The sequence below is a fragment of the Octopus sinensis genome, linkage group LG2 (assembly GCF_006345805.1).
Source record: "Octopus sinensis linkage group LG2, ASM634580v1, whole genome shotgun sequence".
Taxonomy (NCBI): domain Eukaryota; kingdom Metazoa; phylum Mollusca; class Cephalopoda; order Octopoda; family Octopodidae; genus Octopus; species Octopus sinensis.
The window spans coordinates 183,816,620-183,960,798 of record NC_042998.1 but is presented as its reverse complement, the minus strand read 5'-3'; the positions used below and the strand labels follow the sequence as shown (position 1 = coordinate 183,960,798).

At 38.0% G+C, this 144,179-nt stretch overlaps 1 protein-coding gene and 1 pseudogene across 1 annotated transcript; both read left to right on the top strand.

The window, feature by feature from the left end:
• The first annotated feature begins 59,973 nt into the window (after positions 1 to 59,973).
• On the top strand, positions 59,974 to 122,613 carry LOC115231407 (hephaestin-like protein). The gene is made up of 13 exons (XM_029801443.2): positions 59,974 to 60,176; positions 69,408 to 69,652; positions 76,402 to 76,614; positions 80,614 to 80,911; positions 83,557 to 83,663; positions 84,065 to 84,230; positions 85,193 to 85,476; positions 91,303 to 91,496; positions 96,369 to 96,519; positions 101,373 to 101,585; positions 104,824 to 105,034; positions 117,723 to 118,324; positions 122,130 to 122,613. The coding sequence occupies exons 1-13, from the start codon at positions 60,028 to 60,030 to the stop codon at positions 122,432 to 122,434; spliced, it is 3,138 nt and encodes a 1,045-aa protein (XP_029657303.1). The 5' UTR covers positions 59,974 to 60,027; the 3' UTR covers positions 122,435 to 122,613.
• A 21,409-nt stretch (positions 122,614 to 144,022) lies between these two features.
• LOC115208852 lies at positions 144,023 to 144,111 on the top strand (annotated as a pseudogene).
• Positions 144,112 to 144,179: the final 68 nt, after the last annotated feature.

The window sequence follows — 144,179 nt, the reverse complement described above, 5'->3', positions numbered from 1 at the left end:
ATAACCTAGCTACCATCGTAGCCTCGATTGATAATAAAAAAACTAGACACATTCTATGAACCTAGGGAAATTAGGAACAATAAATCTAACAACCAACATACTAATAGAACAAATCCCAACACTAATGAAGCGCCTCCAAGTAACACAGACGAAGACCAGAGTAGTAATAGCTCGCCACAACATAACACGAACACAGATATGCCTAATAATTTATGTGGCTGCAGGGATAGAAGTAAGTGCCAATTCTCTAATAGATGTAAGACTAAAAACGTAGTTTACCTATGTGACGTACACACAAATGGCCATATAAAGTCCTATATAAGAGCCACGAAAAACCAAATGATACTTAGGTACAACACACACCAATCTAGCTTCAGAAATAGGAGTAAGGCAAGTTCAACAGGGCTTAGTAGCTATATCTGGGAGCTTAAGGACACAAAAATAGAATATAGATTAGAATGGCGCATACTCACAAAAACAACTTACAACTCTACCAATAGACGGTGCAAATTCTGTTTAACTGAACACCTGGAAATTCTAGCGGCTAAACTGCCTCTTCTTAATAGAAAATACGAGAACAGTATTTTTTGTCTATATATAGGCCTCTTTGTCTTTTCCAAGTACCAGTAAACCCGCTTGACCCTGTACAAATCCTACGCTAGCTTTTTCATCTAAATAATCCCATTTAGCCGGGAACCACTTAAACTACTTACACACAAACATTCACTTCCCAACCACCACTCGCTTTACACACCCCATAATAAATTATTTTACATTACACAGGGCTTCCTCCATTACTACGAACTTCCTGCAACTTCAAGTCCAAGAGACACATAAATTCCTTATTGGACTGAGTAATCCAGATAGAGTTAGCCCCCTTTTCACCATGAGTTAGAGTTAGCCCCCTTTCTTTACACCGCCAGTGAAAAATCTAGCCAGAATAAACACGGGGAAAATATGCACTTATTTAAACTTGAGACTACAGATCAAAATAACCTCCATCCTACATCCACTTCACAGCAGAATTATCAACTAAGAAATCTACTATAATGTAAGACTCACCACTCCTTGTCTTTATTCTCATTATCAATATATCCCTATGTCTTTCGCTCTTCTTACTTCTACATCTGACTATGCATTCTGATGATGTCTGCCACTACAACTGGTTAAACAGAAACAATCGTAAATGTACTATTACTACCACTTTTCTTTATTAATTAATTAACTTAATGGCTTACTAGCGCAAACGACCAACTTCTTCCTGTTATTTTTCCTCCATTTTCTTCTTGCATATAATTTAAACTATGGTTTACCCACTGAATTACCTGCTACCATATACCTGTTACCAAGGACTGTACGTATGCAGTTAATCACCAGGAGCACCTTTAGATTTAACCATCCCTTAGAGGTTTTAAACACCTCTAACTTGTACCTATATGCATTTATATGTATATATATATATATATATATATGTACATATATATATACATGTATATATATATATATGTAAACATATATATATATACACATGCATACATGTGTATGTATACATGTATATATATATATATATATATATATTATATATATATATATATATATAGGCGTAGGAGTGGCTGTGTGGTAAGTAGCTTGCTTACCAACCACATGGTTCCGAGTTCAGTCCCACTGCGTGGCACCTTGGGCAAGTGTCTTCTACTAAAGCCTCAGGCCGAGTGGATTTGGTAGACGGAAACTGAAAGAAGCTCGTCGTATATATGTATATATATATGTATGTATGTATGTGTGTGTGTGTGTGTTTGTGTATCTGTGTTTGTCCCCTCAACATCGCTTGACAACCGATGCTGGTGTATTTGCGTACCCGTAACTTAGCGGTTCGGCAAAAAGAGACTGATAGAATGAGTACTAGGCTTACAAAGAATAAGTCCTTGGGTCGATTTGCTCGACTAAAAGTGGTGCCCCAGCATGGCCGCAGTCAAATGACTGAAACAAGTAAAAGAGAGTAAAGAGTAAGAGTACATACACACACACACACACACACACACACACACACACACACATGAGATATGCATTGTTGAAGTTTTGTAGAAACACTTATTCCAAGAACACATACTTAAATTTTATGTATCTTCCATGAAAAGTGGATGTATTTGCACTTTCAAAGGGGCTCTGTCCATGTTATAAAGCCTATTAGTGGGGTTAAATAATATTGTAAGATGGTGAAATTTGGGAAATCGTCTGCATTTAGTACCTAGTAGTTAAGTTGTTATTTTCAAGGAAGTTGGAGGTATTTGAAATTTCACAGAGGATGTTTGCCCCCCCCCCAATCACAATGGAAAGGAAATTTTATGTAGTGCATCGTCTTTCTTGTAAAATTTTACACGAGAACACATACTTTGTTTTTATGTATCTTCTATTCCCTTTTGTCCTATAGATGTACAGACACACAGACGTTAAGCTTTATTATCTTGAAGATATATATAAAGATGAGAATGTGTGTCTGTCTGTGTGAATCCTTAAAACTCGAGAACTACACAACCGATTTCATTCAAATTTTACACATGCCTTACTTACAGTCCATGCAGTGTCATGGGCCAAAATAATTTTCAACTTCTTGCCTAATGTGAGCCCAGAGCAATCTCTTATCTCTTACACTATTTCAGTATTACATGTCAAAAGTGAAACAATAATATCTCTATTGTAATGTGAGATACTTTTAGGTTAATAGTTTCACTATTAATACTCAAACTATGAAAATGAAACTATTCTCTCACATATGTCTCACATATATATATACATACATATATATATATATATATATATATATATATAATATATATATATATATATATATATATATATATATATATATATATATATATATATAGTATGTATGTGTATACACACACACACACACACACACACATATATATATATCATCATCATCATCATTGTTTAACATTCACTTTCCATGGGTTGGACGATTTGACTGAGGTCTGGCAAACCAGATGTCTGCATCAGACTCCAATCTGATCTGGCAGAGTTTCTACAGCTGGATGCCCTTCCTAACGCCAACCACTCTGAGAGTGTAGTGGGTGCTTTTACATGCCACCGGCACGAGGGCCAGTTAGGTGGTACTGGCAATAGCCACGCTCAAATGGTGTTTTTTATGTGCCACCTGCGCAGGAGTCAGTCCAGATACATACATTCATATATATATATATATATTTGTATATGTGTGTGTTTATGTATGTATAATTAATATATCATCATCATCATCATCATCGTTTAACGTCCGCTTTCCATGCTAGCATGGGTTGGACGGTTCAACTGGGGTCTGGCGAGCCCGAAGGCTGCACCAGGCCAGTCAGATCTGGCAGTGTTTCTACAGCTGGATGCCCTTCCTAACGCCAACCACTCCGAGAGTGTAGTGGGTGATTTTATGTGCCACCGACACAGGTGCCAGACGAGGCTGGCAGACGGCCACTCTCAGATGGTGTTTTTTATGTGCCACCGACACAGGTGCCAGACGAGGCTGGCAGACGGCCACGCTCGGATGGTGTTTTTTGTGTGCCACCGACACAGGTGCCAGAGGAGGCTGGCGAACGGCCACGATCGGATGGTGTTTGTTACGTGCCCACAGCACGGAGGCCAGTCGATGCGGTACTGGCTACCGCCACGTTCGGATGGTTTTCTTGTGTGCCACCGGCACTGGTACCACAAAGATACAAATTCCATTGATGTTCATCTATTTTGATTTGGTTTGATTTGATTTGATTTGATTTGTATATATATGTGTGTATGTTTTTGTATGTATGTATGTATCATCATCATCATCATCGTTTATTGCTGCCACAGTCTCAAATGGATATTGTCTGTCATAGATGTTTGGTGGATACATTAAAGATTTCACTTCCAACATATTAAATCTTGTAGAACTTATAAAAAATTTAATCAATTTAAATTCATACTTTATTTCTTATTTAGATGTGTGTGTGTGTGTGTGTGTGTGACTTTTATTTATTAGAATTCTTCTTTGATAGAAGCTAGTTTCTAACACCACAACCAAATTTCACTCCTAACGTATTGGACAACCCAATGCTATAGGGTGTCATAACAGGTTCGAATTCAGAATTAAAAGCGTACGAAAAGAACTCATTCGTCTCTAATTTGGAGAGCTTGTATCAATGTAAAGAAAAAGAGAATAAATAAAGGAATAAAAAGTTCTAAAATTACAGCTCAAGATCGTAAAACGGGTGTGTACGTGTACTATTGCAAACCTAGCTATTTTCACTGCGTGTGTATTGTCCCCTACATGTCTACGTCTCACGGTCTAATCGTGTATGTGCGTATGTATGTGAGGTAGTGGTGGGGAGGGACTAATTAAGTGTTTACGTGCGTCCTACAACGTGAGAGTAAGTTACGTAAAAGATTTATAATCCGCCTTTAAAGAATTAAGAAAACCTTTTAACCAATGACAATCGTGTTCCAAATCATTTTGACAATACATTTACATTGCGAAGGCATATCTATGCAGTCGCTTGACCTGCTAGAAATAGCAGCCATATCTCACCACTCATACCCGCTACATACTTTTAAAAAAATAGTGATGACGTTACCAGTACAAGCATTACAGAACATTAGCGATCCATTATTATAATTCAGGCACTTCCACGTTGTCAAATTCGCTGATATCAGCTTATTTAGCGGCTACGAAATAGTTTTATTCATTTAAGATGCCGTTCTGTGGCTAACTAGTTGTTCTAAGCAGAACGACGGACTTCCTTCACTTTCCATCTACCAAATCCACTCGCAAGGCTTTGGTCGGCCCGAGGCTATAGTAGAAGACACTCGCCCAAAGTGCCACGCAGTGGGACAAAACCGGAACTCTAGCGTAGCGGTGGTGGTGAGGAGGGGGCGTCCGGGCAGCACTTTTAAAGGGGCGGTACTTTTGGGTGTGCTGTGGATAATATATTTTTTTGTGGTATCCGGGGTCGGCCCACACTCTAGCGACGCTAGTGACCCGGAACTATGTTTTTGGGAAGCAAGCTTCTTACCACACAGCTACACCTGCACCAATGTTGTTATTGAACTATATTGCTTATCTATCTCCCTTTCCCTCCTCTTCTCCTGTGAACACGGATATAAGAAAGAGGATCAGAGAGAGAGAGAGAGGGGAACGAGTAATCCATTTCTTACCTGTACAAACCCTAGGCAAATATTTAAAGTCTAAACAATGAATAGGATAAATTTCTACCTCAATATGTGTGTGTGTGTTTGTGTGTCGGTGTCTGTCCCCCCAACATCGTTTGACAACCGTTGCTGGTGTGTTTACGTCCCCGTAACTTAGCGGTTCGGCAATAGAGAACGATAGAATAAGTACTAGGCTTCCAGAGAATAAGTCCTGGTGTCAATTTGCTCGACTAAAGGCGGTGCTCCAGCATGGCCACAGTCAAATGACTGAAACAAGTAAAAGAGTAAAAGAGAGATACATCTGAAGATTCAGATTTCTGTCTAAGAAGAGACAAAATTTTAGAATGAAGTGCTCATCTGTAAAATTAGTTGTAACAGGCTGCAGACATGGTGATATCATGTCATTAGAAAACAGATAACTGTCCCCCCTGGCAACAAATACATCATCTGCATACTAGAAATATTATACTCATTAAATGTTAATGTTTTATATACAGGAACTCAGTGGCCAAAATTTTAATTATTTCTATTTTAAGTTAAGTTAAATTAATTTTTTGGCTCAAAAAGCAAAAAGCAAGGCCATGTAAGGGGACATGGAGTTATGTAGAGGGTGTTCATGCAAAGAATTCAGGCCATTTCTAGTCAAGAGAGACTTTGAACTGAGCGGTCGTCGGCATCTTCACTATCTCGTCCGGCAGCTTATTCCACGGATCCGCAACCCAGACGGAGAAAGACCCTCTCCTTCGATTGAGATGAAATCGTCTCAGATAGAGTGACCCCGCAGCCGACGCTCTGGAGCAGAAGTGAAGAACAGCTCTTTTGAGAGGTTACACTTTCTGCTTATGATGTTGTGAGCGAGAATGAGATCACCACGGCGGTGTCGTTTTTCTAGAGAATAAGGGTTGAGCGTCTTCAGCCTTTCTTCATAAGACAAATGCTTGAGACCAAGAACCATGCGGGTAGCCAGCTTCTGGACTCTTTTGAGATGATGTATGTCTTTGAGGAGATAAGGAGAAGAGGCTTGAATCCCGTACTCCAATATGGGTCTCACCAGTGCAGAAAGTACAAACAACAGAGCAACAAAATATTGACAAAGACATTTTATTTTGAAAAATATAAACCAGGTTTAGATCAGTGGTTAATTTCATTTTTAATTTTGAATACAGAGTTGTTTTGTGTGACAAGCTAACATTTTTAAAAATCTAAATTGCACATAAATATATGCATACAGTTGCTACACACATTATTAGGAAAATACATGTTCACATGGTGGAGGCGCAATGGCCCAGTGGTTAGGGCAGCAGACTCACGGTCGTAGGTTCACAGTTTCGATTCCCAGACTGGGCATTGTGAGTGTTTATTGAGCAAAAACACCTAAAGCTCCACGAGGCCCCAGCGGGTGGTGGTGGTGAACCCTGTTGTACTGTTTCACCACAACTTTCTCTCACTCTTACTTCCTGTTTCTGTTGTACCTGTATTTCAAAGGGCCAGTCTTGTCACTCTCTTTGTCACGCTGAATCTCCCCGAGAACTACGTTAAGGGTACACATGTCTGTGGAGTGCTCTGCCACTTGCACGTTAATAAATGAGCTGTGACGTCACTGGTACCAAGCTGTATCGGCCTTTTCCTTTCCCTTGGATAACATTGGTGGCATGGAACGGGGAGGCTGGTATGCGTGGGCGACTGCTGGTCTTCCATAAACAACCTTGCTCAGACTTGTGCCTCAGAAGGTAATTTTTTAGGTGCAATCCCATGGTCATTCATGAATGAAGGGGGTCACAACAACATGTTCACATATATATTATAGTTTATATTTATAAAATGGAAAAAAATCAAAAACAAAATTACTTTCAGTGTTGATTTTATATTATGAAGGTTCACACTTACATTCTCTCTCTCTCTCTCTCTCTCTCTCTCTCTCTCACACACACACACACACACACACACTCACAAAAGACATTGATAGTTCTTCCAGATAAAATACAGTGACCTTTTGCTTTAAGATATATAAATGCAGGATTGAAAAAGAATCAAAATGAAGCTAAAAATGTACAAAAAGTAAACTTTATTCCCCAAGGAAGTGACTCAAATAAGTAAATATTTCAATTTTTATTATTAACCCTTTAGCATTTAAACCGGCCATATCCGGCCAAAAGTATTCTGCCTGTTTTATGTTCACTGGCCATATCTGGTCTCTCACACCAACCCTACAATATCATTTTAAAAATTAACAGCTACCTCATCAAAATCTCATCGCTACAAGATAATGCATGATTAGTTCAAAACAATGTGGATAAAAAAGGATTAATTTTGGCAGAATAATGCTAACACTAAAGGGTTAAATATCATTATTATAAACTTCTGTTTTTATTTCTCAGTTGTGTGACGGTTAGTTTATGAAGGTGACATTAAAATTGAGGAAAATGATAACATGTTTTTCTTGCAAATTTACAAATGAGAAATTTTTTTTATTTAATTTTATTTTAAGGTAATATTTCACATTTGAAAGTTAGTGTTTATTTCATCATTTTGTATAAGCACCAAGAAATTCGATAAAATACAAATTATAATTTTTGTAAGTATGCCATATTTCCTGAAATTACCCTTGGCGGCAAAAATGTACTTCCAAAGTTACTCAACTTGATCAAGCAGAAACTTGTTATTGGTGGTTTTAGAGAGAGAGACAGAGACAGAGACAGACAGACAGAAGACAGACAGACAGGCAGGCAGGCAGGCAGGCAGGCAGACAGACAGACAGAGTATGTGTGTGTGTGTTTGGCTACTGGAGATAAGGTTAGACAATTATCACGCTGATGAGGCCTATTGAGGCAGAAACATACATTCACACTGTTCTCTTATTTCCAGATAATAAACCAGTCCTTTCCCCTCAATGGCATGTCAACTTCAGAAATTTCTTGATTCTTGAAATTATCCCCGCCCACCATCCTTTTCATACGGAGCTGGTCTTAATTACCATTTGGTGATTGTGACATATCCTTGAGAAGTGGAGATGATGTTAATAAACCAAGAATTTATGTTGTATGGTATCTGATATACCTGTATTCTCTCCTTCTCCATCCCCCCCTCTCTCTCTCTCTCTCTCTCTCTCTCTCTCTCTCCCTCTCTTAATATATTCTGACTTTCAAAGAAAATTCCGGATGCTAATGAAGCAGTTTCAGACATTTTCAATAAGGACACCTTATTTGAATGAATTCTCCCATGGACCACAAGCCGTGAAAGGTCTGTCAGTCTGCTGAATAAACTAACTTCACTAACTAGCAATAAACTCGTTTTCCCAGTTTCATCTCCCAGTTGAAAGATATATATATATGAGCAGAGATACCTGGCATTGTTCGGGATTAAAATGGCATAGCTTTTTATTGTTTTACTTGTTTCGGTCATGTGACTGCACCCATGCTGGAGCACAGCCTTTAGTGGAAGAAATCATATATATTACAGTTCTATATTTAAGAGATGTGTAATTATGTACATTATTTACAATTGACGGACATTTGTCCTCATCTTGTTTGTTGTTGACACAACGTTTCAGCTGATATACCCTCCAGCCTTCTTCAGATGTCTTGGGGAAATTTCGAACCTGGGTTCTCATTCCTAAGGTATTTTTCGATGTTGTTGTTATTATTATTATTATTATTATTATTATTATTATTATTATTGTTCAGGTCACTGCTTGAAATCAATCTCAGAATCTTAGGGTTAGTAGCTCGTGCTCTTAACCAATATGCCATATGCCCATGGGCATACGGTGTAGTTCAATTCCAAGCAGTGACCTGAACAATAATAGTAATAATAATGATAATAATAATAATAATAATAATAATAATAATAATAATAATAATAATAATAACTAGCATTATGACCCAGCACTGCCGGGTCATAGTGCTAGTGCATGCATATACAGCTGCGTGCGTGCGCACATACACGCGAGTACTGTCCAAATCTCCGACCAATCACATACAGCTAGCTGGCATTCAATTGGCGTATCAAGTTTCGGGCATTTTGATTGGGTTTTGGATAGAAAATTCACAAAAAGTCACTTCTATTGATTTTATAATGTTTTTGCTGGGTGACTGGGGAAATGTAAAAATGTGCATGATCACCCTTGGACGGTTTTGAATGACCATAGAAAGTGCAAGCCTTCTAACTGAAAAATTGTGGATTTGTATAAAGGACATGCACACAGACATTTTGTCGTTTATATATATATAGAGATAATAATAATAATAATAATAATAATAATAATAATAATAATAACATCGAAAAATACTTCAGAAATGAGAACCCAGGTTTGAAATTTCCCCAAGACACCTGAAGAAGGTTGGAGTGTATATCTGCCAAAACGTGTCAACAATAAGCAAGATGAGGACAAATATCCATCGAATGTAAATAATGTAAATAAATCATATATATATATATATATAAATAGATGAGTGTATTTTTACCTTGTTAACAATTAACATGGAAAAAATAAATAAATAGTTACCAGGGTAGCAAAAAGCTCACAAGTAAAGATGTTGTAACTCCTTGTTTATAAAGGTAGAAACTTCGTGTTTACATGGAATATTTTGAATAATATATGAATAAATAAATGGAGTTTAACACAGGTGTAAATCAAATATTTTTACTTTCGACACATGTTTCGAAAATTCCACTGATACTATTCAAAAGAATAAATGGTATAAACAATGCAATCTTCTCTTCAGGAAAGTGAAAAAAACGAAACTCGTCAATAAGACATTTTAGCAAAAAATGATGGATTTGTATAGCGATTGACTGAACGCTATTAATATTGTTTAAAAAAACGTTATATGATATAACATCATAAGTAGCTAACAGAAAGAGTAGGGATATTAATAGTGAATGTTAAATATAAAGGAAATTAAAGTTTAAATTATATATAATGATAGAGACTACTTATATGCACTAAATGTGTGTTTTTGCCAATGTTTTTACATCTGTATGCTCACTCTATAACCGTGTTTACTAGGGGATTTTTAGAAAAAATAATGAAAAATAGCTCAGAATTGCAGAGAAGACAGAATTCCTTACCTTTGTCATAAGGTATCGAAATTGAGAGAATCAACCATTCTAAATGAAATTGTTCATTGTGGTCTTTTAAATCCCAAATCAGTTTGCTGAGACCGGTACTATTACGTTTATTTCTATCCCTAAATGTTGAGTAATGGATAGAAATTCTTTTAGCTAACTCTAACGATGTGCTTCCAGTGTAAAATCGTACTTTATTACGAGTACTGATTATACACTGGTATATAGAATTTTTAATCTTAGAGTTACTTGACGTAATATGCTAGTTAAACAATCAATTGGTTATTTGTAAGTTAAAATTCTTTGGGCACCATTCACGACCTTTTCAGTGATTTAGTGACTTCTCCTGTTTCTGCAAAGTCTGTTGGGCCTGCTCTGAGCCTCTCAGTACACACCTTGCAGCAAGGGGGGAAGTCACTAAATCACTGAAAAGGTTGTGAACGGTGCCAAAAGAATTTTAACTTACAAATAACCAATTGATTGTTTAACTAGCACATTATGTGGACGATCGTTAAGTTAGTTGGTTGGATATTTAAGCAATTGACTAATAATTAAAAGAATTGTAATTGGACCTCTGCGTGTGTTATTATTGGGGTAATGACTCTCTGAAAGACATAACAAAATTTGTTTCAACACTTGAATTCAGATCAAGAACCTTGCAAACCAATTACAAAAATGAAGTGTGTGTGTGTGTGTGTGTGTGTGTGTGTGTGTGTGTGTGTGTGTGTGTGTGTGTGTGTGCTGTGTGTGTGTGTGTGTGTGTGTGTGTGTGTGTAACGGATGTTTATGTGTGTGGGTGTGGGAGGGTGTGGGTGTGCATGTATATATAGAGACTTTATTTGTCTGAGAGAGAGATATCTGATATCAACTTTTACATAAACTCTGCATATCTCGTTATGAGCCTGATGGAATTATGTTCTCTTTAAATGTGAACTCTGTATTGAGGCTAATACCACAAATGGTAGAATGTTAAAAAATTACGAAGAGAAAGAGATGTAAACAATATTACAGTATAAATATGCAAGTAGAACACAATGTAGAATTAGGCATATTATTTTCGATAATTATGAAAGCTAATACAAGGGCAATGTCTTCTGAAGTTCTTAGTGTCAAAGAAAAATTTATAATTTGTAAGACAAAAGTTTCTACCAAGTAGATTTTTTTTTCTGTCTAATTCATTAGAACAACAAACAGTTCTTTCTGACATTGTTTCTGCTTGCTTATTTTCAAGAGAACCTTTGGTATGGGGTAACTACTGTTGAACAGCAGGCTCTAGTTGTTGGTGGACATCAGGGGTTGACATTGTCCATTACAAACTGAATTATTCATGCTGAGATTCCCTGAAGTATTTGAATCATGGATTTTTCATTATTTAAAATCCAACACAATTCTTCTTGATCTTTTCAGTTTGACACATGTCTTCCTATTTTGCTGAAAATTTCAATACAAAAATAATTTTACTTGCTAATTTTAAAAATTAGGAACATTTCTTTGGAGAAATTAGTAGTAAAAAATTATGAACCTGTAGCGAGGCACAAGAAGCCAGCACCATTTTGAATGAGATCTCGCCTGTAACCATTTGCCATGCATGAGACAACAATGAAATTCTCGCTGGCAACCAGTATTTAAGCAAGAAACAACGACATTCACTCTCTCATTTTCTTCTCATGCTTGTGCTGAGAAACACTGCACAGCCAGCAGCTCACGGTGGACTCTTGTCCCACTCTGACTCCACATGCTTATCTCCAGAAGTAATGAACCTCATGTGTACGGAGTTAAGACAAACCACGTGCTGCTATAAAGATGGTCACTGAGAGCAAACCTCATGAACGAGAGCTCTGTGAATAAATGGCTATTGAATTGTACTCTGCTTGTGAACTTCTTCATATTCCAGACCCTTGAAAATACAAGAAATGATTATAATTGGAGAAGGAGATACTCCACAGGTATCATAAACCTTCCATTCCATTATAAACCTTTAACCCTTTAGTATTTAGGTTTCTTAGTGAAATATAATGCTTATTGATACACATTGTTTGGAATTAATTCTGCATTGTCTTGTAGCTTCAATATTTCAAAGATATGATTGTTCATTCTTAGAATAACATTATAGGGGATACATGAGAGGTTGGATCTGGTCAGTTTTAACATAAAACAGATTACTGGGGCCAGTACTAAACGGTTAAATACTGAAATTTTTGAATAGTGACAATTAGAAAATGTTCCTAAATCTTGAAGCCAAATTTTGCTTGAAGCTGATTGCATTTTTAATTTCAGTTGGTGGTATTTCAAACTGGTCATAATATGTACATATGGGAGATTTTTGTATTTAATTTCATCAAGCTGTCACTTGTATCAGTATATTTGACAGCTACGGAAGAATTTTAATTTTACTGTTGTATTGCAGTCATCTTGTTTGCAATTGGAGAGATATCCGGTGCAATTAAGAATTATTTTTTAGTGGTGTTATTCATGTCTGTGTTTTTGCAGTGCATTTTCATGTTCCTTAAGATAGGAGAGCATGATTACAAGGAGGTTTGGCAACAATTTGCAGTATCGCAATTCTATTCCTTAAATAACAGAAAAATTATTTGAATAAAATTTTTTTACAGAGTGTTCTGGGTGCTTTTACACAGTACTGGCACAAGTACTTTTACATGGCACCAGTATGGGCACTTTTTATGTGGCACCAGCACCATTTTACCATTTTATGTGGCACCAGCATCAGCACCAGCCCAAGATCCATGGGAATGTATTTCTGTAAGAATTTTCTGTTACACAGAGTAATTCTTCCACAGCCATCTGCCCTTATACTCTCTTTACTCTTCTTTACTTGTTTCTGTCATTTGACTGCCGCCATGCTGGAGCACTGCCTTTAGTCAAGTAAATCGACCCCAGGACTTATTCTTTGTAAGCCTAGTACTGATCAAATTTTATGTGATTAAAATAACTAACATTATCACATTTTAGTAGGATTTGATTTAATCTGATTTTGTAATTTGATTTATCCTTAACAATGAGTGTTCAAATCATTTGGCCATTTACATCTGCCTACTTCGTTACTTGAGGATTCTGCAATATCTCATGGGGTTTGTATTTGCCATGTACAGAGCTGGTGAGAAAGGATCTTCAGAGGTTGGGCTTCTCAGAGGGAATGACAGGGGACTGTAATCCTGGTAGTTTGTTGTGCTTGAGAAGATACATCAAGCTAAGTAAAATCATGGTTGTCCTTGCATACAGGCATGTACCCTACATCCTTCTCCAGCTGAGTGTTCCAAATCTTGTGGGCTTATGGGTGCTGGTGCCATGTAAAAAGTAACTGTGCTGGGGACACATAAAAGCAACCAGATCACTGTAAAGCGGTTGATGTTAGGAAGGGCATTAAGTTGAAGAAACCATACCTAAACAAACAGGGGGCCTGGGCAGCTCTTCAGGTGGCCAGCTCCTGTCAAACCATCCAAACTATGCCAGCATAGAAGACAGATGTTAAATGATGATGACGATGACGATGATGATGATGATGACGATGACGACGATGATGATGATGATGATGATGATGATGACGACGACGACGATGACGATGATGATTATGATGATGATGAGTCAAATATTGCACATCAATGGTGACAGTTTTGGTGTTTATGACTGGCATGTTGGAATTATTGAAGCATAGCTATTTGAAAGACATTTGTATCCAGTTTATCACTTGGTTCATTGTTGTTGATATCATCGGGCATTTTACTGTTTTCAAAGCTACTTCAGCAATTCCTGTGTAGAAAAGTAACAGTTGGAAATTGATGCTGAACACACCAAACGTGTAGGAAGTCTCTTGCTGATTGCATCTGTGGCTTCTGATCCACCATCAGGTGATAATTCATCAGGATGCTGTAATGAAAATGGTCATTTCAGTCCATGTGAGCATGAGGAATAGATTTAAAATAGTGATGACATCAACAATGTCAACAATGATTTCTTCAGTTTCAGTTATTTTATTAAATAACTAAATTGCTTTGATTTGTTCCACACCATTTAAACAGCTTTGACAGCCAATGTCAGCGTTCCTGGAATAATAACTGTTTTCGGTTTATGGATGTGGTCTTGGTTAAGCCCAAAGCATACTCTCTTTACTCTCTTTTACTTGTTTCAGTCATTTGACTGCGGCCATGCTGGAGCACTGCCTTTAGTCAAGTAAATCGACCCCAGGACTTATTCTTTGTAAGCCTAGTACTTATTCTATCGGTCTGTTTTGCCGAACTGCTAATTTACGGGGGAGTAAACACACCGACATTGGTTGTCAAGCGATGTTGGGGGGACAAAGACACACAAACATATACACACAAACACAAAGACACACAAACATATACACACACATACATATATATATTCATATATACGACGGACTTCTTTCAGTTTCCGTCTACCAAATCCACTCACAAGGCTTTGGTCGGCCCGAGGCTACAGCAGAAGACTCTTGCCCAAGGTGCCACGCAGTGGGAATGAACCTGAAACCATGTGGTTGGTAAGCAAGCTACTTACCTCACAGCAAGCTACTTACCACACAGCCACTCCTTCAAAATCTTGCAAGATGTTATTGCTGTGAGGTTAATGTATAGTTATATGGTTGGGAGGGCTGCTTCATCCAAGTGTTTTGAAGTTGATTATGCAAATAACAATCAATGGCAATCTTTATTCTCAGAGGATGTTACGATACATGAGGAATCAAAGACAGCATTTTTATTGAGATCAATAAAATAAAGTACCAGCAAAGTACTTGGGTCAATATGAATGACTAACTTCCTCACTTCAAAATTGCTGGATTTGAACCAAAATTAGAAAGAATTGTTGCTATTGTTTCAAAAAACTTGGAAATCATATTTCGATAAAAAATATTACGAAATTAGGATTTTTAAAGAATTTTGTAGACTGTAAACTTATATAAGCGCTTTCTTTCAATACAAGTAACATACCCCAAACAAACAAAAAAGCATATTATAGTATAGATTATTATTATTATTATTATTATTATTATTATTATTATTATCATTATCATTATTATTATTATTATTATTATTATTGCAAACTCTTTCATAGGCAAGAATACTATTATATATATATTTAGGTGAATACTATTACTGCAAATGATCAAGTTCTGAAAATAAGATATACTTGTGATATGATATGTATAATACATTAAACATAATGTTGAAGAAAATGCTGAGGTAAGGTGAGGTCAGTTCACAAATCCCAAGACACACAATGTCTATGTCAAGCTGAACAATACACTATACGTTTTGAAATACATTTGTTTTTCAAATGTAATAGTGGTAGGATATTGAATTTTCTTCTTTCTGTCTGTTCATATATACCTTGTTAATGTTTAATCATGGGCTAATCTTTGCATCATTAGTTTACCTTTTATCTTTTATTTACTTCAGTCATTGGGCTGTGGCCATGCAGGAGCACAGCTCTGAAACACTAAATCAAACAGATTGACCCCAGTATTCATTTCCTTAAACCTTTGAGTTTATTTATGATTGCCTGTCTTAACCTACTATGCAAAAAAAGGTTAAGGACCCATTTCGGTCATGAATGCCCATGAGATTGCACATAGAAATTTACCCTCTGAAGCACATGTCCAGGCAAGATTGTTTTATGGAAAACCAGCAGTGGCCCATACATACCAGCCTCCCCTCTCCATTCCGCCAATGTTATCCAAGAGAAAGGCAAAGCCTAATACAGCTTGGCACCAGTGACATCACAGTTCAGTTCTACAGCTGAGTGAACTGGAGCAACATGAAACAAAGTGTCTTGCTCAAGAACACAACTCACAGCCCAGTCTGGGAATCAAACTCACTACCTCATGATTGTGAGTCTAATGCTATAACCCAGGCCTAGCCAACTCAAATTACATCACAGATCACTTTAATCACCAGAAAGATTTTTGAGGGCCACTTGTATACTTTATGCGCTAATAGTCAAATAATCAAATTACAGAATCAAGAATTTTTCATACTTTTTGTTTGTTTAAAATTATAAAACTGTAGGCTATTGCTTTATTGCCACTTATAAATTTTAAATTTATTTTGAAATATATGTTTTACACAAATAATTTTATTTTGAAATTAAACACAGTAAAGGATGCAATAAAAATAAAACAAGTATCAAAATTATAATTTAATGAGATATTTGCTTTATTTTCTTTTGCCTTATTTTCTTCAAATCTATTTCAAGGTTACTTACTGCTCAGCACAGTTGACTGCTCAAATTTTCATTAGTTATTGAGCTTCACGTTTTACTTTTTGCAAACTTCAGTTTTGAAAACAATGTTTCACATGCATAAGTAGAGCCAAAAGCATTCAAAATTCTTAGCAAAAATGCTCTCAAATTAGGATATTTCTCAAATGTGATTAAATTTTTTGTAAAAGTCATATCTTGAAGTTTTCTCAAAAAGAAGTTTAAGTTCCATATTACACTGCAATTCAATCATTTCCATTTATAGATTTTCAGGAACAGTCTCAACATCGACATCAAATGGAAAAGAATAAATTTCAAATTTTTCAGGTTGTTAATTCTTTTAATACAGACACACACACACATGAATATATATATATATATGTATATATCCCCGACTGGCTTCTGTGCCGGTGGCACATAAAAAGCACCATCTGAACGTGGCCGTTGCCAGCGCCGCTTTTGCTGGCTTCCGTGCCGGTGGCACGTTAAAAGCTTCAACTGATCGTGGCCGATGCCGGACCCCCCTGGCACCTGTGCAGGTGGCACGTAAAAAGCACCCACTACACTCGCGGAGTGGTTGGCATTAGGAAGGGCATCCAGCTGTAGAAACTCTGCCAGATCAGACTGGAGTCTGGTGCAGCCCCTGACTTCCCAGACCCCGGTCGAACCGTCCAACCCATGCTAGCGCGGAAAACGGACGTTAAACGATGATGATGATGATGATATCTATACATGTATATGGATATATACATATATGTACATATGTGTGTGTGTGCGTGCATACGAGCATGCGTGCGTACATGCGAGCATGTGTGTGTGCGTGCGAGCATGCGTGCGTGTGCGTATGTTTGTGTGCATGTATGTATGTATCTCTGTATGTATGTTTATATAAGCTTACCATATGAAGTTAAAACCAGGACCGTAGGTGTTGAAACTGAGACGAATGGGAATATGATGTAAGATTTGAAGAGTCGCAGTATTTGGTCTGGGTACTAAAGGAGAGCAGGTCTTTTCTCCTTAGACAGAGGATCCAGGGAATATTTTTATTTCAAATATATTAACTTAATTGCACGTTTGGAGACAGTTGCCGGCAAGTGGTGAAGTGCTATGTGTGATGATTTGTCATTATCACTTAAACGGTTGAGGTTCTGGCTGAGAGACTTAGAAAGACAGATTATGTACGAAAATATTATTCTTTACAACCTATGCATTTAAAATACTGTCAAGTAGCATTTAAAGATAAATTAAACTCTACACATGTCACAAAGAGTTTCTATGTTGCTGCACGTAACGTTTCTGCAGCGTACACTCAAGTGAAATTCCTCTCTCTCTCCTTTATTATATATACGTGCATTCGAACGTAGCAGGTAACAGCTAACCTTTGGCCGCTATTTGGATCCCGTTGTGTCCACTACTGTGATTGGTTGGTATTGACGCAATTTGTCTCTTACTCTGTCGCGCCAATTTGCTGAGTATAACCAATTACAACCTCTAAATAAAATCACGTGAGAGAGCCAGTTTTGAGCCTAGTGTTCCTTATAAAAACCGAGCTTTTCCCTCGTTATATGTCTTTGGTTCCAAACCTTTTAAGGTTTAGCCACTGATCACACAAGACACAGCCAATATCGATAACGCAGCAAATGATTTCAGCTCAAAAGAGAGCATAGGATTGGTTAAAATTCGATAAATTAAACTACGTTAAACAAACGAATTACAAATTTATCAAAAAAGCCAAGTGAAAATAATGTTTTCTTTTGACACATTCTACCAGTATATGAAGTTTTAAAGTGTTTAGTTAACTAGAAATTGTGTTGAAATCTGGCTATCAAAAGGAAAAGATACCAACAAGCAACTCGCCCAAGTTCCAACACTTTTCTGTTCGTGAATTACTTCACCGTGGAGTAACAGCGAATATACAACCTGCATGAACTCCTGTACTAAGTGACTCAGGCAGCAGCATCACAACCACGACTTCACGTACGACATGGCCGCAATTTCAGTATTTCAACTGTACAATGGACTATGAACTAGTATTCTCATTCTTGTGTCTATGAACTCACTTCGATTGCTATAGACTCTTTTACTGTTCTCTTCTTTGCTGTTCTTATATTTTCTTAACACACGCTTACATACATTTTGTTCACACGAGGGCCTGTCTATTATTCTGTATATACGATACACACACAGACACACATGTTTACATGTCAATAAATCATTTTACGCGGATGTCTTATTTTTCTCTACCAGCAGACATTTGAAGTTTATATTCAATTATTGTAATCTTCAATAAATCTTATTTAAAAAATAAAATATTCAGTTATGTTCGTGTCTGCTTAATTTGGTATAACATACAGAAACAATAATCAAAAACAACTCACTAGTCAACCTACGACATTCATAACGAACATATCTTTTAGATGTGCTACTTTTCTTCAAATTTAAAGTTCTATATTGTTCAAACTTCTGCCTGAGAAGTCACAAAGCCATTTGTAATAACAACTTCATTAAATAAGTTATCAATATTTACAAGGGTTGGCTGTAATGTTCATAGGCTGACCAAGACATTCTCGTGGAATGTGATCAAATGAGGCTTATTTTTTTCAACACAACCTCCCTTATGGTCTGCACACTTCTTCCATTAGTGTTGCAGTGTTTGGATTCCATTGTTGAAGAAGCTTTCATCTTGTTCGTCAAAAGGTTTATCAACAACAGACATGACATCATCATCACTGCAATACTGGTTCCCAGCCAAGTGTTTTCTCATGCTGGAGAACAGATTATAGTCAAATGATGCCAAATCGGGAGAATAGGGACAGTGATCAAAACCAGTTCAAAGCCAAAGTCACACACAGCAGCCATTGAAACCAAGGAGTTATGTGATGGAGCAGTGTCCTGATGAAAATCTTTCGAAACTGCCTCAGCAAATTGACTCTCCAGTGATGGTGTGGGCCTTTCAAAGATAAACACAATGCCTTTTACATCCCAAAATATTGAGGCCAGCACCTTCCCTGCAGATGAAACAACCTCGGCCTTCTTTGGTGCAGGTGAGGATGGCTGTTTCCACTGAATGGATTATCTCCTTGTTTCTGGCTCAAAGTGATGAACCCAACATTCATCATGGCTTAAGAAATGTTCAAAGAAACCAGCCGGGTCTGCCTCAAACAATCTCAGATTTTTTCCCTTGATGTGATCAGCCTGGTGCGCTTTGATCAGGTATCAGAAGACGTAGGTATCACCGAGCAGAAATCTTCGTCATGCCAAATCTAGTGTACAAAATATTCTCAACTCTCTCAGGGGATATGCTAATAGCATTGGCTATTTGATTTATAGTCAATCGCCTGTCATCCATCAACGTGTGATGAACACAACCAATGTTTTCCTCGGTGTTGCAGGACGTCTAGACCTTGGGTCATCGTTAAGACTCTCCCTTCTCCTCAAAAATCCAACTGCCCACTTTTCTGCTGTTGATAAAGCTGGAGTGTCATCCCCTTATGTATCAACCATGTCAGCATAAATGTCATGGGGGTTAGCCCTTTTTCTGCAGATACTTGATAAGACCACGATGCCAAATTTTGTTGAATTTCAAGAAAAGTTGCTACCAGTTACTTTTGAAATCTACTCTGAACAGTCAGATGTCAATTTACCTGAAAAAGAAAAGAAAAGAAAAACAATGTAGTTATTAATAAGAAGTGTTAACATTAATGCATGCAAAATTTCACAGCTCTAGCATCACTTCTTCATAGTCAGCCTATGAACTTTTCAGCCCCCACCCTCTCGTATTACTTGCTTTCCAATGCTTTTGTTACACTTTAATGGATCTTAACTGCAGACTCCTTAAAACTGGGAGGAATTTAATCACACAAAGTCTTCCGCTCTAAATTCTCTTTGCATAGGTCGAGGTATGAGGAGTGTTTTGCATAAAATTTTTAAAATTCTTTCTTCACTTCAATGCTTTCACTATTTCTTTCAAGTTTTTTTTTTCAGCTTTTACACTTTGAGGTAGAAATTCAGTTTTGTTTTCTTTCTTCTACATTTGTATTATGTTGTTTCATATGAGATGTCGCATTTTTAATTACTTGTTATTTCAGTCTTTTAAAAACTCAATTATGTATACCTTGCGTTTAATCTTGACTCTTTTTCTTTCCCAACAATTTATGTATACAAAATGCGTACTCACAGACCTTATGAAAATGATAACAACCAAACTATGTTGAGTGATTTTCTCGTATGAGTACAAACTGGGTCACTCTGCCGCAGAAGCTCTAAGGAATATCAAGCGGGCCTTTGGTAACGGTTTTTTTGACATCCGAACTGTTCAGAGATGGTTACAAAGCTCTCGTTCGGGAGATGATAGCCTTGAAAATAGACCAAGGGGTAGGCCAAAATCAGTTATTCGGCAAGATGGATTAAATGCTTTGGTTGAACAAAATCCGAGAAAAAGGTTCGAAAACTTTCATCAGAACTCCAGACATCTCGCACAACTGTTTTTGGACACCTGTAAAAAATTGTAAAAGTCAAGAAAACAGATAGGTTTGTTCCGCATCAACTGAACGAGATTCATAAAAACAGACGCCTCAAAGTGTGCTCCTTATTGCTTTCTCGACCGGAAAAAGACCATTAAGGCATCAATGTGATGAGAGATGGATACTTTTTGACAACAGCAGGAGAATAGGACAGTGATTAGTTGCAGAAGAGTCACCTGAACACTACCCAAACCCACCATTGCACCCTAAATATTAGTGGTCATTATATGCTGGTCTGCGAAGAGAGTTATTCATTATTCATTTTTGCAACAAGGAAAAACGGTAACAGCAACATCGTATTGCCAGGAAATTAACTGTATGCATGAGAATTTGAAAAAGAAGCAACCCAGACTAAGTGAATAGAGATGGCCCAATTTTGCTCCACGATAATGCCTGTCCTCACACTTCTCAAGCTACGGTCCAAAAGTTGCAAAACCTGAATAATGAGATTTTGCAACACCCTTCATATTCCCCTGATATCTCTCCTACTGATCGTCACTTATTTAAGCATTTTGAGCTTTTCATAATAAATAAAACATTATTAAATAGAGAAGAGATAATTGAAGCATTCGGACAGTTTATCACATCAAAAGATGAATTTTTTTTAGAGATGGAATATATGACATAGAGAAACGTTGGGTAAGCGTCATAAATTAACATGGATCATACTTTGATTAAATAAATAAGTTTTCTAACACTTTTAACACATTTTATTGTTACCTTTCAAATACGATATTTCATGTGAAAGAACCTAATATTTGGTAGCATTTCCAGTTTGATATCTGCTGCGTTGGAATCACTCTTCTTTATGACCAGAATCAATTTGTTGAAAAGGCTGTCCATTTTCAAACCATACATACTTTCTCAAAAAAATATATTCAAAAAATTGTTTTTTCAATCCCGAGCAGTGTTCTTGGGAACAAAAGTAAGATTTCAAGCCAGCAAAAATGCCAAGAATTCTTTCAACCGTAGGTAGCATATTTGTATTCTACACCGGCAAGGTCATAAAATTTTGTTAACTGAGTTACACGAACTGAGTAAATATGGAAATATCTGAAAATTTTTAGAAGCGCTTTGCTATCGCTTGGTACTAGACCAGCAGTTGTTAGGAGACAATCGCGTACAACGTGTGCAGCACAGCCAATACCACAAGGTCCATATCACGTTTAGTTTTTAATCAGCTAAATATGTTGTACTTGCCTTTTCGTTGTACACCACTAAAATATATATTGCAGTTGCTTCCACAAAATCAAACGACTTTCCGTCAAGCTGTCATTGTCAATAACTGAGACTAAAGCATTAGTAAAGAGTGTTGCGTCTCATGGTATATGGTGCTGAGAATAAATAAAGAGTTCGAAATTCGTCCACCAGTCTATAGAGAGCGTTCTGAGATGAACTTAGTATTCTAACACCTTTTTATCTTAAGCGAGAGTCTTTTTTTCCACAATAAAAGCCTGAACAGATTCAAATATGCCCTAAACATATTTGAACTGATCTAAAGTTTGCTTATTTTCCGTCACTGCTTCGCGCACCGGCGCAAATACACGCGCACGCATATAATCACACATGCATACATACACACACACACACATACATACATACATACATACATACATACATACATACATACATACATACATACATATAGTTTACTGTTCCGTTATCGGTAGGATCAACAAAAAATATTCCATCCAGTGAGGGATAAATATCATTTAATGTACACAGTATAAAGATACGATCAGCTAATAGTTTCTTGTCTGAAGACTCGGGTCTGGGCAGGTTTTTATAACACGTCTTTTCACGAGAAAAATGAGAAGGCAGATGCAAAAAGTGGAAGGGTGAAAAAAAAAAACGGAAAAAGAAAAGAAAGAAAATTAGAGTTATGTTCCATCTGACTGTAAAACCATAATTAAGCTAGTTGTTGTAGAATTATTCAACGGAGACAGGGTCCAGAGTCTGCGAGACAGCTGCTCAATCCGAAGAGGGTAGTGTCCTCCAGTTCGCCAAAAAAGTTTGTCTGTGTAGAAGTAGGATTTGCTGCGTGGTAAGTAGCTTGCTTACCAACCATATGGTTCCGGGTTCAGTCTCATTGCATGGCACCTTGGGCAAATGCCTTTTACTATAGCCTCGGGCCGACCGAAGCCTTGTGAGTGAATTTGGCAGACGGAAACTGAACGAAGCCCGTCGTATATATATATATATATATATATATATATATATATATATATATATATATATATTATATATATATATATGTGTGTGTGTGTGTGTGTGTGTGTGTGTGTGTGTGTGTGTGTGTGTGTGTGTGTGTGTGTAAATATATATATATATATATATATATAGTTTTTGTGTGTCTGTGTTTGTCCCCCACCATCGCTTGACAACCGATGTTGGTGTGTTTATGTCCCCGTAACTAAGCGGTTCGGCAAAACAGACCGATAAAATAAATACTAGGCTAACAAAAGAATAAGTCCTGGGGTCGATTTGCTCGACTAAATGCGATGCCCCAACATAGCCGCAATCAAATGACTGAAACAAGTAAAAGAATAAAAGAAAAGAATATGCTTGCATTTGCTGAAAATTTCGGATCCGGAATTCAGTATTGCGGTAGAATTCTTAGATCTAAAAAGAATGTGAGATCTTGCAGCTACGCAAAAGTCGCATTTCTTAGATCCTTTAACATATACCATGGATTTTTCTACGATTCTCCATTTGATTGTATGTGGTCTTCAAACCCTATACTTGGCTAACCAACTTAAGTAGCTTTATTTTTGTCGTTCTACTGGAAAGAAGACAGGTAGTTTGCATAACGTCTTTTGATATCGCCATAGCAGAACTCGATGAAAATTTTCTTTTCGGTTAGGTTACCTTGAAGCATTGCTCTGATTCCTGTCTCATATACGACAGAGTTTATCATACACGCCTGATCAAGTGGACAAGCTTCGAGGTTTCAACAGTTACAACTGGGAATGAGCTCTTGATGATGCTTTTTAATTTTAAAATACAAATAGAAGCTTATGTAAATTCACTTACAGCGTTGTTACTTAAGCAGTTAAGATGCTCAAGTTTAATATTCTTTCGTGATCGACAACCCAAATATAATGTAAATTTGTTGAAAATGTGATTTTATTACTTTAAACTTGTTTGTACGAGAGTTTGCTTAACGGCATATGATTAAAACAGAAACTGTACACAATAAAATGTTCCTTGCCTTTTCATAAATCTGATGTTTTGCTTTATGGTGTCTATAATATTAGACTCTCGTCGCTTCAATGATTGAGGATTCAGCAAATGACCATGGTTGCCTATGTGAAGGGTCAAAGCTGAAGACTTCCAGTAGCATCTTCTATTTGTCCCCGTTGTTTCTTTCCCTGTCGCTACTGGACTTGTTAAGAAAATTTGACGGTGTTGATGATAGTCTTGGTTTGCAGAACCTGCACAATGAATATTATTATAGTGGGCATAGTTTGGTTCAGAACCAGTCCCACTCTCTAGTCCTTGTGCAACATGAGTCATGAATCCATTAGTTATAAGGATGTAGGAGTTGTGTGAAGTTGCCTTCTTATTGATGGGCAACTAAAGAGCTAAAGGATCCGTTTGGTGTCTGTGAGTATCCTTTTTTCCGAAAGCAATTTCGTGACATGTTAATTAACCCCTAATTGGGACCCTACCAGGTACTATTACTCCGAGTCAGAGTACGCCTGGGAAAATAGCGGTTAAAAGTTAGTTCAGCACCTCTCAGAACTCTGGAACTTCAGAAGCAGGACTCCGCTACCGAATGCAGTTTAAAGTCATACACAGAACATGGTGTCTATAATACATTAGTAACAATTGTATTCTTTCAATCGATCCTATTTGTGAGCAAAATAATTAACCGCAATTACTGTATAACGAATTTAATGCATCGGAGTAGAGAAACAAAGACCGGTAAGTTTATTAATTAACCATCCGATAAAACTGAAGTCTCTTCATTAACCATTCAATACCATTCAATTTGATTGTTGTAATTTGTTTAATTTAGAATGTATTGGATCTCGGAAGTATTCCGAGTATTGAATCACACTGTATTATATCAATTGAATGTAGTATGGTACTTTAAGCTCAGCCTCCGTTTTTACAATCACTTCTGCCTCTTTCTATACACGACACCTAATACGACCTCACGAACTCTTTAAGCTGATATACCACAACCCTGACCCTAATCCCTAGTACAACCATTCTGTCGTGTTTACTGTGACATTCCAGCAGCATTGTAGTTTGTTTACAATATTGCCGTCACCGCCATCATCAGTACCATCCCCAACAGCACCAGCACTTGCCCGCTCATCATTAGGACGGCCACCTTCTCTTTACCTCTAACTCCACCACCATCACCAACATAATCCACCTCTTATCCTACTGCTTGCTCCATCATCGTATTACTGTCTCTCCCAACATCAACAACAGCATCATTTTTACCCGCCAACATATTTAACGAGAAAATTTAGTTTTGATAATAAAATTTAACATAAAAAATGGCATTATCGTGTGAAAATGTTTCGTGGAAAAGAAGTTAGGTCATTTGAGATTATAAAATGACGATCTGGATTTGCAAATGAAAGAATAAACAAAATATTGTTTTCAAGCTGTGTTCTTAGATGAAGAATGTTTTGAGTGCAATTTCTTGGAATTTCCAGAACTCTAGATATTGTTGTTTTCTCAAATGTAAGCAGAGACAGCTAACCAAACTATTTAGGTAGCCGGACATCTGAGCACCCATAGGTGGTTGGTTAGTTGTGTAGTGACGCCTGGTTCTAGACGCCACTGTGGAACATTCAACCACGCATGCGCATAGAATTAGAGCTTTCCGGAGATCTGACGGAAGCCACTTATGCGCATGCGCAATCATCATCAGCAGCAGCTAGGTTTGACCACCCATTCATCCTCTTCGGCCCCAGCTTCTGACCAGACAGGACGCAACTTAGACCAGCTCCGTGGAGCTGGAATTCTGACGGCGAGCGACGTTGCGAATCTGTGAAAAATATCTTCGTATTTTTGTGTCTAGCTACCAACCCAGCTGCTTCCACTCCAAGGCGTCCAGGCTACCGATGTCCAGAGATGAAATGTTTATTCAGGCGAAATAAATTATTATTGTTATTTGTTCGGAGAGATCTTGTCTTCGCCTTTTTCTTCCATGAACTATGTATGGAATTGTGAAGCACCCATCCAGGACCAACTCATCCTTTGTAGCGGCACAAGCAGTTTGTGCCATATTGGATGAGATCCCGCGGCAGCTATTGCCATCTCCGAGACTGGGGCGAGACCTCACCTGCATCCATTTGCCATGCGCGAGATCACAACGAGTCTCGCAATTGAGAAAACTATATAAACGAGAAACCGATTCAGACCAGTTCTCTTCTTCGGCCACCCAACACAGCAGCACTGGCTGTGGTTTTCTGCCTGTCTATCGCTGGAGGCAATGCGCCCACACTATCGGAGCTTAAGATGGTAGCTGAGAGCAGCACCTTTCACCTTTCCTGTAAATAAACCAGTTGTAAATAGTAGTTGTATTTGAAGTCTTTTCTCTTCGCCTGCCGAAAGCCTGAACTACATAAAGAACAAGAAGTTAATGGAAGGAAACGATATTCCTCTGATATCGAAAACATTGCCTTCCATTATTAAAGTTGGTTAGTTGATTGGTTGGTTGTCGTTTAATATGATTGTTGCATTTGCGTTGTTCCTTAAGCAGTTAAGATGCTCAAATTTAATATTCTTTCGTGATCGACAACCCAAATATAATGAAAATTAGTTTCCACGGTCTAACGTTGTTGAAAATGTGATTTTATTACTTTAAACTTGTTTGTACGAGAGTTTGCTTAACGGCATATGATTAAAACAGAAACTGTACACAATAAAATGTTCCTTGCTTTTTCATAAATCTGATGTTTTGCTTTATGGTATCTATAATATTAGAGGGGAAAGTTCACGAAAAAACAAAAGACGAAGACAGGTGGTGTAGAAAACAAACAGATGTATTAGTATAACGCTCAGGAATACAAAATGTCTTTTACGTTTCGAGTCTACGCTCTTCTACAGAAAGGGACACAAAGAAACAAGAAGATAAAAAATATGTGTGTAGTGGCTACCGATCTGATCTATCGTCACTTCAATGATTGATTGTTCAGCAAACGACCATGGTTGCCTATGTGAAGGGTCAAAGCTGAAGACTTCCAGTAGCATCTTCTATCTGTCCCCGTTGTTTCTTTACCTTTCGCTACTGGACTTGTGAAGAAAATGTGACGGTGTTGATGAAAGCAATTTCATGATATGTTAATTAACCCCTAACTGGGACCCTACCAGGTACTATTACTCCGAGTCAGAGTACGCCTGGAAAATAGTGGTTAAAAGTTAGTTCAGCACCTCTCAGAACTCTGGCACTTCTGAAGCAGGGCTCCACTACCGAATACAGTTTAAAGTCATACACAGAACATGGTGTCTATAATACATTAGTAATAATTATCTTCTTTCAATCGATCCTATTTGTCAGCAAAATAATTAACCGCAATTACTGTATAGCGAATTTAATACATCGAAGCAAAGAAACAAAGACCGGTATGTTTATTAATTAACCATCCGATAAAACTGAAGTCTCTTCATTAACCATTCAATTTGATTGTTGTAATTTGTTTAATTTAGAATGTATTGGATCTCGGAAGTATTCCGAGTATTGAATCACACTGTATTATATCAATTGAATGTAGTATGGTACTTTAAGCTCAGCCTCCATTTTTACAACCACTTCTGCCACTTTCTACACGCAAAACCTATTACGACCTCACGAACTCTTTAAGCTGATATACCACAACCCTGACCCTAATCCCTAGTACAACCCAGCAGCATTGTAGTTTGTTTACAATATTTGTTTTTTATTACCTACAAGGGGCTAAACATAGAGGGGACAAACAAAGGGATTAAGTCGATAACATCGACTCCAGTGCGTAACTGGTACTTAATTTATCGAGCCCGAAAAAATGAAAGGCAAAGTCGGCCTCGGCGGAATTTGAACTCAGAACGCAGCGGCGGACGAAATACCACAAAGCATTTCGCCCGGCGTGCTAACATTTCTTATTTCTTTATTACCCTCAACGGGCTAAACATAGAGGGGACAAACAAGGACAGACAAAGGGATTAAGTCGATTACATCGACCCCAGTACATAACCGGTACTTAATTTATCAACCCCGAAAGGATGAAAGGCAAAGTCGACCTCGGCGGAATTTGAACTCGGAACGTAACGACAGACGAAATACGGCTACGCATTTCGCCCGGCATGCTAACGTTTCTGCCAGCTCGCCGCCGTTTGTTTACAATATTGCCGTCACCGCCATGATCACTACCGTCCCCAACAGCACCAGCACTTGTCCCCTCATCACTAGGACCGCCACCATCTCTTTACCTCTTATCCTACTGCTTGCTCCATCATCGTATTACTGTCTCTCCCAACATCAACAACAGCATCATTTTTACCCACCAACATATTTAACGAAAAAATTTAGTTTTGATAATAAAATTTAAAATAAAAAATGGCATTATCGTGTGAAAATGTTTCGTGGAAAAGAAGTTAAGTCATTTGAGATTATAAAATGACGATCTGGATTTGCAGATGAAAGAATAAACAAAATATTGTTTTCAAGCTGCGTTCTTAGATGAAGAATGTTTTGAGTGCAATTTCTTGGAATTTCCAGAACTCTAGACATTGTTGTTTTCTCAAATATAACCACAAACATCTAACCAAACTATTTAGGTAGCCGGACATCTAAGCACAATTTCTTGGAATTTCCAAAACTCTAGACATTGTTGTTTTCTCAAATAGAAGCACACACAGCAAACGAAACTATTTAGGTAGCCTGACATCTAAGCACAATTTCTTGGAATTTCCAAAACTCTAGACATTGTTGTTTTCTCAAATATAAGCACAAACATCTAACCAAACTATTTAGGTAGCTGCAAATCTAAGCACAATTTCTTGGAATTTCCAAAACTCTAGACATTGTTGTTTTCTCAAATATAACCACAAACATCTAACCAAACTATTTAGGTAGCTGGAAATCTAAGAACAATTTCTTGGAATTTCCAAAACTCTAGACATAGTTGTTTTTTCAAATATAAGCACAGACATCTAACCAAACTATTTAGGTAGCCGGACATCTAAGCACAATTTCTTGGAATTTCCAAAACTCTAGACATTGTTGTTTTCTCAAATAGAAGCACACACAGCAAACGAAACTATTTAGGTAGCCGGACATCTAAGCACAATTTCTTGGAATTTCCAAAACTCTAGACATTGTTGTCTTCTCAAATATAAGCACAAACATCTAACCAAACTATTTAGGTAGCTGCAAATCTAAGCACAATTTCTTGGAATTTCCAAAACTCTAGACATTGTTGTTTTCTCAAATATAACCACAAACATCTAACCAAACTATTTAGGTAGCTGGAAATCTAAGCACAATTTCTTGGAATTTCCAAAACTCTAGACATAGTTGTTTTTTCAAATATAAGCACAGACATCTAACCAAACTATTTAGGTAGCCGGACATCTAAGCACAATTTCTTGGAATTTCCAAAACTCTAGACATTGTTGTTTTCTCAAATATAAGCACACACAGCAAACGAAACTATTTAGGTAGCCGGACATCTAAGCACAATTTCTTGGAATTTCCAAAACTCTAGACATTGTTGTCTTCTCAAATATAAGCACAAACATCTAACCAAACTATTTAGGTAGCTGCAAATCTAAGCACAATTTCTTGGAATTTTCAAAACTCTAGACATTGTTGTTTTCTCAAATAAACCACAAACATCTAACCAAACTATTTAGGTAGCTGGAAATCTAAGCACAATTTCTTGGAATTTCCAAAACTCTAGACATAGTTGTTTTTTCAAATATAAGCACAGACATCTAACCAAACTATTTAGGTAGCCGGACATCTAAGCACAATTTCTTGGAATTTCCAAAACTCTAGACATTGTTGTTTTCTCAAATATAAGCACAAACATCTAACCAAACTATTTAGGTAGCCGGACATCTAAGCACAATTTCTTGGAATTTCCAAAACTCTAGACATAGTTGTTTTCTCAAATATAAGCACAAACATCTAACCAAACTATTTAGGTAGCTGGAAATCTAAGCACAATTTCTTGGAATTTCCAAAACTCTAGACATTGTTGTTTTCTCAAATATAACCACAAACATCTAACCAAACTATTTAGGTAGCTGGACATCTAAGCACAATTTCTTGGAATTTCCAAAACTCTAGACATTGTTGTTTTCTCAAATATAACCAAAAACATCTAACCAAACTATTTAGGTAGCCGGACATCTAAGCACAATTTCTTGGAATTTCCAAAACTCTAGACATTGTTGTTTTCTCAAATATAAGCACAAACATCTAACCAAACTATTTAGGTAGCCGGACATCTAAGCACAATTTCTTGGAATTTCCAAAACTCTAGACATTGTTGTTTTCTCAAATATAACCACAAACATCTAACCAAACTATTTAGGTAGCCGGACATCTAAGCACAATTTCTTGGAATTTCCAAAACTCTAGACATTGTTGTTTTCTCAAATATAACCACAAACATCTAACCAAACTATTTAGGTAGCCGGACATCTAAGCACAATTTCTTGGAATTTCCAAAACTCTAGACATTGTTGTTTTCTCAAATAAACCACAAACATCTAACCAAACTATTTAGGTAGCCGGACATCTAAGCACAATTTCTTGGAATTTCCAAAACTCTAGACATTGTTGTTTTCTCAAATATAACCACAAACATCTAACTAAACTATTTAGGTAGCCGGACATCTAAGCACAATTTCTTGGAATTTTCAAAACTCTAGACATTGTTGTTTTCTCAAATATAACCACAAACATCTAATCAAACTATTTAGGTAGCCGGACATCTAAGCACAATTTCTTGGAATTTCCAAAACTCTAGACATTGTTGTTTTCTCAAATATAAGCACACACAGCAAACGAAACAATTTAGGTAGCCGGACATCTAAGCACAATTTCTTGGAATTTCCAAAACTCTAGACATAGTTGTTTTCTCAAATATAAGCACAAACATCTAACCAAACTATTTAGGTAGCTGGAAATCTAAGCACAATTTCTTGGAATTTCCAAAACTCTAGACATTGTTGTTTTCTCAAATATAACCACAAACATCTAACCAAACTATTTAGGTAGCTGGACATCTAAGCACAATTTCTTGGAATTTCCAAAACTCTAGGCATTGTTGTTTTCTCAAATATAAGCACAAACATCTAACCAAACTATTTAGGTAGCCGGACATCTAAGCACAATTTCTTGGAATTTCCAAAACTCTAGACATTGTTGTTTTCTCAAATATAACCACAAACATCTAACCAAACTATTTAGGTAGCCGGACATCTAAGCAAAATTTCTTGGAATTTCCAAAACTCTAGACATTGTTGTTTTCTCAAATATAAGCACACACAGCAAACGAAACTATTTAGGTAGCCGGACATCTAAGCACAATTTCTTGGAATTTCCAAAACTCTAGACATTGTTGTTTTCTCAAATATAAGCACAGACATCTAACCAAACTATTTAGGTAGCCGGACATCTAAGCACAATTTCTTGGAATTTCCAAAACTCTAGACATTGTTTTTTCTCAAATATAACCACAAACATCTAACCAAACTATTTAGGTAGCCGGACATCTAAGCACAATTTCTTGGAATTTCCAAAACTCTAGACATTGTTGTTTTCTCAAATATAACCACAACATCTAACCAAACTATTTAGGTAGCCGGACATCTAAGCACAATTTCTTGGAATTTCCAAAACTCTAGACATTGTTGTTTTCTCAAATATAACCACAAACATCTAACCAAACTATTTAGGTAGCCGGACATCTAAGCACAATTTCTTGGAATTTCCAAAACTCTAGACATTGTTTTTTTCTCAAATATAACCACAAACATCTAACCAAACTATTTAGGTAGCCGGACATCTAAGCACAATTTCTTGGAATTTCCAAAACTCTAGACATTGTTGTTTTCTCAAATATAACCACAAACATCTAACTAAACTATTTAGGTAGCCGGACATCTAAGCACAATTTCTTGGAATTTTCAAAACTCTAGACATTGTTGTTTTCTCAAATATAACCACAAACATCTAATCAAACTATTTAGGTAGCCGGACATCTAAGCACAATTTCTTGGAATTTCCAAAACTCTAGACATTGTTGTTTTCTCTCAAATATAACCACAAACATCTAACTAATTATTTAGGTAGCCGGACATCTAAGCACAATTTCTTGGAATTTCCAAAACTCTAGACATTGTTGTTTTCTCAAATATAAGCACACACACATCAAACGAAACTATTTAGGTAGCCGGACATCTAAGCACAATTTCTTGGAATTTCCAAAACTCTAGACATTGTTGTTTTCTCAAATATAAGCACAGACATCTAACCAAACTATTTAGGTAGCCGGACATCTAAGCACAATTTCTTGGAATTTCCAAAACTCTAGACATTGTTGTTTTCTCAAATATAACCACAAACATCTAACCAACTATTTAGGTAGCCGGACATCTAAGCACAATTTCTTGGAATTTCCAAAACTCTAGACATTGTTGTTTTCTCAAATATAACCACAAACATCTAACCAAACTATTTAGGTAGCCGGACATCTAAGCACAATTTCTTGGAATTTCCAAAACTCTAGACGTTGTTGTTTTCTCAAATATAACCACAAACATCTAACCAAACTATTTAGGTAGCCGGACATCTAAGCACAATTTCTAGGAATTTCCAAAACTCTAGACATTGTTGTTTTCTCAAATATAACCACAAACATCTAACCAAACTATTTAGGTAGCCGGACATCTAAGCACAATTTCTTGGAATTTCCAAAACTCTAGACATTGTTGTTTTCTCAAATATAACCACAAACATCTAACCAAACTATTTAGGTAGCCGGACATCTAAGCACAATTTCTTGGAATTTCCAAAACTCTAGACATTGTTGTTTTCTCAAATATAACCACAAACATCTAACCAAACTATTTAGGTAGCCGGACATCTAAGCACAATTCTTGGAATTTCCAAAACTCTAGACATTGTTGTTTTCTCAAATATAACCACAAACATCTAACCAAACTATTTAGGTAGCCGGACATCTAAGCACAATTTCTTGGAATTTCCAAAACTCTAGACATTGTTGTTTTCTCAAATATAACCACAAACATCTAACTAAACTATTTAGGTAGCCGGACATCTAAGCACAATTTCTTGGAATTTTCAAAACTCTAGACATTGTTGTTTTCTCAAATATAACCACAAACATCTAATCAAACTATTTAGGTAGCCGGACATCTAAGCACAATTTCTTGGAATTTCCAAAACTCTAGACATTGTTGTTTTCTCAAATATAACCACAAACATCTAACTAAATTATTTAGGTAGCCGGACATCTAAGCACAATTTCTTGGAATTTCCAAAACTCTAGACATTGTTGTTTTCTCAAATATAAGCACACACAGCAAACGAAACTATTTAGGTAGCCGGACATCTAAGCACAATTTCTTGGAATTTCCAAAACTCTAGACATTGTTGTTTTCTCAAATATAAGCACAGACATCTAACCAAACTATTTAGGTAGCCGGACATCTAAGCACAATTTCTTGGAATTTCCAAAACTCTAGACATTGTTGTTTTCTCAAATATAACCACAAACATCTAACCAAACTATTTAGGTAGCTGGACATCTAAGCACAATTTCTTGGAATTTCCAAAACTCTAGACATTGTTGTTTTCTCTCAAATATAACCACAAACATCTAACCAAACTATTTAGGTAGCCGGACATCTAAGCACAATTTCTTGGAATTTCCAAAACTCTAGACGTTGTGTTTTCTCAAATATAACCACAAACATCTAACCAAACTATTTAGGTAGCCGGACATCTAAGCACAATTTCTAGGAATTTCCAAAACTCTAGACATTGTTGTTTTCTCAAATATAACCACAAACATCTAACCAAACTATTTAGGTAGCCGGACATCTAAGCACAATTTCTTGGAATTTCCAAAACTCTAGACATTGTTGTTTTCTCAAATATAACCACAAACATCTACCAAACTATTTAGGTAGCCGGACATCTAAGCACAATTTCTTGGAATTTCCAAAACTCTAGACATTGTTGTTTTCTCAAATATAACCACAAACATCTAACCAAACTATTTAGGTAGCCGGACATCTAAGCACAATTTCTTGGAATTTCCAAAACTCTAGACATTGTTGTTTTCTCAAATATAACCACAAACATCTAACCAAACTATTTAGGTAGCCGGACATCTAAGCACAATTTCTTGGAATTTCCAAAACTCTAGACATTGTTGTTTTCTCAAATATAACCACAAACATCTAACCAAACTATTTAGGTAGCCGGACATCTAAGCACAATTTCTTGGAATTTCCAAAACTCTAGACATTGTTGTTTTCTCAAATATAAGCACACACAGCAAACGAAACTATTTAGGTAGCCGGACATCTAAGCACAATTTCTTGGAATTTCCAAAACTCTAGACATTGTTGTTTTCTCAAATATAAGCACAGACATCTAACCAAACTATTTACGTAGCGGACATCTAAGCACAATTTCTTGGAATTTCCAAAACTCTAGACATTGTTGTTTTCTCAAATATAACCACAAACATCTAACTAAACTATTTAGGTAGCCGGACATCTAAGCACAATTTCTTGGAATTTCCAAAACTCTAGACATTGTTGTTTTCTCAAATATAAGCACAGACATCTAACCAAACTATTTAGGTAGCCGGACATCTAAGCACAATTTCTTGGAATTTCCAAAACTCTAGACATTGTTGTTTTCTCAAATATAACCACAAACATCTAACCAAACTATTTAGGTAGCCGGACATCTAAGCAAAATTTCTTGGAATTTCCAAAACTCTAGACATTGTTGTTTTCTCAAATATAACCACAAACATCTAACCAAACTATTTAGGTAGCCGGACATCTAAGCACAATTTCTTGGAATTTCCAAAACTCTAGACATTGTTGTTTTCTCAATATAACCACAAACATCTAACCAAACTATTTAGGTAGCCGGACATCTAAGCACAATTTCTTGGAATTTCCAAAACTCTAGACATTGTTGTTTTCTCAAATATAACCACAAACATCTAACCAAACTATTTAGGTAGCCGGACATCTAAGCACAATTTCTTGGAATTTCCAAAACTCTAGACATTGTTGTTTTCTCAAATATAACCACAAACATCTAACCAAACTATTTAGGTAGCCGGACATCTAAGCACAATTTCTTGGAATTTCCAAAACTCTAGACATTGTGTTTTCTCAATATAACCACAAACATCTAACCAAACTATTTAGGTAGCCGGACATCTAAGCACAATTTCTTGGAATTTCCAAAACTCTAGACATTGTTGTTTTCTCAAATATAACCACAAACATCTAACCAAACTATTTAGGTAGCCGGTCATCTAAGCACAATTTCTTGGAATTTCCAAAACTCTAGACGTTGTTGTTTTCTCAAATATAACCACAAACATCTAACCAAACTATTTAGGTAGCCGGACATCTAAGCACAATTTCTTGGAATTTCCAAAACTCTAGACATTGTTGTTTTCTCAAATATAAGCACACACAGCAAACGAAACTATTTAGGTAGCCGGACATCTAAGCACAATTTCTTGGAATTTCCAAAACTCTAGACATTGTTGTTTTCTCAAATATAAGCACAGACATCTAACCAAACTATTTACGTAGCTGGACATCTAAGCACAATTTCTTGGAATTTCCAAAACTCTAGACATTGTTGTTTTCTCAAATATAACCACAAACATCTAACTAAACTATTTAGGTAGCCGGACATCTAAGCACAATTTCTTGGAATTTCCAAAACTCTAGACATTGTTGTTTTCTCAAATATAAGCACAGACATCTAACCAAACTATTTAGGTAGCCGGACATCTAAGCACAATTTCTTGGAATTTCCAAAACTCTAGACATTGTTGTTTTCTCAAATATAACCACAAACATCTAACCAAACTATTTAGGTAGCCGGACATCTAAGCACAATTTCTTGGAATTTCCAAAACTCTAGACATTGTTGTTTTCTCAAATATAACCACAAACATCTAACCAAACTATTTAGGTAGCCGGACATCTAAGCACAATTTCTTGGAATTTCCAAAACTCTAGACATTGTTGTTTTCTCAAATATAACCACAAACATCTAACCAAACTATTTAGGTAGCCGGACATCTAAGCACAATTTCTTGGAATTTCCAAAACTCTAGACATTGTTGTTTTCTCAAATATAACCACAAACATCTAACCAAACTATTTAGGTAGCCGGACATCTAAGCACAATTTCTTGGAATTTCCAAAACTCTAGACATTGTTGTTTTCTCAAATATAACCACAAACATCTAACCAAACTATTTAGGTAGCCGGTCATCTAAGCACAATTTCTTGGAATTTCCAAAACTCTAGACGTTGTTGTTTTCTCAAATATAACCACAAACATCTAACCAAACTATTTAGGTAGCCGGACATCTAAGCACAATTTCTTGGAATTTCCAAAACTCTAGACATTGTTGTTTTCTCAAATATAAGCACACACAGCAAACGAAACTATTTAGGTAGCCGGACATCTAAGCACAATTTCTTGGAATTTCCAAAACTCTAGACATTGTTGTTTTCTCAAATATAAGCACAGACATCTAACCAAACTATTTACGTAGCTGGACATCTAAGCACAATTTCTTGGAATTTCCAAAACTCTAGACATTGTTGTTTTCTCAAATATAACCACAAACATCTAACTAAACTATTTAGGTAGCCGGACATCTAAGCACAATTTCTTGGAATTTCCAAAACTCTAGACATTGTTGTTTTCTCAAATATAAGCACAGACATCTAACCAAACTATTTAGGTAGCCGGACATCTAAGCACAATTTCTTGGAATTTCCAAAACTCTAGACATTGTTGTTTTCTCAATTATAACCACAAACATCTAACCAAACTATTTAGGTAGCCGGACATCTAAGCAAAATTTCTTGGAATTTCCAAAACTCTAGACATTGTTGTTTTCTCAAATATAACCACAAACATCTAACCAAACTATTTAGGTAGCCGGACATCTAAGCACAATTTCTTGGAATTTCCAAAACTCTAGACATTGTTGTTTTCTCAAATATAACCACAAACATCTAACCAAACTATTTAGGTAGCCGGACATCTAAGCACAATTTCTTGGAATTTCAAAAACTCTAGACATTGTTGTTTTCTCAAATATAACCACAAACATCTAACTAAACTATTTAGGTAGCCGGACATCTAAGCACAATTTCTTGGAATTTCCAAAACTCTAGACATTGTTGTTTTCTCAAATATAACACAAACATCTAACTAAACTATTTAGGTAGCCGGACATCTAAGCACAATTCTTGGAATTTCCAAAACTCTAGACATTGTTGTTTTCTCAAATATAACCACAGACATCTAACCAAACTATTTAGGTAGCCGGACATCTAAGCACAATTTCTTGGAATTTCCAAAACTCTAGACATTGTTGTTTTCTCAAATATAAGCACAGACATCTAACCAAACTATTTAGGTAGCCGGACATCTAAGCACAATTTCTTGGAATTTCCAAAACTCTAGACATTGTTGTTTTCTCAAATATAACCACAAACATCTAACCAAACTATTTAGGTAGCCGGACATCTAAGCACAATTTCTTGGAATTTCCAAAACTCTAGACATTGTTGTTTTCTCAAATATAACCACAAACATCTAACCAAACTATTTAGGTAGCCGGACATCTAAGCACAATTTCTTGGAATTTCCAAAACTCTAGACATTGTTGTTTTCTCAAATATAACCACAAACATCTAACCAAACTATTTAGGTAGCCGGACATCTAAGCACAATTTCTTGGAATTTCCAAAACTCTAGACATTGTTGTTTTCTCAAATATAACCACAAACATCTAACCAAACTATTTAGGTAGCCGGACATCTAAGCACAATTTCTTGGAATTTCCAAAACTCTAGACATTGTTGTTTTCTCAAATATAACCACAAACATCTAACCAAACTATTTAGGTAGCCGGACATCTAAGCACAATTTCTTGGAATTTCCAAAACTCTAGACATTGTTGTTTTCTCAAATATAACCACAAACATCTAACCAAACTATTTAGGTAGCCGGACATCTAAGCACAATTTCTTGGAATTTCCAAAACTCTAGACATTGTTGTTTTCTCAAATATAACCACAAACATCTAACCAAACTATTTAGGTAGCCGGACATCTAAGCACAATTTCTTGAATTTCCAAAACTCTAGACATTGTTTTTTCTCAAATATAAGCACACACAGCAAACGAAACTATTTAGGTAGCCGGACATCTAAGCACAATTTCTTGGAATTTCCAAAACTCTAGACATTGTTGTTTTCTCAAATATAACCACAAACATCTAACCAAACTATTTAGGTAGCCGGACATCTAAGCACAATTTCTTGGAATTTCCAAAACTCTAGACATTGTGTTTTCTCAAATATAACACAAACATCTAACCAAACTATTTAGGTAGCCGGACATCTAAGCACAATTTCTTGGAATTTCCAAAACTCTAGACATTGTTGTTTTCTCAAATATAACCACAAACATCTAACCAAACTATTTAGGTAGCCGACATCTAAGCACAATTTCTTGGAATTTCCAAAACTCTAGACATTGTTGTTTTCTCAAATATAACCACAAACATCTAACCAAACTATTTAGGTAGCCGGACATCTAAGCAAAATTTCTTGGAATTTCCAAAACTCTAGACATTGTTGTTTTCTCAATATAACCACAAACATCTAACCAAACTATTTAGGTAGCCGACATCTAAGCACAATTTCTTGGAATTTCCAAAACTCTAGACATTGTTGTTTTCTCAAATATAACCACAAACATCTAACCAAACTATTTAGGTAGCCGGACATCTAAGCACAATTTCTTGGAATTTCAAAACTCTAGACATTGTTGTTTTCTCAAATATAACCACAACATCTAACTAAACTATTTTGGTAGCCGGACATCTAAGCACAATTTCTTGGAATTTCCAAAACTCTAGACATTGTTGTTTTCTCAAATATAACCACAACATCTAACTAAACTATTTAGGTAGCCGGACATCTAAGCACAATTTCTTGGAATTTCCAAAACTCTAGACATTGTTGTTTTCTCAAATATAACCACAAACATCTAACCAAACTATTTAGGTAGCCGGACATCTAAGCACAATTTCTTGGAATTTCCAAAACTCTAGACATTGTTGTTTTCTCAAATATAAGCACACACAGCAAACGAAACTATTTAGGTAGCCGGACATCTAAGCACAATTTCTTGGAATTTCCAAAACTCTAGACATTGTTGTTTTCTCAAATATAACCACAAACATCTAACCAAACTATTTAGGTAGCTGGACATCTAAGCACAATTTCTTGGAATTTCCAAAACTCTAGACATTGTTGTTTTCTCAAATATAACCACAAACATCTAACCAAACTATTTAGGTAGCCGGACATCTAAGCACAATTTCTTGGAATTTCCAAAACTCTAGACGTTGTTGTTTTCTCAATATAACCACAACATCTAACCAAACTATTTAGGTAGCCGGACATCTAAGCACAATTTCTTGGAATTTCCAAAACTCTAGACATTGTTGTTTTCTCAAATATAACCACAAACATCTAACCAAACTATTTAGGTAGCCGGACATCTAAGCACAATTTCTTGGAATTTCCAAAACTCTAGACATTGTTGTTTTCTCAAATATAACCACAAACATCTAACCAAACTATTTAGGTAGCCGGACATCTAAGCACAATTTCTTGGAATTTCCAAAACTCTAGACATTGTTGTTTTCTCAAATATAAGCACACACAGCAAACGAAACTATTTAGGTAGCCGGACATCTAAGCACAATTTCTTGGAATTTCCAAAACTCTAGACTTTGTTGTTTTCTCAAATATAAGCACAGACATCTAACCAAACTATTTAGGTAGCTGGACATCTAAGCACAATTTCTTGGAATTTCCAAAACTCTAGACATTGTTGTTTTCTCAAATATAACCACAAACATCTAACTAAACTATTTAGGTAGCCGGACATCTAAGCACAATTTCTTGGAATTTCCAAAACTCTAGACATTGTTGTTTTCTCAAATATAAGCACAGACATCTAACCAAACTATTTAGGTAGCCGGACATCTAAGCACAATTTCTTGGAATTTCCAAAACTCTAGACATTGTTGTTTTCTCAAATATAACCACAAACATCTAACCAAACTATTTAGGTAGCCGGACATCTAAGCAAAATTTCTTGGAATTTCCAAAACTCTAGACATTGTTGTTTTCTCAAATATAACCACAAACATCTAAACAAACTATTTAGGTAGCCGGACATCTAAGCACAATTTCTTGGAATTTCCAAAACTCTAGACATTGTTGTTTTCTCAAATATAACCACAAACATCTAACCAAACTATTTAGGTAGCCGGACATCTAAGCACAATTTCTTGGAATTTCCAAAACTCTAGACATTGTTGTTTTCTCAAATATAACCACAAACATCTAACCAAACTATTTAGGTAGCCGGACATCTAAGCAAAATTTCTTGGAATTTCCAAAACTCTAGACATTGTTGTTTTCTCAAATATAACCACAAACATCTAACCAAACTATTTAGGTAGCCGGACATCTAAGCAAAATTTCTTGGAATTTCCAAAACTCTAGACATTGTTGTTTTCTCAAATATAACCACAAACATCTAACCAAACTATTTAGGTAGCCGGACATCTAAGCACAATTTCTTGGAATTTCCAAAACTCTAGACATTGTTGTTTTCTCAAATATAACCACAAACATCTAACTAAACTATTTAGGTAGCCGGACATCTAAGCACAATTTCTTGGAATTTCCAAAACTCTAGACATTGTTGTTTTCTCAAATATAAGCACACACAGCAAACGAAACTATTTAGGTAGCCGGACATCTAAGCACAATTTCTTGGAATTTCCAAAACACTAGACATAGTTGTTTTTTCAAATATAACCACAAACATCTAACCAAACTATTTAGGTAGCCGGACATCTAAGCACAATTTCTTGGAATTTCCAAAACTCTAGACATTGTTGTTTTCTCAAACATAAGCACAGACAGCAAACGAAACTATTTAGGTAGCCGGAAATCTAAGCACAATTTCTTGGAATTTCCAAAACTCTAGACATTGTTGTTTTCTCAAATATAAGCACAGACAGCTTACCTGATTGGTTGGTTGGCGATTAATACGCTTGTTGCATTTGTTTATATTACCAAATTTTGTAAATAGGAAACGTGACGAGTTCTAAGATTACAAAAAAGAAATCAAATTCTTCAAAAATCAGCTTGTAAGTAGAATAGTATGCGATACTTTCATAAACATTCAGCCTCTCTCTCTCTCTCACTTCTATCAGTCCTCCACCTTATTTCTCTCATCCTTCATTCTCTCACCCTCTCTCTCTCTCTCTCTCTCTCTCTCTCTCTCTCTCTCTCTCTCTCTCTCTATTTGTCCTGATCTTCGAAAACATGTGGCAGTGTGCCTTCTGATTCCAAACTGCATGCAAATGGACTCACTTGATTGCAACATCTCTTGATCGCAGTATCATGGTGTGATTAAAGTATCTCTTATCCGCCCTGTATCAATTCAGGAGTGCTTCAAATTTCTTCTAGTGCAGAAAAATAACTACTTGCCGTCACCTCCAACAAGCTCGTCTTCCTTCCCATCATTCATCCCTAACATTCCAAACCGAAGCATCATCCCCAGGTAAGACATATCCCAACCGAATATGCACTAATTCCATGAGCAGGGGCCTCTGAAGAATCTTTTAGTAGGATCATACCAATCTTGCATCCTTCATGAATACAAACATACAACAGCTCCACATGTACAGAAAGAGAGAGAGAGGGAGAGGGAGAGATGTGGGGCGAAGGACAGTTCTTTGTTGTTTATGTCGTTGTATTGGGTCATCCCATAAATAATGCGGGTTTTTTTTCAATTGCATGAACTAAAGGTCGGAGAGGGAAGGGATAAACTACCTGCATCAACTTGCTATAAAAGCAGGTAGTAATCTTACCTTGTACTTATTCTTAGTTTTGAAGAATGCAGTTCAAATTTAGCAGGAAAATAAATCAATAAAAATAAAAATAATATTAACTTCCAACGGAAGTCAGTCTCAAAGGGGGAGATGTTGTGGCAAGAGTCATTGACACCCCTGGGGGGTTGGAAGAATGGACTAGCCGAACTCTTATGAAGAGTAGCGTATAGGTTGAGAGACAGGTCGGTAGGAGTCGTCGAGAGCGCATTGTGTTAGTTCTGCTTTGAACTCGCACCGAACCCGTAAGTTGCCGTAATAGTAGATGTTCGAATTACTGTGCGTTGGTTCTCTCACCTGTCACTAGAATCTGGTAGGGGTTCGATTCCCCTGCTCTCAATATATCGGATGCAGCCGTGCGGTGTTAATCAGCTAGAGGAGATGTCTCCTTAGTGTTAAAAAATCGCACTAAAGTCCGTTCGAGCGAAAAACAAGAGTGATTAGTACAACGAGAAACAAGAGTGTTGTGTGCAAACGAACAATACTACCTAAGAATCGGGCAAAAATTACGTTACAAGATCTAGCAACGAGATGTCCAGGATATAAAAGTGGCGATGAGATATTCGAAGCTTGTGTCAGACGTAAATATTTTTTTGGTACGAAATCAAAGAAAGAAAATCATTAACATGAAAGACTTATTGGCTTGCGTTGTGCAGTTGCAACAGCAGTTACAGCAACAAGTGGATGCGCAATGGCCCAATGGTTAGGATAGCGGACTCACGGTCGGAGGATCGCGGTTTCGATTCCCAGACCGGGCGTTATGTGTGTTTATTGAGCGAAAACAACCAAAGTTCCACGAGGCTCCGGCAGGGGTGGGTGGAGTGGCGACCCCTGTTGTACTCTTTCGCTCCAACTTCCTCTCACTCTTTCTTCCTGTTTCTTGTCCCCGACTTCCTACGCAACCGCTGAGCCTGGATGCGCATTCATCCAGCCGTCGATGCTCTCGGTGTCAGGGGTTGACCTGCTTTCTCTTCTGCAGGTCTTACGAATAGCAAAGGACCTCGTTGAGGACTTCTCCCACTACAGGAGGCGCGATCTTGCGAGCTCTGGGATGAAGACTGCTTCGCTCAACAAACAAACAAACAAACAGCAACAACAATTCCAACAGTTACTGGAAGTAATGTAGAAGAGGTCTGGAAATACTTCAGCTTCGTTCTCATCAGACGGCGTAGCAAACTAAATTGGAGTATCTATTTATAACCAAGAAGAAGGTACTACTTTTTCTGCATCTTTTAGAAGATACGAAGAAATCTTCAAAGAAGAATGTAAAAATTGCAATGACAAGAAAAGGGTGCGGATACTTTTAAGAAAGTTATCCCCTGCCGAACACGAAGAATACTATAATTATATTCTGCCGAAGAAACCAGGTGTGATTTGTTTCAATGAAACAGTTAATTTGTTATCGAGAATTTTCAGTGAAATAAATTCCCTTTTCAATACTCGTTGGCAGGGTTTAAATTTAGTTTAGAAAGATGATGATTTCGTCACCTATGTTGGGGTTGTTAATAGACAGTGTGAAAAATTCAAATTAAATGAATTTGTTCAATGTCTATGTTGAATTTGTTCAAATGTCTAATTTTTGTTCAAGGGTTAACTGCAAGAAAAGATGCTGATATACGTTCCCGTATATTAACAAAATCAGTACAGTACCAAAAATTAACTCTACAGGCAGTGGACATGATGCGGATAAAATTGGAGAACAAGATTGCTCTCAGATGCATTCGTGTCGATCTGAAACGGATAAGAAAAAGGAAAAACGAATGTCAAAGTTTACATTTTAAAAGTAATTGTCCTTTTAAAAATCGTAAAAATCGAACATAAAAGTTCGCATTGTATAGCGAAACAAAAAAAAAGAGGGTTAAACAAAAAAAAAAAAATTCTAGAAAGAATGTATCGTTAACAAAAATTCTAAGCGAGGTTCAGAAAAGAAAATTTGTTATCCATAAAAATGAATAATGTGAATATGAAGTCACAATTGGATACGTGCAATGATATCACGATAATTGATACAGATAGATGGAGAAAAATAGGGAAACCTAGATTAAAGGAAACTTCGAAAATTGCGCGAGGTGTTTCAGGAAAAAAATTGCATTTTATGGGCGAAATGATAAGTGATGTTACATTTCGTGGGAAAACCTTGAAAGCCAAAGTTTTTGTGTTGAAAATACGACAAATTTATTTGGAACAGATTGGATGGAACTATTTAACTTAAGAGACCTCCCCATAAATATTTTTTGTAAAAATGTGAAGGCGCAGGAATGGCTGTGTGGTAAGTAGCTTGCTAACCAACCACATGGTTCCGGGTTCAGTCCCACTGCGTGGCATCTTGGGCAAGTGTCTTCTGCTATAGCCCCGGACCGACCAATGCCTTGTGATGAAATTGGTAGACTGAAACTGAAAGAAGCCTGTCGTATATGTATATATATATATATATATATATATATATATATATATATATATATATGTATGTATGTATGTGTGTGTATGTGTTTGTGTGTCTGTGTTTGTCTCCCTAGCATTGCTTGACAACCGATGCTGGTGTGTTTACAACGTCCCTGTCACTTAGCGGTTCGGCAAAAGAGACCGATAGAATAAGTACTGGGCTTACAAAGGATAAGTCCCGGGGTCGATTTGCTCGACTAAAGGCGGTGCTCCAGCATGGCCGCAGTCAAATGACTGAAACAAGTAAAAGAGTAAAAGAGTAAAAAGAGTAAAAGAGTAAAATGAGTAAAAGAGTAATTAAAACAAATTTTTCCTGAAGTTTTTTCTGAGGAATTGGGCCTTTGCACCAAAACAAAGGCGAAGTTTCAAGTGAAAGAAAACGCTATACTGGTATTTAAGCCTAAACGAACGGTACCTTTCGCAGCGGTGAAACAAGTCAACGAAGAACTGGATACAGAACTCTGGCTGGAAAGGGTGAATAATAAAATCCAAATCCTTCATTCACACTATGCCAAACCTATGGCCTCCAAATACCTGATCCAACGGAACTCAGCTATCTCGGACAATACCAAATTCAATATATTGATGGCAGACCTCATTAGAGTAATGAGAAATGTGTCCCGCATGTGCGACCCTACAGAGTTAAAGCGACACATACAACACTTCGTTCACTGCATGCAGTTCTCAGGGTACAGGCATAGAGAAAGGATCAGAGTATACAAAGGAGCCATGAGGAAATTTGAAACCATCATACGTAATGAGAGGAGTGGGATTTGCCTACTCTATAGGAGCAAGTTATGGAACACAATTGAAAGGACTCAGAAGAAAATAGGGAAGACCAACTCATAGTGTGATAGCCACAAATACCAGCGTATCATGTTCGTCGACACTACTCCTAGAGGTGAACTGGCGTACTGCTTTAGAAGGGCCCTAGATAAACTTAAGCTAAGAATTAAGGTTGAAGAAAGGCCAGGTAACCCTATCAAATCCCTAATCGGTAGAACCTACCCTTTTAGTAGAACCCCCTGTACTGATAGGAACTGTATTGTATCTAGATTTAGCCCACAAACAAACTGTAAAGCTAGGAATGTAGTCTATAGTATAAAATGTACAGAGGTACGGTGCAGTAACAAGACGACGTACGTTGGGGAGACAGGACGAAGCCTAGGAGAGCGGGTAAATGAGCATTGGAGGGAACTTAAGGAAGAGAAGAGGTCATCGGTTCTGTACCAGCACGCCGAGCAGGAACACTGGGACTCACTCAACAACATAGAAGTTAAAATCTTGTCCACATATAGAACATACGCAACGCTTAAACAAATTACGGAAGCTACGCACATTATAGAAGATAAACCTTGCCAGAATAGAATAACTAGAATGGAACACTAGCACCCCACCCCAACATTCCACAACCTGTGACAGAATAAGATCCCTATAAACTGATAATAATATGAATATAATACAATACACAGATAAATAAATGGAATTAAATAACTATACACATAAACAAAATTAATTAGATTAAATTAAAATTGAAACAAAAAATAGAAAGAAAGAAAAAGTAAGTAAATATAAACAAATGAATAAAATAAATAAAAGTAAATCAAACGAACGTGCATAAACAGGGGATACTGATAAGGCAGGCACATTCCCCCCTCCACACACACACACACACTAAACATATACACTCACTGAGATATACGCATGCGCAAATAAAGACATACGATAGGAATACAAAATGGCAAACCATTAGTAAGGAGAGACACACAAAAAAGAAAGACGAAAGCAAAGGACCACTGATGAGGTCACAGAAATGTGACGAAAGAACTCTGGCCGAAATACAATTAATATAAAATAGAGCTGAAGCAAGTGAACACCAAATATATAGTGCTTGTGTTATTATTGGCTAAACTGGCAATATGACCATCCCCAAATACAACAATATATGTATACATACATACATGCATACATACATATATACATATATATATATATATATATATATATATATATATATATACATATATATGTGTGTGTCTGTGTCTGTGTGTGTGTATATAGGCATGTATGTATGCATGTTTGTATGTATGTATGTATGTATGTATGTATGTATGTATGTATGTATGTATGTATGTATGTATGTATGTAAACAAATATGATACCACTTTCCGAGTGCACATTACCAGGATGGCCACAAAGTGCAAACGACTGGCTTGTTGGATCCCGAGAACGTTCAGAACCAGAAAGAAAGAAACCATGATGGTCCTCTGGAGGACATTCGTCCTCAGCCACCTGGACTACTGCTCTCAGCTATGGTCATCCAACGGTGTAAAATTAGCAGCAGACCTTCACAAAGAAGATCGTCTCCTTGCAACAGCTCAGCTACTGGGAATGACTGAAACAGCTAAGACTCTACTCCCTGGAGCGAAGGCGGGAGAGGTATGCAGTAATATACATCTGGAAGGAACTGTGCCAAATTTTGACATTGAAAGCTATACCAATGCCGAACGGGTCGACACTGCACAGTGCCAAAGATCCCAGCAATGCCATCACGATTCAGGAACAGTTCTTGCAACAACCCGGGTTTCAGTGTCCTGCGGCTTTTTAATATACTCCCAAAGAGCCCGAGGGACCTATACAAAGTGGATATAGGTGTTTTCAAATCAAAACTGGACCTCTTCCTGTCGAGAGTCCCAGATGAACCTACATCGCGACAGGAGGTGCAAATGAGGGTAGCGACATCAAACTCCTTTATTCACCAAATACCACATATCAGAGGAGGCTTTCAATAATAACAGCGTAGCAAAACGACAGTGTATATATATATATATGTGTGTGTGAGCGTGTGTGTGTATGTATATGTATATATATATATATTATATATATATATATATATGTGTGTGTGTGTGTGTGTGTGTGTGTGTGTGTGTGTACATATATTTATATACATATATATATATATATATTATATATATATATATATATATATATATATAATATATACTAATAGATAAAACATATGCATATATATATATACATATATGTACGTACCTACCTCTACATGTATATATACACGCATATATGAGTACAGGACACCAAAAAAACGTCGAACACAATGAAAACGAAAACATAAACACAAAACCAAGGAACTGGACATTTTTCTTAAACAACAAAAAAATAGAGTACAGGAAAATAACACAAGGACAATTACCCTTCTTCAGTCGCCATGGTTTCATTTACTCTGCGTTTCGAAGGTGAAAGCGATACGCATCTTCGATAGAAACTTTCCTTCCTGCGAAAAGCAAATCAAATAAAATATGAGATCTTTTTGCAGAGGGGTAAAAATGGTAACAAAAACAGGACAGTAACGACAGTACAAAATATAAACAGTAAAAGACAGGACAAAGAGAATTACAAGACAAGAAGGGCTGTTAAGCCGAACGAAAAAAAGTATTACGAACGCTATTTTTGAGGACGGCGAAGGAGCAAAGAAAAATGCCGTCCACACTTCAAGGAAGTCAGGCCACACCTTCGAAACGTAGAGTAGATGAAACCATGGCGACTGAAGAAGGGTAATTTTCCTTGTGTTATTTGTCCTGTACTCTATTTTTTTGTTGTTTAAGAAAAATGTCCAGTTCCTTGGTTTTGTGTTTATGTTTTCGTTTCTCATTGTGTTCGACGTTTTTTTGGTGTCCTGTACCCATATATGCGTGTATATATACATGTAGAGGTCTGTACGTACTTATATGTATATATATATGCATATGTTTTATTTATTAATATATTATATGACGGAACGCACGCATCCATTTCTAAGTAAGATTGTTCTTGATATATATATATATATATATTATATATATATATATATATATATATATATAATATATACATATATATATATACATATACATACATACATACATACATACATACATACATACATACATATATATATATATGTATGTATATATATATATTTATATGTGTGCATGTATACATGTATAAATACGTATTTATATGTGTATGCATATATACATATATATTTATGTATATATGCATATATTTGTTATATATACATAAACATATTCATAAACCGAATAATTGTCACATATTATATTACAGATATAGGTACATACATACATATACATACATACATACATACGCACGCGCACACATATAAAATTAGTGTACATTTAAACACAAAAGAGGCGACCCTTAACAAGCAGCCTTACATGCAGTCAAAACGACCAAATATATATATATTCATAAGGTAAAAGTTATTTTTTTCATTCCCTTCGGAATTGGCCTTAAATGTGGTTTTGGTCGTTTTGACTGCACCTTCTAGCATGTAAGGCTGCTTGTTAAGGGTCGCCTCTTTTGTGTTTAAATGTACACTAATTTTATATGTGTGCGTGTGCGTATGTATGTACCTATATCTGTAATATAATATGTGACAATTATTCGGTTACCATAATAAAACTCCGAGTTTCGGATGTCGGGGCGGAAACCTGCACCGGCATCTCTTCAGTTATCGAAGCAATTAAAATATGCTATGAAAATGACCGTTAAACAAAGGGAAATTACTATGTAATTGACCGTTATTAAGACAGAAGAGCTATTATAACGGTTAACTACATAGTAATTTCCCTTTGTTGAACAGTCCTTTTCATAGCATATTTTAATTGCTTCGATAACTGAAGAGATGCCGGTGCAGGTTTCCGCCCTGACATCCGAAACTCGGAGTGTTACTATGGTAACCGAATAATTGTCATATTATATTACAGATAAATTCCTCTATTTACATAATATCAAGGTTTCTTTCATTCTTTTGTTGTCTTGCCATTATTATTAATATTCATATATATATATACATACATATATATATATACATGTATATATATGTATATATAATATACATGTATATATATGTATATATAATATACATGTATATATATATATATATATATATATATATATATACAGATATGCATGTATATATATATATATATATATATATATATATATATATACATGTATATCTATATGCATGTATGTGTATATATATATATATATATATATACATACATGAATTTATATATACATGTATATATATATATACAATGTACATATATATATAGACATGTATACATATATGTATATATATATATATATTTGTATATATGTATATATATATTTATATATATATATGTATATATGTATATATATCTATGTGTATATATGTATATGTATGCGTGTATATATATATGTATTTATGTATATATTTATGTGTGTGTGTGTGTGTTTGTATCCCCCACCATCACTTGACAACCGATGTTGTCCCCGTAACCTAGCTGTTTCGCAAAACACGCCGATAGAATAAGTACTATGCTCACAAAGAATAAATCCTGGGGTCGATTTCTTTGACTTAAGGTGGTGATCTCGCCTGGCTGCAGTCACATGACCGAAAAAAATAAAACGATAAATAACTATGCCATTTTAATCCCGAGCAACGCCGAGTATCTTCGGTAGTATGTCTATAGATATAAATTTGACATAGGCAATTCTTTCTTGTCTTGGGATTCACGGTCAAACGGCTGGGTGGAATTGTGTGAAAAATTATACAGATGTGTAGAAGTATCCGGTGGTGATGCTGGTCTTTGCATTTTTTCATATCTCCCATGGTTACCGAGATAATCTACTATAATAATACTCTTGTGTTTATGATTGAGAAAGGAAGGGGTGATAGATGAATAAGGAAGGGTGAGGTCATATTCTTTCATAGCTCCCATGGTTACCGAGATAATCCACTATAATAATACGCTTGTGTTTATGAATGAGAAAGGGCGATGAATAAGGAAGGAAGGGGTGATGTCATACTTGGTAGTGGGATGATGAAAATTGTACGATGAAAAAAATAAGTCAAACAGCGTTTCAACTCTGTGTGAATATATGTATGTGTGTATGTAAAAGGGAGGGTATATGAATGTGTATGTGATTATGTGTGTGTGTGCGCGTGCAATGGAAGTAGGATGGTTCATCTTTGTTCGCTTAATATTTGGGTTTATTTTTTTATTTGGTTGAATCTTAGTTGTCTCTTTTTTTTTGTTGGTCAGTTATTTTTAGCGTTTTGACCGAAAAAAGTCATTCTAAAATTTGTTTTTTAACGTAAGCGTGCCCAAACATGTTGAATGCTTACACAGAACAGGTTTTACAACCACATCATCCAAACGGACCGGGTGAAACCGGGTTTCGCTGCTAGTATATATATATATATATAAAATAATTTAATAAATAAAATATATGCATATATATATATATATATACATGCATATATATACATGCATATATATACATGCATATATATATATATATATATATACATGCATATATATACATGCATATATATATATATATATATATATATATATATATAAATATATATATATATATAAATATATATATAAATATAAATATATATATATATATATATATATATATATATATGAGTACAGGACACCACAAATAGACGTAGAACTCAACGAGAAACGAAAATATAAAAACAAACATGGAAACGGACTTTTTTTTAACAACGAAAAAACAGAGTACAAAACAAACAATACAAGGAATATTCCCCTTCATCAGCTGTCCCTGGTTCGACTCCATGCATGTTTCGAAGGTTACGGACAAGAAAGTAAATTTCGAACGAAATACAGCCGTGAAAGCAGCAGAAAGATTGGGCACTTTTACTCTTATAAGAAGGAAAAAGTTGTCAGCAGACAGTTACGGGACTTGAACCCTTACCTCTTAGATACCGGCTGAGTATTCTACCATTAAGCTAAACGGTATGCAGACAACAATTGCCCTCAAATTAAACGCTAAATATGTATGTATGTATGTATGTATGTATGTATGTATGTATGTATGTATGTATGTATGTACACACACATACATACACATATACATACATACCACATACATTGATAATACATACATACATACATACATACATACATACATACACACACATTCATAATGAGATGAAAGAGCAATGCTCATGTATTTCGTAGGCCCTAGTACCGACATTCCTGGAAGGAGAGACTGAGCGCTGTTCTTAACGCTGGGTCAAGGGAGGGGGATGAACAAGATAAGAGTGATTGATGAGTGGAGGAAGGACGAATAGGTTGGAAATTCTTGAGTGGAAATATCAAGATTCCCAGTTAGCTACAAGTAGCAGAGGCCATTGCAGAAGTTATAGTAAAGACGGCGAGCCGGCAGAAACGTTAGCACGCCGGGCGAAATGCGTAGCCGTATTTCGTCTGCCGTTACGTTCTGAGTTCAAATTCCGCCGAGGTCGACTTTACCTTTCATCCTTTCGAAGTCGATAAATTAAGTACCAGTTACGCACTGGGATCGATGGAATCGACTTAATCCGTTTGTCAGTCCTTCTTTGTCCTCTCTGTGTTTAGCCCCTTGTGAATTTTGAATTTAGAAGTAAAGAAATAGGTATTTCGTCTGCCGTTACGTTCTGAGTTCAAGTTCCACCGAGGTCGACTTCGCCTTTCATCCTTTCGGGGTCGATAAATTAAGTACCAGTTACGCACTGGGATCGATATGGCCGACTTAATTCGTCTGTCTGACCTTGTTTGTCTCCTCTGTGTTTAGCCCCTTGTGGGCAGTAAAGAAATAGGTATTTCATCTGCCGTTACGTTCTGAGTTCAAATTCCACCGAGGTCGATTTTGCCTTTCATCCTTTCGGGATCGATAAATTAAGTACCAGTTACGCACTGGGGTTGATGTAATCGACTTAATCCGTTTGTCTGTCCTTGTCTGTCCCCTCTGTGTGTAGCCCCTTGTGGGTAGTAAAGAAATAGGTATTTCGTCTGCCGCTACGTTCTGAGTTCAAATTCCGCCGAGGTCGACTTTGCCTTTCATCCTTTCGGGGCCGATAAATTAAGTACCAGTTACGCACTGGGGTCGATGGAATCGACTTAATCCGTTTGTCTGTCTTTGTTTGTCCCCTCTGCGTGTAGCCCCTTGTGGGCAGTAAAGAAATAAGTATTTCATCTGCCGTTACGTTCTGAGTTCAAATTCCACCGAGGTCAACTTTGCCTTTCATCCTTTCGGGGCCGATAAATTAAGTACCAGTTACGCACTGAGGTCGATATGGTCGACTTAATCCGGTTATCTATCATTGTTTGTACTCTCTGTGTTTAGCCCCCTGTTGGGCAATAAAGAAATAAGAAGTTATAGTAAATACAGAGAGGAAACAATGTAACTGAACTATGTAGCTGAACTAAGCAGTCAAGTAGCTTTTTAGGGATGTAGTCTAAAGACTTTTTTTCCTACACGTCAAATTTTCAATTGTAACGTTAGCCATGTTTCGACACCAACAGCAAAGTGAACCGGATATTCTTTTGAAATGGATGACAAAAACAAAAGAGTAAAGAATACAGGTGGTGTTAGAGGATTTAACCAGGGCAATAAGGTTTATTACCGTTTTCCGAAACACAATTGTTTTCTTCGGGTGGTATTAAATTTGTCATGGCCTGGGTCAGTACGAGCTTAAACCTGTTTTAACTATCTAAATGTTTCCGTTTAGTAATTTCAAAAACTTTTCTTTAGTGACACACACACACACACACACACACACACACACACACACACCACACACACACACACATACATACATGTGTCAGTGTGTTTATCTCAATGTTAGAATTGTAATTTGATATATTGCACATTATAAGTGATAATCACATACACTCACACGTGTTTATGTTATGTATGTGTGTGTGTTGTGTGTGTGTGTGTGTGTGTGTGTGTGTGTGTGTGTGTGTGTGTACCAGATACCCGGATACATTTCGGTAAACAACTACTCCCTACACGAGCGGCCTATAAATATTCTATAACATAACTGCCATTAAGCTAGACATTGTTTGGACCAATAACGGCCAAAACTTAAGTGTGTGTGTGTGTGTGTGTGTGCGTTCGTGTGTGCGTGCGTGCGTGCGTATCTGTGCATGTAGTGGGGTTTTAGATAAACAACAATGTGAATATTTCGTTCCTATATATGTTTCGCAATTGCAGTTAACTGGAAATCAATATTGGATGTTCCAAGTGCATTTGGATGCGTAACTTCAATCAGTCTTCTCGTTATTGCATTCTGTTTTTGATTTCTATAATAGAATGCAATAAAGTGATCTCCTGCTGATTCATTGCATCCCAGGCATCAAAACAATGGTGAAACGTACGTAGGAACTAACCATTTACACTAATGTTTATCTAATATATATACGTTGATTGCTCGAAGGAGATAGACAACCGACAACTGTTGAAGGGTCATTCTGTGTATTACGTGTCCTTTTTTCTCTCGTTATTTGCGTATTTAACTCACTTGTTTTCGTATTTCATGTTGTTTACTGTTGTTGACGTCCTGTACCCATATATTCATATATTCATATATCAGGTCATCCCGTAAGTTCTGTCCGAATTTTGAATAAAGAAAACAAGTGATCAAATGTTATATTTAATTGAAATTTAATCATCAATGTACTTTATCTATGATTATCTATGACTTCCATCTATTTACAAGCTTTTTAATCCCATCAATGTAAAAGTCTTTTGGTTTCAAAGCGAAGAACTCTGAAATGTCAGTTTTGACCTCCTCCTTGCTTGCGAAAGTTATGTCCCCCAAATGATTCTGTTAACTACGAAAGAAATGGAAGTCTGAAGGAGCAAGGTCAGGAGAATAAGGTGGATGAGGAATTTTTTCCCAACCAAGCTCTTCGATCTTCTGTAATGTGATCTTTGCAGTGTGGGGTCGCGCATTGTCCTGATGAAACATCACTCCTTTTCGATTCACTAAAGCGGGTCTTTTTTTCTTCAAAGCTTTGTTCAAACGCTCCTAATTGCTGACAGAAGACTTGAGCATCGATTGTTGCATTAGGTGGTACAATTCAAGGTGAATTACTCCTTTGCAATCCCACCAGATAGAGAAAAGAACCTTTTCCCCATGAAGTTCCCTTCTCGGTTGTGGTTGAGCCTTTTCCCTTTTACCAAGCCACTGTTTATGACGTTTAACATTCCGATAGAAGATCCATTTTTCGTCACCAGTCACAAGTCTATCCAAAAAGGGTGAAATGAGTTCGCGAGAATGGAGAGAAGAGCAGATGTAAACTCGGGATTCGTAGTTGCTTTCGGACAATTCATGAGGCACCTATTTTCCAAGTTTAGGAACCTTTTCAAGTTGTTGAAGATGACGATAAATAGTTTTATGGTTTGAACTAAGCTTTATTGCCAATTCTTCAACTGATAATGCAGGATTTTCTTCAAGTAATGCATCAAGGAGCTTATCATCATGCTCCACTGGACGTCTTGTTCGATCTTCATCTTCAAGTCTGAAATCTCCACTTCTGAATTTTACAAGCCATCTTCTGCAAGTTCTTTCATTCAAGCATTCTTTCCCATAAACTGAGTGTATGTTTCGAGTCGCTTCGGCTGAAGAGTTTCCTTTTTCTGTACTCATAAAGTATTATGTGCCTTAAATGCTCTTTGGATACTTCAATGTTAGGGTTTTAATCAAATAAATTTTAATTCTATTATTCTGTAAAATAATATTTAATTAGTTTAAATGTACACAAATGCATAGAAATAATTTTTAATTCCATTAGACATTCTAAAATACTATTAAATTTCATTCAATTTTAAAAAAGGTAAAATCGGACAGAACTTATGTGATGACCTGATATATATATATATATATATATATATATATATATATGTGTGTATGTATATGTGTGTGCGTGTGTGTGTGTGTGTGTGTGTGTATAGTTAATCCAAACATGAACAAGCAAGAAAAAACAACAACGCGGGGACGTGGAACAAGTACAGTGTTATTGGACGCTCGGGAAAGGAAAGAAAAGAAAAAGGATTTCACGTTTCGAGCGGAGCTCTTCGTCAGAAATATAGAAAATGTCCAAAGAAGGGAAGACGGAGAAAGAAAATCGCCAACGATACACACGCGGTCACATATTGAATATATATATTGACTATATATATGAAACAGCAGTTGCATTTTTACAAGACAATGAGAGGCGTTAGTAGTGAACTTTTCCAGTCTCACCTTGATCACTTTTGTTGGAAAGTTTTGAGAAAAGATGCAGCAGATTTGTTTGTGGAATTCCTAAATAAAGTACAAAGTGTGTGTCGTTAATTAATATTTAAGTGTAAATTATTAATAAATGATTATTCAACGTTATTCAATTTGTTTTTATTATCCTGTACTATAAAAGTTCTCTGATTTTATCATCCTGTAGTATAAAAGTTCACTACTCTGATTGGTTAGTATTGGCGCAGTTTGTCTCTGTGTCTATTGCGCGCCAATATGCAACCCAACCATTCGCAGCCTTCTGATAAGGTCACGTGAGACAGTCTCTTCTAAACCTCAGTTTGCGCCGACTGGTCCCTATAAAACTTCAGCGACACATCGAGTTGATGTCAGTCGGTTCCAGACGTTTTCAGATCTAGCCGCTGACCACACAGGACACAGCCAGTTCCAGCGACAACACCACAGCAGCCACATGGAGACACATCATTACTCGACTAACAGCATACAGCAGTCTCCTTCGTCGCTCCCATCATCTTCTTAACGTCATCAACACCATCTCTCTACGTACACAGCAACCAGCAACCCTCACACAGGTTCTATTTCAACACTGTTTGTGGATTACTTCACCTTGGTTAGCAGCAAATACAACCTGCGAGAACTCCTGTACCAAGTAACCCAGCAGTAGCATTGTAGCCACCACTTTGTACAGCACGTACCGCACAGGCTCTGCTTCTTCGCCTCAACTTCTTGTTACAGCACTTCAACTATCGTGTACTTTGGCTACGAACTGGTATTTATCATCATTGTGTCTGAACATTCTTCTAGCGTCCTATTATAGACTCTCTCTATGCTCTGTACTTATCGCACACGCATAAATCCATGTTTCTACAAGCACATTTTGTATACACGACGGTCTGTCTATTATTATAACTATATATGTATTTATGACGCATACACACACATGTTAACACATAAATAAAATCTTTCTCTTAAACATTCTACACGGCTTTCCTTCTGGCACATGTACTCATTCATACTTTTCGCATTTATTGTAATCGACCGTGTGGTGCACTAAAGGAGCCATTTTCGCCATCTCTCCTTCGCACGGTCGTTTTACATATGTATGTATGTATGTATGTATGTATGTATGTATGTATGTATGTATGTATGTATGTATGTCTCTTCTATTTTTTAATTATTATAAATCTTTCACTGAGGAGGGAGACGGTTCCCAACAAAGATACAAGGCTCCGTCTTTGGGATGTAGTTAACACAGGCAAATTCACATTTGGAACTTGAGAAAAGTCTTTCATATTTTCACTGTTTCACTCACAGATTGCACGGTCGATTTCTCTTTCTGAGAATCCGAGTTTATACAAGTTCTCCTTTAAGCATTACTAACAAATCAGGCGTTCCAGTTATTATTGGTATGAATATGAATTCATATTCCGGATGCAGAAACTCGAGGTTTCGAAGCAGTTGTCCATACATATTTTCTTTGATTTTCAAAGAGATATTTATATCTGCAGGGCAGGTGACCTCTATGACGATACATACCTTTGTCCCTCTGTCCCAGACAACAATATCCGGTCTATTATGTTTATATTGACAGAAGTTTTGATGGGAATATTCCACCAGTATTCCTTGAACTGGTGTTTATGAATGTATTCCATAGTGAGGTTTTCTAAGTTTATTTCAGGACACTCTTTTTTTTGCGGATGGCATTGTAAATTGTTTGAACGACATCGTGCCGCATAGGGAGGTAGTACCGTGACGATATTTTAGGATAGCTGTTAATCATATGCGTGATGTCTTCCACAGAATAAAATGCAGATGTCAAGTCAACCCAGTGTGCCTTCATGTTAGTCTTTAGCATGTCGACAGAGTATGGAAGACTGTTTTTTTTTTGCCGTCATATTGTCTCAAATGTTTATTTAATCTCTCTGCCATGCTTCTAGATGTCGCACCAATGTGTGTCATGTTCTTGTCCCTGCAAGCACTCTCTATGCACCTTATACCTTATGCTGTAGACTATATTTCTAATTCTACAGTTAATACCAGAGTTAATCTTACCATGCAGTTCTCATTGGTGCATGTGGTATTCTCAAAGGGGTACGTCCAACATAACTGTGATCTGATGGAGCTCCCTGGCTTTTCAAACGATCTAAATGTTGAGTTTGGTCTCCTTCAGAGCTTTCCTAAATCTCCGGGCTAGTTCTTCGTGGGCTGTTGAATCTACAAACATCACTCTTTGATATTTGTCGGCCTTGTACCATGTGTTCATCCTGTCTGCTTTGTCACAAATTCTCTGTATCCTATTCCAGTCTTTACCTTTGTATCTAGAGCAGGCACAACTGGTTTTCATTACAAATAATGCTATCTAACTTCTTCCCCTGTATACCCGAACCCTATCTTTCTGGTCATATCTAGAGAATTGCATGCGATGCAGAAAGTTCTGTACATGTTTCCTTGTTTCATAGGGTTCGCTTAGGGAGGGGGGGGGGCATTATTCATTATCCTAACTAAGTCTGCGATCAGTATGTTGATTTTCATGTTGCGTGACAAAGCTGAGTTCTTGTGATCAACATATTTAGAAGCTATGGGTTTCATGTAATAGGAGTGGTGGCGCTGCACTCTGTTGCTCGCGGTTTCTAACAAAAGTTCAGTATTAAGATCAGGGAGTCTATTGTTAGGGTGCCTAGTGGGGTAATCTATAATTACCTTGGTATTTTGGTGGATGGAGTTAGCTATGTGCTGGACGTTCTCCGTTGTGCTCCTCACGGTTTCTACACTGCAATTACTAGAGTTTGTCTTAGCTAGAATATGTCATCTACATACCTACAGTAAAGCAAAACAGTTGTGGATTGTTCAGCTAAGGATTGGTTAAGTTTTCTGTCCCACCTGATCATGAAAAGTCCAACCTCACCGACACCAATGTCTGTACCTTGAATCTGCATGTATTGTTTTCTGTTAAACTTTATACTATGTGGTTCTTCAAGCTGGTTCTTATATTAGCCCTATTGTATGTGCAGTCATTCTTCACACCTGATTGTTGTTCTCAGGGTCCTGTGCGGGTATGGTCCAGCCACTCCAGCGCTCTGCGGTGCTTTTCTTCACGGCCGAGGTGATTGTGGATGGTCTTCCCCTCTGTGACCTGGTAGGGCAGAATCTACTAAGGTCATGGTTGTCTAGGTCAGTGGTTTTCAACCAGGGTTCCGCCAGTACAGTGCAGGGGTTCCGCAAGAAGTTACAAAACTGCTAAAATCGGCAGTAATTTTTAAGTCTCCTGTGCAGATATGTGTGCATAAGACTATTAAATTATTGCACAGGGGTTCCTCGAGCCAGTGGAATGTTTCCTTGGGGTTCCGCTCCAGCAAAAAGTTTGAAAAGCACTGGTCTAGGTAGTTACAGTCATAGCTTAGTTTAAGGAGAAGGCTCAGTTCTCTCGTGTTGGCTTCGCGGAACTCTACTTCACTCTCACAGATAATCTCAATGCATTTTTCCACACCAAAATCTAGAGTGAAACTACATCCATACTACTCACTACACAGCCTGCGAGATCGTTGGAGTGGCTGCAATTACTGATTCTACTGAGGAGTATATTTGTATGTATATAGTTGTATATATTTGTATATATATTCGTTTTTGCCATACAGCTGCGGTCATACTGGTATGCCACATTGATTTTTGTACTTTTTCCACTGCTTTCTTATTTGCCTGATTTCCTCAGGGTGGTGAAATTTCATATCACCACCGTGTGCGTGTGTGTGTGTGTGTGTGGTGTGTGTGTGTGTGTGTGTGTGTGTGTGTGTGTGTGTGTGTGTGAAGAGGAAAGAAGAGGGAGGATTCGTTTAACTGAGCTAGAATAGCTGGGTGAGATTGTGGAGAAGGGAGCTATTTAAGGAGAAGGTTACAAAAAAATTCTTCTATCGGATTAAAACTAAGTATATCTATTATTTGGGTAACAGAAGTTTTGAGGATTTAGTGTACTGTTGCAAAGGAGGCGGAGTTAGCAAAGTGAATGTTAGGGGTGGAGTGAGCAGGTCACGTCAATTTATGAAGTAACGTTCTCATAGGTTGGGCGGGAAAGAAAAATATTAAACAAATAGAATTAATAAAAAAAAAGGAATTCCCTCAAGGTTATAAATAAGTTGTTGCTATCACAATCACTTCAGCTGAGTTTCTTTCACAACTATAGCAGAAACATGTCTCACTCTTTGTGGACGAGTTTCTTTCTCTGTATGCTGGGGATAGTTTCCCAAGTGAAGACAGACATTATTCACTATTATATCGCAGCCGAAGAAATTATCTGGGATTATGCACCGAGTGGAAACGATTTGGTCACTGGGGAAGAGTGAGTAGAACATTATTATTATTATTATTATTATTATTATTATTATTATTATTATTCTGAAAGGCGGCGAGCTGGCAGAAACGTTAGCACGCCGGGCGAAATGCGTAGCCGTATTTCGTCTGCCGCAACGTTCTGAGTTCAAATTCCGCCGAGGTCGACTTCGCCTTTCATCCTTTCGGGGTCGATTAAATAAGTACCAGTTACGCACTGGAGTCGATATTATCGACTTAATCCGTCGGTCTGTCCTTGTTTGTCCTCTCTGTGTTTAGCCCCTTGTGGGTAGTAAAGAAATGATAATAATAATAATTATTATTATTATTATAAAGACGGTGAGCTGGCAGAATCGTTAGCACGCTGGACGAAATTCTTAGCTGCATTTCGCCCATCGTTATGTTCTGAGTTCAAATTCGATAAAAAGTACCAGTTGCGTACTGGCGTCGATCTAATCGACTGCCCCCCCCCACCCAAAAAAAAAAATTTCAGGCCTTGTGCCTATAGTAGAAAGGATTATTATTATAGCCAGCGAGCTGGCAGAATCGTTGGCACACCGGGCGAAATGCTTAGTGGTAATTCGTCTGCTGCTCCGTTCTGAGTTCAAATTCCGCCGAGGTCGACTTTGCCTTTCATCCTTTCGGGGTCGATTAAATAAGTACCAGTTACGCTCTGGGGTCGATATAATCCACTTAATCCGTTTGTCTGTCCTTGTTTGTCCTCTCTGTGTTTAGCCCCTTGTGGGTAGTAAAGAAATAGGTAATTCGTCTGCTGCTCCGTTCTGAGTTCAAATCCCGCCGAGGTTGACTTTGCCTTTTATCTGTTCGGGATCGGTAAAATAAGCAGCAGTTGAGTACTGGGGGGTCGATTTTATTGACTTAACCCCTTCCCCCAAATTTCAGGCCTTGCGCCTATAGGAGAAAGAATTATTATAGCCTGCAGAATCGTTAGCACGTCAGACAAAAATATTTAGCTGCATTTTTACCCGGTTCTTCACTTTCTGAGTTCAAATTCCGTTGAGATTCTCTTTGCCTTTCATCCTTTTGGGGGTGGGGTGTCGGGTGGACGTCAGGGATAGATCGTCCACAGAAGTTGGAATTTCTCCGTGTGACGAGAATTTTTCAGATATTCTTTTCTTTTTCACGGTGCCCTTTGAAATGATGGGGTGGGGGCATCTTTTTCGCAGAAAAGATTTTTCGAAAAATGATTTTTTTTTATCCCACCCCAATCCGGACCGATTTTGGTCGATTTTGTGGGCATTACGCACTTAAAAAAACAAGGGGAGAAAGCTTTTCGTTAAAAAAACAAAAACAAAAACAAAAATTTTGAACCTATTATATGAATTTCTTTCATACGATATTGAATATGGTTTCACTATTGAAAAAGTTAAGGGCGATTTATCTGTTGTTTTTAGCACATCTCACGACTATCTTATACCTTCCTTGTTTCTTTATTTAATATTTTTCTCCCCATTTAATTGCATAATGGGAAAATGTGTAAGGAAAAAAATATTCCATGTATCATAATTCTTTTTCTTTTTTTTTCCCTAATTCTATTTTTTTTTTCTGAAAATATGTCCCCATTGTTTCCAAGAGCACTGTAAAAAAAAGAATCTGAGAATCCCTGTCAAAACAGAGAAATTCCAACTAATGTGGGCGACCTGTCCCTAACATCCACCGAATCAAGAACAGAGGACAATGTAAATGATTTTCCCCTTTCCCTCAAAATTGCTGACCAAAATTAGAAAAAAATAATTAATTTTTTTAATAATAATTTTGTAGAATCTATACAATGTCCTTCCTTCCATTCACATCCAAGATATCTTATAGGCAATAAAGAGAAGAATTTAGCCAATTAAACTGTCCACAGTACATGACAGTCATTTATTTCGGCCTGGAAAGAGAGTGATAAGATGGCAGAATCGTTAGAGCTTTACAGTGTTTAGTCCATCTCTTTACATTCTGAGTTCAAATCCTGTCCTTCAGGCACAATAAAGTCAAACACTTCGATCAATGGTATCGACTAACACCTTTTCTTCAAAATTCTTCATCTTGTGCCTAAAAACCAGAAGGCATTTATCTCTCTTGAAAAGATGAAATGTAAAATCAACCCCAGCAAGATTTGACCTCAGAACATGACCAATCCTCTACTAATTCTGCTATCCTCTGCCTTTGTTGTAATCACTTCTAACATAAAGACATAAGGGAGTGGTTAGTCGATTCAATCAAACTTAGTATGTTACTGGTACCTTACTGATCTCAGTGAGAAATAATAATAATAATAATAATAATAATAATAATAATAATAATAATAAATGCCCTGATGCAGTACCAGGCAGTGGCTCTCGTAGCTTCTGATCTTAACTGATTGGAAGTGTTATTATGTACATTGTTTTGTCTTGGTATAAAAGATGGGCTACAGCAAATATTCTGCCAAATACTACAGATTTGCTTCTCAGTTGTTTGACCTTAACCAGTTGAGCATGTGCCTTAGTAGCTGACGATATGTGCATCTCTGACCACGAGCAGAAGTAGTGGGGGAGCATCATAGCCACATGTTGAAAGGAATTTTTAGAGCTTTGGATAATTCACCTTTGGAAATATGGGTGGTTCGTTCAACATCCTTAATCCTTTGTTTATGTTATTATTATTTATATGCTGTTATTATTATTATTATTATTTTTGAGTGAGAGAGCAGTGCATGCCATCAAAGTGACACTGGGGTAAAATATACGAAGCCCAGTATACTCATCATGACTACCCATCTGATAACGGTACACTAGGCACATGCATCACAATCATATGTGTGCGACATGGTAATCTCATATCAAGATAAACAGCACATGACCTTGCAGGTGGGGCCCAGTTAGAATTTTCTTCTGGTCGAGTAACCCATCCTGCTCAAAAAGTCCCTGAATAAGGGTTGTTTAAGGATGTTGAATGAAACACTCATGTTTCCAGAGGTGACTTATTCAAACTTCAAAGAATCCACCTCAACACATGGCTATGATGCTCCCCCACTACTTCTGCTCGTGATCAGAGATGCACATATCGTCAGCCACTAAGGGAATGCTCAAATGGTTAAGGTCAAACAACTGACAAGTAAACTTGTGGTAATTATTTTTATTATTATTATTGAGTGAGAGAGCAGTTCATGCCATCAAAGTGACACTGGGGTAAAATATACGAAGCCCAATATACCCATCATGACTACCCGTCTGATAAGGGTACACCAGGCACATGCATCACAACCATATGTGCGTGACATGGTGATCTCATATCAAGATAAACAGCACATGACCTTGCAGGTGGGGCCCTGTTAGAATTTTCTTCAGGTTGAGTAGCCCATCCCACTCAAACGGTCCCTGAATAAGGGTTGTTTAAGGATGTTGAAAGAACCACCCATGTTTTCAGAGGTGAACTATTCAAACCCCAAAGAATCCCTCTCAACACATGGCTATGATGCTCCCCCACTACTTCTGCTCGTGATCAGAGATGCACATATCGTCAGCCACTAAGGGACATGCTCAACTGGTTATGGTCAAACAACTGACAAGCAAATCTGTGGTATTGAGCAGAATATTTGCTGTAGCCCATCTTTTATACCAAGACAAAACAATGTACATGATAACACTTCCAATCAGTTAAGATCAGAAGCCATGAGAGCCACTGCCTGGTACTGCATCAGGGCATTTATTATTATTATTATTATTATTATTATTATTATTATCATTATTATTATTATTACATACTATTGTTTGGGTTTGGTTAGGTAAATCAGATACCATACAGGTATATCAAATACTATACAACATAAATTCTGGAATTATTAGAGCTATCTCCACCTTCAGAGGATGTGAATTTTTCTTTAAAAAATATAGGAAACAACTGGAGGTTCTAATTTTTAACACCTGAACTAATAAGCGGAGCTAATAAGCGGACAGCTTTTTTCTTATTTTTATAAGAATGCCATATTAGTATGGCGATAACTATTATTTTCCGGGAACGCTGCCGCTGTTCTCTTTTAGAGAGACTTAGTTATTTTAATATTTCTATTATTGAAAACAAGTGGATGTATTCCACCGAAACTAGGTAAATAAAACCATCGAACAGAGATTGTCGGAAGCGACACCTACTGGCTGGCTACGCTGCATTGAAAAGGGGCAATACCCCGAAACGCGTCTGTAGCTGCCGGTCAAGTAGTGTGGAGCGACTGACCTCCCTTGTTCGAAGGTTATATGGATACAGTTTGTGTATCAAATAGCTAACTTAAGGCGATGGCCTCATGGAGCTAATAAGCGGACAGCTTTTTTCTTATTTTTATAAGAATGCCATATTAGTATGGCGATAACTATTATTTTCCGGGAACGCTGCCGCTGTTCTCTTTTAGAGAGACTTAGTTATTTTAATATTTCTATTATAATATAATATATTTATACTATAAAGTTGGATTTAATCCTAAATCTAATTTTTCCCTGTAAGTTTGGATTTATTCCCTAATATTCACCTATACACACACGCCTACACACCTACATACACACACATGCATACACACACATACACGGACACACCCATACATACTTACATACATACACCTATACACACACGCCTACATACCTACATACACACACATGCATACACACACGCCTACATACCTACATACACACACATGCATACACACACACACATGTACGCACATACACACACATATACGCACATACATATATACCTACACACATGCACACACACACACACACATGCATGCATGCATGCACACGCGCAGTACGCATACAGGCACACATGCATACACACACACGCACGTACACATACATACACACACACATACGTACACCCATACACATACATGCATCCTACACACACAGACATACACACTCACACATACATACACATACACACACTCACTCACACACCTGCATGTACGCGCACACACACGCACATACACACACTTCCACACACACACACGTACATACATACACACTCATACACATACACACACACACACACACGGACATACATCTATACACACACATACTTACATACATTCATCGGACACACTGACACCCGGACATACACACAGACACACTCACACATCCACACACACACATACCTACACACACACTCGCAGGCGCGCGCACATACACGCTTGTGCGCGCTCGCGCATGCATGCACCAAGCTCGAGGTTACCGACTATTTCTCCTGTCCGTATCTGGGGCGGGCGCGTACTTTGGGTGCTCCCACGCCTGTCGCCGCGGGACCACTCTTCCATCTTTCCCTCAGCTTCAGTTTTTTTTTTTCCTTAATACCCCCCCCCGCCTTGTTGTACACACACGCACACACATACACACACCCACTCACACACACACTTTTGCAAACACACACGCACACACATACACACACACACACATTTGCATATACATATACATTACACTTACACACACGTCAAAATTACTTGCCTTACATACAACTACGCACACTGGACACACACACTACCACTCAACACAGACACGTTACATACGCCCCCACCCTTACCCTCCTTCCCTTCTTCCTCCTTTTTTTACTACTGACCACTCACTCGAGACTTGCTATGTCAACTACTGTTCGCCCTACCTTACACACTTACATACTGACGCACGCACTAACACATACATATATCTTTTGTTTTTTTATCTCGCCTCACACACACATGCACACACTTACACATACATACACCTCATTTTTTGTTACCAGCCTTCCTGTCTCCACTCTTTTGGCTTTAAAAACCTACTTTGGCCTTGGTTTCCAAAACTTCCGGTCATTTCAGCATGTGTAACTCGTAAACACCAGTCGCGTTTTTTTTTTTTTTTTCCCCCTCTTTCGCCCACATCGGGACCTTTCTGCTTTCTTCTTTCTCTTATGTTTCTTACGAAGAGCTCCGCTCGAAACGTCATACCTTCCTTATTCCATTTTCCTGAGCGCCTAATAATAATAATACTGTAATTGTTCCACGTGTTGTTGTTTTTTCTGTTTTCCCGTTTGGATTAACCTTATATATATATATATATATATATATATATATATATATATATACATACATATATATGAGGTGCCAATTTTAAGTTACTTGACTATTTAGCACCTTACTACTTTCATACTACCTACATTCCTTCTTATTCTCACTTCTCTTTCTTCTTCTTTGTCTTCTTCCTTCTCCTCCTCCCTAACTTTTAGAATAACACCTGTTTACTGTTTAGAATAACACCTACACAAATTTTATAAACAAGACATTCAAAAGAGATGTTTCTGGTCACTTGACCACTCTACTACCATCCACAGCTGGCAGTTGACCATTTAACATACTACTCTCATGGCACTCCCACATTCTTCCCCCACCCCACCCCAAACGGTAGAGGAGTAGGGACCGAAACCAAACCAGATGTGGTTCCTCCTGATGATGTCTTGATCCTATAACTGGATCCTATAAAGGAGCTGTTGTGGTAGCAGAAATGAGAACCCAGGTTTGAAATTTCCCCAAGACATCTGATGAAGGCTGGAGGGTATATCAGCCGAAACGTATTAACAACAAACAAGATAAGGACAAATATCCATCAATTGTAAATAATATAAATAATAAACACTATTGAGTGAGCCTCTAAATCAGTGGTTGTCAACAGGGGTCCATATAACCCCTTAGGTTCCATATAAAATTTTTAGGGGTTCATGCAACAAAATAGTAAATTGAGGATCTACAATAATATTTCAACAGCCCCAGAAAATATATTGCTTTAGATGTATGTATTGGTATCTATTGCAAGAAACAGCTAGGTTTCTTTAAGTTAATGTGGGGATAAAAACAAAAAGGTATTTTGAAAAAAGTTTCTATAAAGGCGCAGGAGTGGCTGTGTGGTAAGTAGCTTGCTTACGAACCACATGGTTCTGGGTTCAGTCCCACTGCGTGGCACCTTGGGCAAGTGTCTTCTACTATAGCCTTGGGCTGACGAATGCCTTGTGAGTGGATTTGGTAGACGGAAACTGAAAGAAGCCCATCATATATATGTATATATATATATATATGTGTGTGTGTGTGTGTGTATGTTTGTGTGTCTGTATTTGTCCCCCTGGCATTGCTTGACAACTGATGCTAGTGTGTTTACGTCCCTGTCACTTAGCGGTTCAGCAAAAGAGACTGATAGAATAAGTACTCTTTACTCTTTACTCTTTTACTTGTTTCAGTCATTTGACTGCGGCCATGCTGGTGCACCGCCTTCAGTCGAGCAACCCGACCCCGAGACTTACTGGGGTTACAAAGAATAAGTCCCGGGGTCGATTTGCTCGACTAAAGGCGGTGCTCCAGCATGGCTGCAGTCAAATGACTGAAACAAGTAAAAGAAAAGAAAAGAAAGAAAGAAATAAAACTAGTTTTTAAACATCAAATAGCTATGGTGGGTCCACCAGAATAAAATAGCAATCATAGGGGTCTATGGATAAAAAATGGTTGAGAATCCCTACTCTAAATAGTTGTTCAAAATGCATGAAATATTCACCAAATATCCCTGAGATTACACCCTACCATCTTGAAACAGAGGAATAAATTGGATAATATAATTCTAGGTGTGTAAATCCTAAGAGAAGAATGGGACATTTGTTGCTGGTACATAAATCTGCACTGTTAAGGTTGACCAAGGGGTAAAACAACAACAATAACAATAATTCATTAAGGTTCTATGAAGCACAAAGCAATGGACATAAATGGTAGATGAAAATGTTCTCACAACCTCGATCTATTTTATTTTGCTTTTATTTCTCTTCTCTTTTGTAAAACTATGAAACACCGTATAGATTTCGTAGTAGGACAACGAGTAGAGAAGTTGACAATTCATATTTTGTCATCAGGTACTGATGCTTTATATCAGAAAATCAGAGTTAGATGGAGTAGTACCCATAATCTTTGCAGACTCTATGTTGTGAAAGTAGCTGAGACACTTAACTTTTATTGGTCCACCTAGCTATACAGCAATCTATATAGCTCACTCTTTACTCTTTTACTTGTTTCAGTCATTTGACTGCAGCCATGCTGGAGCACCGCTTTTAATCGAGCAACTCGACCCCAGGACTTATTCTTTTGTAAGCCCAGTACTTAGTCTATCGGTCTCTTTTGCCGAACTGCTAAGTAACGGGGACATAAACACACCAGCATCGGTTGTCAAGCAATGCTAGGGGGACAAACACAGACACACAAACATAGACATAGCTATAGTAGAAGACACTTGCCCAAGGTTCCACGCAGTGGGACTGAACCTGGAACCATGTGGTTGGTAAACAAGCTACTTACCACACAGCCACTCCTGCGCTGCAAATGATTATTACTTATTAAGTTTATCTCAACAGATTTTCTGTGGAAGTTATAGCCAGCACTGACTATAATAAGTGCTGGCTATAATTTCTATAGAAAACCCATAGAGATAACCTTAACTATTGATTTAATAGCATTGTTAACTCAGTAAAATTCAGTACTGACTTATAAAGTGTTTAATCATCATCATCATCATCATTGTTTAACGTCTGCTTTCCATGCTAGCATGGGTTGGACGAATGACTGAGGGCTGGCGAGCCAGATGGCTGCACCAGGCTTCAGTCTTGATCTGGCAGAGTTTCTACAGCTGGATGCCCTTCCTAACTCCAACCACTTCGAGAGTGTAGTGAATGCTTTTATGTGCCACTGGCAAGGGGCCAGTCAGGCATCACTGGCAATGACCTCGCTTGAATCTTTTACTCATGCCACCAGCACAGGTGCCAGTAAGGCGATGCTGGTAACGATCACGCTTGAATGGTGTCTTTTACGTGCCACCAGCACGGAGGCCAGATAGCCACTCTGGCAATGATCACACTCGTATGGTGCTCTTTAAGGCGATGCTGGTAACGATCACGCTCAAATGGTGGCTTTTAAGTGCCACTGGCACAGAAGACGGTTAGCCGCTCTGTCAATGATCACACTCGTATGGTGCTCTTTGCACCCTGCTAGCACAGATGCCATTGTTGCATAAAGAAATATGGTGTCCCTACAAGTCATTAAAATGACTATGGTTGTTGCTGTTCAAATCAATTTTTAACAATACTGATTACAGTTTTTGAAAATCCTCAACACCCCACCTCTTAATAAATTTCTAGCATCAAACCCACATAAGAAATTACTACATATTCCATTGGTTTTGGGTTTCTGATATCTATTTATTCATTTTAACAGAGACTACAAAACATTCTTGGAGAGTTCTCCAACCAGGATTGGACGTAAATACAAGAAAGCCATCTATAAGCAATATACAAACTTCACATTTACTCAAGAAATACCAAAACATGAATCACTTGGTCTTATGGGACCTATTCTAAGTGGATCTGTTGGACAAACACTCCATGTCCATTTCTTTAACAATGCCAGTCGACCTTATAGCATTCACCCACATGGTCTTTTCTACACAAAGGGGAATGAAGGTGAGTTACTCTGAAACTTTTATTAGTCATTTTGAACAAGAAACTTGTTAATTTGACCTTTGTGGTCTAATGTTTATTAATTGACATGCATAGGTGAATGTTCATAGCTTGTTATTTATAGATTGAAGTGTGATAATAAGATATTTTCATACATGTATCACCAGTGTGATGATTTGGTTGAGTTGATGCCAATGGAAAGAACATGAATTCTGTTTGAGATTTTAAATACAAAAATATTTATTTTTAACATTAACAAACTTTGTCACTACCAACAACAAAGAAAAAATGTTTACACCAAGTTAGACAGTTCAAAGTTTGTGTGGGATTTTGCATTCAAGAATGACCAGTAACTGACATTGTGTGATCCTAGCATCTAGCTGGTTTAGCTGCATCATTGTCGCTGTCATCCATTGGTTTCCATTCTGCAGACAAGCAGACACTACTACTGATCACGGAGAAAGTTCTGTTACTGCTATTTCTTTCAAAGAGAAAATGGCACCAAAAGATGGAATTATTAAGGAGATCCTGTTTTACCGGAAGCTAGTGGTTAGTTCTTGCTGATTTCATCATGCTGTGAAGTTGTTTTTGCATCAGGTCTAGGTTCTATTTCTATGCAGTTGGCACTTCCGTGTCTGAAGAGCTTGTCTTGAACAGGCAATGCCACTCCCATAGCACTGCCATGACTTTTGGAAATCGTCAATGATCCTCAACCCAAAAGTTCACTCAGAAAAGACTACTCAGATTGTTCTCACTGATGCCCAGAGTCAATTCTGTGGGGTTAGTTGTGGGAATAATAATAATAATAATAATAATAATAATAATTATAATCCTTTCTACTATAGGCAGAAGGCCTGGAATTTGTGGAGAGGGGATAGTCAATCACATTGAACCCAGTACTTGACTGGTACTTAATTTATCAACCCCTAAAGGATGAAAGCCAAAGTTGACCTTGCAGAATTTGAACCCAGAACGAACTCAGATGGATGAAATGCCACTAAGCATTTTACTCGGTGTGCTAATGATTCTGCCAGCTCCCCACCTTGTTGATAATAATAATAATAATAATAATAATAATAATAATAATAATAATGATAATAATAATCATCATCATCATCATCATCATCGTTTAGCGTCCGTTTTCCATGCTAGCATGGGTTGGACGGTTCAACTGGGGTCTGTGAAGCTGGAAGGCTTCATCAGGCCCAGTCAGATCTGGCAGTGTTTCTACGGCTGGATGTCCTTCCTAACGCCAACCACTCCGTGAGTGTAAAACAAAAAACTGTTTTCAGTATTTAAGGAAGCTGACAAATACAAACAAGAAATCATACTACCTAAAAAACATGAAGAAGAAGAAGAAGAAGAAACAACAAAAGCTATAAAACAAATGAAATCCAAACTAAACTAGAACAGCAATGGACCATGATAAAACGATGGCAAGAAAAGCCCCTTTATGGAAAATACTGGGCTAAACTAAATGCAAAATAAATAGACAGAGAAAAATCCCAGCAATGGTTGAAAAGCTCAGGACTCAAAGCAGAGACTGAAAGATTTTTAATTGCAGCACAAGACCAAAGCCTCCCCACCAGAAATTACCAAAAACATAATGAAAAGAAACATAACAAGTAACTACAGAATATGTGGAGATGGACACAAAACAATAAATCATATTATCTCTGGCTGCCCAGTCTTGGCTAAGAAGGAATATATTCACAGACACAACAGAGTTGGGACCTACATACACTGGAAGCTATGCCAACACTATGGAATAACAACAGAAAAGAGATGGTATAGGCACACGCCAGAAAAGGTCAGAAAAACGAGAAAGCAACCATACTCTGGGATATGCCAATACACACAGATAGAGAAATTAAGGCCAAAAGGCCAGATATAGTTGTCAGAGATCATGAAGAAAAAAATGCTTTCTAATTGATGTATCAATACCAGCAGATGACAACGTTTCTCTAAAAGAAATGGAGAAACTTTCAAAATACAAAGACCTGGAAATAGAGGTAACTCAAATGTAGAATCTAAAAACAGTAACAATTCCTATCATAGTAGGCGCATTGGGTATGATAAAAAATTTTCAGACAAATACATAACAAAAACAACATGACTTACAAATGTATATAACATACAGAAAATTGCTCTACTAGGCACTGCACACATCCTACGCAAAACACTTTCAATATAGTAACCATCAGAGCATTACAGTAAACCACAGCACATACCTAAGGCACACAGAGCTATGCTCAGTAGTGAAATGAAAGCACGCTATAAAAATAAAACTGCTGAATAATGATGATGATAATAATAATAATAATAATAATAATAATAATAATAATAATAGCAATGATAATAATAATAACAATGATGATGATGATAATAATAATAATAATGATAACTTACATGGATTAGACTGTTTGTTAGAGCAAATGGTTTGCTATCTATTGTCATTCAGGTGTGAATTTAGAATGTAACCTGTTTTTATTTTTGCACGTCAAAGGAAACTGGAATAAGTAGTTATACAGGCTACTTAGGAAAAATAGAATGTCAGAAACAAGAATCAGCTCTCTAACCTCTTAATGTTATAGACATTGCTTCTACAGAAAATGACTTATTAAATTTTTAAGAGAAATAACTCACTGAACCTTACAACAACACTAACCAACAAAGAAATGTCCTATAGAATAGGTTGGAATTTAAAGAAAAAAATGAAAGCAATCTGGAAGAAAAAGTCAACAGAATTAAGTATTACAATTGTGGAAAATACAGTTGAAGAAGCACAAAGAGATTATACATACATACCATGCATAGTTACATATTTACAATTACACACATACACACATACATACATACATACATACATACATACATACATACATATATACATACATACATCATCATCATCATCATCGTTTAACGTCCACTTTCCATGCTAGCATGGGTTGGACAATTTGACTGAGGTCTGGCTAACCAGATGGCTGCACCAGGCTTCAATCTGATCTGGCAGAGTTTCTACAGCTGGATGCCCTTCTTAATGCCAACCATTCCAAGAGTGTAGTGGGTGCTTTTACGTGCCACTGGCACAAGGGCCAGTCAGGTGGTACTGGCAACGGCCATGCTCAAATGGTGTTTTTTATGTGCCACCTGCACAGGAGCCAGTCCAGTGGCACTTGCAATGACCTCACTCAAATGTTTTTTCATGTGCCACCAGCACAAGTGCCAGTAAGGTGACGCTGGTAATGATCACGCTTGAATGGTGCTTCTTACATGCCACCGGCACAGAAGCTAGTCAGCTGCTCTGGCAATGATCATGCTCGGATGGTGCTCTTAGCGCTCCACTTGTACGGGTGCCAGTCATCTAATTTGATTCGATTTCACTTGCCTCAACAGGTCTTCGCAAGCAGAGTTTAGTGTCCAATATCAAACATAATAACATAAAGCAACGTAAACATCAAAACAAGAAAAAGATTTTTAAATGTATAGCCCAATGTAAAGCATGGAAATGGTGGAAAAGAAAAAATCATGAATTATGAAGATGGATAATATGAAGAATTTGACAGGCTTGATATACATTGATCAAAGCTCAGTCCTCAGTTCACCCCCATTCATCAGAGAGTACCACTTTAGCATGTTGTCTACTTGGGCATTTACACTTTAGTGTGTAATCTAGTCTTAACCTTAAACCTTAACCCTATTCCTAGCCCAGATCAGGTTATTTCACAGACTATGTAGTAGACTATGGATACTATGGTAGACCACATGCTAAAGTAGCACCTATCAGAGTCCTATAAACTATCACAGAGAAGTTTAAGATTGGATATCCTTGGAGTTCAACAAGGTTCAGTCCTTAATCTTCTTCTGTTCATGATAGTCCTACAGCCATCACTGAGTAGTTTAAAACTGGATGTCCATGGGAACTCTTTTACTCGATTCAGTCATTTGACTGTGGCCTTTAGTCAAGCAGATCGACCCCAGGACTTACTCTTTGTAAGCCTAGTACTTATACTATCGGTCTCTTTTGCCAAACTGCTAAGTTACGGAGACGTAAGTGCACCAGCATAGGTTGTCAAGTGATGTTGGGGGGACAAACACAAACACATACACACACACATACATACATACATACATATATATATATATATATATATATATATATACGACAGGCTTCTTTCAGTTTCTGTCTACCAAGTCCACTCACAAGGCTTTGGTTGGCCCGAGGCTATAGTAGAAGACACTTGCCCAAGGTGCCACGCAGTGGGAATGAACCTAGAACCATGTGGTTGGTAAGCAAGCTACTTACCACACAGCCACTCCTGCGCCTATGAGCATGCCAGAAATAATTTCTTTGAAATGCCTAGGTGGAACACTAGAAGTAGCTAACCATTTTCGTTACCTAGTAGGTGCTATAAGCAAGAGAGGTGGTTACTCTGAAAGTATAGTAGCCAGAGTAAGAAAGGGTTAGAGAAATTTCAGGGAGCTATTATTGCTGCTGACAACAAAAGTCTTTTCACTTAGAGTGAAAGGCAAATTGTGATGATGTTTGTGCTATAACTGCAATGTTGTGTGGTAGTGAGATATGGGTCCTGAATGCAAAGGACTTGAGTAGATTGGAAAGAAATGAAGCAAGCATACTTCATTGAACGTGTAATGTAAATGTACATGAATGACATAGTATAAATGTATTGAGACAAAATCTAGGCTTAAGAGGTATCAGATGTAGAGTGCAAGAAAGAAGACTGCACTGTCATGGACATTTGGTTCGCATGGATGAGAACAGCTGTATAAAGCTGATCACTTAACATGGATGGAGACTGTGGAAAAGGAAAATCCAGGAAGACATGGAACAGAATGGCAAAAGCTAATCTCAGAATCTTGAACTTCACAGAACAGATGACAAAAGACCAGAATGAGTGGCGATATGCCTTTCTGAAGAAGACCTGTTCACCTCAACGAAACCAAGTTCTGGTAGCATAGTGTGTATGCGTATGTATATACACTCTGTACATCTCTCATCCTCCTCATGCACTGTGTCTACCTCCCTATTCCCCACCCACACCTGTGACCTACCCAACATCATGTCACCTCTTTATTGTCCTTTTTCTCTCTACTGTATCATCTTTATTATTCCACTGCTCAAGGAGCATCACTCATCTCTTACAACTCTCTTCCCCTTTGCCCATTATGGGGTGGGGGTCACCCCTCCTCTCACTCATACCCTTTTGTAACCCCCAGCAACTGACACATGATCCTGTTCCCTCTACTTCACACAAATTTACCCACCTCATACCTTGAAGGTCTACCCTCATATCTCATCACCCCTATTTTTATCCCTTTCCATCTCCACCTAATTACTCCCACCCTCTCTTCTTTAAACATGAGTAGTCATGTAGCTCCTCTACAACAAGAAACCTGTTCTGCTCTGGCACCGTCTCTTAAACTTTTGTCTTGCAAGCTGCATGGCAACCTCACTAGTGTTGGTGCCATGCAAAAAGCACCCAGTACATGCTGTGAAGTGTTTGGCATTAGGAAGAGCTTCCAGCCATAGAAACCATGGATCTTGTCAAGCCATCCAACCTATGCCAGTATGGAACAGGGACATTAAATGAAGATGATGATGATGATGATATAAGGACAGCTCAAAACAGATGATACTTGGTTGACAATGAGAAAATACATGTGAGAGATAACACAATAAATAATATAAGCTCTTCTTTAATTCCTGCTTTCTACCAAAGCGTAGACCTCTACAGTTTGATAATTTAATGTAGTTAAACAGTTTCTGTTTACTTTCAAAAATTCATAAAAGCACAAGAATGAATGAGACAGTAATTCATATAAAGGAAATTTCGTTTACAACATTTATAAGAATCAAGGTTTGAGTTAAATGTGTTTTGCATTTAACTCAAACAGACAAAGCAATTTGTGATAGTTGATGTGCATGTGTTTTTGAAATGAAGTTCTTTTGGATCATAGACAGCTAGCGTAAAGGTAAAATGTTACTGAGATAGCATTTGGTGAAGAAATCTAACAGAATCAAAATAAAACAAACCATTGTCTTTTTCATATTTCACATCTTAGATTAGCTAAACAAGAGTAGACAATAATAAATCCTTTGGGTAATTATTCTGGTTGAGAACTGATGAAGAAAGTGAGAGAGTTCTGAGTTGAGTTCCTTAATGTAATCAATAAGTGGAGGCGCAATGGCCCAGTGGTTAGGGCAGCGGACTCGCGGTCATAGGATCGTGGTTTCGATTCCCAGACCGGGCGTTGTCAGTGTTTATTGAGTGAAAACACCTAAAGCTCCACGAGGCTCCGGCAGGGATGGTGGTGATCCCTGCTGTACTCTTTCACCACAACTTTCTCTCACTCTTACTTCCTGTTTCTGTTGTCCTTGTATTTCAAAGGGCCGGCCTTGTCACTCTCTGTGTCACGCTGAATATCCCCGAGAACTACGTTAAGGGTACACGTGTCTGTGGAGTGCTCAGCCATTTACACGTTAATTTCAGGAGCAGGCTGTTCCGTTGATTCGGATCAACCGGAACCCTCGTCGTCGTAACCGACGGAGTGCTTCCTCCCCAATGTAATCAATGGATGGCTGAGCAGTACTGCTTTTTCATTGGTTCAATAAACCAATGATAAATGAGGATAAACAACTAAAACTTGAGTTGATTGCATGCCAGTTGCTACATGCATCTTTTATCGTTTTTATGTTTTTATCAATATTTTTATATATTTTTTTTTTGCAGGAGCATTATACAGAGATTTGTCAAACGCATCTGAAAAGGCTGATGATAAGGTTCTACCTCAAACTACCTTCAATTATACTTGGATAATTGAACCCTTTGATGGCCCAACCGAGGATGATGCTGATTGTCTCCCTTGGATGTATCACTCTCACATTGAACCAGTTATGGACATGAATGCTGGCCTTATGGGAATGTTGATTCTCTGTAAAAAAGGTAAAGAACATGATGTATGTTTTGTTTGATTAGAATGGAAAACACATTTTTTAAATATCTCAATATCTTTTATCACTTAATAACAAACATTTGTTTGATTGGTAAAATTACTTTTAATAAGATTCCAGTTGGCTGAGTCAATAGGATGTTAACTTGGTGAAAGAATGAGGAATGTCACTACATGATATCTATTTCTATATTACCCACAAGGGGCTAAACACAGAGGGGACAAACAAGGACAGACATAGGTATTAAGTCGATTAAATCTACCCCTGTGTGTAACTGGTACTTAATTTATCAACCCCGAAAGGATGAAAGGCAAAGTCGACCTCGGCGGAATTTGAACTCACAACGTAACGCAGACGAAATACCGCAAAGCATTTCGCCCGGCGTGCTAACGATTCTGCCAGCTCGCCGTCACTACATGATATCATATCACCACTGCTATACCATATCTTGAGCAATGAGATGCTACGCTAAGAAAAAAGAAGTTAAGACAGTCATGGTTGGAATGCCTTTGACTATAATTGTGTTCAGTCAGGTCCACTTTTGGGTTAACAGTAACTACAACAATCATAATACTTTGTTGTATTATCAAGTGGAAACTACCATTAATAGTTCTATAATGAATGGCTCCTCCCACTCATGTTTCCATCACCATTGCTGCACCATCAATGATTTCATTATCACTAGATTCATTATCTTTACCACCTCCACTAGCCACCCAGGCAATGGTTTTATCACCACTAACTCCCACTCCCTACATGCTCCACACATTACAGGCTCCACCCACTGCTGGCCACACTGCAACTAACTCCAGCACCACCACCACCACCACCACTAATGGCTGTACCACCAATGATTCTATTATTACCAATATTGATATCATCAATAGGATGTGCAGCATTTAACACTATCCCAAGCAAGGTAGTTGTGCAAAATATCCTGTTTACAGTTGTTTATAATTCTTTTTGGTTAAAGAAAATAATTAACTTAGTTGATGTTCAGTTGACAACAAATCTAAGAAGATTTTACTTTGTATCCTGTCATTGTGGTGTGTTGTATCTATGGTGAAGACACTTGGCTCAGGTGTCTTCTTAAAAGATACTACAGGTGGTATAATTTGCTGTTGGTTCTAGTAAAAGCATATTAAAAACTGGTAAATATTTCATTTACATTGCCAAGTTCAATACTCATCACAGGAAAAGCTAACTGCGATTAATCAGAGAACAGCAAATTATCTTTCATCCCTTTATGTTACACGAAAAGCCAGCATCCTGTTAATAGTTTGACTTCTGTGGCGTGAACTGTGACAGCTCTGGCTACTGAGACACAAGCAGATGATTTGACAGTCTGTTCGGGATGACCTTGGCAAGGACCTTACCAAGCACTGAGAGCAGTATAACAGCCCGATAATCATTGTAGTTGTGGTCTCTGATCCTCCCTTTCCTGCTCTGTAGTTGTGAGACTTGACACTGTCCAGGGCCCTTAGGAACCACCTGAACTCATTTGATGCCAGGATACTTCACAGGATTATGGGTTGCCATTGGTCAGATTTTTTATGCAACCAACGACTCTACACAGAAACAGAGATGTATCCTGTTACTTGTATGATTTGGGAGTGCTAACTCAAGCTGTGTGGCTATGTTGCTTCAGTTTTCAAGTTAAACCCTGCTTATTGTGTCCTTTTCACTGAGGACCTAGTTGAACTGATGGCTTGTGTTGGTCGACCACATGCACATAGGCACAGCAGATGAGGAGGTATCTCATGGGGATGGAGACTAATTGGAACTCTTCACAACAGGTCACCTGGGAGGGCTTGGGAATATACTGACAAACGGTGAGTGCAGGAACACACTACAATGGCATATGCCCTCACATTTGACCTGACCTCCTAATGGTACCAGAAATCAAGAAATCCTTATGACTCAAAGAAGAAATTAGCATTTCTCTTGAGACATTTCCTAACCTCTTCTATATTTTATATCTTATCTCTACTTTAGTCACTACTGCCTATGTTCACCTACATATTCCTGAAAGTTACTATTTTCTTCTTTCACCTCAACTCTGGATTTTAGCATCATTACTCTGGCTACTGACAAACACTAACTCTACCACTAAGCTAACACCATTTAAGCCAGGCAGAGGCAAACTGCAGCCCACAGAACTTTCTGAATGGCATATCCACCTGATGATGAGCTATCACATGCTGCCTACTTCTTGCCCATGCCTGATTTAAACATACCACAATTTTTAGCCTACCACCAGTGCTGCCCCATGTCCATGGGCAAAGCACATAACTCTAAAAATAGCCTAGTCCACATAGTTACAAAGCACCATGAATATACACAGTTCACTACTGTGAGTAGCAAAACTATGATTGATATAATTGGTGTTTCTTTAGCTTACAATACTGAATTCAAATTCTGCCAGAAATATTTCTTGAAGAAGGATAATCTCTGCTATGCTAACTTATCTAATGTACACTGTATAAAGTCGACATTTTCAAAATGTAAATCAGTGCATTTGACTTATATTCTTATTTCTCTATTGCCCACAAGGGGCTAAACACACAGGGGACAAATAAGGACAGACAAACGGATTAAGTCAATTACATCGACCCCAGTGCAAAACTGGTACTTAGTTTATCGACCCCGAAAGGATGAAAGGTAAAGTCGACCTTGGCAGAATTTGAACTCAGAATGTAACAGCATATGAAATACCTATTTCTTTACTACCCACAAGGGGCTAAACACAGAGAGGACAAACAAGGACAGGCAAACGGATTAAGTCGATTATATCGACCCCAGTGCATGAGTGGTACTTATTTAATCGACCCCGAAAGGATGAAAGGCAAAGTCGAATTCGGCTGAATTTGAACTCAGAACGTAACAGCAGACGAAATACCACTAAGCATTTCACCCGACATGCCAGCTCGCCACCTTATTCTATTTACTGTATATTCTATATACTGTATCCACTCATTTGACTTATATTCTATTTACTGTATCCACCCATCACCTACCTCTAAGCTAGCTCTTTTGCTTTATTCACCTTATCTCTATCATCATCATCATTTCACTCTGTCTATTATTTATTACCTCTATACACCTTTCCTCTATTCCTGTTATTTGAGGCAATTGAAATCTCATGTCTGCAAAATGTCTTTACATTATAACAAAATCTGTTTTGAAATTATAATGCATGACTGTAATTAATAATGAAAAAAGGCAAATTAACAGGATTGTGGCATCTGTGAATTCAAAGATCTAATACTAATAAATTCTATATTTATCCAAATCTGCTATAGCCACTATTCATACAGAGTATACTTATGATTACCCACACCTCTATTTTTCTCACAATTATCTACTTCTCTTAACTGCATTTGACTTACAACTTCCATCAAATAACTGCCAGCAGTATCCAGTCAGCTTCTGATTATTTATACCAAACTCACATAGGCGCAGGAGTGGCTGTGTGGTAAGTAGCTTGCTAACCAACCACATGGTTCCGGGTTCAGTCCCACTGCGTGGCACCTTGGGTAAGTGTCTTCTACTATAGCCTCGGGCCGACCAAAGCCTTGTGAGTGGATTTGGTAGACGGAAACTGAAAGAAGCCCGTCGTATATATGTATATATATATATATGCGTGCGTGTGTTTGTGTGTCTGTGTTTGTCCCCCTAGCATTGCTTGACAACCGATGCTGGTGTGTTTATGTCCCCGTTACTTAGCGGTTCGGCAAAAGAGACCGATAGAATAAGTACTGGGCTTACAAAAGAATAAGTCCCGGGGTCGATTTGCTTGATTAAAAGGCGGTGCTCCAGCATGGCCGCAGTCACATGACTGAAACAAGTAAAAGAGTAAAAGAGAGTATTGGATTAAAAAAAAAAAAAAAAAACAAAAATGAAACAACATGCTAATTCCCTAAGCCCTTAACAATTATCTTTAAAACAGCAACACCTTAACCTCAGCTTTATTTTTTACCTTACTATGCAGATAAAACATACAATCCCGAAAACACCCAGCATTTGTTGATGAAAGTTATGGACGAGAATTTAAGCTGGTACCTTGATGATAACATTAAGATGTTTCTAACTGGAAAGGTTGATCCAGAAGATGAAGATTTCCAGGAGAGCAACAAAATGCATTCCCTAAACGGCCTTATGTATGGCAACTTGAAGTTGAAAGCTTGTGTTGCTGACAAAGTCACTTGGTACTTGATGGGAATGGGGAATGAAGTGGACATACATACACTTAATGTAAATGGTCATTCCTTTGATTATAATCATCACAGGTAAAATCATTTTCTTTCTTACTGTTCTCAGTTTCACCTGACAATCAATGAGGTGCATAAAGAATTGAGCTACTTTTCTCTCAAAAGTTCTGATTTCAAACTGATCATTTAGCAATGCAGTTATTGCTTGACAGGTAAAATTCTTCATTCTAAATACTAACTAAAATAGGTGATAATAGATATCACTCCAATTTCAAGATTACTAAGAAGCAATTCGGGGATATTCACTCATCACCCACCTCTTAATAAGCTCTTTTCTTTTATTCACCTCATCACCATCATTTACCTCTGTCTACTATTTATTACCTAATAACTGTCAACACATATATTCTTTTTTCCAGATTCTTGAGATATTTTACTTAAATTTTGACTTGTCATCGATTTTCTAGAATTCTTTAAGCACAATAACAATGTTTGCCTTTGGTAATGTCAGTTATAAACACATTTTTTTTTTGTTGATAACCATAAAACCAATTTAGCTATGTTCAAAGTTTGAAAGTCTTTTTAATGTTGAAAGTGTATAATAGTTTTGTTTATATTTTGTTTTTCAAAACCTTTTCAGTTCTCTATTGATGCTACATGTCAGAAACTTGAGAGCAATCCTTTGAACATAGATTTCAATGGAACTGATAGCATACTTTGTCAATTGATGTTTATAATTCATCTGGACTAGTATTTTGCAGTCACTGGCTGTATGCATAGAATCCATCTCCTTGTCACAAAATTAGCAATTGTCTATCTCTTAAATGGTATATCTCTCTCTCTCTCAAATTTGCATTGAAATGCTTAATCTTAGAAATATAATGAGTAAAAAGTGGCATGCTTCTGGGTTACAACCTGTCACATGGTCAGGTCGTTGGTGACTAAACTGGCAACCCCATCAAGCTTGCTTGGTGAGGAGGGTCATTGTTGGGCACCCTGTGGGATGGAAAATAAGACCTGTCAAAGGGCAGAAGAACTACTGTGTAGTCAACAGCCAATTCAACAAGTACCTTGTCACAGTGAAGTGCCTGTGTTCTCCATTGACCCAGAGAGCTATGCTGGAGGGAGAGAAATCTTCAAGCAGGCCTTACCAGGCCAGACAGGTCAAAGGGTAGGAGACAGACAAAACCTTAGCAACAATAAATCGAAGCGTTGGCAGGAGGGTGTGGATTTAGTTATTGGCAGAACCTAACAGACCAGATTCCTGGCTTTGAACCAGCAGGATGTCATGCAGAGGATCTTGAATACAAGACAATGGATGAGACCCTAATATTCTTAGCTAGATGGAAACTGTGGGACCACATGGAGCAGCGCCCTGTGACTCCTATAGTATGCACAACCGAAACCCCTATGTGGGTGTCCTAAGAGATGGCCTAGATGAGATGAGATGATGATGCTTCTGAGTTTTTCTTTCTGCTTGTGCTGAACAGTTTTGAAGTGAGAGTCAGTTCATACAATCTGATCCTACTCTTTAGACTTGGAGGTCTGGTGCAGTGACTCAGTGGACTAAGTCATCTGTGCTGACCATCAAGTTGTAGGTTTTTGCATTGGAGTGGCCTTCTGAACTGCTTTACAGGGCTGGAGAGCTCCACCTTCACTGGTCTAATATTATTACTGAAATATACTCACACATATGGGAATCTAGCATTTTAAATGAACACCATAGAGTTGTGCTAAACTCCCAGCAAGATATGACCATGATGTCATTACTTGTAAGTGCTATTTTATTATGCTTATACGGCTAATACCCTTGGAGAATATGATAACTTCTCTCTTCTCTGATTTCCCTTCTCCAAATATTTCATATTTCATGCCTATTTAAGGAATATTTATTTGGATCAGTTGAATCATAAATATGTCAAACAAAAGCCATGTTTCATTTGTTTCATCTGTGCCACTGAATTCAACTTTGCCTGTATTTATCTGAGGTCAGTAAAATAGAGTACCATTCAACTACTGGGATCAGTTTCACTAATCCCTCTCCCACTAGATTTTGTAGTTTTGTCCCTATATTACAAATTATTATTATTACTACAAAAAGTACTGAAATAGTATGGTGCCAAACTAAATGCTTTGTGTTGGCAGAGTCATTAGAGCATCAGAAAAAGTTCCTTGTGGTATTTGTATAGCACTTTATATTCTGGTTTCAAATTCCACCAAGGTCAGCTTTTATCTCTCTGAGGTCAATAAAATAAAATACTTGTGAAAAATACTGTGGTCAATGGTATCAACTGACCTCTTTTCAAAAGTACTGGCCTCATGTCTAAATTACAGTCTAATTGACTGATGAACAATTATCTTTAGCAGACAAACTATTACATTAAAAAAAAATCAGAAACATTTCATACATGGAATGACAGATGCCATGTTGTGTTAGTGGTAACTAAATTATCCAGTCAGTGATATATCTTTGTTTCAAGTCCAAACATCGGGTTTTCTGCTCTTCTCCTGTCTCAATTTGCTATATATAATGTCTGGAGAAAATATGTTTAAAACTAAAATAATTAATAGCTATTTACTTAAGAAGCAGTCATTTAATTTCATTTTATTCTATTTTTTTTTTCTTCCTTCAAATTCATGCTTCTTTCTTTCTGAAAACAAATTAATTTCTAAATATTGTTAAATTTTTATGCTGAGAAAACATTTTATTTTGCTGTACAAAGGAAAGACTCCATCAACTTGTACCCAGCTGAATTCAGTGTTGCAACAATGGATATCAATGGTGAAGGATCATGGCTAGTCAAATGTCATGTACATGACCATTATGTGGGTAAATATCTTCTACTTTTATTGCATCTTTTAATTCTTGTCTAATCACAGTAGGAATACCTTCAAATTCATTGGTTTAGAGCCAAACCAATGAAAACCTCATCTGCATAAGTTTATTCAAGAGAGCACTGTGATTTCTTGTAGCTCTCTCTTGCATAGTGAACTCAACGAACAAAAGAGCCCCCTATTGGTTCTTGCAGAGGCTCTCCACACTCACACACACTCCACTTCTTAAATTGCACTGTATGTGATCCATTATATAGTTGTCTTTTATTTATTTATTTTTTTCTTCTTCCTGTTATTTTTGTTTTTTTAATCCAGCAAATTATTGGGTTTGAAACTAGAAAATTATAGACTAAGATCTTAACATTTTAATTGATGAAAATAAATATTGTATTTTAGGTGGCATGGAAACCTTGATGGAAGTATTGTATTGTAACAAGTCCAATGACATTAGCACCAATTCTAAAATTGTAACATACTATATTGCGGCTGAAGAAGAAGAATGGAGTTACTCAAGAAATGGCATGAACCCCTATGATGGTGGATCTCTCACAGACCCTGAAAGGTCAGCACTTTATTTTCAAAATTATTTTTAAAGTTTTGCATCTAGTTCTTTTTTGGTTTTGTTTTGTTTGTTTGTTTTTGTTTGTTTTAGTCAAGGAAGGCCTGGAAATATGTTGGACAGTATTTCACTGTCTACAGGATCATTAATACCAAAAGAAAAGAAAAAGAATCCATATGCAAAAGTGCTATGATTAAGTGAATATGGCAAATGATTCTTGGAGAATGGACTCAGTATGAGGGAACTATCATTACTTTATATTCCATGAATTTTGTCTGGAGGGAAGGGATTTGATCAATAAGAAAATTGCTGGTCAAAGACATCATGTATCAAACCAACATGAAGAGTACCTTACAACCAAAATATATTTAAAAGTTAAAGGAATTCCAAAAATGTTGATCATTCTTGCTACTTGTAATCCAATTTATGAATAGGTTAAATATAATTATCAAACCATTATTAAGTTTGTTTGCTCTCTGTATTTCTGTTGAGTAATCAAAAAATCAGGAAGGGGAAAAAGAATTTTTTAAAAGTTGTAATTTTGACGAAGATTTTTTTTTCAGAATCTTGAGCTTCATATTTTTAAATGTGGAATTCAACAAAAAAAAAAAAAAAAAAAAAAAAGGGAACAGAAAATCAAATATTGGAAAGCTGTTTGTTGGAGGATGTACAAAATCGTAATTTCCACTGTCGGAAGTAAAGGAATCTGAAGAAATTTTTTTTTAAATGCATTGAGGGCAGTGGGGGAGGGGCATACAATGCTTATTCAACACATCTGGCTAACTTCTTATATAGTTTAACAGTGCATCCTGTTTATAACTTTGTAATATCTCTATCAAAATTAAATTGGTGAGAGGTGGAGAGCATTGAATAAAATTGTCCAAGAAATCAGTTTGAAATTCAGTAATTAATTTTTTAAAACATACTGTATTGTTTGCTTTGCTTTTCTTTTTTTTCCCCACCAGTGGTTCAGAAGTATTTTTTAAAAACGGTTCACATAGAATTGGGGGAAAATACATAAAAGCTATCTATCATGAATACACTGACAACAGTTTTACAAAAAAGAAGCCAAGAGGAATAGATGAAGAACACTTGGGTTCCTTAGGGCCTGTGATTCGAGCTGAAGTTGGAGAAATGATAAAAGTTGTTTTCTACAATAAAGCATCATTTAATTTTTCCATTCATCCTTATGGAGTAACCTATGAAAAATTTGATGAAGGAGCTTTCTATACTGACGAAGCTGATAAGGGTAAAGTAACACTGAATTTTTTTTTTTTTTTTTTTTAATAATTTCAGAAATAATTTTTGTATAAATGATGACATTACTAGTTGTTGTTGTTGTTAAGCTGAAGGCCAGCCATGATAGGGCAGATCTATGATCAAAAGCATTCCAATTGTAACCATCCAACTGTTGTTCTTTAGCCCCACGTCAGCAATTATTGACCAAACCTATGATCAAAAAGCATTCCAGCCATGATCACTCAGGTGCATTGAATATCTATGAACACTTTATTTAATGTATCACACGCTTCTGAAAACAAGAACGTTTTATTGGGTCATCATTGGGTCATCATTCTAATGGATCTTAAGTCATTGTATTCATTGTTGTACAAAATATTATGCAAGGTTGTGTGTGAAGGCAAGAATGACCATACTAATATTTTTCTAAGTTTCCATATTTTTTATTACTCAGAACATATGCATTTACATATATATATAACAATTATTTGAATAAAACAGCATACAGGAGATAGTGACTGTGATAGCTAAAGGTCTTCATTGCATAAAATAATTTAGTTGTTTCTATGAAAATTATTGATGATTATTAAAGACAGAATAAGAAGTAGAAAAAGTGGCCAACAGAGTTCTGTATAGCACCTGAGGCTGTCTTGTTCAAGACTTCAATATCGCAACATTTTATAACATTCGCTCAGACTTCTAGAACTTTCAGCAGAACTATTTGGTGAGAAAATTCACGAAACTCACTTTCAAGTCTACTATTTATTTCGTTACACACCAGCTGATCTGATTGGTCAAATCGTGTTCATATAGGCAATAACGGAAGAATTTAAGACAGGATGCCCCTGGGAGTTCCTCTATGCTGATGACCTTGCTCTAATTGCTGAGTCACTATCAGAACTGGAGGAGAAGTTTCAGGTGTGGAAACAAGGATTAGAATCGAAGGGCCTTAGAATCAACCTAGCCAAAACCAAAGTCCTAATAAGTAGGAAGGTGGACCAAACCACAACGACTTCAGGTAGATGGCCCTGCTCGATCTGTAAAAAAGGTGTAGGTAGAAACTCTATAAGGTGCACCAAGTGTAAGCTATGGACACATAAGAGGTGCAGCAATGTCAAGGGAAGGCTAACTAAGAAAATAGTTTTTGTCTGTGGCAGATGCTCAGGAGAAATAAACACTGGAAGTGTGCAGAGTCCAACTTCTACCACATTCCAGGGAGACAAACTAGAAGTAGTTGATAGCTTCCGCTACCTAGGAGACCAAGTCAGTAGCGGGGGTGGGTGTGCTGAAAGCGTAACTGCTAGAGTAAGAATAGCCTGGGCAAAGTTTAGAGAGCTCTTACCCCTGCTGGTGACAAAAGGTCTCTCGCTAAGAGTAAAAGGCAGACTATATGATGCGTGTGTACGTACAGCCATGCTACATGGTAGTGAAACATGGGCCGTGACAGCTGAGGATATGCGTAAGCTTGCAAGAAATGAAGCCAGTATGCTCCGATGGATGTGTAATGTCAGTGTTCATAATCGTCAGAGTGTAAGTACTTTGAGAGAAAAGTTGAACCTAAGAAGTGTCAGTTGTGGTGTGCAAGAGAGACGGCTGCGCTGGTATGGTCATGTGACGAGAATGGCTGAAGATAGTTGTGTGCAAAAGTGCTACACCCTAGCAGTTGAGGGAACCTGTGGAAGAGGTAGACCCAGGAAAACCTGGGACGAGGTGGTGAAGCACGACCTTCGAACTTTAGGTCTCACCAAGGAAATGACTGAAGACCGAGTCCTATGGAAGTGTGCTGTGCATGAGAGGACCGGCAGGACTAGTCAGGCCATATCCCGTGGCCCCTACCTGGGACGTAGTCGATCCACCTGTGCATACCTTCCTTCTTGTGACACTTGTGAAGACCTGCTGAGGCAAGTGAAAATCAATCAAAATAGATGAACATCAATGGAATTTGTATCTTTGTGGTACCAGTGCCTGTGGCACACAAGAAAACCATCCGAACGTGGCCGTAGCCAGTACCGCATCGACTGGCCTCCGTGCTGTGGGAACATGGTGGCACATAAAAAAACACCATCCGAAGACCCGGCAAGACTAGTCAGGTCATAACCCGTGGGCCCTACCTGGGACGTAGTCAGTCCACCTGTACATACCTTCCGACTTGTGAAGACCTGCTGAGGCAAGTGAAAATCAAATCAAATCAAAACAAATCAAAATAGATGAACATCAATGGAATTTGTATCCTTGTGGTACCGGTGCCAGTGGCACACAAGAATCCATCCGAACGTGGCCGTAGTCAGTACCGCTTGTGGTACCAGTGCCGGTGGCACACAAGAATCCATCCGAACGTGGCCGTAGTCAGTACCGCTTGTGGTACCAGTGCCGGTGGCACACAAGAATCCATCCGAACGTGGCCGTAGTCAGTACCGCATCACTGGCCATCGTGCTGTGGGCACATAACAAACACCATCCGGTCGTGGCCGTTCGCCAGCCTCATCTAGCACCAGTGTCGGTGGCACATAAAAACACCTTCCGAAGACCCGGCAAGACTAGTCAGGCCATAAACCATGGCCCCTACCTGGGACGTAGTCAGTCCACCTGTGCATACCTTCCTCCTTGTGATACTTGTGAAGGCCTGTTGAGGCAAGTGAAAATCAAAATCAAATCAAAACAAATCAAAATAGATGAACATCAATGGAATCTTCCTTCTTGTGACACTTGTGAAGACCTGTTGAGGCAAGTGAAAATCAAATCAAAACAAATCAAAATAGATGAACATCAATGGAATCTGTATCTTTGTGGTACCAGTGCCGGTGGCACACACTTTGTGGTACCAGTGCCGGTGGCACACATGAGAACCATCCGAACGTGGCCGTAGCCAGTTCCGCATCGACCGGCCTCCGTGCTGTGGGCACGTAACAAACACCATCCGATCATGGCCGTTCGCCAGCCTCATCTGGCACCTGTGTCGGTGGCACATAAAAACACCTTCCGAAGACCCGGCAAGACTAGTCAGTCCACCTGTGCATACCTTCCTTCTTGTGACACTTGTGAAGACCGGTTGAGGCAAGTGAAAATCAAATCAAATCAAATCAAATCAAATCAAATCAAAATAGACAAAATAGATGAACATCAATGGAATTTGTATCTTGTGGTACCAGTGCCTGTGGCACACAAGAAATCCATCAGTGCCGTAGTCAGTGCGGTGGGCACATGACAAACACCATCCGATCGTGGCCGTTCGCCAGCCTCATCTAGCACCTGTGTTGGTGGCACATAAAAACACCATCCGAAGACCCGGCAAGACTAGTCAGGCCATAACCCATGGCCCCTACCTGAGACGTAGTCAGTCCACCTGTGCATACCTTCCTTCTTGTGACACTTGTGAAGACCTGTTGAGGCAAGTGAAAATCAAATCAAAACAAATCAAAATAGATGAACATCAATGGAATTTGTATCTTTGTGGCACGTGGCACATAAGAAAACCATCCGAACGTGGCCGTAGCCAGTACCGCATCGACTGGCCTCCGTGCTGTGGGCACGTAACAAGCACCATCCGATCGTGGCCGTTTGCCAGCCTCATAAAAACACCATCCGAGCGTGGCCGTCTGCCAGCCTCGTCTGGCACCTGTGTCGGTGGCACATAAAAACACCATCCGAGCGTGGCCGTCTGCCAGCCTCGTCTGGCACCTGTGTCGGTGGCACATAAAAAACACCATCCGAGCGTGGCCGTTTGCCAGCCTCGTCTGGCACCTGTGTCGGTGGCACATAAAATCACCCACTACACTCTCGGAGTGGTTGGCGTTAGGAAGGGCATCCAGCTGTAGAAACACTGCCAGATCTGACTGGACTGGTGCAGCTTTCGGGCTCCCCAGACCCCAGTTGAACCGTCCAACCCATGCTAGCATGGAAAGCGGACGTTAATTGATGATGATGATGATGATGATGATGATGATGATGATGATAGACATTAATGCCATTTAAGGCAATGCAGTTAATTTCTTGTAGCTGGCCTTTGCCTTTTTATGGCAATATAGTTGGATTGTGGTTCTAAAGCGGGGACCTAAGTGAGATGATTCAAAATTTTGCAGCAGCCTCACTATGCAGTATATTATGAGTGATCAGTTATTTGTAAGTCAAATAATCCATTTATTTTTCTTGACAGAGTGCATCTAGGGCTACATTAATTAGTATGTTCTTATTTAAAAAGTGATGTCTCCTGTAGCAATTAGAATACAAAAGGCTTGAGGTACAGAATGCAAGGATGATGACAGAGACCAGGGAAGTTGTGGAGGCATTGAGCAGAAGGAGAATGGACATATGTTGTATGTCAGAAACAAGATAGGAAGGAAGTGATGAGGGGAAGACAAGTGCAGAAATAAAAGTTTGTATGGTAAAATGTCTGGAAGGAGTTTATGATGCTGGTATCTTGGTTTGTATATAGTTTATAAATAGAGTGGTGAGTTTCACTGGAGTAAGTGAAAAGTTGATGATAGTGAAACTGGAGATTGGAAAGTTCTTGAGTGTATCATCTCAGGATATACTCCACAGGTAGGTTTTGAATGCTGATGAGTGGATAAGTTAATCATACAGTAAAGAAACTGATTTTTGATTGACTGACCTTGAACAACCAATCCTGACCAGTTGGGATTCACAGTACAAGTTGTAGTATCCAGTCTTTCGGACCCTGGACACAAAATGTAGCTCTCACCCTTGTATGCTAACCCATTGCAAAGTTACCCATTTACAGCTGAGTGAACTAGAGCAATGTGAAATGAAGTGTTTTGCTCAAGAATGCAATACACCACTGGACTGGGAATTGAAACCATGATCTCACAACCATAAGTACAACACCCTAACCACTAAGCCAAAAGATGAGGGAAGTTGTTATTGTTAGAGGAATTTGAGTGAACATATTATTGTAAAAACATTTGAGTAGCAGAATCAGCAAAATGTCTTGTGGTATTTAGTTACGTTCCTTGGTGCTCCAAGTTCAATCCTGCTGAAATTATCTTTGCCTTTCATTCTTCAGGGATCAATAAAAAAAATTCCATTTATGCCCTAACAACACACCTCTTACATTTGAGGTCTTGCACCTATGTAAGAACTTAATAGTATTATTTTTATTATGTATTTTCACTGCACAGCCCAACACAGCTCTGTCTGTGTACCTTGGGTATGTATAGAATTTTAGTTTTCTTTATTTTTTTAACAGTACTGAAAATAATCTATAAACTATATAAAATCTTGTAGTGCTAAAGTGTCTCTTTTCAATCCTCACATTCTGGTCATCTCAATTTCCAAATATTTATATTAGGATAATTTTCCATTTATTTTAGAGTTAAGATGTCCACAAATGGGCATATTATCCCAAACTTAAAACATGTAAAGAATTTATTAAGGATGTTGTATGTTTCTCCATTGAGTTCATCAACAAATGATACTAAATCTCTTCAGTAGCTTTTATTTATCAGGTGGTAGTTCATACAAGCTGTCACTACTATGTTTTTCTCTGGACAGGAAACTTAATTTTTTTGTAGTGTCAGTTCATCTACCTTCAGATCTGGGAATGTTACTTGTGATAGACTGTAATCTGGAATTAATCTCCAGTAGGAAATCATATATGACAGATGGTTGGCATGGAGTTTTAGGGAATTTTGGTTTCTTCTAAAAATTAATTAAAAATTTGTTGTAAATGTAACAACAAAAAAAAAAAAAATTGTGGGTGAATAACAATATACAGTAGGATGATTAATGTATACATTAATTAATTAAATTTGATCTAATTTGCTAAACAGAGGTTTAAGCACTAAAATATTTCTTTCTTAAAAACATTATTCTATTGTAGGTATTGTTGCACCACAGAGCCTGAAAACTTACTACTGGTATGTAACAAAAGATATGGCACCACTTGAAAATGATCCCGACTGCTTAACTAAAATGTATGCATCAGAAGTAAACACCATGAAAGACACATACTCTGGCCTTGTTGGGCCATTGCTTATATGCAAAGCTGGTAGACTTGATAGCAACAGAAAACAGGTGAGAAATGTCATACGCTTTTTACTCCTTTTACTTGTTTCAGTCATTTTGACTGCGGCCATGCTGGAGCACCGCCTTTAATTGAGCAACTCGACCCTGGGACTTATTCTTTGTAAGCCCAGTACTTATGCCATCTGTCTCTTTTGCCGAACCGCTAAGTGACGGGGACATAAACACACCAGCATCGGTTGTCAAGCAATGCTAGGGGGACAAACACAGACACACAAACATACACGCACACACACACACACACACACATATGTATATATATATACGACAGGCTTCTTTCAGTTTCCGTCTACCAAATCCACTCATAAGGCTTTGGTCGGCCCGAGGCTATAGTAGAAGACACTTGCCCAAGGTGCCACGCAGGGGGACTGAACCCGGAACCATGTGGTTGGTAAACAAGCTACTTACCACACAGCCACTCCTGCGCCTGTCATGTTTCTTTTTTAATGAGAAAGAAATTTTTCTTTTGTGATATGTAGGCTGTGTCAGCCATGATAAAGTTGTTGATCTTATTCCCATTATATAATGGCTTAAAAAATAAATTTTATGTTTGTTTGTGAAGTGAAGTGAAGCAATGATACAAGAAGTGCTGAAAAGTTCCTGGCTTTGGGTAAAAGAAAATACAGGAGGATCAGTTAATTATGATTTTATTCAACATATTCCGCTCTCAGATTCACACACTTATTGCAGTGGCCCTTCTGTTTTTCTATGAACGTGGCCATTGCCAGCGCTGCCCCAACTGGCCTCAGTGCTGGTGGCACGTAAAAAGCACCATCCGATTGTGGCCGTTGCCAGCCTCATCTGGCCCCTGTGCCGGTGGCACGTAAAAAGCACCATCCGATTGTGGCCGTTGCCAGCCTCATCTGGCCCCTGTGCCGGTGGCATGTGAAAAGCACCATCCGATTGTGGCCGTTTGCCAGCTTTGTCTGGCACCTGTTCAGGTGGCACATAAAAAGCACCCACTACACTCTCGGAGTGGTTGGCGTTATGAAGGGCATCCAGCTGTAGAAACACTGCCAGATCAGACTGGGCCTGGCGCAGCCTTCTGGCTTCCCAGACCCCAGTTGAACCGTCCAACCCATGCTAGCATGGAAAACGGACGTTAAACGATGATGATGATGATGATGATTATGATGATGATGATGTAAAGAACTTAGAAGGTTGGGCCTCCAGCCAGGACTTTCGTGATACCCTTAAAGCCAGGAACTTGTCAGCACCCCCTCATATACCTCTGTAAGTGTATGTTTGGGTTTCATTTCCACTGGACATTCTTGTTTTCATTTTAAAGACCTTTATTTTACTAGGATTTATAAGCAAATCTATAGTAAACAGTTTACTTACCAACCACAAGGTTTTGGGATCAGCATGGCACCTTGGGCAAGTGTTTCCTCCTAGAACTCCATGCTGATCAAAGCCTTGTGAGTGGATTTAGTAGATGGAAACTAAAAGAAGCCCACTGTATGCGTGTGTGTGTATGTGTGTATATGTGTACATGTGCACGTACGTGCATGTGTGTACATGTATGTGTGTGTGTGTGTGTGTGTGTGTCTGCATATGTGTTTGTATTTCCTTTCATCTTCATGAGTGTTTACTGGTTGTAAATAGTAACAGCAAGCCTCTGTAGTTGGTATTAGGGAGAGCATCCAACCATAGAAACCAAACCAAATCAGACTGTAGCCTGGCACAGCTCTCCGGCTTTCCAGTTCCAGTCAAACTGTCTAACCTCCATGCCAGCATGGAAAACAGATGCTAAATGATGAGGAGGAGGAGAAGGGGGAGGAGGTCAACAATGATGACAATGATGGAGAGATGGACAACGATGACAACAACAACAATGATGTCATTTGCTTGCCGTCCAGTGCAAAAGTGTGAAGGCGCATGGCTCAGTGTTAAACTGTTGAGCTTATGATTGTGAGGTTGTGAGTTCGAATCCCGGACCAGGCTGCATGTTGTGTTTTTGTGCAAGACACTTTATTTCACATTGCTCCAGTTCACTCAGCTGTAGAAATGAGTTGCAACGTCACAGGTACCAAGCTGTATCGGCCCTTGCCTTTCCCTTAGATAACATCGGTGGCATGGAGAAGAGAGGCTGGTAGGCATGGGCAACTACTATTGGCACTTCTTTGATTTCACGGTCAAATAAGTACCAGTTGAGCACTGGGGTCAATGCAGTCTTACTGGCTCCTCTCCAAACACTGAAGGCCCCATGCCAAAATTTGAAATCAATATTAACGATAAGTGGTGGGCTGGCAGAAACGTTAGCGCACCGGTATTTTGTCTGACTATGTTCTGAGTTCAAATTCCACTGAGGTCGACTTTGCCTTTCACCCTTTTGGGGTTGATAAATTAAGTATCAGTTGTGTACTGGGGGTCGATCTAATCGACTGGCCCCTTCCCTCAACCTTGCCCAGACTTGTGCCTCAGAGGCTAACTTTCTAGGTGCAATCCCATGGTCATTCATGACCGAAGGGGGTCACCCCTACAGTGTAAAAGCGCATCCAATCTTCTTAATATGTCTCAACATATTGTACACACTTTGTAGTAAACAAAAGGCTGATTTAAACAATGTTGCTTGTTCCCAGTTCTTTGGGCTGTTTGTGGTTCAATACACTAGGACTTTGGAAACAAATGCAGGTTGGTATCAGGAAGGGCATCCAACCATAGAAAATTCTGTTCCAATGTACTCTCGTCTGGCCCATGCATGCATGGAAAAGTAGATATCAAAATAATGATGATGAATTTCTTGAGGGAGGTATCATATATTCTGAGTCCAAGTTCCGCTGAAGTTGACTCTGCCTTTCATTCTTTTAGGGTTGATAAATTAGGTACCAGCTGAGTACTGGGATCGATGTAATTGACTTAACCCCTGCCTATAAATTTAAAGCCATGTGCCTATAGTATAAAGGATTATTATTATTATTATTATTATTATTATTATTATTGGTGACTCATGAAAATCACCCACTACACTCTCAGAGTGGTTGGTGTTAGGAAGGGCTGATCAGATTGGAGCCTGGTGCAGCCTCCTGGTTTGCCAGACCTCAGTCCAACCCATGCCAACCCATGCCAGCATGGAAAGCGGACATTAAACAACAATGATGATGATTATTATTATTATTATTAGTTAGTCTGTCATTGTTGACAATGACAAGGACATCACACAGGAAAGAAAAGACAGAGTACAGTGCATCCAGTTGTAACCAATCAGTGTCAGTCATGCTTGGAAGGCTCTGCAGTAGGTCATGCACTTGTGATCTGTTGGGACTGAAGGAAAGGAGTTGGCTCTGGACTTGCGTAGTTTGTGTTTTCTTCATGCCCCTGCAATACTGTTCTCTGTTCTCTTTGTAGGAGATAGCACCTTTAATAATAATAATAATCTCTAATTTTGGAACTAAGCCAGCAATTCTGAGGGGAGGTTGAAGTTGACTACATTGGCTCCAGTACTCAACTGGTACTTCTTTCAGCAACCCCCAAAGAATGAAAGGCAAAGTTGACTTTGGTGGTATTTGAATTCAGAACATAATGGCAGACACACTCAAAAAAAATTTTATGGGATTTTCAAATGAGGATTTCCAAGGGTCTCCTCACTGTTCACTGTTCATGTAATCTATTAAAACCTGTGGGATGACGTCAGCAGCTGGACATCAGCAGCTGGGTGCGTTGACCGGAAGCTGGGGCAACTAGAAGGGGCAGCGGTGAGGCGTGCGCAGGCAGCGGTCAATTGGGCCTTTCTAACGTGGGTCGTGCAGGTGACGAGACATGTGCGGACATCGCTAAGGGCTTGGGCTAGCAGCTGCTATCGTTAGTGTTCGGGTCGGGGCTGTGTCGAAGGACTAGTTACCACTGGAGGGTCTCCGTCACGAGGAAGAGAAGGTAGGTGCCTTTATATTCAAATCGCGCACACACCACAAAACCTTTCACACTATCTCAGGTTTTTGTCATCTTTTAATTTTTTAATTTTTCATTTTGTCATTTTTCTACTTTTCCCATCATTTTTTTTCTTCTTTGTTCAATTCTGTCATCTTTCATTATTAGCTTTTAGTTTCCCCGTCACTAATTGCTAACTTCTCAAGTATCACTTCCCTCTGCCTGTTCATTCCTCTTCACTCAGCTTCTCTTAGCATAGTACCCTACTATCACCATCTTGTTATCTCTCTGTACCAGACTATGCATTTTGTCTGGTATGCTAATGATTTTGCCCACTCACCACCTTAATAATAATAATAATAATAATAATAATAATAATAATCCTTTCTACTTTAGGCACATGGCCTGAAATTTGGAGGGAGGAGGCTAATTGATTACATCGGGCCCCTATACTTGACTGGTACTTATTTCACCAACCCTGAAAGGGGTCAACCATGGTGGAATTTGAGCTCAAAACATAAAGACAAATGAAATGCCTTTATTCGCCTTACAGAAACACAGAAACCTTGGGTTCAGTCCCACTGTGTGGCACCTTTGGCAAGTGTCTTCCACTGTAACCTTGGGCTAACCAAAGCCTTATAAGTGGTTTTGGTAGACAGAAACTGAAAGAAGCTCCTCATATGCATGTGTGTGTGTGTGTGTGTGTGTGTGTGTGTGTGTGTGTGTGTGTGTGTGTGTGTGTGTGTGTGTGTGTGTGTGTGTGTCTTTGTCTCCCACACCACTTCACCATAACTTAGCAGTTTAGCAAACAAGATTAATAAAATAAGTATTAGGCTTAGAAAAAAATACTGGGTTCAATTCATTCGACCAAAAGTTCTTCAAGGCGGTGCTCCAGCATGGCCACAGTCTTATAACTGAGACAAGTAAAAGATAACACTGGATGTAATTTTGCATGTATTATTTTATCATCTTTTCATTTATTTTCTCCCTTTTCAGAAAGGCGTAGATAAAGAGTTCTTTCTCCTGTTTATGGTGACTGATGAAAACAATTCTCATTACTTGAAAAGGAACATTAAAATGTATACTACAGATCCTGAACATGTTGATGTAGAGGATGAAGATTTTATGGAATCAAATTTGATGCATGGTAGGTACTCAAGTGGATTACATTTTATTTTTTATCTTTTCTTTATTTCAGTCATTAGACTGCATCCATGCTAGGGCACCACCTTCAAAGGTTTAGTCAAATGAGTCAACCCCAGTAATTTTTTTTTTTAGGCCTTGTACTTACCGTAAATCCTTGAGTATAATCCGCATTTTTTCCGAAAATTTAAAGGTCAAAATCCCTAGTGCATACTATATATAAGGTTAAAAATGAAAATTATTTTCTAAGCAATGTCCGAGTCTCTATTTACTGTCCGGCAATGTTTATTCAGATGCATTTTGTGATGTCGGGCGCGAAAATACCTTAAGCTGAGTCAGCAGAAGTTTGCCTTTACCTTCTGCCGGAACCACGTGGAGCTTAGGTGTTTCGCTCATAAACACACACATCGCCCGGTCTGAGATTCGAACCCGCGATCCCTCGACCGCGAGTCCACTGCTCTAATCACTAGGCCATGTGCCTCCACATGTGTCTTCCCATGGGTGATTAAATAAATACCAGGTGAATGATAAAGATGAGGTGAAGTACAGGTGTTAGTTCTTAAAGTAACAATGTGTCTGATGTAGCGATTTGATGGGATCATAAGGAGAAATGAGAGAGAATTCTTGAAGAATGATAAAAAGAAAGAAAAATGACTACCAACACTGACATTTTAATATGTTTTGAGGGGCAAACATGGCTGTGTGGTTAAGAAGTTTGCTCCTCAACCGTATGTTTCAGGGTTCAGTCCCACTGTGTAACACCTTGGTAAAGTGTCTTCTACCATGGCTCTAGGCTGACCGAAACCTTGTGAGTGGATTTGAAGGATGAAAATTGAAAGAACCCTGTTGTGTGTACGCTTATGTCTCTTTGTCCTCACATAATAATTGCGAATGAGTTTCACTGTTATACAAATAGTGTCGTTCGTTTCCAATATTCAGCAAAAACATGTCTGGCCATAATTTGCTTGGAAATAAGTGAGGGTTGACGACAGGAAGGGCATGTGGCCGTAGAAAATCTTCCTCAACAAATTTCGTGTGGTCCTTGCAATCATGGAGAAGTGGAAGTTAGAACGATGTTTTTCACATACTGACAGTAAAGTATCTCTCTCTTTACAAGCTGACCTCATGTCGTCCTAAAAAAATTAACCTAATATTTAAATGCATGCCCTAACAGATCTTTTCGGTTTGAACAGCAGTTTTTTCTAGCGGTGTCATATGAAATTGTCACCCATAATTATGACCCTAGTATCGATCTATTGCATTTCAATCTATTTTAGGGTTAGGGTTAGTTAGGGTCAGGGTTAGGGGTGGGGGAACGGTATCTTTTTTTCTTCAGAAATGTAAATAAACCCAATCTGTTTCTTAAACGAGGGACATATTAATACGGCACAGAATGTTTTCACCTCAATAGACAGTCATTGATTGGTTGAAATTGCAGAAATTGAAGAAATAAAAACAACAAATATCTAACAAACTATGAATTTTCTCAATAAAGCCAAGAGAAAAAGATGTTTTATAAACATATTCTACCAGTATACGAAGTTTAAAAGTGTTTAGTTAGGTGGAAATTATTTTTAAAAACTGCCGTTCAAACCGAAAAGATCTGCCCTAACTTCTCTATCCAAATCTTTCATGGTTTATTACTATCACAGGTACCTTTCACCAAATCCCAATACTTTGTATATATATCGTTAATACTTGATCATAGCAACAGAGTTATTTCCCTTTATATACACTAGCCAATGTTTTTGAAACCGTGAACTAGGGTTTTCACCTGCTGCATAAAAATAAACAAATAAAAACCATGTCCAATTTATCTTCTTTATTTCGATATAATAATAATGAAATTATTGTATACAGTGCTCAGGTGCACCACAACTTGTCAGAAAGTGCATATAAAGTACATGCAGTAAGGTAGAAATGTCTGGAAAGTGAACATGCTTGTGTATGTTAGGAGGGGAGAAAATCAAGTGTAGTGTTGGCGAATCTCAGGAAGCATGGAAGTTTTGAAGGATGCAGTGCTTCGACAACTAACAACCGATGCCGGCAGTTTGTTCCACGCTTCAGCAACTCTCAGCGTGAAAAAATGTTTCCTGAAGTCATGGGAGCTGTGCTGTTTTCTTACTTTGTAAATATGTCCACGGGTGTTTATTTGGGTGGAGTTTGAAGAGGTGCTCAGAGTTATTGTTTGTGCGATGGTTGATAATTTTATGGGTGTCTGCCAAGTCAGCTGCCAGACGTCGGAGTTTCAATGTGTCCATGCCCAGGGAAGTAAGGCGTTCAGGATATGGCAAATGCCTGATGGAGGGTATTCTTTTGGTTGCACGTCGCTGAACAGCTTCGTGACAGTAAGGTGTCGTTGGTTGCTATTTCTAGCAGGTCGAGCAACTGCCTAGATATTCCTTTCATCGACTATTATTTCCTTATTGCTCACAAGGGGCTAAACACAGAGGGAACAAACAAGGACAGACAAACGGATTAAGTCGACTACATCGACTCCAGTGCGTAACTGGTACTTAATTTATCGACCACGAAAGGATGAAAGGCACAGTCGACCTCGGCGGAATTTGAACTCAGAACATAGCGGCAGACGAAATACCTATTTCTTTATTACCCACAAGGGGCTAAACACAGAGAGAACAAACAAGGACAGACAAACGGATTAAGTCGACTACATCGACCCAGTGCGTAACTGGTACTTAATTTATCGACCACGAAAGGATGAAAGGCACAGTCGACCTCGGCGGAATTTGAACTCAGAATGTAGCGGCAGACGAAATACCGCTAAGCATTTCACCCGGCGTGCTAACAATTCTGCCAGCTCGCTATTGAGCCACCAGAACTCTCCTTGCCTGAATGGAAGACAGGATGGTCATAAAAGGAATGTTTTGGGTCATAAGTCTGTTGGATCAGATCTGATCTAGAGTTAAATAACCACACGGTCACTCCAACAAGACATAATGAAAACTTTGTGGCCAGGAAGCAACCTGAGAAAAGTCTGAAGAAATGACATCTAAACAAAAGATTAACGGTTTAACTGAGGTTTATTATATTGGTTTCAAATGTTGGCACAAAGCCAGCTATTCCAAGGGAGAGGGAAAGTCGATTACATCAACCCCTGTGCTTATTTTATTGAACCCAAAAGGATGAAAGGAAAATTCAACCTCAATGAAATTAGAACTCAGAATTTAAAACCCTTTCGTTACTGTATTTATTTTTAGACGCTTTGTGTTTCTTTCAATCACTTTAAATATAACAAAGAATTTAGTAAAATATCTTAGTTATCATTAAGCTAATGTTAGGATCATAAATTGTGACTAAGTTTTGGTGGAAGATTTTAATTCAGAATGTATGAAAACAAGACATTTGTACTCAGAGCCAGAGCCGGTTTCAGCCGGGTTGGTAATGGAAGGGTTAAAGATGGACTAAATGCTGCTAAGAATTTTGCCTGGCGTGCTAATGATTCTGCCAGCTTACTGAGATTTGTTATATTGACTAGGATCTGATATTTGTTATTGTTTGTTACTTTCGATACCTCTCACAATTTAACTTTTCCTTCATATTCAACCAGAGAAAAAAATAAAAAGAATTTCAACATTCTAAGATCAAACTGCAAAATAGGGAAAACTTGAAAAATAACTAACAGTTATGAAGAACAAACACATCCATACATACACAATATTCAATAGCATAACAATGCTAATTATAAACAAATGGTAACTGATTTCTTCCTCCTGAAAATAAAACAACATTTATAAAGGTGAAGTATACTAAATGTTTGAGGGACAGTAATAATAATAATCCTTCCTACTAAAGGCACAAGGCCTGAAATTTTGGGGGAGGAGACTAGTCAATTACATCGACTCCAATGTTCCTCTGGTACTTAATTAATCGACCCCCAAAGGATGAAAGGCAAAGTCAACCTCGACAGAATTTGAACTCAGAGCATGAAGATGGATGAAATGCTGCTACGCATTATGCCCAGTGTACTAACGATTCTTCCAGCTTGTCACCTTAAATAATAATAATAATAATAATAATGATAATGATAATGATAATAATAATAATAAATGCTCTGATGCAGTACCAGGCAGTGGCTCTCGTGGCTTCTGATCTTAACTGATTGGAAGTGTTATCAAGTACATTATTTTGTCTTGGTATAAAAGATGGGCTACAGCAAATATTCTGCTCAATACCACAGATTTGCTTGTCAGTTGTTTGACCGTAACCAGTTGACCATGTCCCTTAGTGGCTGACGATATGTGCATCTCTGATCACGAGCAGAAGTAGTGGAGGAGCATCATAGCCATGTGTTGAGAGGGATTCTTTCGGGTTTGAATTAGTCACCTCTGGAAACATGGGTGTTTCATTCAACATCCTTAAACAACCCTTATTCAGGCACCTTTTGAGCAGGATGGGTTACTTGACCAGAAGAAAATTCTAACTGGTCCCCACCTGCAAGGTCATGTGCTGTTTATCTTGATATGAAATCACCATGTCGTGCACATATGGTTGTGATGCATGTACCTAGTGTACCCTTATCAGATGGGTAGTCATGATGGGTATACTGGGCTTCGTATATTTTACTGCAGTGTTACTTTGATGGCATGCACTGCTCTCTCACTCAATAATAATAATATAATAATAATAATAATAATAATAATGAACTGTTTGTATACAGTGCTCAGATGCACTACAACTAATCAGAAAAGGTAACCTGAAGTGTATGTACAGTATAGCAAAATTGATTGTTATAATTTAAACTGTGAATATAGAGGAACACATCTATGCATTATAAGACCCTTAATGGACTGATCTACAAATGTGATAAATAAAAATTCCTCTTATCTTTTGTAGGTATCAATGGCTACCTTTATGGGAATCTTCATGAACCAGAAATGTGCATGAATGATAAAGTCATCTGGCATATCATGGCTCTTGGCAACGAAGTTGATTTGCATACTGTTTATTTCCATGGAAATACTTTCACTGTTCACAAAAACCATAAAGATACTTTCAGCGTACTCCCAGGAATGCTACAAACACTAGAAATGAAAGCTGTAAATCCTGGTAAGTAAATATTATTCCTGGAAACATCCTGTGGCAGAGTTTAAACTCTATTTCCTCACGTTGTTATATTTATGACCTATGATTCTATTAGGAGGTATCAATAACCAGCAAGGTAATTGCTACAGAGTTACTGTCATTCTTATCTATTCAAATCTCTTTTAATAAATATCCAATTCCATTTTGTGTTTCTTACCTTGTTTGCTTTACAATAACGACAGAATGACCACGAGTAGAAATGCTGTCTGAATGCTTGATTCAGCAGGCTTCCATTGTATTTAAGTTGAATGAAGATCACTCCCAATGCTGCAGTTGTTCTGGTTACAGTATTTAATTTATTACCATACTATGCCCTGTCTATTCTTTTATCCTTCCAAGGTAAATAAACCTAAGAAACATTTTATAATTGATAATTACAATAATAGCCTTTATAATGATTCTATATCAGCTTCTGTTCCTTGGAGCTGGATGGATTTGTAACTTCTCTATCCAAGTAATAATAATAATAATATAATAATAATAATAATAATAATAATAATAATAATGAAATTATTGTATACAGTGCTCAGGTGCACCTCAACTTGTCAGAAAGTGCATATAGAGTATATGCAGTAATGTACAAATGTCTGGAAAGCGAACAGTGTATGAGTCAGGTACATGCTTGCGTGTGTATGGAGGGGAGAAAATCAGGTGTAGTGTTGGCGAATCTCAGGAAGCATGGAAGTTTTGAAGGATGCAGTGCTCTGACAACTAACAACTGATACTGGCAGTTTGTTCCATGCTTCAGCAACTCTCAGCGTGAAAAAATGTTTCCGAAAGTCATGGGAGCTGTGCTCTGTTTTCTGACTTTGTAAACATGTCCACGGGTGTTAGACAGATGGAGTTTGAAAAGGTGCTCAGAGTTATTGTTTGTAAGATGGTTAATAATTTTATGGGTGTACTCACAACCCACTTGTTTATTTACCTCTTATCATCTCTGCTGTGATCTATTCTCACCCAGACCCAACCACTAACTCCTATTCTGAGTCCTTCCACTCCAAAACATTGACGCTCTGGAATCTTCTCCCTATGCATGTATTTCCTGAAGATGTTAACTTGCAGCAGTCCAAGCAAAACATTAACAACATCAAGTCAAGGATCACTGGTCTCAGCAATATAGAATAAGTCTGTGAAGAGAAATTCTCCAAATATAAAAAACATAAGGAGAATCCACCCTATCATATTTTCATCTCCATCCCTCCCTGTTTCTCTAATTCCTTCCTTCGCTTCTGCTCCCTGCCTTACTACCCAGCCTACCCTCTTATCTAGCATTCCCTTATCTCTCCACCCAGTATCATTATCCACTCTCTCTTCTGTTTTCCTTTAGTTATAAGGACCATTTTAGGGCCTTAGTCTTACAAATTACAAGACAATCACCATTAGTGCAGGTAGTACAAAAAAGTACCCAATACACCCTGTAAAGTGGTTGATATTAGAAAGAGCATCCAGTTGTAGAAACTGTGGGATGATGTCAGCAGCTGGGGAGCTGACCAGAACTTGGGGCTGACCAGAAGGGACAGCAGTAATGCTCGCGCTGCGAGGGCAGGATTCTGCCTTTTCAAGTCAGGTCGCCGAGCAGATAACACGGGTCAGCACGTTGTTAAGGTTTGGGAGAAGCAGCTGCTATTTCTAGCGTTTGGGTCGGGCTGTGTTGAAGGATCCATTACCGCTGATGGGTCTCCATCTGAGCGAAGAGAAGGTAGGTGCCTTTATTTCGAATCTCTTGCATACACCACAGAAACCATGTTAAAGAAGACATTGGTGCATAACACAGTCCTCTGATTTGTAAGACTGCCAAGCTCTTCAATTTGTGCGAGCATGGAATTTGGACATTAAATGCCAATGATGGTGTTGGCGACAGCAGTGGTGAAGACAATGGTGGCAATGGATATCTTCAGATAATGTAATCCATTAACTTTATAACTAGCAAGAGCCATAGTTTTCAGTACCTTGAAAATAAAGAGCTCACTGAAAAGAACACGGCAGTCATGGAAAATATTTGCATATGTGCAGACATGCACATATGTTTGCACAAATCGAAATCGATCAACATCAATGGAAATTGCAGCTGTGATACCAGTGGCCGGTGGCACGTAAGCAAACCATCCGAACGTGGCCGTTGCCAGCCTCGCCTGGCACGTAAAATGCACCATCCGACCGTGGCCGTTGCCAGCTTCGCTTAGCCCTGTGCCAGTGGAACGTAAAAAGCACCATCCAAACGTGGCCGTTGCCAGCCTCGCCTGGCCACGTGCCGGTGGCATGTAAAAAGCACCATCCAACCATGGCCGTTGCCAGCTTCGCCTAACCCCGTGCCAGTGGCACGTAAAAAGCACCAACCAACCGAGGCCGTTTGCCAGCCCCGTCTGGCACCTGTGCTGGTGGCACGTAAAAAGTACCCACTACACTCACAGAGTGGTTGGCATTAGGAAGGGCATCCAGCCGTAGAAACATTGCCAGATCAGACTGGGCCTGGTGCAGCCTTCTGGCTTCCCAGACCCCAGTTGAACCGTCCAGCCCATGCTAGCATGGAAAGCAGATGCTAAATGATGATGATGATGATGATGATATATATACATATTGGAGCGCTAAGAGTACCATATGAGTGAGATCATTGCCAGAGCAACAACCTGTCCTCTGTGCCAGCGGCACGTAAAAAACACCATTCGAGTGTGATCATTAGCTGCATCGACTTACTGGCACTTGTGCTGGTGGCACGTGAACAAAACATTCTAGCGAGGTCGTTGCTAGTGCCGCTGGACTGGCTCCTGTGCAGGTGACACATAAAAAGCACCATTTGAGCATGGCTGTTGCCAGTACCACCTGACTGGCCCCCGTGCCGGTGGCACATAAAAGCACCCACTACACTCTCGGAGTGGTTGGCGTTAGGAAGGGCATCCAGCTGTAGAAACTCTGCAAGATCAGATTGGAGCCTGGTGCAGCTATCTGGTTCGCCAGACCTCAGTCAAATTGTCCAACCCATGCTAGCATGGAAAACGGACGTTAAACGATGATGATGTCAATGATGATGATATGTATATATATATATACATATCATCATTATCATCATCTCTGCAGATACACATGTATATAATTCTACTTTTTGTTTTGTATTACAATAAAATAACAGACATTTTGTTTGTGCTGAAAAATTGTTTGTTCTAAATGAATCCCATCCATTGTAACCAGTGACTTTCTTCTGTAGGTACATGGGCTGTGGAGTGCGTGACCAATGATCACTTCAATGCTGGAACCAAGGCCATGTATAAAGTAGATCACTGTGGGAGAAAGAAAAATATTGAAATAACGGAAAACAAAGTTAGAGAATATTTCATTCAAGCTCAAGAAATTGAATGGGATTATGCCCCAGGACATAAAGACCTCATCTATAACACATCCCTTGATGACCCTAACAAGTAAGTTATTTACACATTTATTCAATGGTTTTTTCCTTTATATGTGTGTGTGTGTGTGTGTGTGTGTGTGCATGCATCATGTGTATCCATCGGAGCAATAAGGACTATCTGGTTATCCAAGGATGTTTAATGCTTGTGCAATGAATTAGTTTAAAGTGGAGAAGAGTTGCACACCACCACCCTCACTCACCCGCTCATGACCATCTTCAGTTACCTGGTCAAAATATCTGGGGATGGAGATGGATGCATAGGATGACCAAGATGTCTTGCTTGCCCCATCTTGCTCTCAGCATTCCACAATCATCATCATCATCATCATCATCATCAACAGCTGTAGCAGCATTTAATGTCTGTTTTCCATGCTGGAATGGGTTGGACAGCTTAACAGGAACTTGCAAGGCCAGGGAACACAGCAGGTCCCATAGTTTGTTTCGGCATGGTTTCTACAGCTGGATGCCCTTTCTAATGCCAACCACTTTACAGAGGGTACTGGGTGATTTTTACATGCCACCATCACCAATGCATTTTATGTGGCATCAGCTTCAATGTTTTTTACATGGCACTTTGGTTTTAGTATTTCAATTCTGTTGTGGTAGGCAGGTCTTCTCGGGTACAATAATGCACCACATATCTCAGACTTCTGTCATCTCTGTAAAGTTCAGCATTTTGAAATTGTCCTTCGATACTTTATCCCATGTCTTCCTGGGTCTCCCTCGTCTACAGCTTTCCTCTATTGAACCATGAAGTTTTCTTCTGCAGAATCCACTGGATCCACTCTTCACATGAATAGGTAGGCAAGACCTAATATGCTAATTAACCCATAGCTAGGACCCTGACAGGTGCTGCTACGCTGAGTCAGAGTAGACCTGAAAACAATAGAGCTTAAGAGATGGTTCCACACTCTTCAAGATCCTGGAACTCCCAAACCAGGGCCCCACAACTGGATGCAGTTTAATGTCATACACAAAACACACATATCCACACACTCACACACACATAATGCATTTATAGGCACAGGCATGTCTGTGTGGTAAGGAAAGCATGCTTCCCAACCACATGGTTCTGGGTTCAGTCCCTCTGTGCAGCACCTTGAGCAAGTGTCTTCTACTATAGCCTCAAGCAGACCAAAGCCTTGGGAGTGGATTTGGTAGATGGGAACTGAAAGAAGATCGTCATATCATTATCGTTTAATGTCCGTTTTCCATGCTAGCATGGGTTGGACGGCTCGACCGGGGTCTGGGAAGCCAGAAGGCTGCACCAGGCTCCAATCTGATCTGGCAGAGTTTCTACAGCTGAATGCCCTTCCTAACGCCAACCACTCCGTGAGTGTAGTGGGTGCTTTTTACATGCCACCGGCACAGGTGCCAGGCGAGGCTGGCAATGGCCACGATCGGTTGGTGCTTTTTACGTGCCACCGGCACAGGGATCACAACTACAATTTCCATTGATTTTTGATGTTGATGTACTTGACTCAATAGGTCTCCTCAAGCACAGGGTCGAAATGGTGTTTCTTTACTTGCCACCTGCACAGGAGTCAGTCCAGCGGCACTGGCAACTGCCGGGTGCCAGTCATAGGATTGGTTCAATTTCGATTCCGATTTCACTTGCCCCAACAGATCATCGCAAGCAGAGTTTAGTGTCCAATGAAGGGAGGTCGGCATGGGTGCCAGTCGTCGGATGAGATTCGATTTCAAATTCAATTTCGACTTCACTTGCCTCAACAGGTCTTCGCGTGTCCAAGGAAGGAAAGGCATGCATAAGTGGGCTGGCGACATCCCTAGCAAAGGCCACGGAATGGACTCACTTGTCCTGCCGGGTCTTCTCACGCACAGCACACACATCTATGTGTGTGGGCATCTGATTTCAAATTGATGGTTACTACATTGCATGTATCTGGTGGGACTGTAAGGCATGGCTGTGTGGTAAGAGGTTTGCTTCCCAGTCAGATGGTTCTGGGTTCAGTCCTACTGAGTGACACCTTGGGCATGTGTCTTCTACTGTAGCTTTGGGCTGACCGAAGCCTTGTGAGTGGATTTGGTAGATGGAAACTGGAAGAAGCCCATCGAATATATATATAGTTAATCCCCAAAACATATCTATGAGTGTGTGTGTCTTTGTGTCTGTGTTTATCCCCCATCACCACTAGACAACCGGTGTTGGTGTGTTTGCGTCTCTGTAACATAGCGGTTCGGTAAAAAGAAACCGATAGGTTAGGTTAGGTTAGGTTAATTTTTTGTGCCGTTCAAAAGGAAAAGATCCCTGATGCCATACCAAACGCAAATGAACTTCCATTGTAAGTACTTACACAAAAGACACAGTGCGGCGGCGGTCCGGATGAACTGACGTCACGGGCCGCAGTTTGGTGACTCTCGGTATAAACTACCCCTCAATGGTTAACAAAATATTGTTTACGTGCACAGGCTTTCAAGAGTTGTTTCCCTTGGTTCATTTTTTTTTAATACGAATGTTGATTTGTTGTCATACCTATTTCTTTACTACCCACAAGGGGCTAAACACAGAGGGGACAAACAAGGACAGACAAATGGATTAAGTCGATTACATCGACTCCAGTGCGTAACTGGTACTTAATTTATCGACCCCGAAAGGATGAAAGGCAAAGTCGACCTCGGCGGAATTTGAACTCAGAACGTAACGGCAAACGAAATACAGCTACGCATTTCGCCTGGCGTGCTAATGGTTTTGCCAGCTCACCGCCTTGTTGTCATACCGTCCAACTCATACCAGCATAGAAGACGGGCGGTAGGTGATGATAATGATGACGATGACAATCTGCGATGTCTGATGTTCTGTGTGATATGTGAAGCTTGACATTTGTAGGAATCTTGAGGTGGTTTTAGGTGTAAGATGTTCACGCTTAGGGACTGTTGGGTACGATAATTACTTGCCGGGGAAGGGAAATATGTAGTGATTATATCTTTGTGCTGTTGAAGAAGACAAAATTAACATGACCCCCACTGGAAGTCGTTTTCAAGGTTCCTGTTAACGCTGTCAGAGAAGAAGTGGCATGAGATGTGTGGTTGCGAGTGGATGAGGCTTTTGTGCTGAAGGTTAGGTATGAAAAAGAAAAACAACGCCCTTTGCTAGAGGTTGTCATAAAAAAAATATAGTAAATAGTCAAATTAAATAGTTTTGTGATTTGAAATGTTGCGCTTCGTCTTCTACTAAAAATTACACTTAATTTGTTTGTTCAAATTAACGGGTTTAAGAGTTGTGTCCCTTGGTTCTGTTATTCCTTTTCTTCAAGCTCTAACGCGCACGCAACACAATGTTATTTTGCCTTCAAATAAGAACATTCAATTTTCTTTTAAGTGCACAATATTTACTCTCTCTCTCTCTCTCTCTCTCTCTCTCTCTCTCTCTCTCTCTCTCTCCCTTATACAGACTCATTTTTGTTCACATATTCACTGTCTTCAGACTCAATTTTGTATACATATTTATTTTACTGGCTTCCGTGCCGGTGGCATGTAAAAAGCACCAACCGTTCGTGGCCGTTGCCAGCCTCCCCTGGCATCTGTGCCGGTGGCACGTAAAAAGCACCCACTACACTCACAGAGTAGTTGGCGTTGGGAAGGGCATCCAGATGTAGAAACGCTGCCAGATCAGAATGGAACCTGGTGCAGCCTCCTGGCTTCTCAGACCCGGTCGAACCGTCCAACCCATGCTAGCATGGAAAACGGACGTTAAATGATGATGATGATGATGATGATGATTCAATTCGTTCAACTGGTAAACAGAATAAAAAAATAATAATGAAATCATTGTATACAGTGCTCAGGTGCACCACAACTTGTCAAAAGTGCGTTATAAAGTATATGCAGTAATATACAAATGTCTGGAAAGCAAACAGTGTATGAGTCAGACACATGCTTGCATGTGTATGGAGGGGAGAAAATCAGGTGTAGTGTTGGAGAATCTCAGAAAGTATGGAAGTTTTGAAGGATGCATTGCTCCGACAACTAACAACTGATGCTGGCAGTTTGTTCCATGCTTCAGCAACTCTTAGTGTGAAAAAATGTTCCTGAAAGTCATGGGAGCTGTGCTGTTTTTTGACTTTGTAAATATGTCCACGGGTGTTAGACAGGTGGAGTTTGAAAAGGTGCTCAGAGTTATTGTTTATAAGATGGATAATAATTTTATGGGTTTTGTCAGTAAAAATCTAGAAGTTAAATAGTTAAGTTAAGTTAAGTTAATTTTTTGGCTCAAAAAGCAAAAAGCAAGGCCATGTAGGGGGATAGGGGGACATGGAGTTATGTACAGCGTGGTGTTCATGCAAAGAGTTCAGGCCATTTGTGGTCAAGGGAGACTTTGAACCGAGCGGTTGTCGGCATCTTCACTATCTTGTCCAGCAGCTTATTACACAGATCCGCAACCCGGACGGAGAAAGCCCCTCTCCTTCGATTGAGATGAAATCGTCGCAGATAGAGCTTTTTGGAGTGACCCCGCAGCCGACGTTCTGGAGCAGGAGTGAAGAACAGCTCTTTCGAGAGGTTACACTTTCCGCTTATGATGTGAGCAAGAATGAGATCACCACGGCGGTGGCGTTTTTCTAGAGAATAAAGGTCGAATTTGATTCTTTCAGCTAACTCTATGAAAGGATTAGCTAGAAATCAGAAATTTATGATCACACATTTTAAGAGAAAAGGCTTGTGGGAGTATGAGCAAACATAAGGAAGTGCTGAGTGTTGCAAGTTAGTGGAACCCATGGAAGAGGGGAAACTAAAGGAGACTTAAGACAAAGTGAGCTGCATCTCAAGGAGATGCCAAATGACACTCTATCAGTTAACGATGACGAGTGTTCTAGTTAATCCGATGAACAGAACGGATTACTTGTGAAATTAATGTGCCGCTGGTTGAGTACACCTACATACACACGTGACCTTAATGTAGTTCTCAGAGAGATTCAGCATGACACAGAATGTGACAAGACTGACCCTTTTGAAATACAGACACTACTCACTTTTGCCTGCTGAGTAAACTGGAGTAAGGCAAAATAAAGTGTCTTGCTCAAGGATACAATGTGTTGTTGGGTATCAAATTCATGAGCTAAACATTCATGCCCTGAACACTGAGCCACATGCATTCACAAGGGTCAAAAGACCATACTGAGTGATGTGGTGCTGATGAGGATGATGCAGTCACTCATGGCAAAATGAAAATTGGAATAAGAATTACATGTGTGTGTGTGTGTGTGTGTGTGTAAGAGAGAGTGTGTGTGTGTGAGAGAGAGAGTGTGTGTGAGAGAGAGAGAGTGTGTGTGAGAGAGAGAGAGGGAAAGATATTGTGTTAGAGAGTGTGTGAGAGAGAGGGAGAGAAATTGTGTCAGAGAGAGAGAGAAAGAGAGAGAGAGAGAATGAAATATCTGTTGGTGTTAACTGAAGTCATCATCATCATCATCGTTTAATGTCCGTTTTCCATGCTAGCGTGGGTTGGACGGTTCAACTGGGGTCTGGGAAGCCAGAAGGCTGCACCAGGCCCAGTCTGATCTGGCAAAAGTTACTCAATACATGATGAATGTAAAGTAAAACTCAACATCAATCGGAGGATCAAACTCTGTTTGGAGGCATGAGCACTTTACACACTCACTCGTTTATTCATTTATTTGTTTCAGTCATTTAACTGCGGCCATGCTGGAGCACCACCTTAAGGGTTTTTAGTGAAACAAATCAACACCAGGACTTATTCTTTGTAAGCCTAGTACTTATTCTATCCGTCTCTTTTACCGAACCAATAAGTTATAGGGACGTAAATACACCAACATCGGTTGTCAAGCGATGGTAGGGGATAAACACAGACACAGAAACACGTAAATATTTTCATATATATGTGTGTGTGTGTGTGTATGTAAGTATGTGTGTATGTATAAGTGTGTGTGTGTATATATATATATATATATATATATACACACACATTTTAAATTTTATTTGTTAGGGAATAAAAATTCCGGCATAACAGAGGTTCAAATTATTCTCAATGAAGAAATATATATTTTAATTTAGAGATAGTAGGCCCTTTCATCTCACCATATAAAAAATAATTTTTATTTTAAATACCTACTGTTTTATAACTTGGCTACACGTGTTTCATGAGGTACATTCCCTGGTTCCTAAACCACTCTGTGTTTTGCTCGAACCCTTTTTAAAATGTAACCCCAATCATCGGGCCCTTATATCACTTATCATCGTTCAATACTATAAACTATATTTTAATTTTTTAAAACCCCTAAGTATGGGTTCCAGCAAAACACGGAGCGGTTTAGGAACCGGAAAATGTACCTCATGGAACACATGTAGCCAAGTTATAAAACAGTAGGTATTTAAAATAAAAATTCTTCTTTATATGGTGAGATGAAGGGGACTACTATCTCTAAATTAATATATATCATCATCATCATCATCATCATCGTTTAGCGTCCGCTTTCCATGCTAGCATGGGTTGGACGGTTCAACTGGGGTCTGGGAAGCCAGAAGGCTGCACCAGGCCCAGTTTGATCTGGCAATGTTTCTACGGCTGGATGCCCTTCCTAACGCCAACCACTCCATGAGTGTAGTGGGCTTCTTTCAGTCTACCAAATCCACTCACAAGACTTTAGTCAGCCCCAAGGCTACAATAGAAGACACTTTCTCAAGCTGCCACACAGTGGGACTGAACCAGGAACTACGTGGTTAGGGAAGTAAGCTTCTTACCACACATCCACACCTGCACCTATGTACATACACAGCTAGAACTTCCACCTACCAAATTCAGTCACAAGGCTTCAGTCAGCCCAAAGCTATAGCAGAAGACACTTGCTCAAAGTGCCATACAGTGGAACTGAACCCGGAACCATGTGGTTGAGAAACAAACTTCCTAACCACACAGCGATGTCTGCACCTTTTCTTTTCGGAATATCAAGTTAGAATAAAGGAACTGGGAATGAAATCTTTTAATATTTTGCCTACCAAGCCTATTTTACACCATATTATTTTTTTGCACCAGCAGTCTAATCTTTATATATAAAAGTGAAGTTGTGTGTCTGTCTCCTACGATTTAGATTCCTAACTACTCCCACATTTTGCGGTGCAGTTTAACCAAAACCGGGTATCTTATAGTCGTGATTCATATTGAGCCCTTCTGGGTACTAGCGTGCGTCTACGATGAGTCTACGATTTAAAAAAAAATTTACCATCATTTTTTCCCATTTTTAATGCATTTTTTGCTATTATATAAGGGAAGTAACTCTCTAAAAATGTATTATTAAATCTCAGAATGTAAAAAGCTACAGTAACACCCCCTTTGTGGTTAGCCATATTGAGATGGATATTATACTTTACATCTCTAAAAATGCTTATATAGTTATTTCCCTTACAAACCCGAGCAACGCCGGGCAATACTGCTAGTTATAAATTATGGAAATTTAAAACTTTTTAACTATATATATGCTCCAGTTCACCATATAAACTACCACTTTGATTTATAAGACAAATATCACCAGTTACTCCTGTGAATATTAAATTCATTCTGTACTATGAGAGTCACCAGTGATACATGATAAAATGTTAAAATGTCCATTATACCTCCATTGATGGACTTTTTCCGTTTATTTATGATTTTTTTCTATAGATAATATTTCAGATTATAAACCTTAATGGTTTCTTTTCCACAAAAATGATTTTATGGAAGGCAGCACTCTAATAATGGTGCTCCATCGATTATGATGATGAGGGTTCCAGTTGATCTGATCAACAGAACAGCCTGCATGTGAAATTAGGATGCAAGTGGCTGAACACTCCACAGACATACATACCCTTAATATAGTTCTCAGGGAGATTCAGCATAACACAGAATGTGACAAGGCTGGCCCTTTGAAATACAGGTACTACTCATTTATGCCAGCTGAATGAACTGGAGAAATGTGAAATAAAGTGTCTTGCTCAAGGATACAGCACTGCCAGGAATTGAACTCATGACCTTGCAATTATGAGCCAAATACCCCAACCATTAAGCCATGTACCTTCACTGCCCCAATGACAAAGATGACAGTAATTTGCATCCTCTTTACCAGGTCCTGTCTCAGACCCTTTTGAGTCCAATTAAAAATCATCCGAGAAACTCAAAGAAATGTGTTCTGTACTTTATCATCAGCATCATTTAATATCCGTTTTCCATGCTGGCATGGGTTGGACGGTTTGACTGGGGACTGACAAGCTAGGAGGCCACACCAGGCTCCAATCTGATGTAGCAATATTTCTACAGCTGGATGCCCTTCCTAACACCAACTAGTCTGAGAGTGCAGTGGGTGCTTTTTATGTGCCGCCAGCATGGAAGCCAGTCAGGCGGCACTGGCATCGGCCACATTCAGATGGTGCTTTTTACATGCCACCAGCACTGGTACATTTCCTAAAAATTTTAATAATGTCATATGAACCACAGAAATGGAACTTTCCGTAAGAACATGTTACCATTGAGTGTCACAAACGATTTTCATGGTATATTAAGAATATAGCATGGGGACTCATTGGTGACTCCCATGGAAGGCAAAGTCTTAAAATGGTAACCAAACTAAAGTCAAAACAATACAAAACAATGCTAATGGTCATACTTATACATTCAGTTAGTATTGAATGATTTATAACCACTAGTAACGATACTGTAAGTGGAAAAACTATTAGTTAGATAAATTATTCATAAAATATTTCATGTTCTTAATCCATCTAACAGTTTCACCTACACCATTAACAGCTGTTAATCTTGCAATGTCAAACACATCAAATTGAATGTGTTTTACAGTAAGAATTTTTTTGCTTTTTGTTTCAACTTTGATTTGGTTACCATTTCGATCAACTTCGTTCACATTAATTTTTCTTTGCTTCATTCTAACTTGACATTCCAAAGAGTAATATATGAAACAGCTTTTCCATCTCGTAAATGTCAGTCTTACCAGATAAAAGTATAGGCAGTCATGATATGTGCTTGGTAACACACTGAGCCATACTTACCCTAATTGTTTTAGGTACCCATGTAGTTGCAAGCTGAAGTCACCCCTTAGCCTGCCCACTCACGATGTGACAGTTCTGGTGGGTGCTTTGGACTTCTTTCAATAGCTAATCAGTCCTCTACAGTGTTCATTCCATATACCACAGATAAGATCATGACCACAAGGATGAACTCTCTTCATCATCATCATCATTTAAAATCTGTTTTCCATGCTGGCATAGATAAGATGGTTTGACTGGAGATGGTAAGTCAGAGAGCTGCACCAGGCTTCACTCTGATTTAGTTTGGTTCCTATAGCTGGATGCCCTTTCTAATGCCGACCACTCCACAGAGTGTACTGGGTGTCTTTTATGTATCACTGGCATAGGCGCCTTGTATGTCACCAGCACTGACCACAGCTACGATTTCACTTCAAAGATAAAATATTTTAATATGTGTGTGTGTGTGTGTGTGTGTGTGTGTGTGTGTGCGTGCGTGTGCATGAAGTTTAGACAATGAATTACTGAGTGGAATTACTCAGATCACAATCTGCTTGAAAGAAAAAAACCTATAGTTAAGTTACAGTTACTATTTCTATTGCTGGGAACAAAAGACAATCTTAGTCAATGACCAATATTGTTTTAATTATTTCATCAAGTATGGATTGACAACTCTGAACTTCTGCGTCATCAGATCAAATCTCTTCAGGAAAACATATACTTTGCTGTTCCTGTAGAAATAGTGACAGCAGAATCACTAAGACAATATAGAATATTGTACATGAATAGCCATGTGAATTAGCATACCATACAAATTATTATCCTGAGAAATTACTCAAGAATGCCATCTGTCAGAAAACAATAGTCAAGTTGTTTTACTATTTTTAATGGAATGAGTATTTGCAAAATAATTTTAAGTAATAAGGAAAGATAATGTTAATACATATGTATACACATATACATGTGTTGTGTCTTGAGCAAATGTCTTCTACTATAGCTCCAGGCTGACCAAAAGTTTGTGAGGGGATTTGGTAGAAGGAAACTGCAAGAAGCCCATCATCATTTAACGTCCGCTTTCCATGCTGGCTTAGCTTGGGCAGTTTGACTGAGCACTAACAAGCCAGAAGGCTATGTATATATCTATGTGTGTGTCTTTGTGTATTTGTTCCACCAGCACCACCACCTCCACACTGCTTGACAATCAGTGTTGATTTGTATATGTCCCTGTGACTTAGTACTTTAGTAAAAGAGATCAATAAAATAAGTACCAGGTTTTAAAAATTAACAAGTACTGGGTGTTCAACTTAAACCCTTCAAGGTGGTGCCCCAGCGTAGCTGCAGCCCAATGACTGAAGGAAGTAAAAGATAAAAGATATCCAAGATACTCTTCTTTCCAACATGTCAAAATGAAAATAAACCATGCACAGGAATAGCTATAATAGAAACTTACCTAAGGTTTCATGCAAATAAAGACACCTCCAATTTTCTTACCAATATTGAAGGCTCCACATATTGAAGGTAACGAACTGGTGGAATCGTTAGCATGCCAGTCGAAGTGCTTAGTGGAATTTCATTTGTCATTATACACCGAGTTGAAATTTGTCCAAGGTTGACTTTGCCTTTCATCCTTTTGGGGTCAATAAAATAAGTACTAGTTGAGCATTGGGGGTCGATGTAATCGGCTAACCCACTCCCCCAAACTTGCTGGCCTTGTGCAAAATTTTGAAACCAATATTTCCACATACTTGGGGATGTTTTCTATATGACTCCTATCTTTATAATTACTGCAAACATACTGGAGTGGTTGGCATTATGAAGGGCATCCAGCTGTAAGAATCATGACAAAACAGACAACTGAAACTTGATGCAGCTCTCCAGCTACCAGCTCCTGTCAAACCATCCGACACATGCCAGCATGGAAAACAGACATTAAGTGATGATAACTGCCCGAAACAGTTAGGACTTCTGGTAACTCGACTGAGGAAAGAAGGCCATGAATGACCCATCTTTTTATGCCTGTCTTTCTAATTGGTGTTTCTCTTGTCTACCTTTGTATCATCTAACTGTCCGAATGTTTTATTGTCCTCTATTGACTTGTTGTAAAGAACTCCATGAGCAAGGATTGAAGTAGGATATCTGGCTAAATTCTTAAAGACTACTTTTATGGTATCTCCCACTTCAGCTATTATTATAGGTCCAAGAATTCCAAGTGATTCTGGATGGTCCTTGGCTGTCAGGAAGCTGTTAAGGGTCGATGTAATCGGCTAACCCACTCCCCCAAACTTGCTGGCCTTGTGCAAAATTTTAAAACCAATATTTCCACATACTCGGGGATGTTTTAGACACGTTAGCGCGCCGGGTGAAATGCTTAGTGGTATTTCGTCTGTCATTACGTTCTGAGTTCAAATTCCGCCGAGGTCGACTTTGCCTTTCATCCTTTTGGGGTCGATAAATAAAAGTACCAGTTTTGCACTGGGGTCGATGTAATTGACTTAATCCCTTTGTTTGTCCTTGTTTGTCCCCTCTATGTTTAGCCCCTTGTGGGCAATAAAGAAATATATTACTGCAACCATACTGGAGTTAGTTGACTATGTCAGCCTCAGTCCTTTGTCAGGTACTTATCTTATTGACCTCGTAAGAGTATGTAGGTAAAGTCAGTCAAGTCTAAAGGGTTGCAAAACAACAGAATAGTATACTATAAGGGATTTTTGATCAAAGCACTAATTTCTCAATTCCAAACTGATATTATCATCCATCGTTGAACATCCACAAGCTGCAAGGCCACATCAGGTTCCAGTGTCAGCTTTGACATGGTTTCTATAACAGAATGCTCTTCCTAATGCCAGCCACTTTACAGAATGTACTGGGTGCTTTTTTTTTTTTGTGCCACTGATACTAGTGAGGTAGCCAACAAACATTGCAAGATAGAAGAACAGGGAGAGCAAAAATTAAAAAAAAAGACTCCCACTACTAAGTAGGTAGCATTTGAGAAGGGAAGGTGAGTAAGCTAGAGGGACAAGCACAGGTGTCTTGCTCAAAAGGAGACCAGTGCTTATCCTTCTTATTTTAGTCTTTCAACATATGCTGCATGCACACACAAACACACACACACATACAACATATTTCATCAGTTTCCATTTACCAAATTTCACATGTAAGGCTTTGGTCAGACTGAGTCTATGATAAAAAAAGGATTTGCCCAAAAGTGCAGCATTAACCTTAACCCTAACTCTAACCTTACATGGTTGTGATGTGCACTTCTTAATCACACAGCCGTGCTTGCTTTGGGCTTCTTACAACAAATAACCAATCATTATTTTACACAGAGTTCATACCAAACTGCTGATAAGATCATAGTTTAATGCTTTATCATATGTTATTCTCTGCCTATCTATTATAAATATTGTAATTTCAGACAATTGAAATACTTATTAATGATTTCATTTATATCACTCCTATATCGTTATTAATATGTCTATCATGTTAATTATTCTGTTTTATCGTAATTTATACCATTATTATGTTGAAAAATTTAACTTTGATCTGTATCATTGCTTTATCAAAATATTCCTACAATTATTTCCATAAATAATAACAGATTGACAAGCTGATCAAATTTTGATATTGAAATATTCAATTGCTTTTATTCTCATCTCCATAATTTCTCTTGTGTTCTAAAATCTATTTCTTTGCTTTATTTTATTGCTTTATTGCAGTCCAGGCCATGTGTTTGTTAAATCTTCAGATTTTCTCATTGGAAGCAAATATATTAAAGCAGTTTACCGAGCTTACACAAACAACAGCTTCCTGACAGCCAAGGACCATCCAGAATCACTTGGAATTCTTGGACCTATAATAATAGCTGAAGTGGGAGATACCATAAAAGTGGTCTTTAAGAATTTAGCCAGATATCCTACTTCAATCCTTGCTCATGGAGTTCTTTACAACAAGTCAAGTGAAGGTACAAAATACACAGGCTTCGAAGCGAACACAGGATATGCTGTTCAGACTAATGGAACCTTCATATATACATGGGTTGTACCAGAGAGTTCTGGACCTGGGCCAGGAGATCCAGACTGCATCAGTTACGCATACTATTCAGCTGTTAATCCATCCCAAGACACAAACGCTGGATTAATTGGACCTCTCGTTATATGCCGGAAGAATAAAGCAAACTCAACAGATGTAAAAATGTTTCCACTTTTGTTTACTGTATTTGATGAAAATGAAAGTTTATATCTTGATGACAACATTGAGAAATATGCAAAGAAGGCAAATAAAGAGGATGAAGAGTTTATGGAAAACAACAAAAACCATGGTATGTCACTTTTGCTTTCTTCATTTTAAAGTCCTTTATTTTACTAGAATTTATGGACACAATTGTGGTTAGAAGTTTTGTTTCTCAACCACAAGGTTTGGGATTCAGTCCCACCACAAGGTACCTAAGGTAAATGTCTTCTACTACAGTTCCAGGCCAACCCAAAGGGTGATGAGAGGATTTGGTCGATGGAAACTAAAAGCCTGTCATATATATATATATATATATATATATAATATTAGGGAGTAAATCCGAACTTACAGGGAAAAATTAGATTTAGGATTAAATCTAATTTTACAGTATAAATATAAATTAAATTAGAGATTTAATTATTTAATTATTGATTTGCCTAATAGTGGGTTTATCTCTAATTTAATTTATATATATATATATATATATATATATAATACAAATAAGAAAATGGAGAAACAAATTTGGTTTGTTCATTAACTTACAAATATTATAATGCTGGATTATTTATTCATTTTACAAATGAGAACATCAAAAGCATACAAAAGTATTATATAAATCCATAGATGATACTTTGTGCTATATATATATATATATATATATATATATATATATATGACCGCGTGTGTACTGTTGGCGATTTTTTTCCTCCGTCTTCCCTTCTCTGGATCTTTCCTTCTCCTATGTTTCCGACAAAGAGCTCCGCTCGAAACGTTAAACCCTCCTTCTTTCCTTCTTTCCTGAGAGTCCAATAATATTATTTTTGTTTCACGTCCTCGCGTTGTTATGTTTTTTGTGATTTCATGTTTGGATTAACTTTATATATATATATATATATATATATATATATATAGGTGCAGGAGTGACTGTGTGGTAAGTAGCTTGCTCACCAACCACATGGTTCTGGGTTCAGTCCCACTACATGGCACCTTGGGCAAATGTCTTCTACTATAGCCTCAGGCAAATCAAAGCCTTGTGAGTGGATTTGGTAGATGGAAACTGAAAGAAGCCCATCGTATGTGTGTGTGTGTTTGTGTGTCTGTGTTTGTCCCTCCACCATTGCATGACAACCAATGCTAACTCTTTACATGTCTATATTTTTAATGAAATACACTATTCATATTTGTTCAATTAATTCTGAAAATAATCAAGAAAGAAGGATCCAATAAAATAACATTTTAATTATGTTTTGACAAAGTTTAAGAAAATGAAATAGCAGGCAAGTGTCCCTCATTCCCTACTGTTTTAATTCTAAGAAAATAAGGAACGACATGTTGAATAATGTTAGTTCTAGAAATACTATTCCTAAAATCAAGACGAGTGGTATAACAACAAAACCTTTGAGTCTAAGTCTTTTGGTTCAGGTATACCCTGAGACTAAGCAACAATCTTCAGCCAATAAGAAAACTTATATGTGGATGTTTGGTTTGCTAAAAATAGCAGTCAAATTTCCTTCAAATTGCTTTATCATCTTAAAAAGAACACTATGGATAATGTAGTCCTAGATACACTACCCATAAAAATTTTTAAAAAAAACGTGATCATGGTTGGAATACTTTAATTGTAAGTCTGTTTGAGCAGGGCTGACCTGGGATTAAACAATAATTAACGCTGCAAACATTACAACTGTAACTATCACTACCAACCACCACAGCCATCACCACCAACACCTCAGCCACCAGCATTAAAACTATTAGCAATTTCACAATTTTCTTGATCAACAATATCAGTATTTGCACATTCATGATTAAGGCAATGCTGTTGTTGTAATTTATCCCTAGGTCCACCCTGATTGAGCAGACCCATGACCAATGGAATTCTTGCCATACTCATCACATCCTTTTGCATATCAAGGACTACACTGTTTAATTATGTTCTCTCTTTTTTAAGATTGTAAGGTGTGATTTGAGGGACATGTGGTTGTTATTTCAGGCAGATTGAGTGACTACATAGAGGCTTTTTTTTTTGGCTCTTGATACCCTAATGAGAAGGCTCTAATGTGCTATAATTAAAAACAGATTTGATCAATGATTAACCAGTATCTATTTGATGCTATATTAACGAAGACAATATGTAGATTTAGCAATATTTACCTAATTGGCTCTTATCCTTCCAGGGTCAATAATTGTACCTCCCACCAAAATTTGTGGCCTTGTACCATTGTTAGAATCAATATTTAAAGGCATATATTTCTTAAAATAGTTTTACTTTTGAATATCTAAGATAGTATTAAATGATTATAAATTCATGAGTTTTCTTGTTAGCAAACTGAATTAGATTAGTTTGTATTGAATTAAAATATTCTATATCCTTTGTCATTTTTTTTTCTCTGTTCCTTTTACAATTTGCAATTTAACATGCAAACAATAATATTAAAATAGGATAAAAAAAATAGTAATAAGATATTGAGTCATCCCATAAATAATGCAGTTTTTTCATTTGCATGAACTAAATAGTGGAGCAGGGTGGGATAAACTACCTGCATCAACTTGCTATAAAAACAGGTAGTAATTTTACCTTGTACTTATTCTTAGTGCAAGTTTTGAAGAGCGCAGTTCAATTCTAACAGTTATTTCTTTCAAAGCTATAATAGAAGTGACAAATGAGCATATTCAGCATATTTTGTTTTATGAGTTCAATAAAGGCAACAATGCAACAGAAAGTGCATACAGTATATGGGGATCGGACAATAAGTGTAAGCCAGTGTCAATTGTGGTTCCAGAAATTCTGAGCTGGAAACTACAGCCTAGAAGATGAGTCTCATCCTGTAAGATTTGTAGAGTTTGATAAGGATGTTCTGCAAACCCTGGTGAGACAAAAGCCAATTGTAACTGTTGAGGAACTAGCAGAAAAGCTTGGATTTGGTCATTCAATCATTCATCAACGCCTGTGCACCATCAGAAAAGTTAGCAAATTAGGTCAATAGGTTTCTCACAAACTTTCCAAGTTTAATCACATGCAGAGAGTGAATATGTGCTATTCTTTGCTGCCACGTCTCATGAATGAACCATTTTTTGGACCGAATAGTAACTGGTGATGAAAAATGGGTTCTCTATAAAAATGTCAAGTGCCGAAGACAGTGGGTAGAGAAAGGAGAAACACCAGCACCCCAGGCTAAAGAAGGTCTTCACCTATGTATGGTATTGTCATCTGTTTGGTAGGATATGAAAGGTTTAGTCCACTTTGAACTTTTAAACAATAACAAGGAGATCTTCTGCAAGCAGGATGAGCAGCTTAACTCAGTGCTAGAAGGAAAACAACCATCTTTGGTTTCAAAACAGGTGTTCTTCCACCAGGATAATGCATGCCTAAACATAATCTGGAAGATATTCACGACAAATACATACACTTTCCTGGCACAGGAAGAAATACTACCAAGGGAACAAAAAGGATGTAGGAAGAGTTCTCAGGGTACCACGGATCACCTGGTCATCAATAAAACAGTTTTAAGGCATTGTAAAAAACATCATACAAACATGTCTATGGCTTGGATTGACTTTAAGAAGGCATATGCTATGATGCGTCATTCTTGGATCGTTGAATGCCTGCAGATGTTTGGTGTTGCTGACAACGCTGTGGGAATGAACCCAGAACCATGTGGTTGGTAAGCAAGCTACTTATCACACAGCGACTCCTACGCCTATTTAATATTATTTCTCATAATAATCATTTCAATTAGAATATTTTATAAAAAGATGTTCACGTTTGCTAATGTCATAGTTCATAGCTTTTACACCCATCTTCAGAATGAATATTATAAATGTTATGTAAAGCAATCATTGCTGTAGTTGCTAAAATAAAACAAATACTACAATCTTTTTTTTTATTTTTGCAGCAATTAATGGTTTTCTCTTTGGAGGATTGCAAGGTCTGGATATGATGAAACAAGATAAAGTCTACTGGTTTTTAATAGGATTAGGAACTGAAGTTGACATACATTCTGTTCATTTCCATGGCAACACATTTCTCCATTATACAGACTACAAACATAGAAAAGATACATTGGATCTATGGCCTGGTTCATTTAAAACTGTCTTCATGGTTCCTGAAAACCCAGGTAAATGGTTACTCCATTGCCACGTTGATGACCACATCATAGGGGGTATGAACGCAATCTATACAGTTAAAATTGTGTCCTAATTCTGAACATAATTGTAAGAAGCCCTTCATATATTCAAACAGATAATATATTCCACTTTTCACAGATGAAGATTTTTTGCTATATAGTTTTGTAAACATTTCCTTTTATTTCTCTAAAAATTATTGCAATTATTATTTTTATCTTATTAAAATGAATAAAATCATCTTAGAAAACCAAATATTGTCATTTTAATTTTATGTCTGTGCGCAAGTAGTCTTTCCTGAATAAATCTTTTTTTAAATATCCCAATTTTGACTCAAAGCCAGCAATTTTTTGCGGGGTGGGGAGGTAATTTGATTATATTTACCCCAGTACTCAATTGGTACTTATTTTATAAATCTCAAAAAGACGAAAGGCAAAGTCAACCTCGACAGAATTTGAACTCAAAACAGAATGAGCCAGAAGAAATGTCATTAAGCCATTAGCATTCAGATTTCTCTATCAAATGTAATGCTTACAGTATGTACTTGCTGATAGGTCACACCCTTAGTTTGGGGTTGTCAAAGTAGGTATTTGTGGTTGACTCACAGATAGGTCGCACTATAATTTGGAGAGTTACATGGCCCTTTTTTTATGTAAATATAACTAATATTTGTTAAATACTATCAAATATTCGCCTTTATTTCAAAACTTTGTTTACAAATTTTAAAACATTTTTGTGGAAGTGGCTTTATGAAAGTAGTCTAATTGATAAAACAACTCAACAAAAAAAAAAATTAAAGTATCAACTTGACAAGAAAAACGTCTAGAATTACAAGCAGTAGAGAAACAAATGTTACATAAGTGTTTATTCATTTACATATAGTTATTAAACTTCACCAGGATTGAAACCCCAAAATTCTTGGGTTTCTACTTCAGATCCTTGTGATGTCAAATGGATAGGTCACACCCCTGATTTTTATTGGAATTTTTGGTGAAAAAAGTGCGACCTACCCATGAGTGTATACAGCATTTATTCTCATTGATTGGAATTTATCATGCATAACATTGTAGCTTTGAAATTTCAATGATGTAACTGTTTATTTTTGGAATAATATTGTAAGGTAAGTGAAGGAGACCAGATCTGGCCAGTTTGAAGATAAAACAGGTAGAGTAGTATTTTGGCCGGGTATAGTCAGTTTAAAAGCTAAAGGGATAAGTATTTTGTCCAATGTACTAACAATCCTGCCAGCTTGCCACCTTAATTTATTTTTAAAATATGAGTCCAACCACTGCTAGCATGAAAATGGATGTTAAATGATGATGATGATGATGATGATGATGATGATGATGACGACGAGATGAACAACTGTGCGAAAAATGAACCCATATATTCAATGATGAATACTTTTTATTTTGTTTGCCATGTGAATCCCAGTTTCAGAAAAAGTACACTGCATCCCTGCACATCATAAGAAGTGACTGAAAAGAGTTACAAGTGGTGTGCCCAGCCATAAAAACTTTCCCTATTGATCGTTTTTTTCCTCTTTTTCTTCTTTTTTCTTTTGTTTCTTTTCCTTTTATTTTCTTTTTTCCCTTTTTCCCTTTTCCGATCCCTTTTGATCGAAAACCTACACCACTTTTTTTTTTTCATCCCCCAAAAGAAAAGCTCTACCTTGTAATTTGTCCCATCTGTGTGCAGCCCTGTGTGGCCAATAAAGAAACTTATCTATCTATCTATCTATCTATCTATCTATCTATCTCCACTCTTTCTCTCTGAAAACCAGTTTGCAGGAAACCTGTATTAGAAGTTTGATGCAGCATGATAGACAACTGAATGTGTAAGATTTTACTTCCAAGCTCTGCAAGATTTTTGTTCAAAAATAAATGACGCTAGCATTATACTTCCACAGGGTAATGGTAACCTGCATGTAAGGGTGGATATAAGTGAGTTTCTATCAGCTGTTATATATACAAAGGAGAAATTACTATAGTTGTACAGACTGATGAGTGCCAGATGGAAATTTAATGATTTCAAAGGATGATCCTCATGGCAAATGAAGATTGAAGAAAGTTGTAGGAAGAAGTAGAGTTACATCTGAAGATCTCAGACATTGCTCATGAAATAGCAAAAAGAGGACGACAATAGCATCTATCTGATGCCTCTATGCAGAAAATTATTATCAAAACAATGATAATTATGGCATCAATTATGGTGGTGATAATAGTGATGATGTTGATGATGATCATTATTATTTTATGTCTACTTTCCAAGCTGGCATGGGTGGGATGAGTCATCATAATCTAGTTCAATTTTTATTTGGAGTTACTGTCCTCCTAGACAGGTCAAAAGATCATGTCTCATTGCTACATTTCATTTTGGCATGATTTCTCTGGATGGATGCTCATTGAAATGCCAGTCATTTTACAGAGTGTACTGGGTGCATTTTTACTGTAACACCAGTACTAAGGAGGTTGCTTTATTCCATGCAAAATTTATGTTTTATGCTGTTTTATGCTGTCTTCATTTATCAAAGACCAACATAACCGAAGTGGGGAACAGAAAAGAGAATGATGACCAAGAAAGAACTTGAGCAAAAGGATGACAGAAGAGAGGGCGGCAAGCTGGCAGAATCGTTAGCATGCCGGGCGAAATGCTTAGCAGTATTTCGTCTGCCGCTACGTTCTGAGTTCAAATTCCGCCAAGGTCGACTTTGCCTTTCATCCTTTCGGGGTCGATAAATTAAGTACCAGTTACGCACTGGGGTTGATATAATCGACTTAATCCATTTGTCTGTCCTTGTTTGTCCTCTCTATGTGTAGCCCTTTGTGGGTAGTAAAGAAATAGGTATTTTGTCTGCTGGTACATTCTGAGTTCAAATTCCGTCGAGGTCGACTTTGCCTTTCATCCTTTCGGGGTCGATAAATTAAGTACCAGTTACGCACTGGGGTTGATATAATCGACTTAATCCATTTGTCTGTCCTTGTTTGTCCTCTCTATGTGTAGCCCTTTGTGGGTAGTAAAGAAATAGGTATTTTGTCTGCCGCTACGTTCTCAGTTCAAATTCCGCCGAGGTTGACTTTGCCTTTCATCCTTTCAGGGTCGATAAATTAAGTACCAGTTACGCATTGGGGGTCGATGTAATCGACTTAACCCCTCTGTCTGTCTTTATTTGTCCTCTCTATGTTTAGCCCCTTGTGGGCAATAAAGAAATAAGAAGAGAGAGTATGAGCATCATAAGGGGAAACAGAGTGATAGGAGCAAGAGGAACAGCAACAGGACCTCCGTAATGCTATGATGGACCGTGAAGTCTGGCGTAGCATGGTAAATTCCATTGTCTCGACCACAATGATGATGTGATGATGGTAGGGTAGTGTGAAATTGAAGAGAGACAGTGATGGGCAGCTACATATTGGTTGTAGGTAATGAGACTGAATAGAAAAATAGCAAGAATGGTACGATGGGTAAGGAAGAAGTGGTAGAGATGATGATGATGATTAATGATGATGTCTGAAGTATGGAAGGACAACAACAACAAAAATGAATATTTTCAATCTTGATTAGGTTTTAAAACATTCAGTTTTAACACCAAAATCAATTTCTTCTTTTCCCATATATTTAACGATGGTTTTGTTCTGTTTCACCATTACCACTGATTCTGTTTCACTTTCTTATGATTGATTATATTTTTTTCAATGACATACTATTGGTAATATTAAACTTCAAATAATTATTTTACATCCAATTAAAATTTTTACATCAAACAAATACATCTTAAAACTAGAGCATGAGTTTGTTACTTGTGTGTGTGTGTGTGTGTGTGTGTGTGTGTGTGTGTATGCTAGTATCTATCTGCATGTATGCGTATTTTTTGTATATTTGCGTTTCTGTCCAAGACGGTCTGTGTATGTGTTTTGTAGATATGAGTAAGTTTATCTATTGTAATGCATGTGTGTAAATGTATTTGTGCTTGCTTCAATGTGTCTAAGTATAGTGTGAGCATGTGTGTGTGTGTGTATGTGTCTATGTGTGAATTGGTCAGATGACTTAGGCTAAGAGCATGTGTATCTACATGTGCGTGTGTGTGTGTGTGTGTGTGTGTGTGTGTGTGCGCGCGCTTATGTGTATGTATGCGTTTATGTGTCAATTAGTCAGGTGACTATTAAATAAGTTAAGAACGAAAGAAAGAAAGAAGATTGTTCAAAAGAGTGGTTGGTATCTGAAAGATTGATTATTAATTAAAATCTTTCTTTTGAAATCCTATGACAGTGGTTTTGGTGCATACAGTAGTGAATGAGCCAGACCACGTAGGGGAGGGAAATGAGAACAATGAACAATGTTATGGTAGCTTTGATATCTACCTTAGCATAATTAGTGTTAAACAACTACTGCTACCACCACCACCACCACTACTTCCACCATCTGGACCATCACCCTTATCACTACTACCACTATAACCATCATCACTATCAGAACTACAACCACCACTTTTACTATTGCCACCATTACTGACAGCGTTATTGGTATCGGCCAATCACCACAGAGAGACCTGCTGGCCTGGGGCTAAATAACATCAACATTTAGATTCATATTTTTTAAGAACTGAAAATTTTAGGATAAAACATCATCACCATCATCGTTTAACGTTCGTTTTCCATGCTAGCATGGGTTGGACGGTTCGACCGGGGTCTGGGAAGCCAGGAGGCTGCACCAGGCTCCAGTCTGATCTGGCAATGCTTCTGCAGCTGGATGCCCCTCCTAATGTCAACCACTCCGTGATTTTAGTAGGTGCTTTTTACGTGCCACTGGTACAGGTGCCAGGGGAGGCTGACAGCAGCCACGATCAGTTGGTGCTTTTTATGTGCCACCGGCATGGAAGCCAGTCAAGGCGGTGCTGGCATCAGTCATGTTCGGATGGTGTTTTTTACATGCCACCGCCACAGGTATCACAACTACAATTTCCATTTGATTTTTAATTTGATGTTGATGTACTTGACTCAATAGGTCTCCCCAAGTACAGCATTTTATTTATTTAATTTTTTTTTTTGCCAGTACATGAAGACATGTGGTGTCGATCACTACCTCAACTAACTATCTCATCAGAGGAGCCTACAAGAGAAAAGTTGACTTTTTTAGAAATAGCAGCCAAATTCTCTCAAATCACACCCTAACTTTTTTTTTCTTTGTTTTTTAAAAACAAGATACATTAGTCTATGCAGCCTAGGTATACAAAGAAACGGAATGGAACTTTTTATTGTAAGCCTACTTTGACTAAGGTTGACTAACATTACCAAACCCTTAAACTGAAAAACAACACATTTTCTAAATCATAGTTAAATTCATTAAGTTAGGCTAAACCTAGAGGTAAAAAAGAATCTGGAAAGTCAAGTAGTAGCCTGAATCCACAAGAATGAGCAAGAAAATACATCATCATCAGAAGCAACAGCAGTTTTACATCAGCTTTTCTATGCTTGCATGGGTTGGACAGGTCCTCTCCAATACAGCATTTAACCATTTGTTGTTTTCCTTTATCATCTACTTTTCTAGGCTGAGCATGCAGGTAACTGCTCTCACCACTTATGCCCATTGGTCTTTCTTTTCTGTAGTTTCACTTGAATTTGCTGGCACTTCTTTACCCATTTGTTATCATCTGTATATATTACATACACTCTCTCTCTCTCTCTCTCTCTCTCTCTTTTACTTGTTTCAGTCATTTGACTGTGGCCATGCTGGAGCACCGCCTTTAGTCAAGCAAATCGACCCCAGGACTTATTCTTTGTAAGCCTAGTACTTATTGTATCGGTCTCTATTGCTAAACCGCTAAGTAAACACACCAGCATCGGTTGTCGAGCGATGTTGGGGGGACAAACACAGACACACAAACACACACACATATATACATACGACAGGCTTCTTTCAGTTTCCGTCTACCAAATCCACTCACAAGGCTTTGGTCAGCCCAAGGCTATATATAGTAGAAGACACTTGCCCAAGGTGCCATGCAGTGGGACTGAACCCGGAACCATGTGGTTGGTAAGCAAGCTACTTACCACACAGCCACTCCTGCGCCATGCCCATACCAATGCATTCATCTCTCTTACACACTACATGTGATTCCTCTTATACCTAGTTCATTTCTCAACTTACCTGTATACCTGTACTACATTGCATACACACATGTAGTTTGTCCGTCAATGTGACGAAGACCATCTAGTCATCCTGGGGTGGGGGTGGGCCTGTTTTGAGAGTCTGCAGATGGATAGTGAGGCCAATCTATGCCTGAAAGAGTCTTTGACAGTGTAGACAGGGAATGGTAGTGCCTGCTACAGGGTTGTTAGCACTATTCTTCCTGGCTTGTCAGCGGTCTTCTGCAGCAGCGATCCTATTGGCCTCGCATGTGTTGGCACCCTTGTGGACAGGTGAACGCCACCCTTCTCTGTCTAGAGCAAACAGCTCCCAAGTGTCATAGTCGACGTTGAAGGCTTTCAGTGTGTCCTTAAAGTGCTTCTTCTGGCCACCTTGTGAGCGCTTTCCCTTTTGCAGCTTGCCAAAGAGCAATCCTTTTGGTAATCGATCGTCTGACATGTAAGCTACATGCCCTGCCCAGTGAAGCTGAGACTGCATCAAGGTGGTATGGATGCTGGGCAGGTTAGCACGTATTAGTACCTCGGATCATTCTTGCTTCATTTCTCCCCAGTCTTTACATATCCTCTGTATTCAAGGCCATCTCATTACCCTTTACTTGAAAAAGAATCACCTAGTTGCCACCAGGGATTAATAGCCACCTCGACTTTTTCCACCTTGTTCTTATGGTGTTTACTATTTTTGCAGAGCAATCTCTTCTACAGTTGATTAGGTTGCCTAGGTAACAGAAGTTAACTACTTCTCTGGAAGCCATCCAAAAGGAATTTATTTTATTGTTAACTACCCCTGTACATCTGCCACGTACTAAGCCTTTATTCACTATCAACCTGACTGTGATCCCAGTTCTCTGGTACACCCATAGTTTACACCGTGTGCACTGTATGGAGTTCCTACAAACTCCTTTTCTGCTTACTGAGCATAGACATTTCCTAATTTCCTACTTTCTAAAATTTCTTTAAGTTTACTTTGAGGCCTCTTGATTTTAGCTTTGGTCTCTATATCTGAAATTTCTTTAAGTCTTCAACAGACAATTATAATGATTACGCCACCTGCATCATGGACAGCCAAAACTTTAAACTCCTCTGCTATAGCCTGGAGAACTATAAAAAGAGAGGGATGAGAGACAAGTTTGATAAATACCTATCTGCACACTCAATTCCTCATTGAACTCATTGCCAACTCCCATTTCACTGACTGCATCTCTGTATGTGCACTACCTTCACTTACACCTAATTTTCTTAAAGACCACCAGACTACAAATCGTGGTATCCTGGTAAAGACCTTCTCAAGATCAACAAATGCTAGGAGGAGAAGCTTATTTTTTGCTAAAAACTTCTCTTGTTATGAAGAAAGTATTACTAAGTACACTGACCTAGTGCAAATTTGAACTTCAGTTCATTTATGGTACATTTAGTGGAAGCCGCTTAATATAATCGCGGATGTTATCAGTTTATTCTAATCAACATTAGTGCGTTCAAACTCTTCAAAAACTATTTAAAAATTAAAATCAAAGCATTGGATATCATCAAAATCTCTAAGTAAACCACTCCACAACCACTATAACACAGAGATCAAAAGTAAAGTGTTCTAGCCACAAGTGTATGGTAACGGTGATGGAATCGAATGTTGGTGCTGGGAGTAGAGCCACCAGTGTGTTGATTACAATCACAGTGGATGTTATCAAATGGCTTTTATGAAAATTAATGAAACTATTTAAAAAAAATTAATTATCAGCTTATAGAATCTCAATCCAGACATTGTTATATCTTCCGCTTAACATCATCATCTGGTTATTGTTATCAAAATGTTTTGTCCCAAATTACAACACCTACTGTGTGTGTGTGCGCTCATACTTGAATGCAAATATTGCATGTTGAAGTTGCATCGGTTCATCTAAACAGAAAATTGCCAACCAGTTTATTTCGTTTTGTTAATTTATACACATTTACCATCTTAATCTTAGTCATAAACTGTTTACTATAACATATACTGTGAACCCTTGAATTTTAATGTGACTTTTTTCTTCTCGATTTTGGCAAGAACAGAGCCATCTTTAACTTCACACTAAATTCCAAACTAATTTATCACAACAATCTCAAATTACTAGGCTCCACTCTTAGAAGTAGTTATAATGTTCTGGCTAATTTTCTTCGCTTCCTCTCAGGAAAATGAATTCGACATAGATGACAGAGAAGAAGACTAATTCTTTGGGATCCAGTTCAGCAGCTTACCGTAAATCCTCGAGTATAATCCGCATTTTCCCCCCAGAATTTAAAGGTCAAAATCCTTAGTATGTATTATACACGAGGTTAAAAATGAAAATTATTTTCTAAGCAATGTTTAATTCTCTATTTGCTGTCCGGCAATGTTTATTCAGATGCAGTTTGTGATGTCGGGCGTGAAAATACTTTAAGCTAAGCCTGAAAGCAATGAAGTCATAAAAGAATCATCCATAACTTGCAGTAAGCAACACTTATTAAACGTTATTACTGTTATTTCTTTATTTTCTGCAAACAAAATGCACAAAAAAGCTGCACGTTTGCATTATGTTATATATACAATAATAATAAAGGGCGTTACCGTATACATTTTTACAAACCAAGGACGTTATATACACCTCCTTGACTCAAGTTAGAGAAGGGGTGCGTATTATACACAAGGTTTAGGTTTTTCAGAAGTACAGCCCCTAAAAATCCCCTGCGTATTATACTCAAGGGCAGACTATACTCGAGGATTTACGGTACATTTATGAATTCAATTTCCACAGTTCGACAAAACCCAGAAAGCATATGACAACAAGAGCACTCAGAGAGAGCAAACCTCCGCCAAGGCAACGCCAATGTCCTGGGTTTTTTTATTGCCCACTGGGGGTCGAACACAGAGGGGACAATACAGAAACATGTGGGGACACGAAACAAGGGGAAGAAAAAGGATAAAGAAACACAGGACAGCGTATGAAAACAAGAATGAAAAATGAAAATGAGAAAATGAAAACGAAGCTACTCACCCCACCTCCGAGTGGCTTTACTTCCTTTTTCCTTTGAATTTTTTACCTTCCAAAATATCCAGTCCATATTCTTTTATAAGTTCCTCATACTTCATATCATCTAGCAACCCTTTCATGTCAAAGTTCACTCTCCAACACTTGTACCCACCTTTATACTTTTCTATTTCATTCTTCTGTTTCTCTGATGTTAAAATACATATATGTCAACCCTTAACACTCGTCTTTTCTTCCATCTTAACGAACACTGTGTTCTTCCATTTCGTTGCTTTGTCAATAAATTCCTCATCTACACCTTCAAACAACATACATGCAAAACAACTTTCAGTGAGAGGGGTAGTTTGTGGGTTCCTGTGTGTAAGTGCCTTTTTATGTTTTTGTGTCGGAGGGGAATGGGTGGGTTTGGTGTCTGCGCGGAGAGGTGGGGCTGAGAAGGTGTGGGTGTGGATTGGGGTTCCCATTCAGTCTGACCTGCTTTCTTTCTCTTCCTCTGGTTTTGCTTTTCTATCACTTCCACGATTCGTCGTTTATTTATATCTCCTCCTCTGCTTTCTCTGGTTCCTTCCTGACTTCTTTCTGATTTTTCTCAGTCGGTGAAGGGCAGTCCACTCTAATGTGTCCCTTTTTGCCACATTTGAAACATCGAGGGATTCTGTCTTCCACCCTGACTCTCAATACTGCATCTCCAACTGTTACTGTTTCCACCATTTTTTCTAGGTTTTCCACCGAACTTTGTATTATTATATTCAATGTTTGTCCTTTCCAATTCGTTGCTTCTGTTTTCGTGGCTTGGAGAACAGCTATTTCCTCTTCGTTACCCAAAAGAATAGCCGCTGTCACCCAAGCCACATCTATTTCTTATCGTCTAAGGAATATACTTAATACACAATAGTCCTTTCCTGCATATCTTTTATTACTTCCTGATGTGGCGACAACTTTACGTCGCCATCTTCTCTGTGTACCATCTTCTCATAACTTTCAGCTTTGATAGATCCGCCTCCTTATTCGCAACTTCCGTAAAACTTTTCTTCTTTAATTGACTATCTATTCTATTCACTACTAGTACGAATTCCTCCTCCGACGATGGCAATTCAGACCCACTAAGGTCTGAATAAAACAAACTCTTCCTTCTATCCATAGCCAACTCTCCTCAAACGAGGAGAGAAAGCACAAACAAATTGCTGCAAAGCAGCACAAAACAATAAACAAAGTGTTCTTTTTAAAACACTAACACAAAACAAAACGATGTGCACACTGCAAAAATTCCGTCAAAACTAACTCACGTACACCTTACAAAAAGCCTGAGACGACGGCGGCGTGTCCCCTCAACGAGTAAGACGATTTTTAAAATGAGAATATCTGAAATAAACTCGACTGCTCTCACAAATGAAAATACTAAAAATGAACCCGACCGCTCTCAAAAATTAAGTAAAAAACAGGAAAAATAATCCAGAATCTAATCAATTCGTGTAGGTCACGAGGCCTACCATCCCTGAAAGTTTCATCCGAATTCATCCAGCGGTTCTTGAGACATCTTGTCCATGGACAAACAAATAAACACAACTGAAAACAATACCTCCGCCTTTGCTAAAAAAACAAAACCTTCCAAAGGATAATCTGTAAGTATTTCTTTTATAAAAAGAAATGTTTAAAAAGATCTTAAACCAAGAAAGATAATTATGTTTTGCTATGTAACCAAATCACTAATCGTTGAGAATATAACCAGGGGCGTATATTTCTCGTTGCTAGGTGTGCGCTGCACACCCATCATAGATAGCAAATTCATTGTAAATATTAACCTTACTCATTAATTTAATCACGGATCTTAATGGAAAACTTTTGTTATACTCCTGCTTGAAATTTGGTGACATTGGGTGTGGAAGCACACCCAATACAACAACTACCATACGCCACTGAAAATAACGTACTCTATTAGATTTTAATTTATTTGCCTAACACAAGCTAGATGCCTTGAAGTTTTATCACTAAACTAGCAGTATCGCCCGGCGTTGCTCGGGTTTGTAAGGGAAATAACTATATAAGCATTTTTAGAGAGTTATGGCCAAAAAATAGCAAAAAAATGCATTAAAAATGGAAAAAAATTATATTAAATTTTTTTTTAAATCGTTGACTCATCGTAGACATTTTTAGAAAGTTACTTCCCTTATATAATAGCGAAAAAATGCATTAAAATGGAAAAAAAATTATGGTAATTATGCTAATACCCAGAAGGGCTCGATATGAATCACGACTATAAGATACCCGGTTTTGGTTAAACTGCACCGCAAAATGTGGGAGTAGTTAGGAATCTAAATCGTAGGAGACAGACATACAACTTGACTTTTATATATAAAGATGTGAGGATTATTTCTCTACTGATGTCTTACATGGACCCAACGTTGCACGTTTATAAAAAGAGATATACTTTGAGTATTATTGGTAATTATTTTAATGATCTCGAAAAGAGAGTGTGTGTACTAGATCCAATAATTTGTACTCAAAATGTAGAGACAAGATTAATTTAATAAGCCTTTAACTACTTTTTTCACTGTAAAAACATTAACCAAAAGTATGAACAAGCCAATAAGGATCCCCTACGTCAGGAATGAGTACCAGAGGTAAATTGTAAGTTCATAAGGACGTATGAGACGTTTCTGAGGTGAGAAAAATAACGAACCGTTAATTTTACAAATTCACAAATATTTCAAGTCACTGCTTTGGTGTTAAGGCTTCGTCTGTGGACAATTTCAAAATTTAATGTGGACATAATTTCGATTTTCAGGTAATGTGTATTCTCCACAAGCATAACAAAACACATTTGGAGAATTAACGCAACACTTTCTTGAAGAGGACATCTTGCTCATTTTTCTATTGCTTAGTTCACCACAACATCTAAAAAGTATGGAAAAAGGAAAAAAAAACTTAGGATAAGGTAACAAACACTGCGTACTGGACGTACACACAGACATAGTTACTATAGGGTTGCTCAATAACTTGAAAACTAAATCTGATATGTCAAAAAGAAGGTTATATTTGGATCCAAGAGACCGATTTTGTATAGGGATGATGTCTATTTCCTAAACACCAAAAACTTTGTAGACCAGTGTTTTCTACCGCTGTTGTACGCGATCGTTCGACCCGAAAGAAATCGTAATCAAATCTCCCTTTAAAAAGAACTTAGTTAATGTATTTTTGCATGCACTATGCCAGAAAATTGATGGCATCTTCACTGATGAAACATTTTTGATCATGGATAATCATCAGAGTTGAACTGGGGCTAAAGAACAACAAACAGGTTTCATGAAACAAAGACTTATCCTGAACAAAGGATTGTACAATCTATCAAATGGATATTACTGAAGTAGTTTCAAAAAGGCGATGGATGGGCAAAATCGTTAGAGCATCGGCATTGTGGTATTTTTTCGGCTCTTAACGTTCTGAGTTCAAATCCCTTCGAGATCAACTTATCGACCCCTTCCGGGGCCAATAAAATAGAATATTAATCTAGTACTGGGGGCGAATTTAATTGACTAACCCTTCCCTCTCCAAATTTCAGGTCTTTTTCCTGTACTAGAAATGATTATTAATACAGTTTCAGAAATCAGTAGCGCGAAAATAATGAAAGAAAACAAGTAGAAATGACTGAACTGTCCATACGAACGAACGTACTTCTGGGATCTTTTCGGTTTGAACGGCAGTTTTTAAAAATAATTTCCACGTAACTGAACACTTTTAAACTTCGTATACTGGTAGAATGTGTTTATAAAACATCTTTTTCTCTTGGCTTTATTGAGAAAATTCTATAGTTTGTAAGATATTTGTTGTTTTTTTCTTCAATTTCTGCAATTTCAACCAATCAATGACGTCTTTTGAGGTGAAAACATTGTGCCGTATGAATATGTCCCTCGTTTAAGAAACAGATTGGGTTTATTTACATTTCTGAAGAAAAAAGATACCTTTCCCCCCACCCCTAACCCTAACCCTAAAACAGATTGAAATGCAATAGATCGATACTAGGGTCATAATTATGGGTGACAATTTCATATGACACCGCTAGGAAAAACTGCCGTTCAAACCGAAAAGATCCTACTTCTGAAGTTGGGAAGATAGGAAATAGTGAAAGAAAAGAAACCGTTTCGTGAGTTTGCCTGTCAAAGTGTGTAATATGTGAGGTAGAGAGTGTCTATAGATATGATAAATTTATGAGAGTGTGTGTGTGTGTGTGTGTGTATAAAAGAGAATGTGTGAAAGAGAAAAAGTGTGCGAGAGCAAGAATGTGTGTTTGGCGAGCATGTGAGAATGAATATGTTACACGTGTGCAGAGAAGTATATTGAGAGAAAGAGTGTAGATAGGTACATGAAAGATAGCAGAAAAAAAAAAAACTACACAGTATGACAAAGAAAAAGAAAACCTACATTGAGTAAATATGGGGGATAATGTGTATGTAAGAAAAGCGATGTGGAAGAATGTGTTGAAGAGAAAGAGTTATAGAATATGCGTGAGAGAGTGAGGCAAAATTATCAATAGTTTAAATGATATAAATGAATTTTTGTTTTTAATAATCTGTTAACAACAAGGAAAGTTTCAGTCTGTAATACGAGATATACAAGTCAAGTCTGGGAATATTTCCAAATGAACTTTACTTGTGTTACATAGTTGGTATTCTGTTACGCTGAACTTTGTTACACCATATTCTGTTGCAGTAGCTTCTGAACTAGCTTGAGTTAGTTGAACAAAGCACATTAAAGTACATCCATTTTACAAACCTATTTCACTGCCATCACTACCATTGTCTTCGTGTAAATAAGATTTCTTAAATCAGGCGATGAGAGTGACGTTAACGTCAGCAAACGGCTTGATTGTTAAACAAACATCTTCCATCAAAATAAATAGTGTTAGCTGAACTGAAGTGCATATTTGAAATGTCGGTGGTTTGTTCGACTTTTGAAGATAGAAGACAAGATAGAAGCCATGTGTTGTTAACTAAATGAAGTATGAAATTTTGGAAGACACTTCCAAAATTGTCCGACTAAACATCTATCTAGAAAACACACTTGTGCGCGCACGCACAAACACAAGACAGCGTGAAACATTATATAAATATCTGAATAGTATCCTGCTTGTGGGAAACCTGGCATATATGTATGTTTAGTCGGACAAGAAAGTCTGTTAATCCAATTTATGTTGAGCTGTATGTTTAACCTTACGCCAGGTTAGTTGTATTTGAAAGGAGAGTTGCGGTTTCTATCATTAAAGAAGAAAGGTTAATAGAACTTTTAACAAGTTAACGGCTGTAATACTAATCTTTCTTTCTCTTCTTCTCTAATGATATAGAATATAACAATAAGGTGTTTCATTATAGTTGTTTCATTGTGAACGTGACCTGGGCATTATTGTCGACAGCGATTTGCGTTGGACAAAACACATTGCTAAAATTGCCAAGAAGGCTGAGGGTATCTTGGCATCACTCACCAAGTCCTTTGTGAGCCGCTCTCCAGATATCTATCTGCGGCTTTATATAGCTATGGTGCGACCTCACCTGGAATTTGCATCCCCGGTCTGGAACCCCTATCTTGCCCAAGATATTAATCGTCTGGAAGCCGTTCCGCGACATGCAACGAAAAGAATACCCTCCATCAGGCATTTGCCATATTCTGAACGCCTTACTTCCCTGGGCATGGATACATTGAAACTCCGACGTCTGGCAGCTGACTTGGCAGACACCCATAAAATTATTAACCATCTTACAAACAATATCTCTGAGCACCTTTTCAAATTCCATCTGTCTAACACCCGTGGACATGTTTACAAAGTCAGAAAACAGCACAGCACCCATGACTTTCGGAAGCATTTTTTCACGCTAAGAGTTGCTGAAGCATGGGACAAACTGCCGGCATCAGTTGTTAGTTGTCGGAGCAATGCATCCTTCAAAACTTCCATGCTTCCTGAGATTCGCCAATACTACACCTGATTTTCTCCACTCCATACACACGCAAGCATGTATCTGACTCATACACTGTTCACTTTCCAGACATTTGTACATTACTGCATATGCTTTATATGCACTTTCTGACAAGTTGTGGTGCACCTGAGCACTGAATACAATAATTTCATTATTATTATTATTATTATTATTATTATTATTATTATTATTATTATTATTATACCAAAAGCTTTACATTAAATTAGTTAACTGACTTTTCAATCGTTTTGCTCTCTAAACATGAATAAAAGAAATAATAAAACAGTAGAATCTGAGTAAACTGGTGATGTTCTGAGTCGGTAAAATATAATGCGAGCTGGCAGAAACGTTAGCACGCCGGGCGAAATGCTTAGCAGTATTTCGTCTGCCGTTACGTTCTGAGTTCAAATTCCGCCGAGGTCGACTTTGCCTTTCATCCTTTCGGGGTTGATTAAATAAGTACCAGTCACGCACTGGGGTAGATATAATCGACTTAATCCGTTTGTCTGCCCTTGTTTGTCCCTTCTGTGTTTAGCCCCTTGTGGGTAGTAAAGAAATAGAAATAGGTATTTCGTCTGCCGCTACGTTCTGAGTTCAAATTCCGCCGAGGTCGACTTTGCCTTGCATTCTTTCGGGGTCGATAAATTAAGTACTAGTTACGCACTGGGGTCGATGTAATCAATTTAACCCCTTTGTCTGTCCTTCTTTGTCCCCTCTATGTTTAGCCCCTTGTGGGCAATAAATAAATAAGAAACGTTAGCACGCCGGGCGAAATGCTTAGAGTTATTTCATCCGTCTTTACGTTCTGAGTTCAAATTCCACTGAGGTCGATTTTGCCTTTCATCCTTTCGGGGTCGATAAATTAAGTACCAGTTGCGTACTGGGTTTATCTAATCGACTGGCCTTCTCTCCTCAAAAATTTCGTGCCTTGTGCCTAGAATAGAAAAGAATATTACTTCGTTGGATCTTTTCTGTTTGGTTGCCAGCGGCTCCAAAAATTAAAGTTGACTGAAAATTCTAAAATTTGGCACAATAATGCACTTACCCAAACTGAATTGCTGGAGTTATTTTATTTTTTCCATAAAAATATTTTAAAAAATTATAGAGGTTTAAAGTTTGAAACAGGATTTGGAAGCTGTCATTTTGTGCGTGACTGCACATTTTGTCGTCAATATCCTGAAAATAGCGCGTGTTGTCAATATTTGTAAACGATACGTATTATGTCACCGGTAATTTTCTTTCATGTAAATAAATCTTATTTAGCTGTTATTTTTAGTACACCTCAATTAATTTTGATTTAAAAGATTTATCCCCAAAATCTTATTTAGCTGTTATTTTTGGCACACCTCGATGGCAAAAAGAAACGAGTAAACAAACATTTGTCAACATGCTTCCTCGCAGATGAAAGACTTCTCAAAGCCTGCTGTCAACACGTAAAATAAAAGACTTTTCAAAGGCTGTTACTACAGCAACAGGCAATAGTTCTTCCTGTTTCCGCATGTTACTATCGAAACAGACATGAATGTGTATGTGACTTACGATTGGCTAAAATTACGAAAATTTTCAAACTTTAATTATTAATAACTCTTTATTTATTGATTACTTTTCCGTCATTAATAAGCCTATAAAAGTGTATCTTTACACTGAATATGAAATCAATTCGAACAGAAAATTTACGTTAGCAGCCGCTGGCAACCAAACAGAAAAGATCCACTTCGTTCAATAATATTAAACCGTGAAGAAGTCTAACACTCCGGGCTTAATCCTTCTTCGGAGAGAGATGAAATGTTACCTAAATATTTATCCTCCATTAAATAGTTAACATTTCGGATCTTTTCGATTTGAACGGCAGTTTTTTCTAGCGGTGTCATATGAAATTGTCACCCATAATTATGACCCTAGTATCGATCTATTACATTTCAATCTGTTTTAGAGTTAGGGTTAGTTTGGGTTAGGGGAAGGGTATCTTTTTTTCTTCAGAAATGTAAATAAACCCAATCTGTTTCTTAAACGAGGGAATATTCATACGGCACATAATGCTTTTTAACTCAATAGACGTCACTGATTGGTTGAAATTGCAGAAATTGAAGAAGAAAAACAACAAATATCTTACAAACTATAGAATTTTCTCAATAAAGCCAAGAGAAAAAGATGTTTTATAAACACATCCTACCAGTATACGAAGTTTAAAAGTGTTTAGTTACGTAGAAATTATTTTAAAAAACTGCCGGTCAAACCGAAAAAATCCAACATTTCTTGTTAGATTTCTCTATGCTATAAAATGTATTACACTATTTCAATTATTTGTATATATATGTAGCGACTTCATGCAGCAAGATGGCGCTTTGGTTTTTCACTCTTTTTCGCTAATCTTATCAACCAATTACTGGAGCATTTTATGTATATAAAGCTGAACCCAACAGAGCTTACACTTTTGTACTTTTGTATTCAATACTCGGCAGTCATGACCAAACTGCTTTATTTGCACTCTCATTTCAGCCAGGATATAGCAAAGGCAATATGCAAATCAAAATCAGCTTTTCGTTCATTCACGTCGTCAGCTGTTTATAATAAAAAGGCATGTTAAGCTGAATGAGAGAGAAATTTGCCGTACATCCCAAAGTTACAACCATGTGTGTTATTTTCTTTTCTCAATATTTTCTATTTTCTCAGCATTTTTTCCTGTTTACACTACATATGAACTAAGGGGAAGTTTAATACACGCATACACACAAATATCACTATTTTTCTGCGACACATGAATCACGTGTTTTATTTTACAACACAAACATACCTATGCCATTTATTATATATAATTCTCTTTTGTGTGTGTGTGTGTGTTTTTAGAAACTTGATAATATTCTCTTCGTGTATCTACTGTCCATTTTCAAACCTATACTTAAAAAAATATGGGTTATTTGATCACTTTGAATTTTTGTGCCACTTAGACCGGAAAAGGACCACCTTTCTGGCAGAGCGTAGGAAATAAAGGGAAAATTATAAATGTAACCACTAGCGTAGCTAGTGTGTGTGCCGCTCGGGGCGCCCCTTCCGTTTGCCGCCCCGGACCCCACAAAAAACATATATTTTTACAGCGGACCCAAAAGTGGCAGAACAACCATGTCGCCCTACCCCCAACTACGCTAGTGCATGTAGCTTTATTGTTATCCCTGCGCGTTATGTGTGTGTGTGCGCGCGCGATATACAATATTGACGAAAGAACAGAAAAATGTAATCCTCTATTGTCTGAAAATAGACGAGTTGGTCACAGTTGGAACGTTTATAACCATAGACCCTCTCAATGAGGGTTGAGAAGGAGGTAAACAACAATAAGTCCATCAGTAGTAAATCCCGTCCCCATTCTTACATTACTCACTGAAACCCTCATATTCGCAAATTCTTTTTATCACGAGTAGCTTCTGTTTTCTTATAAGCACAGACATTTAGATATCTAGCACAACAAACATCTGTGGATGCAGTGCTTGGACACATTATTAGTATTTTATCTTGAAGTTACTGGATGTTTTGGGTCTTACAACATACAACCTTCATCCAGGTAACCCAACCTTGGTTGATCAAGACTTAGGCCAGTGTTCAAGCGGCATTCTAGTGGCCCTGTCGATAAGATCTTTTCATCCAGAGCCATCTAGACACTTTTTTCAACAGACTCTACGTTGTTCTTGATAGCTCTTCTGCGAGCTCCTGAAATTCCCAAAGTTCCATAGGTCTTGCTCAGAGTACGATCTACAAACGTTCGATTACCAGCTTCCGCCGGAAAAACTCCTTTATTGCGGCAATCCTCTACCGATATCTGACATATGTTTCTCTTCCTCCCTTGATCCTCTTCTGTAATTTCCTAGATGTTTTCTTTTTTAATCGGATCACACAACTAGATTTTGTCATTAGCTTATGGCAATATAGCTCAGAAATATGCATGAAATCAAACTCAAGTCACATTTTCCAGTTATATGTGGGAATTGAAAAAATCCTGGACGCCTACGTTTTGCTTTCAAATATGATTTTCTGAAATATTTAGCACGCTCTATGCCTGTGCTTCTCATTAGCCATGTCTCTACAAATTGTGATCTTTGAATGTGGAAGCCTCTACGTGGTCACTTAACATGTTAGATTTAACAGCCAAATCTTTCTCATATAACGTCAGGCTGTCTTAATAAAGGAAGGTCAGGAAGCGAATAGTCATGTGATTTCAGAGAGCATTGTTATAGGTATCAGTTCAAGAAAAAGAAAAACTAAGACAAAGACGAGAATTCTTTATAAGCATCCATTTATTTGTTCGCAAAAATTACTGGAAAAATTCGTCGTCGTGGAAAGCACAGCTGGTCGTGACACTGGCTTAAGTGTATAAAGAACTAGTCGTTACATTGAGAATGTACATGTTGACGTGAATTTCAATAATTGTTTGTAGGTTAGCCCTATATAATAGGCTTCAGTTGTTGAATTGTTCGTTAATTAGGATGTGTGAAAGTGCATAATTAGGCTGTAGCACGATAGCCATTAGCGACTTGTCGAGGAGAGTAAGAAGTTTCTTCTGTCTAGTTATATTCGACATAGTTCTGATGCTCTTCGCTATTTTTTACCAATGAGTTTGCTTTTACAGAACAGGAGAGATTCAGAGATACGTCTCGAAACTGCAATTCACTAAAGACCGTTCAAGATATTTACATCTGCGGAAGAATTTGTAATTTAAAATTGCTTGCCTCTATGATGATGTCTGTAAGTGTATTGTTTTTCGTGTGTGCGGTGCATGCTTGCGTACTATGACAGATAATACAGTGTGGTGCGAGAAAAAGTCGCTCGGGTTCCGAAGCATACTGTAAATACAGAAACAAATTTACAACTGCTGGAAAGGACTCAGAAGATTTTCAAAATGATTCCCTGCGGCATTAATACATAGTTGTGCACGTCTAACCATATTTACGTACATCCGGCGCAAAATAATGACATCGATGACGGCGAATGCTTGCGTGATATTATCCCTCAGCTCTTGAATTATGAGCGGATTTTTTGTTTGTTTGTACACCGTACTCTTCAAGTGTCCTCAGAGATAATAATGACACGTTGAAAGGTCAGGTGAACGTGACGGCCACAAATTTTTGCTAACAGTGCGTTCCCCAGAGAAGATCCCACGGACACCGGAGAAGAGTGGAAAGTCGCTCCATCCTCCTGGAAGAAATACAACTGTTTCTCATCTTCAGTGAATTGAGCACAAAATTAGTCCAAAATGTCTATGTAGACCTCCGTATTGACAGTACTGTCAAAAAATATCGGTCCAATGGTACGTATTCCTGAAACAGCACACCAAACACCGATTTCTTTATTGTGGAGTGGCTGCTCATGTACAAGGGGAGGATTTTCACCGCCAGGTACTGTATATTTTGTGAATTTACGTGGCCAGAGTGATGGAACCATGCCTCATCACTCATTGTGTACTAGAATGGGTTAGCTCACCATTAGCAATGCTATTCAGAAGCCATGTGCAGTAATTTACTCGTTTATACTTGTCCATTTTTAATTGCTGTACACATGTGAAATGATATGGCTTCAACTTTCTACTTATGTGAGACTGTGGCGCCAATTTACATATTGACTTCTTTAAACTTCAAGTAATCTTTTGGTGAACGTTCTGAATAACTTCTGGCGTTCGAACTGTAGAGTCTTTTGTTTTGGGACGGTGTGCACTGAGCCCGTGACGCACCATTTCTTAACTAACATTTGTATTGTTGTTTTTTGCCAGAAAGCAATACATCCCAGCAATAAGGTAGATGAATGTTGCAAGAATGGTCTGAGTGAATGGGCCTACTCTGAGTATGTGGCTGTAGGTTGAAGGCGGACGATGTGGATTGGGCACTTGCCCTAGTGGTCAGGACGACCGTGGTTTTGTGGAGTCTCCCGAGCAACCCTAACAAGTCTCCATTTTTGCGAGAATTATTCATTGTTATAATTTTATTTTGTTACTGTTTTTTACTTTTTGCACGCCTTTTATGTAATCCCACATCATATTATCCTGTAACGCCCCCAATGATTTTGTGAACCCTTAGTGGTTAATAAAGAAAACATTATTATTATTATTATTATTATTATTATTATTATTATTATTATTATTATTATTATTAATAATAATAATATTATTATTATTTAAGACGTCGCACAGTATCCAGTATCATGATGTTGACTGAAGATATCATGTCAACCGGGGGTTTGTACTGTCAAGTCACAAGGACCTCAAACAAACAGTATTTTACACAATATGCCGATTTTTGCAATACACCTAGGTTGTAGGGTATTTTTAAAGTTTTCAGATGTTTCTTCAGGTTGGGTGGTATTGAACCCAATGCTCCGATGACAAGAGAGACAACTTTTATGTTTGACTCTCATAGCAGCCACACCTTGGCGATCCCAATTCTCGGGTCTCCATATTTATCAATCTTTTCTCTTTCTTTCGTGATAATATGTTGATCTCCTGGCCCTGTCACGTCGATTATTAGGCACTCTTATGTGCCCCTCTAAAGCTTACAATATCCGGCCTTCGGTGTACTTGCTTCGACAGTAAATATACTAAAATTGGAACGATACAGAGAAGATTAACATGGCCTCACGCAAATTCGTGAAGCGTTCCATATCTTATAAATGGCGGCGAGCTGGCAGAATCGTTAGCACGCCGGGCGAAATGCTTAGCAGTATTTCGTCTGTCT

What these genes read in the sequence shown, in the direction of transcription:
- LOC115231407 (XM_029801443.2), top strand. Translation starts at nt 60,028, where the DNA reads ATGTCTCACTCTTTGTGGACGAGTTTCTTTCTCTGTATGCTGGGGATA. An exon ending in AATGAAAGCTGTAAATCCTG is followed by an intron (nt 101,586 to 104,823) that starts GTAAGTAAATAT and finishes TTTCTTCTGTAG; the next exon opens with GTACATGGGCTGTGGAGTGC. An exon ending in GGAAAACAACAAAAACCATG is followed by an intron (nt 118,325 to 122,129) that starts GTATGTCACTTT and finishes TTATTTTTGCAG; the next exon opens with CAATTAATGGTTTTCTCTTT.